At 42.4% G+C, this 143,239-nt stretch overlaps 8 protein-coding genes across 21 annotated transcripts in view; 7 read left to right on the top strand and 1 right to left on the bottom strand.

Moving 5' to 3' along the window:
• Positions 1-6,889: 6,889 nt before the first annotated feature.
• Positions 6,890-17,336, top strand: kptn (kaptin (actin binding protein)). 2 transcript variants are annotated; one of them, XM_035779921.2, is made up of 12 exons: positions 6,890-7,223; positions 7,382-7,464; positions 8,874-8,958; positions 9,207-9,261; positions 9,847-9,925; positions 10,001-10,074; positions 10,155-10,261; positions 10,508-10,627; positions 11,583-11,646; positions 11,940-12,075; positions 14,103-14,276; positions 16,816-17,336. In XM_035779921.2, the coding sequence occupies exons 1-12, from the start codon at positions 7,013-7,015 to the stop codon at positions 16,969-16,971; spliced, it is 1,344 nt and encodes a 447-aa protein (XP_035635814.1). In that variant the 5' UTR covers positions 6,890-7,012; the 3' UTR covers positions 16,972-17,336. The 2 variants fall into 2 exon arrangements, with proteins under 2 accessions (XP_035635814.1, XP_035635815.1); XM_035779922.2 differs by having other exon boundaries at positions 16,821-17,336.
• Positions 17,337-18,225: 889 nt separating this feature from the next.
• On the top strand, positions 18,226-44,886 carry LOC118389928 (RNA-binding protein Nova-1-like). 2 transcript variants are annotated; one of them, XM_035779923.2, is made up of 4 exons: positions 18,226-18,973; positions 25,475-25,618; positions 35,305-35,471; positions 36,343-44,886. In XM_035779923.2, the coding sequence occupies exons 1-4, from the start codon at positions 18,817-18,819 to the stop codon at positions 37,357-37,359; spliced, it is 1,485 nt and encodes a 494-aa protein (XP_035635816.1). In that variant the 5' UTR covers positions 18,226-18,816; the 3' UTR covers positions 37,360-44,886. The 2 variants fall into 2 exon arrangements, with proteins under 2 accessions (XP_035635816.1, XP_035635817.1); XM_035779924.1 differs by lacking the exon at positions 18,226-18,973 and adding an exon at positions 22,133-22,452.
• Positions 44,887-54,088: 9,202 nt separating this feature from the next.
• LOC118389930 (calpain small subunit 1-like) lies at positions 54,089-58,519 on the top strand. 3 transcript variants are annotated; one of them, XM_035779928.2, is made up of 11 exons: positions 54,089-54,222; positions 54,901-54,976; positions 55,582-55,618; positions 55,726-55,818; positions 56,081-56,138; positions 56,368-56,432; positions 56,576-56,644; positions 56,835-56,913; positions 57,156-57,272; positions 57,688-57,746; positions 57,926-58,519. In XM_035779928.2, the coding sequence occupies exons 2-11, from the start codon at positions 54,930-54,932 to the stop codon at positions 57,950-57,952; spliced, it is 651 nt and encodes a 216-aa protein (XP_035635821.1). In that variant the 5' UTR covers positions 54,089-54,222; positions 54,901-54,929; the 3' UTR covers positions 57,953-58,519. The 3 variants fall into 3 exon arrangements, with proteins under 3 accessions (XP_035635821.1, XP_035635823.1, XP_035635824.1); XM_035779930.2 differs by lacking the exon at positions 54,089-54,222 and adding an exon at positions 54,263-54,370; XM_035779931.2 differs by lacking the exon at positions 54,089-54,222 and adding an exon at positions 54,787-54,809.
• A 145-nt stretch (positions 58,520-58,664) lies between these two features.
• zgc:153990 (uncharacterized protein LOC768125 homolog) lies at positions 58,665-63,692 on the top strand. 2 transcript variants are annotated; one of them, XM_035779927.2, is made up of 5 exons: positions 58,665-59,897; positions 60,202-60,416; positions 60,693-61,226; positions 61,346-61,399; positions 62,628-63,692. In XM_035779927.2, the coding sequence occupies exons 2-5, from the start codon at positions 60,290-60,292 to the stop codon at positions 63,062-63,064; spliced, it is 1,152 nt and encodes a 383-aa protein (XP_035635820.1). In that variant the 5' UTR covers positions 58,665-59,897; positions 60,202-60,289; the 3' UTR covers positions 63,065-63,692. The 2 variants fall into 2 exon arrangements, with proteins under 2 accessions (XP_035635820.1, XP_035635819.1); XM_035779926.2 differs by having other exon boundaries at positions 58,665-59,345.
• Positions 63,693-71,523: 7,831 nt separating this feature from the next.
• On the bottom strand, positions 71,524-112,177 carry adad2 (adenosine deaminase domain containing 2). 8 transcript variants are annotated; one of them, XM_035779940.2, is made up of 10 exons: positions 82,788-82,877; positions 82,397-82,456; positions 81,413-81,895; positions 80,807-80,947; positions 80,485-80,635; positions 80,071-80,238; positions 72,616-72,830; positions 72,282-72,519; positions 71,956-72,088; positions 71,524-71,738 (listed from the first exon to the last, which is right to left on the bottom strand). In XM_035779940.2, exons 3-10 carry the CDS (start codon positions 81,873-81,875, stop codon positions 71,628-71,630), a joined length of 1,620 nt encoding a protein of 539 aa, XP_035635833.1. In that variant the 5' UTR covers positions 81,876-81,895; positions 82,397-82,456; positions 82,788-82,877; the 3' UTR covers positions 71,524-71,627. The 8 variants fall into 8 exon arrangements, with proteins under 8 accessions (XP_035635833.1, XP_035635834.1, XP_035635835.1 ...); XM_035779941.2 differs by lacking the exons at positions 82,397-82,456; positions 82,788-82,877 and adding an exon at positions 112,034-112,177; XM_035779942.2 differs by lacking the exon at positions 82,397-82,456 and having other exon boundaries at positions 82,788-83,009.
• On the top strand, positions 82,378-101,980 carry LOC118389931 (delta-like protein B). Of its 2 annotated transcripts, none has more exons than XM_035779933.2 (7): positions 82,378-82,525; positions 97,114-97,353; positions 97,464-97,521; positions 97,635-97,892; positions 99,010-99,371; positions 99,686-99,902; positions 101,206-101,980. In XM_035779933.2, exons 1-7 carry the CDS (start codon positions 82,523-82,525, stop codon positions 101,925-101,927), a joined length of 1,860 nt encoding a protein of 619 aa, XP_035635826.1. In that variant the 5' UTR covers positions 82,378-82,522; the 3' UTR covers positions 101,928-101,980. The 2 variants fall into 2 exon arrangements, with proteins under 2 accessions (XP_035635826.1, XP_035635825.1); XM_035779932.2 differs by lacking the exon at positions 82,378-82,525 and adding an exon at positions 96,696-97,012.
• Positions 112,178-112,505: 328 nt separating the features above from the next.
• On the top strand, positions 112,506-118,833 carry LOC118389933 (protein phosphatase 1 regulatory subunit 14A-like). The gene is made up of 4 exons (XM_052529749.1): positions 112,506-113,329; positions 115,896-115,976; positions 116,094-116,126; positions 117,001-118,833. The coding sequence occupies exons 1-4, from the start codon at positions 113,132-113,134 to the stop codon at positions 117,175-117,177; spliced, it is 489 nt and encodes a 162-aa protein (XP_052385709.1). The 5' UTR covers positions 112,506-113,131; the 3' UTR covers positions 117,178-118,833.
• An 11,051-nt stretch (positions 118,834-129,884) lies between these two features.
• Positions 129,885-143,239, top strand: part of LOC118389934 (exocyst complex component 3-like) — a 21,818-nt gene continuing 8,463 nt past the window's right edge. The window contains exons 1-8 of the mRNA XM_035779943.1: positions 129,885-129,969; positions 131,575-132,066; positions 133,955-134,175; positions 135,999-136,728; positions 137,956-138,070; positions 140,281-140,391; positions 140,572-140,672; positions 140,776-140,886. Coding sequence (XP_035635836.1) covers positions 131,600-132,066; positions 133,955-134,175; positions 135,999-136,728; positions 137,956-138,070; positions 140,281-140,391; positions 140,572-140,672; positions 140,776-140,886 — 1,856 coding nt within the window. The 5' untranslated portion in view covers positions 129,885-129,969; positions 131,575-131,599. The remainder of the gene's footprint in view (positions 129,970-131,574; positions 132,067-133,954; positions 134,176-135,998; positions 136,729-137,955; positions 138,071-140,280; positions 140,392-140,571; positions 140,673-140,775; positions 140,887-143,239) is intronic.

Consider the following 143,239-nt stretch of genomic DNA (forward strand, 5'->3'; position numbering starts at 1 on the left):
ATGTCATCCTGACCAACTGGCCCTCCAAATACACCTCCGCTGTCTTCAACCAGGATCTCAGCGACCACTACCTCATTGCCTGTATCCGCTACGGTGCCGCAGTCAAACGACCACCCCTCATCACTGTCAAACGTTCCCTAAAACACTTCTGTGAGCAGGCCTTTCTAATCGACCTGGCCCGGGTATCAGTTGAGGATGCCTGGTCATTCTTTAAGAGTAACTTCCTCACCATTTTAGATAAGCATGCTCTGTTCAAAAAATGCAGAACTAAGAACAGATACAGCCCTTGGTTCACTCCAGACCTGACTGCCCTCGACCAGCACAAAAACATCCTGTGGCGGACTGCAATAACATCGAACAGTCCCCGCGATATGCAACTGTTCAGGGAAGTCAGGAACCAATACACGCAGTCAGTCAGGAAAGCTAAGGCCAGCTTCTTCAGGCAGAAGTTTGCATCCTGTAGCTCCAACTCCAAAAAGTTCTGGGACACTGTGAAGTCCATGGAGAACAAGAGCACCTCCTCCCAGCTGCCCACTGCACTGAGGCTAGGGAACACGGTCACCACCGACAAATCCATGATTATCGAAAACTTCAACAAGCATTTCTCAACGGCTGGCCATGCCTTCCACCTGGCCACTCCTACCTCGGCCAACAGCTCCGGCCCCCCCGCAGCTCCTCGCCCAAGCCTCTCCAGGTTCTCCTTTACCCAAATCCAGATAATAGATGTTCTGAAAGAGCTGCAAAACCTGGACCCGTATAAATCAGCTGGGCTTGACAATCTGGACCCTCTATTTCTGAAACTATCCGCCGCCATTGTCGCAACCTCTATTACCAGCCTGTTCAACCTCTCTTTCTTATCGTCTGAGATCCCCAAGGATTGGAAAGCTGCTGCAGTCATCCCCCTCTTCAAAGGGGGAGACACCCTGGACCCAAACTGTTACAGACCTATATCCATTCTGCCCTGCCTATCTACGGTCTTCGAAAGCCATGTCAACAAACAGGTCACTGACCATCTCGAATCCCACCGTACCTTCTCCGCTATGCAATCTGGTTTCCGAGCCGGTCACGGGTGCACCTCAGCCACACTCAAGGTACTAAACGACATCATAACCGCCATCGATAAAAGACAGTACTGTGCAGCCGTCTTCATCGACCTTGCCAATGCTTTCGACTCTGTCAATCACCAGATTCTTATCGGCAGACTCAGTAGCCTCGGTTTTTCGGATGACTGCCTTGCCTGGTTCACCAATTACTTTGCAGACAGAGTTCAGTGTGTCAAATCGGAGGGCATGCTGTCCGGTCCGCTGGCAGTCTCTATGGGGGTGCCACAGGGTTCAATTCTCGGGCCGACTCTTTTCTCTGTATATATCAATGATGTTGGTCTTGCTGCGGGCGATTCCCTGATCCACCTCTACGCAGACGACACCATTCTATATACTTTCGGCCCGTCATTGGACACTGTGCTATCTAACCTCCAAACGAGCTTCAATGCCATACAACACTCCTTCCGTGGCCTCCAACTGCTCTTAAACGCTAGTAAAACCAAATGCATGCTTTTCAACCGATCGCTGCCTGCACCCGCATGCCCGACTAGCATCACCACACTGGATGGTTCCGACTTTGAATATGTGGACACCTATAAGTACCTAGGTGTCTGGCTAGACTGCAAACTCTCCTTCCAGACCCATATCAAACATCTCCAATCGAAAATCAAATCAAGAGTTGGCTTTCTATTCCGCAACAAAGCCTCCTTCACTCACGCTGCCAAGCTTACCCTAGTAAAACTGACTATCCTACCGATCCTCGACTTCGGCGATGTCATCTACAAAATCGCTTCCAACACTCTACTCAGCAAACTGGATGCAGTTTATCACAGTGCCATCCGTTTTGTCACTAAAGCACCTTATACTACCCACCACTGCGACTTGTATGCTCTAGTCGGCTGGCCCTTGCTACATATTCGTCGCCAGATCCACTGGCTCCAGGTCATCTACAAGGCCATGCTAGGTAAAGCTCCGCCTTATCTCAGTTCACTGGTCACGATGGCAACACCCATCCGTAGCACACGCTCCAGCAGGTGTATCTCACTGATCATCCCTAAAGCCAACACCTCATTCGGCCGCCTTTCGTTCCAGTACTCTGCTGCCTGTGACTGGAACGAATTGCAAAAATCACTGAAGTTGGAGACTTTTATCTCCCTCACCAACTTCAAACATCAACTATCTGAGCAGCTAACCGATCGCTGCAGCTGTACATAATCTATTGGTAAATAGCCCACCCATTTTCACCTACCTCATCCCCACAGTTTTTATTTATTTACTTTTCTGCTCTTTTGCACACCAATATCTCCACCTGTACATGATCATCTGATCATTTATCACTCCAGTGTTAATCTGCAATATTGTAATTATTCCCCTACCTCCTCATGCCTTTTGCACACATTGTATATAGACTCCCCTTTTTTTCTACTGTGTTATTGACTTGTTAATTGTTTACTCCATGTGTAACTCTGTGTTGTCTGTTCACACTGCTATGCTTTATCTTGGCCAGGTCGCAGTTGCAAATGAGAACTTGTTCTCAACTAGCCTACCTGGTTAAATAAAGGTGAAATAAAAAAAATTGTTCCCTACAGTAGAGGACAGTGGAGCACACGAGTAGAGTACACTATAGTCTAATCTACTCTACTGTAATGTACTGTACTGAACTATAGCATATTATACTACACTCTACTTTTTATTTTTACTGTACTGTGCTCTACTGTGTTGTACTGTGATGTCCAAACTTGTGAAACATGGACATCTATCATTGGTACAGATTTGGTCCGGTCTGGACCAACCAAATCTGCTCTTGTTTGGGGGTGGGGCTCATTTGAATAATAGCCAGTATGTAGAATAATACCCAAACATGCAAAGGACGATATTAAATGTTTCTACCTTTATTTAGGATACATCACCATGAAGAAAGTGACATTGATAATTATGCATCTCTGTATAGTACAGATCAAGGACCCATGATATCATTCTGTTACAGTCATTCTTTTTGATTGATAGATTTTTAAACAACTCAAGGTGTCATATCTTAGCTGGCCTGGCACCCCATTATTTCTGCAGACATCTTTGAATCTTAATTCTGAGGTAATATTTAACCGTTTTTGGGAAACGTCATTAAATAAAAAAAACTGAGGGAGATTTTACAGTCATTCTCTTACCAAACTTTCCATATGCACTATTCCTCAAGTGAATGTGTGGAAGTCAAATGTCCAGTGTCAATTGTTCGAAGTAGACTTCTTCATATAGACAATATATACACAAGTATGTGGACATCCCTTCAAATTAGTGGATTCGGCAATTTTAGCCACACCCGTTGCTGACAGGTGTATAAAATAGTAATGTAATTTCCATAGACAAACATTGGCAGTAGAAGGGCCTTATTGAAGAGCTCAGTGACTTTCAACGTGGCACCATCATAGGATGCCACCTTTGCAACAACTCAGTTCCTCAAATTTCTGCCCTGCTAGAGCTGCCCCTGGGGTGGCAGGTATCCTAGTGGTTAGAGTGTTGGACTAGTAACCGAAAGGTTGCAAGATCAAATCCCCGAGCTGACAAACTAAAAATCTGTTGTTATGCCCCTGAACAAGGCAGTTAACCTGCTGTCAGTGAAAATAAAAATAGCTTCTTAATTAACTGACTTGCCTAGTTAAATATAACAAACTGTAAATGCTGTTATTGTGAAGTGGAAACTTCTAGGAGCAACAATGGCTCAGCTGTGAAGTGATAGAGGGAGAGAGAGAGGATAAGTTCACAGAATGGGACCACAGGGTGCTGAAAAAAGTTAAATAAATGATCTGTCCTCAGTTGCAATACTTACTACTGAGTTCTGAACTGCATCTGGAAGCAACGTCAGCACAATACCTGTTTGTCAGGAGCTTCATGAAATGGGTTTCCATGGCTAAGCAGCCACACACAAGCCTAAGATCATCATGCGCAATGCCAAGTGTCGGCCGGAGTGGTGTAAAGCTTGCCGCCATTGGACTCTGGAGCAGTGGAAACACGTTCTCTGGAGTGATGAATCACACTTCACCCTCTGGCAGTCCAACGCATGAACATGGGTTTGACGGATGCCAGGAGAACACTACCTGCCCGAATGCATAGTGACAACTGTAAACTTTGGTGGAGGAGGAATAATAGTCTGCGGCTGTTTTTCATGGTTTGGGCCAATGTAACAGTTTTGCTTCCGTCCCTCTCCTTGCCCCTACCTGGGCTCGAACCAGGGACCCTCTGCACACATCAACAACTGACACCCTTAAAGCATCATTACCTATCACTCCACAAAAGCCACGGCTCTTGCAGAGCAAGGGAAAAAACTACTTCAAGGTCTCAGAGTGAGTGACGTCAGCGATTGAAATGCTATTAGCGCGCACCCCGCTAACTAGCTAGCCATTTCACACCGGTTACACGAGACCCCTTAGTTCCAGTATAGGGAAATCTTGACACTACAACATAAAATGGTAATCTAGACAATTCTGTGCTTCTAACTTTGTGGCAACAGTTTGGGGAAGGCCCTTTCCTGTTTCAGCATGACAATGCCCCTGTGCACACAGCGAGGTGCAAACAGAAATGGTTTGTCTCGAGATCAGTATGGAAGAACTTGATTGGTCTGAACTCAACCCCATTGAACTCCATTCGGATGAATTGGAACGTCTACTGTGAGCCAGGCCTAATTTCCCAACATCAGTGCCCAACCCCCCTAATGCTCTTGTGGCTGATTGGAAACAAGTCCCCGCTGAAATGCTCCAACATTAAGTGGAAAGCCTTCCCAGAAGAGTGGAGGCTGTTATAGCAGCAAAGCAACATATTAATGTCCATCATTTTGGAATGAGATGTTCGATGAGCAGGTGACTGCGTACTTTTGTTCATGTAGTGTAGATGTGTGGTTTGAAATCAATGTTATTTGCTTGGCATAAACATTTTAAAGTGAAAAAGTGAGTCTCAGCATCACTCTATTACTGTGGAATTGCCCCTACACCCCCCTACATTTGAACCCCAGTTACCCCACGCATGTTAATGTGTGTCAATCATTTTGGAGTAATTTTTTATTGTAAATAATAATAGAATGTGTTTCTGAACACTTCTACGTTAATGTGGATGCTACCATGATTAGGGATAATCATGAATGAATCGTGAATAATGATGAGTAAGAAAGTTACAGATGCACAATAACAATAACAACTATTCACGATTTATTCATGATATGTAATCATGGTAGTATCCACATTGATGTAGATGTGCTCCGGAACATATTGGACTCTTATTTACAATAAAAGTTACTCCAAAATGACACAATAAATTATTGACCATTATTTTATATTGGGCACAACATAATCCGAAACGTAACCAAAACAAACTGCAAATGCATCCAACAAGTTTGTAGAGTCACAAGCTTGATGTAGAAGTTGCGTACTAGGAATATGGGACCACATACTCATCTTTTTGACTAAATTTAACACGCTATAAGTGAATTTGTCCAAATACTTATGATACCTTCAAATGGCGGGAATAGATACATAAAGTGTTTTAATTTTTCAACAGTGAAACAGATATGTATGAAAATACCCTTAAATAAAAAGTGACATTGTGTGTGTGTGCGTGTGTGCGTGTGTGTGTGTGTGTGTGTGTGTGTGTGTGTGTGTGTGTGTGTCTGTGTGTGTGTGTGTGTGTGTGTGTGTGTGTGTGTGTGTGTGTGTGTGTGTGATGAGTCAGAGGTTGCTGTCTGAGGTGACAATGTGGTTGACTGATTACTGTGGACTGTAATCCTGCCAGAAGAACTGGGAGTTTGGCACAAGCTATTCCTGAACTGGGAGAATATACTACCACATGTGATATCACTGTCTGTACGTACAATATACCTACAAGACCCAATGACACACATGACACATTTTCTCAGCAGGAATTGTCCAATGTCCAACATCTTTTTCCTGCTTTATCCCAATCTCTCCTAAAGAGACATATACACACAGAGGGTTGTGTAGTAGATAAAATGTATATTTTGTAGTAGATAAAAGATACAAGAGCTTTCAATACTATTGATCATGAAATATTGTTTCAAATTTGTCTCAGGTTTTAACAACTGCATCCAAGGTGAATGCATGAGATACTACTGAATAACCAAACAATGTGTAGATTAGATGTGACCTGTGAGTTATGCTCTTTTTAACAAAGCCAAGTGAGATAAAAACTTTTTTTTTTAAATGCCTGCTCAGAAGAGGACCCACAGCGGACAATATTATTATTATTATTTTATTTAAACTTTATTTAGCTAGGCAAGTCAGTTAAGTACAAATTCTTATTTACAATGATGACCTAGCAAAAAGCAAAAGTCCTCCCGAGGGGACGGGGATTAAAATATATATATATAAAACAAAACACACATCAAGACAAGATAGACACAACAACACTACATAAAGACAGCTAAGACAACAACATAGCATGGCAGCAGCACAACATGGTAGCGGCACAAAACACATTATTGGGCACAGACAACACCAGTAAGTCTCCACACAAGTGAAAAGTATTTGAGGACACTAAATCCAATAAGTCAATATATAAACTGAACACACAAACAGATTACTTTTATATTCCAAGCCAAGAGACTAGTATGCATGCCGTTGTTTTGCTTATGGATGTTCATATTTATAGGCGCAGACAGGAACATCATGGATTTGTTTATAGAGTTGTTGCTGACACTTAGTGGTTGACGTTTACGTACTGCACTGCAGCGACTGAACTGCGAAGTGAAGTGATTGGTTGAAGACATCCACGCTGATTTGCTAGAAATCGTGACATTTTTTTCCTATTGGATACTTTTACTCGTAGTTCCTCCTACACCCGGATGTTGTGTTTTTTGGGCTGCTCGAATGGTGATGGGAAATTTTGGATTTTTGGCATAGGCTGGTGTTTTGCACAAATTTAGGCACATTCGGATTAAATTAACTGTATTTCCCTACGTCACGAGGATGCTGCGAGAGGGGAAAGAAGCGTGTCCATTCGTGGAGGACAGTTTCAGCCGCTTTCTGTCCCAGAGTAACATGTACGGACTCTGTCAGGCTGGAGAGCAAGAGTTACTCGCCGCTACTCTGAAAGGAAAAGTGGTCTGTTTCAGGTACCAAGACCTCCAACAGAAAATCAGACCTGTTGCTAAAGAAGTACAGTTCACCTACATACCAGGTGAGGATTAAGATAGCTAGCTACAGAATGTATCCTGCTATTGTTGCATTCTTGCTATGGCTGCATGCATTGCATCGATTCATGTGTTGTGTATGTGTATACAAAATGTGTTGCTAGTGAATTTGCTAATGTGTGTCTCTCGTTTTCTGTCTCCTTAGTTGATGCAGAGATTGTATCAATTGACGCTTTCAACAAATCTTCACCGAACAGGGGGCTGGTCGTGGGAATAACGTTCATCAAGGTTTGCTTATATCTCCTACCTTTCTCCTAGTGAACACACATACAGTGCCTCCGGAAAGTATTCAGACCCCTTGACTTTTTCCAAATGTTGTTACATTGCTGAAAAAAACCACATATTTAATCAAATCTACACACAATACCCCATAATGACAAAGTGAAAACAGTTTTTTAGAAATTTCTGCAAATATATTACAAATAAAAACAGAAATACCTTATTTAGATAAGTATTCAGACCTTTTGCTATGAGACTTGAAATTTAGCTCAGGTGCTTCCTGTTTCCATTGATCATCTTTGAGCTGTTTCTACAACTTCATTGGAATCCAGCTCTGATAAATTATATTGATTGGACATGATTTGGAAAGACACAACTGTCTATATAAGGTACCACAGTTGAACGTGCATGTCAGAGCAAAAACCAAGCCATGAGGTTGAAGGAATTGTCCGTAGAGCTCCGAGACAGGATTGTGTCAAGGCATAGATCTGGAGAAGGGTACCAACAAATTTCTGCAGCATTGAAGGTCCCCAAGAATATAGTGGCCACCATCATTCTTAAATGGAAGAAGTTTGGAACCACCAAGACTCTTCCTAGAGCTGGCCGCCCGGCCAAGCTGAGCAATTGTGGAAGAAGGGAGGTGACCAAGAACCCGATGATCACTCTGACAGAGTTCCTCTGTGGAGATGGGAGAACCTTCCAGAAGGACAATCATCTCTGCAGCACTCCACCAATCAGGACTTTATGGTAGAGTGGCTAGACGGAAGCCACTCCTCAGTAAAAGGCACATGACAGCCCGCTTGGAGTTTGCCAAAAGGTACCTAAAGGACTCTGACCATTAGAAACAAGACTCTCTGTTCTAATGAAACCAAGATTGAACTATTTGGCCTGAATGCCAAATGTCATGTCTAGAGGAAACCTGACAGCATCCCTACCATGGGGGTGAAGCATGGTGGTGGCAGCATCATTCCATGGGGATGTTTTTCAGTGGCAGGGACTGGGAGACGAGTCAGGATTGAGGCAAAGATGAACGGAACAAAGTACAGAGAGATCCTTGATGAAAACCTGTTCCAGACAGCTCAGGACCTCAGACTGGGCAGAAAGTTCACCTTCCAACAGGACAAGGACCCTAAGCACACAGCCAAGACAATGCAGTAGTGGCTTTGGGACAAGTCTCTGAATGTCCTTGAGTGGTCCAGCCAGACTCCGGACGTGTGCATTAGGCCACACAGTAAAATAATTGAAAATTAGTTTTTCTCAGGGGCAAGTTCAGATAGGAACTCTCTGTTTTGGGATGTTTTCTTATGTTTCGTGTCTGCTGAATGATAAGACTATTTTCTCTCTCTCTCTCTTTGGTAGATGAATGTGTGTTCACACATCACTGTTTCCATAACACTTGTCTTCACTCCTCCCCCCAGGACTCTGGTGACAAAGCCACTCCATTCCTCAACATCTACTGTGACTACGAGCCAGGGTCAGAATTCAACCTGGAGTCCATTGCACGTGAGACATCGCATCACCTGCTGCAGTAGAGTCACATAGAACACACATTCCCTTCTTGTATTCACATGGTTTTACAGGGTAGTGTTCATTAGGACCACGTAGTAAAGTGTTTCAAAATGTTATACGATGGAAAACAAAATAGTTCAGATAATACCTCCCAATTTCACCCTGTTATGAATCAGTTTCTTCTGTTTCATGCCTAGTGAACATGACCCTGATTAGAGCTTGTTTATTTATCCTCTTCTTAGAGAGCTGTCTGAACCTGGAGCTGCAGTTCACCCCCTTCCAGCTTTACCACACAGAGTAAGTACTGTACACACTATAGTGGGCCCCTATCTAACCCCTATCTAACTTTTGACATAGTTTATACTTCTTTGACTCCTTTCAAGGCCTACCACACATTTTAGGTGCACAATGCACTTTTAAGTTTCAAGTTTTAATGTCATGCACACAAGTACAGTGAAATGCCTTTCTTGCCAGCTCTAACCCCAACAATGTAGTAATCAATATCAATGCAGTACTAAAAACAACAAAGTAGAACAAAACTAAGACAGAAATAAGAAGAACACGAGCAGTAAATAAGCTATATACAGGGTCAGTTCCAGTACCATACAATGTGCAGGGATACTGGAGTGATAGAGGTAGACATGTACATGAGTAAGGTGATTAGGCATCAGGATATATGATAAACAGACTAGCAGCAGCGGATATGATGATTGTGTGTGGTGCGTGTGTGTGGAGTCAGTATAAATGTGTGTGCATGAATGACCCAATGTATGAGTCAAGATTTTAAAATTGAATGTATAAAAAAGCCTGGCATGACGATGGTGTTTATCACTTCCTTACATTGTTAATGACATGAATAACAACAGTATGTAACTGTTCCAGAGTGCAGTGTGAAAATGGATGCAGTGAGACAGTGTTTCTGCTCAGTGGTCATGATCAGAGGATTCATCTTTACAAGGAGGTAAGCCTATGTACCTGTGTGTGTGCAGTGAGATTTGTGTGTGGGAGTCTAGTAAATGTATCTTCTCTGCAATAGAACGCCTCCCTTCACCAATTTGAAGAGCAGCCAGTCGAGAGACTCTTCCCTGAGCTACAAGAGCTGCCCAGCAAGTTAGTTTGTGTATCCTCTGTCTGCTGTTCTCCCAGTTGTGCGTGTGTGTGTGTGTAACCACTGTTCCCTCTCTTTGCAGTGTGTTGTGGCTTGATGTGCTGAGTATCCCCGGCGGTCGTCGTCTCTCAGCCTTTGGCTGTCAGAACGGCTGTGTTGGGCTGGCTCTGGTGGACCAGACTGGACCTGGTGAGGACGGCCTATACACTAAATCACTATAGGATTGCACCCCAAATGGCACTGAATTCCATATTTAGTGCACTACATTCGACCACAGCCCGTAGGGCTTTGGTTAATAGTAGTGCACTATATATAGGAAATAGGGTACATAGGGAATAGGGTTTATATGGGAAATAGGGTGCAATTTGCGACACAACCCATGATTTGCTGATGTACTTTCCTTTCTGTGTTTTCACATGCGCCTGTGTGGATTAGAGATTGTGCAGAGTTGGCGGGTGCAGCAGGACAGTCCCATCTCCACCGTGCTGCTCTTCCCCCTGTATTCCCGGGCAGAGCCGGCGGACCCTGAAAGGACAGGAGAGACGGGAGGGGACGGTATGGATGAGCAGCACCGATTTGACCTCTGGATATTGTTGTGCCCAAATGGCAGTACATTCCCTATGTAGTGTTATAATTTGCTCCAGTGCCCATAGGGCTTTGGTCAAAAGTAGTACACTATGTAGGGAATAGGGTGCCATTTGCGACATAACCTATGATTTGCGGCTGTACTTTCCTTCCAAAAGTCTGGATGTGTTCAAGAGCATCATTCTGCTCAGTCGCTGATCACCGACTGACTGAGCAGACTGACTAATCTACATATAATAACAAACAGTTATTTTGTATGCAATGAGATTTGTAGATCTGTGTTTATGCTCCGTGTGACAAAATTATTAGATAGAAGGAAAGAGCATTTGGTCAGAACCATTCCCTAGCCTACCAGTGGACTAGGTGGAGCTATTGGTATATTGCAAATTCTATGCAGATGTTGCACCGTCCTACAGTTACCCTACACATAACAACAAATCCATTAAGATTATACCCTAAATAGCAGCCTACCTGTTGGCTTTTGGTCATTGTAGCCTTTCTTTCTCATTTCACTTTTCATTCTGTCATTTTAATTCCAGCCTCCATTGATTAGATATCCCCTAACTTGCTTGCCACACAAGCAGAGCAGCTGTGCAATTGTCTTTCTCTCTCCGTGTCAAGTGCAAGGATCAGAGCACTTACCTTTTTTGCAACTTTTTCCAAATCATCAATATAGAGTCACATCATGCAGCCCTTATGTTTTTGATTTCTAAAACATTCCCAGTTTTATATAGGCCTAACACAAGTAAATCAACAATGGATTTTATTGTGATGGTGTAGGCTATATTATTAGATTTTGTTCAACTTTTTAAATGTAGCTGTTCCGTAGATGCAAAACATTTGCTCCATTTGTAATAGAATTACCCTCTGACAACATTTCATGACCGCCACAGCCATAAAAAATTTGTCTCCACACTTTTCTCAGACATTGAGATCGTTGGTTACAACCTCCTGGTGACCAGCAGTATAGAGATGGCCGTCGTGTACAGGTCAGTATCACAGGCCTATTAGAGACTAAGAATACATGAATAAAGAATGCAAGCCATTCGCGAGAGGTGCTTACTAAAGGAACATTACCTTAAAAATCTTATTGCAGTGGTAGAATGCCAGTCATTTGTTTAAAAAAGCTTGTTCATACTCTGTCGTGGTCAGTAAGGATATTTTATTTTGTCCTGGTCAGTGTTTTGTGTTCACTGTGTGGTCCGTGCTCTTTCTAGTCTTCGGTCAATGTGTGGTCAGTTAGGTTTCTATGGTCAGAATGGTCAGTACATTGTGCTCTCAGGGATGTCCAGGAGTATGGTGTGAGTTGCCATGCGTGCCTCTCGGAGAGTGACCAGTGTGACGCAGTGCTATGTGCGCTGGTCACAGACCTGGACTTTGATGGACAGAAGGAGCTGTTACTGGGAACTTATGGACAGGTGAGTTTGTGGGCTTCTCATAAGGGGAAGAAGGGCTATGAGCAACAAAAAAAAACTTATTTAAACTAATAAAATACAGTGCATTTGGAAAGTATTCAGACCCCTTCCCTTTTTCCACATTTTGTAATGTTACAACCTTATTCTAAAATGTATTTAAAAAAATATATATACACACAATACCCTGTAATGACTAACCCAAAAAAGGTTTTTAGATTTCTTTGCACATTTATTCAAAATTAAAAACAAAAATCATTTATTTACATAAGTATTCAGACCCTTTGCTATGAGACTCAAAATTTAGCTCAGGTGCATCTTGTTTCTGTGATCATCCTTGATGTTTCTACAACTTGGAGTCCACCTGTGGTAAATTCAATTGATTGGACATGATTTGGAAAGGCACACACCTGTCTATATAAGGTCCCACAGTTGACAATGCACATCAGAGCAAAAACCAAGCCATGATGTCGAAGAAATTGTCTGTAAATCTCAGAGACAAGATTATGTCATGGCACAGATCTGGGGAAGGGTATCAGAACATTTCTCCAGCATCGAAGGTCCCCAAGAACACAGTGGCCTCCATCATTCTTAAATGGAAGAAGTTTGGAACCACCAAGACTCTCCCTAGAGCTGGCCGTGCTGCCAAACTGTGCAATCGGGGGAAAAGGGCCTTGGTCAGGGAGGTGACCAAGAACCGGATGGTCACTCTCACAGAGTTCCTCTGTGGAGATGGGAGAACCTTCCAGAAGGGCAACCATCTCTGCAGCACTCCACAAATCAGGCCTTTATGGTAGAGGCAAAGATTAACGGAGCAAACTACAGAGGGATCCTTGATGAAAATCTGTTCCAGAGCACTCAGGACCTCAGACTGGGGCGGAGGTTTATCTTCCAACAGGACAAAGACTCTAAGCACACAGCCAAGACAATGCAGTAGTGGCTTCGGGACAAGTCTCAATGTTCTTGAGTGGCCCAGCCAGAGCCCGGACTTGAACCCGATCTAACATCTCTGGAAAGACCTGAAAATAGCTATGCAGCGGCGCTCTCCATCCAACTTGACAGAGCTTGAGAGGATCTACAGAGAAGAATGGTAGAAACTCTCCAAATACAGGTGTGCCAAGCTTATAGCATCACACCCAGGAAGACTCGAGGCTGTAATGGCGGCCAAAGGTGCTTCAACAAATTACTAAGTAAAGGGTCTGAATACTTATGTAAATGGGATATTTCACTTTTTTCTATTTTTAGAAATGTGCAAAAATTCTAAACCTGTTTTTGCTTTGTCATTTGGCTCCCGTGTGGCACAGAGATCTAAGGCACTGCATCTCCGTCCTAGAGGCGTCACTACAGACCCTGGTTCGATTCCAGGCTGTATCACAACCGTCTGTGATTCGAAGTCCCATAGGGCGGTGCACAATTGGCCCAGCGTCATTAGGGTTTGGTAGGGGTAGGCCATCATTATTGTAAATAAGAATTTGTTCTTAACTGACTTGCCTAGTTCAATAAAAGAAAATACAATTATGGGGTATTGTGTAGATCAAAGAGGACATTTAAAAAAAAAAATGTTTTTTTTTAGAATAAAGATGTAACGTAAGAAAATGTGGAAGAAGTCTAGGTCTGAATACTTTCCGATTGCAATGTACATACCCCTTGATGAGATTACTACAAAAATCTAACCTGATCATAACCGAAAACGAATGACTGATTACTCCATTGATTTACTCCATTTGTCAATTTTTATATTTTTGTTTTTGCTCCACTCTTGGATTTTAGTCAGTGTGTTTTTAAAACTTCTCATCCAAATCATGATTCAAATCAAATTCTATTAGTCACATGCGCCAAATACAACAGGTGTAGAACTTACAGTGAAATGCTTACTTACAAGCCCCTAACCAACAATGCAGTTTAAAAAATGCGAAATAAGAAATAAAAATAACAAGTAGTTAAAAACCAGCAGTACAATTACAGTCAATGTCTGGGGGCACCGATTAGCCGATGTGCTGAGGGTTTCTTATGCTTCTGCTCCTATACCTCAGGAGCTGCTTTGCTACAAGTTCCAGCAACCAATGAGAGGAACAGAGGAACAGTTCCAACTGCTGTGGAGGCGGAGCTTCAAAAGCCCTTTGCTGTCCATCATTTACTTGGATTTGACTGGAGATGGGCTGAGAGAGCTGGCGATTCTAACACTCAAGGGGCTACACATACTACAGGTGCATTATCATGGAGTGCCATAGCACGGAGTGTAGTCCCTATAATACATTTTATGTTTACATTTTACACTACCGTTCAAAAGTTTGGGGTTACCTAGAAATGTCCTTGTTTTTAAAAGAAAAGCTCATTTTTTTGTCCATTAAAATAACCTCAAATTGATCAGTACTACAGTGTAGACATTGTTAATATTGTAAATTACTATTGTAGCTGGAAACAGCAGATTTTTAATGGAATATCTACATAGGTGGCCCATTATCGACAACATAGTGTACAGAGGCCCATTATCAACAACCATCACTCCTGTGTTCCAATGGCACGTTGTGTTAGCTAATCCAAGTTTATTGTTTTAAAAAGGCTAATTGATCATTAGAAAACCCTTTTGCAATTATGTTAGCACAGCTGAAAACTATTGTTCTGATTAAAGAAGCAATAAAACTGGCCTTCTTTAGACTAGTTGAGAATCTGGAGCATCAGCATTTGTGAGTTTGATTACAGGCTCAAAATAGCCAGAAACAAAGAACTTTCTTCTGAAACTCATCAGTCTATTCTTGTTTTGAGAAATGAAGGCTATTCTATGTGAGAAATTGCCAAGAAACTGAAGATCTCGTACATCGCTGTGTACTACTCCCTTCAAAGAACAGCTCAAACTGGTTCTAACCAGAATAGAAAGAGTGGGAGGCCCCGGTGCACAACTGAGCAAGAGGACAATTACATTAGTGTCTAGTTTGAGAAACAGATGCAGCACAAGTCCTCAACTGGCAGCTTCATTAAATAGTACCTGCAAAACACCTGTTTTTTTGCAGATAGCCAATGAAATCAAAACATTACTGCACATAACGCGCCATTGTAAACTGAGATTTTTGTATATAAATATGCACATTATCGAACAAAACATACATGTATTGTGTAACTTGATGTCCTATGAGTGTCATCTGATGAAGATCATCAAAGGTTAGTGAATAATTGTATCTATATTTTGGCTTTTTGTAACTCCTATCTTTGGCTGGTAAAATGTGTGTTTTTTTTTACTTGGCTCTGACCTAACATAATCATATGTTGTGCTTTCGCTGTAAAACCTTTTTGAATTCGGACACGATGGGTAGATTAACAAGAAGTTTATCTTTCATTTGCTGTATTGGACTTGTTAATGTTACACTTTTCAAACAAATATTTTTGAATTTTGCGCACTGCCTTTACAGCGGAATGTGTCGAGGGGTTCCGCTAGCAGAACGCCTGCCCTAGAATGGATAACTATTTGTTCAGCACTTAAAAAAAATATATTGCGACAGAATTCAGAACATCCGTTCTTACAGTATTCTCCTTGTACACCAAGTCAGAACTGTATGATAAATAAAGGGGGCATATAAGCAGACAATGAAAGCTCTTACAATATTTGATAATTACATTTCTCTAAAAAAGGCTATAGGCTACATGTGCACCACCAAGTCAGAACAGTCGGCTAAATTAGGAGTGGAAAATTGCCCAAACTTGCAATTCGGATGACTGTTCAAAACGTATTTTCTCAGTCAGTGCTCGCCCCCCTCCCTGAGTTCCCAGTTGTCTTGAACTCACTGAAGTCTGAGATTTCCGAGTTTCCAGTTGTTTTGAGCGCGGCATGCTGGATTGAAATCATGGCCAGTGTTGAATGTGTATCCTTTTAAGTTCGGAAAAGAGGCCCTTAAACCCAGACTTGGACCACACACCCACTCCACGGAATATCAGGCTAGTGACTGCTTTGCAATGCTTGCAGTTAGCCACTGATTCCTTCCAAACCACTCATTGTTGAAATTGCGATTTCCAACTTGTGTAATGTTTATGGCGTAAGCACCGATACGTTTTATCTATAATTTCTCTGCATTATTTCTCTTCAAATGACAAGGATTGAAAAGGATTTGCCAGTAGATTGTCAACTTGATTCATGATGATGACTGCTAGCTAAGATTTTGAAAGTATGTTGTTGACATTATCGGTCCTATCAAAGCTACTGTAGCTATAACATGATTTGATGTCATTTTATCTGTGGCCAATGACCTTGAGCCTTCTTGAGCCTTCTAATGTAACTCTATGGCAGTACCTAAGTGGCTTGAATTTTTCAGCTCTACCCGTAGACTTTGCGGTGACGTGGTGTCGCCATGAGTGACAGAACACTGAGCCAACCACGGCGCAATTAGAGAACATTACCAACCCCTACGCTCCGTATTTTCCGCTGGTTGCCCCACTACCACAGAAGGCACTGAGCAAGTTTGAAACGCGTGCATTTTGGAGCTGCCTTACTCAAGAAATCAGTTTAATGTGACTTTATTAAGTCGATTATTATTTAAAAGAAATTGTTTTACATTGTTTGCAAACTGATATGTGACACGTATTAATGCCAAAGTAACATGCTAAAAAAATATATAAACAGGTGGGGCTCAGAACAGGTGGGGTTTTGCACCACCTGCCCTGAATGATGAGTCGCCACTGACTGTATAATCTCTTTCTCTCTCCCACTTTCTCTTTCTCTTCTTTCCATCTTTTCCCCTCTTGTCCTCTCTCCAGCACAGTCTGACCAGCACTGCTGACTTGGTCCTTCAGCGACTGGCCGACAGGGGGTCAAAGCTGGCCCCTGGCTCGGAAGTTCAGCCAATCCCAGAATGGAACACCGAAGAGAGGGATGCTGTGACCAATGAGGAGCAGAGTGCCCCATCAAAGTGAGAGCCAGCTGTTTTTCTTTTTTTCTTTTTTTTTCTATTTTAACCTCTATTTAACAAGGCAAGTTCTTAAGAACAAATTCTTATTTACAATGATGGCCAAACTCGGAGGACACTGGGCTAATTGTGCGCCGCCCTATGGGACTCTCAATCACGGTCGGATGTGATACAGCCTGGATTCGAACCAGGGACTGGGGTGACGCCTCTTGCACTGAGATGCTGTGCCACCTGGGTTACCTGTGCCAATAATGACAGTTTTACCATGAATTATCTACACTTACAACATCATGATAAAAAATGTTTTTTGATGTTGCCTAACATGTAATATTGTCCATATGTACACAATAAATTAACTATATATGTTTTTTGCATTATTGTCAAGAATCTTGCATTTAGGTATCTGTAATGTTGTCAAGACCTGACAGGACTGAAAATAGCTAAAACAACAAATTCACTGACAAGGTCTTATTTTGTTCATGAAGTAAGTATTTAGTCATTTTACGGTGTCATACAGCACATTGAAGCAGATCATTTTAATGACTTGGCCTAGAATTTCATGCGCCCACCTGAAATGGGTCAACTTGTAAAAAAATGGTTAAGGAAAATCACTATTAGTCCTAAATTAATTAAATCCTGTATTGACTTATACCATGTCGTTACATTATTTCATAACTCAATGCAAGTTCACACCTGTCATTTTGGTATATGAAAGTTGGTTTAAGAAAGTATGAAGACAGTACATTTAAAGTTGTTTGGTCCATTTCTGGGGTGAACAAAAGCGTACTTCCATTTTATTTGTACATATTTTATTCACCTGCACCTGACAAACTGCACGATGAACTTCACCATTTTGGGTACGGCTATTTTGCTGGTAAAAATGTGTGTTTGCTCCACTCCGATTAGAAAGTAGTCAAACGTGTTCATGTGAACTTTTCATGTTTCAGGTCAAAATGTGCTTTATTTATCCTATGCACGAGTTGGCTATCAGAAGGATCACACTATCAGTTAGCCTAATTCATAAGTAGCTTTAGGGCCTATTTACAAAGTCGCATTTAAAAAATAATAATCAATTAAAAGCAGCATAATTTGGCTGATATTTTCATTTTGTTTGAATGTGCAAATTTTGCAAGCTTCTTGCCTTTTCGGACCAGAAAGGCCATAGGACTAAAGAAGTGGATGCTGAACCACGTGACGTCAGCTTGTTCTCCTGACAACCTTTCGGTCGAAGAAGATGACCTGGTGTCTCGTTTGCTTCATCTCTCACCGGTCAGCGGCAGTGTGGTCTACTTCACAGCTTTCAAAGAATATTTCCCTCATGTACTTCAAAGACAATAACAACAGCTGAACTGCCATGGACTTACTGTACATGTTTATCCCAGAAGATGGCGTGAAGATGACTTAAATATATATATATTTTTCCCGGGCTATTCTTCGCGAATCTTTAAAATGTTTATCTTTTTGATTGGTTAGTTCATCAGTGTCACTACTGACTTACGGCATTATTTTAATGCACCTTGGTGGACTACTGCGTATGAATCACAGGCAAGAGAACACCACTACTGAACACAAAGCTTATGAAGTGACAGGCTAATGAATGTATTTCACTCAATGGATTTTTATATTTAGCTTTCTGTGACGCTCTATCAGCCAACTGCAAGCAGAGTCGAGAAGAACAAGCAGGACCGAATGCGCTGTGTTGCCTGTCATTTTGGTGTTCTCAAAGAGGAAATCGGAGACATTTTAAGTCAAGAAGGAAAAACTTGGATCATTTTGTGAGAACTCGCATACATGTAATGTGGTGAGGGCGTTGTGGAATAACGCAAATAGGCCTATACAAACTGGTCGGAAAATGATGGCCGGTGGAGCAGTTGAACAAAACGGGATATTCTTGAATCCTCTTCATCACAATCAACAGCCCTACATGGAGTCAGATCCCCCCGACTCTCGTAAACGACCACTAACTCCGACGGAGGAGGACTGTTGTACCAAGCGCACAAACACGGGAGGTAAGACATTGCACACCCACCGGAGGCTACATTGTATTCCGCGTGATCAAGCAGCAACTAATGTTTTAGTTACTGCTTGATCACAGACGCTCTTATCCAAAGTAACGTGCAAGATCAATTAGGGTTAAGTGCCTTGCTCAAGGGCACATCGACATATTTTTCACCTAGTTGGCTTGGGGATTTGAACCAGCGACATTTCAGTTATTGGCCCAGCGCTCTTAACCGCTAGGCTACCAGTCGCAAACATTGGGATCCTATAAATACATGGTATGACATCTGATTGACATAGTAGAAAATAGTTGCCATAGATCAGCAGTTTCTAAGGCCCTCAGTAAATGTAACATGTCATCAGCCCATTACATTTGACAGAGAACTTATCTATGGCAACTATTTTCTTGTATGTCAATCAGATGTCATACCATGTATTTATAGGATCCCAATGTTTGAATGCATAAGATTATACAACTTTTGTAGCCTATGTTTCACAAGCGTGCTCTGACTTAAGTTTCAAAGCACATTGCATCAATGTATATAAATACTTATTGTAGCCTCGCTATTGGTCTCACTACTTACATAATTACATAAAATACAGTGACCCATTTGGCACCTGTCAAGTTTGAACCCAGTCACCCCTTCATGTTGCACATCTGGAGATTCGTTATGATGTTTTCCATTGAGTGGAACATTTATGTTGCAGACTCATGGGACCTCAGAAACATAGTAAATGAGATGGTCACTGATAGTTCACTTCAGAAAATACCACTAAGGAAAATAATTGAAATGTTTTTCTTTAGAAATGTGATCTGTGAACATCCATAATTTAAAACTGTCACAATTGACTATCCGAGAACAACAACTTCTAATACATTATGTACCTGTCATAGCCATTTATTTAGAAAGCCACGGTTTGTTTCTGCAGAAATAGTCTCAATAAAACTAACACAATTTACCAACCACTCCATAGTACACAATGAAATCGTTACACCCCAGAGCACCCAATGTAATTCACTTATCGGCTACACGCTAAAATAGGTTACCTACGTAGTCGTAAACTGGTAGACAACCACATAGAGGATGGAAAAACAAACGGAACTGATCGACAACAATTCAAACACACTTTTGTGTTTTCTTGTGAAATCACAAAATTATGTGATTGCAGCATGTTGATACAGCATTTAAAGCATTAATTTTAATCTTTGTTCAGGGGTAAAACAAATAGCAAACCCGAAATAGATAGCCTGCAATGTGTTGCTCACACGTTTGCAATGTGACTCATCTAAAACGCTAGTGACATTTCAGTAATATCATTGAGGATGGTGCTGTTGGTGATGGCAAAAACATTACTCCTTGTTTAGGCAAGTCTCCCCCCATTTTTTAATTATAAATGTATGAGGTAGCCTATAGAAAGGGTTATTCTAGACCAGCACACAGGGACCACTTATTCCATAAGTTGGAATAATATGGTAATAGTACAGTATGTCTGCAGAGAATAGGCTATTTACTTTTTACCAGGTGGTGTAGCCTACCAATTGGCTGTGTCTATCTTTGGATGTTACCGTGTAAGGCACCAATAATGTAATATCTAACAACAAATAATGTCAATCTGTAAAAATAAAATGTAATTGCGGGATTAAGTTGAATTAGAATTGATAAAATATATTTTCCTCCACGAGATAATTAGACTATCTGTTGATTTTCTTCACTGCAATAATTTCAAACACAAAATGTCCACATTGCATTTTTCCATTATCCATAGAACAGTCAGAATGTATATCGAGTTTTAAGGTTGATGTGATCTTGGTTGTATTATCATTGTATTATCATCAGATTTCATGTCATTTAGGCTATTTAATAGATAAATGATGATACATATACGTAATACGTTTTTTTCTTGATGATTCTCAGCCATCTTGGTCATTACATTACACATTGTGTCTGATATTTATCACATCATTCCTGTTGATCATTAACATGACTGCCAGTTACCATAAAAGGAGTAAGCTGCTGTAGGTTTCACTGCTGTGTGCTTATTGTGCATTTAGGATTGCTGGAGAATTACTGCCCAACTCGAGGAGGTAGCCTATTTCTTTTTCCTTAAAAAAAATCAGCAACACCCCTCTCCTCAAAACTAACATTTTTCATTCATTGCTCATGCTAATTTAGCCTGTAATTACACATGTCCTGGATTAGGTATGATATGGTAATGTTGCTAATGGAAAGGTTGGCAGAGGAATGTGAGCTGGGTTCTTGAGGGGGGAGAAGGACACAGGTGCCCTTGCAGAGCAATGTGACGTGAGCGGACTATGAATTTGCCAGGTGGCAGAGGGAGAGAGGGGGGAGCCTACAGAGAGACAATGCTTATGTAGCCACACCAGTGAGTCCTGGTGACACAATTAATGGTTTATTGGTATAATTTACTGGAAGACGGTCGCAAAGATGTTTATCTGCCTCAGTTATTACCCCAGTTTGCTCTATGATTTAAAGACATTGGAAATGTATCTAGAAAAGGAACAAAGCGGCAAGACAAATGGTACTAGTATTTCTAGAGGTTCCCTGGAAATGACTACTGAGCAGAGCCAACCCCCCCACCCACACAGGATACTGCTCTCTATAGTCTATACGATTTATAGACGTAGTGATTGGCTTCGTCGCCCTCCTCCCCCCACCTACACCATTCTGCGGCACTGCCATTTGCAGTGGTTGATGAGCCCCCCCTCCCGCTCAAACATGGCCGTCTGAGGGAAGAGGGGTGGGAGAGATTGGAGAGGGGTGGTACGGAGCACACACTCAGATCACTCCTCTCCTCCTCCACCATCATCCACTCACTACATCCACACACCTTTTCAATCATCACTCAAGGTAACCCCACGCTCTCTCCCATGAAACGCACAAACCAACCCCACTACCTGTTTCACTTTTGTAATTTTCAACGGAAAAAGAAATTGAATGGGCCGCTACGCTTTATAGTGCTGCGTCAAAAGAGGCGGACTGGGGGAGAAAATCTAATTTTTGGGGGACAGGCATTGGGGGGTGGGGGCATGACGTGCTGGTGGAGGAGGCTGCCCATTGGCCAGACGAGTTGTCAGTCGTCCACGCTGCTGCAGACGGACGGGCCACTCGATGAATATGGATGAGAGCAGTGAAAAGGGTGATGCGGCAGGGAACACCCCCCCCTTCAAACCGGTGCAGGCTTGAACAATGCGTGGCGTCTTTCACTGAAAACACTGAGAGCCTGCATTAGCATTTTCTTAGACAATTGAAGCTCTGACCAGCTGCAGGCATGACTTGGATGTTGCGGTGAAATCTTCTTTTTTTAACCCACTGATGTATTAGACCTCGGTGAAAAAGGTTGACTGGCCGCATTCCTCAACGCCACCATTTCACCTATGACTAGCCTAACGTTAAGGTACCCTTAAGAGATTGTACCCCGGCATTGATGGCGATCTGACAGAGGATTTTACCAGCAGATCTCAGAATGGGTAAGAGCCAAACTGTTTTTGTTATGACTTGTTGAATTCATTTATCACACTCAACTCTTTTATATTTGATTACCTGAAATGTCATCTGCTCATTATTGCCCGTTTTGTTCCATCGTCCTTGCTGCCTGTCAGCGGCAGGTTGGTCCATTGACATGCAGAGTGGGTATTTGGAGGGGTAGTGGGGGGGTGGGGGCCCACCCCCGTTGAGTGACTTCACTAAACACGTTTGGCTCGTTGTCTGTCTCCAAGCTGTCCCCCCAGTATTAGATGCATGGGTTTGAACTCAACACCCTCGACTGGCTTAACGTTAGCTCCCCAACATGCCCCATACTGCTCCCATTCCCCTGGCGGATTGCAGCAACAGATTGCCATGTTTACTCTACCACATGACACCATTGAAACCTGTTACTGTGATTTTTCAGACACTAGGATGGAATTAATTATTGACTAATGACAAAACGCTGCTGTGAGGGCAATGGAGGGATTCTCAATGGTATGCTCTCCCATGCTGGTTTCACCCTGGTTTTAAGACACATAGAAACGGGAACTTGTACACTCCTGCCAACACAGGTCTAATAGAGGGCATTTCCACTGTTCCATTCCTATTGTTCAGTTTGCCCTGTGTGCAGAGATGTAGTAACATTTGTCCCCTGACTGACAGTAGAAAAGAGCCTGTAGCTCCATGAAGACAATGTCAATGTCTGAGCAATGGTCTTTACTTTTTCATCAAGGTCATCTATCATTATGTTTCTCTGAAAGGGGAAGATGAGCACAGTAGAAAGCAGAAATCCAAGCAGAAAAGGGCCTTGGCTAATGATATGGTTTGTGTCAAGAGTGTAATGCCGTCATAATGGTTTCTCTCTGATTGATAAATGAATGACAGATGTTCTCAGAAAGGCTAAATCATAAATCAGTGTGATTTACAATATAGATGTGTTGACGGACTAGACATGTTGAATGTAAATGTTGGTTCTTGTAGTTTTAGTAGTGTGTCCGAGGTAACAGAATGAAATCTAATTGACTTTGGATTTGAGAAATCAACATGTCATGACTGTATTGAGAGACCCAAATGGAACACGAGGGGCATTTGAAAATAATCAGTAGAGAGCTGACACGTAGAGGGACTGTAAAATCCCTAGATGTCACAGTGACACATTCATTATGATCAGGATCTAATGATCCCATTTTGGAGGCAAACAGAAGGTCAGTCTTAGAACTGTGACATCGATGTGTGCAGAGCTCTATCCATCCATCTTCGCTGGACAAGCCTGCAGATCCATCCCCCTGCATGAAGCTATACAACGACGACACAGGCAAACACGCATCTTGGTGTTGGCACCCAAAATCACCCCTAAAACTAACAACAATGTTGTGATATCGTCATTATATTGTTGTGCTGGTCTGTATTGGAAACACGTTTGTATGCATATATGAACAGTTCTTTGAACGTGCCTTCTTGACAGAGTGACGTCACCTTTGTTGCTGGTTGAGGCATTGAAGAGGTCCCAAAGTGACGTCATTCATTGAAAAACGTATGTTAAAAATAATAGATGATATCTGAAAAAACATATTAGATCATTTTTGGGTCATACAAGCACAGATATGTGAAGAATGATGTAGGCTACAAATATCTAATTGATTTCAGGGGTGATATTGGGTACTTATTGTGCGCACAGGTTCATACATAGGTCACATGTCGGTCTCCCCTGTTGATTACTTATGTCTGGAACAGCACAACCAGGTGTTGGTTGGTACAGAGATGGAAGAGGATGTGAGTCATCCCAGTTGCTCTTTTATTCTGGTTAATATAGACCTACAGTCAATGAACAAAACAGACCAGACCCAGCTGCTATCACATTGGTGTCTATGGGAGATTTACCCCTTAAGCAGACCGGTACTGTGACCATTTTTTTCAATTGTAAACTGCCTGAGTGGGACATCTTCATTTATACACCATCTTTGGGTTGGTATTCACAGTAATTGGCACTGTGTCCAATCCCAACATTAGGTTGATTGCTCTTGTCTGAATTTAGCCTACCCAATCTGGATTTGTTTGGATTGACACACACTGCTAGTGCTCACCTGAGTGATGGTTACAGTAAGTCTTTTTGATTTGCCATTACGTCTATGGAGGGGAACATTCTGAATTAAAAGGTTGAAGAACAAAAGGTTTGGTCGGTCAATTCTTTGAGCTGACACGATATCAGTCTCTGACTGACACAAGACAGTGTTGTAAGCCACTGAACCCCCTTTTAAATGGGAGGATATTGAGTTTGTCTTCTTGGAAGTATCCAGTTTGATCAACTCTGAGGGATTTCAGTCCCTTAAGCTTGCATCCCTAACATTCGTTACTCAGGATCACTGGGTTGGATTTCATGCACTGCAAGCATATGATCTAAGTGTTTTGACATAGTCCTGTGTGAGTAAAATTCATAGTAATGTTATTACATTCTATAATTTTCACATTATTCTGATGTTCTTTATGTTCTCCTTTGTCTCTTGGATTGATAACATTATGTAGGATTTGGCTTGAATTGGACCGCAAATTGGACATCTTGTCCAAAGATTCTGATAAAGGATACTAAAACTCCTTGAAAACAGTTAAAATTAGACCTCTGCAAACTGGAAAGGAGGTCAGCATTTACTCAACAGGAAATCTGGGACAGAATACAGAACGTGTCACCAAACTCTGATGAAATGTGAGACTAGAGGATACAAAAGAATCACACTCCGAAATGAAAAGCCTCTCTAGATTCCTACCTACCAAAGCCAGTCTGAAAAGAAGATATGTGGCTAGCTACCTATTCAAGTGTATGCATCTGACATGTACATGTTCCTATTGTGAATGATTGAATGAACCCAGAAGCGATACATTGTGAATGTGAATTGTAGTCTACTCCGTGCTGCAGGCGTGTATCGGCTGAGGTGAATGGGTTACTTTCAGTATGGTGTATATAATGTGTGTAGACTAGAGCCTCTTTACTAGCTCTGACCTCCTGTCTGTTTGTCTCTGTCCCTACAGAGGAGGGTGAGTACTTCCTGAAGGTGCTGATCCCCAGCTATGCAGCCGGCTCTATAATTGGCAAGGGTGGCCAGACCATCGTACAGCTGCAGAAAGAGACGGGCGCCACCATCAAGCTGTCCAAATCCAAAGACTTCTACCCAGGTAAGTGGACCTCACTTTGTCCAAATGTAAAGGCTTTAGGGCTGACCCCATTTAGTTGACTGGCCGATTGTTTGGTCGACTGAGATTTCTTAAGTCGAACAGTCAGTCGCAAATCTTTGTTCTTTTCATGGTGCACAAGACACCTGTCTGAGTGGACTAATCCATTGTGGAGGCTGTGGGGATGGAACAGTCCATCACTGTAAGACATGCTACTGAAATTGTATATGGCTATATTATGTAAGAACAATGGTGCAACACTAAGAAAAATAATACAATTGTATAACATGCGCTTTCTCCCGCGTTGCGGTCTGTGGTTCTTAAACATCAGTCTGCTGTTGAATTGGCACCTTTTCTTCGACCATGTTGCTATGTGCATAATAGCAAAGTTATCCAGTATATTGGTGTTGAGAACAATGCGGCGGAAGCACCAGCGGAGTCAGGAGATGAGGAAACAACCCTTGACTTAATTGTCTAAGAAAATTAAGGAGAGAGGAAACCCCATCTTAATTAGGTCTATAATCAATAGCCTCACTGTTGAATGTGCCTGACTATAAATCATCCATATTTTTCTACAGAAATAAGACAGATTCTGCTTCTGTTGCCTATTTGAGTATTTGTTTAATAGCGTACTGATTCTGTGAGCTCCAAGCCTCATTCAACCACAACATGTCGGATAAAGCAATTTCACAAATGTGTCTGTTTTTAATCTTTGCTATGCTGTAATAAAGGGTTTACACTTTTTTTTGTTAGAACAGCGTCTCGCTCCTATACCCTCCTTATTGTTATTATTACAATTGTTATCATCATTATAATAATTAGTAATGTCATTATCATTAGTAGGCTTAGTATAACCACCATGGAGCTGTAGGCCTGAGAGCACATCCTGTTTAGCTGTCTAAATACCGTAACTTCCTTATATATATATATATATATATATATATATATATATGAAACTATATACCGGGACACACATACATATATACACATATATATAGGCTACTGTATCAACCAATCATTAATTAGTTCATGTTATCACATAGCATATGAGTCATTCATGATTTGAAATGCAATCAAGCATTTTAGTTTTAAAATGAAATAACAAAGGGAGCATTGAATAATTAGCCTAAACTATAAATAAACCGTTCCACGTTGGCAATTGCATTCACAAATGCATGGGACTGTTTTTAGTCTTGCTGTAATAAGGTCTTTACAAAAAAGGTAAGCTTATAATGTATTTACTGTTGTTTACACTGTTCCAAATAGTCTGAAAAAAACAATATTGTAATCTAACAGCACCTGTTTGGCACACATAATATGCACGCAGAACTTGCTCGCTCCCTCCCTCCCTCCTTTTATCTTTATTGATGTGATTATGATATTCTATAGGTCAGGCCCGATTGGTCACGTGCATGTGATGCATACATGTGTCAAGTAAAGAGAGCAAGGGTTGAGGGATTAGGGAATGTTTTTCCTAAACAAAGTAAGGATTTTGGTAGCAGAACTTTTCAGTCAGAAATGGCTGTAATTATGTTGCAGCTTCAGCATCACGGACAGCGAGATAAACACTTCATGTTCTGTGGTGGTCGCTGCAGCTGGGAGGAGAGAGAGACAACACTATACACACTGTTGATGTTCTGTGGTGGTCGCTGCAGCAGGGAGGAGAGAGAGACAACACTATACACACTGTTGATGTTCTGTGGTGGTCGCTGCAGCAGGGAGGAGAGAGAGAACACTATACACACTGTTGATGTTCTGTGGTGGTCGCTGCAGCAGGGAGGAGAGAGAGAACACTATACACACTGTTGATGTTCTGTGGTGGTCGCTGCAGCAGGAGGAGAGAGAGACAACACTATACACACTGTTGATGTTCTGTGGTGGTCGCTGCAGCAGGGAGGAGAGAGAGAACACTATACACACTGTTGATGTTCTGTGGTGGTCGCTGCAGCAGGAGGAGAGCGAGACAACACTATACACACTGTTGATGTTCTGTGGTGGTCGCTGCAGCAGGGAGGAGAGAGAGACAACACTATACACACTGTTGATGTTCTGTGGTGGTCGCTGCAGCAGGGAGGAGAGAGAGACAACACTATACATACTGTTGATGTTCTGTGGTGGTCGCTGCAGCAGGGAGGAGAGCGAGACAACACTATACACACTGTTGATGTTCTGTGGTGGTCGCTGCAGCAGGAGGAGAGAGAGACAACACTATACACACTGTTGATGTTCTGTGGTGGTCGCTGCAGCAGGAGGAGAGAGAACACTGTACACACTGTTGATGTTCTGTGGTGGTCGCTGCAGCAGGGAGGAGAGCGAGACAACTGGTGCTAGTCACACAGTCACTCGCTGTCTGAACCTGGCCCAGCGCAATAAATTCAATTGCAGTCAGATCCCTTTAGAGTCATAAGTGTGTCTAAATTGTTTCATCAAACAGTGAGCTTAAAGCATCAGACAAGCTCAGTGCGTATAGTTTATTTTATTAAAATACACAGGGTCTTTTATATGGGAAAAATACATGTTTTAACATTTTGAACAATATATTGGTCGAAACACAACTCTCGGTAGAGCCACAATTTTTGTTGTTGTTGGGGACAGCCCTAAAACGCTTACACACAAGTAAGAGCACCAAACCCATGGCACTCTCTGAATCCAAGTTCAGTAGAAGACTGTTTTTCATTGGTTATGCTGCAGTTTGAATTCGAACTGGGGAACCAAACCAGTTTGATGTAACCTTCCAAATGCACAGTATTTGTGTCCAGACAAAAGACCCATGCAGATGATACAGCTGCTATTGACACAGGAGTGTCATTTAAAGATGCAAGCCATTTCTCTTTCAGTTTGGCTGCGCTCTTAGCAGGGAGCTGATCCCATTTCTGTGTAAAGTCTGTATTCCCCAGAAGTACTATCATTCTTCATTCTGCTACAATGTAAAGATCACATTTAATCAATTTTCCTCTTAGCTGCCTGGCTGCCATTTTACTCCAAGATGGAGGGAGCACATTGTCTAATGTCAAGGACATGTAAGGTACACTGAAAGCACTAGTCACCCAATAGGGCCTTGTTAAAAAACATGTCAACATGGGAAAAAAAATGCTCATGTTTTCCCCAATGACCCCACACTGATGGAGGTCACTGCACTCTCTGCTTGGTGCTGAAGCATCTTGTCCTCGGAAGAGAAATGCCCGAGCCACAGAAAAGTATCTGCGTTTGTCCTTCATGGCTAAGGAAGCTTCAACCTGCTGAAAAATAACAGGTGTTCAGCGGCTCACTTTTGATTAAGTCCAGAACTCTTTTTTTTATAACTAATTGAACCAAATGATGTTATTTATTTTGTACTGATCGCCTATTTTCAACACATAGGCAATGGACTGTGGTATTGTTAAACTGAATGCATTTCTGTACCATACAAATGCATAAATGGAAAGGAATTAATGTACTGGCTTTTGCTCCTTTTTACAATATATGGCTTTTAGTCAATTCTGTGATTGCCTCAAGCAACCAATTATAGATGAGCTACATGTAGAAAATAAGGATTAAACTTCCTGCAGAAAACAAAAGGGCAATATGGCTCAAATATGCCCTATTTTCTGCTAAACGGAAGGTGTGATATACTGCACCTTGACTAAACATTGGCAAAGATGAATGAACCTTGTCAAAGAATAGAAGTACAAAAAAATACATTTTTTGGGTATCCATTTCTTAGACAATCTCCTGTTCCCTTGCCCTCCCCACTTCTGCAATATCTGAAAAAACTGGATTCATCGATGGGAACCATGACACGCTGAAAATGAACTCTAGTTATGGCTTACTGTTGCATATAATGTATCAGCACTACTTTCTTTGTCTACCTAGAAAACACACATTGAAGCAGTTGTGCTTTTGTATCCTCCTCCTCTCTCTGGGTGGTGGATGGGTTGTTGGGGCACCACCTGCTCTGCCCCTCCCCCTCCTCATTATTGCGATGAGTATTGGCTGCCACCTAACTGTACAGCAAGTGAATTTAGCATTTGTGAAATTATGTTGGAATATGAAAGTAGGGATTTATGTTTATAGAATTTTGCCGCAATTGAGAATCGATTCAGGTTTAGATGGAGTATTTGGCTGTTTAGGCTTCCAGAGCCACATCTTTAAACAACATGTAAGGTCCCTGGACTATAAGGGGTACCGTAATGTACCTTTAATCCATTTTGGGGTGGATGAACTTGGCTTTATTTATGTATGGGAAACAGTTCATTTGGGATATTTGTTGTACTCCTTTTTGTAAATGTTTAATTTTTTTTTAGATATGGCTGCATTTTAAGTTAATGGGCCCCCCAAAGTAAATTAAACTACTACACCATCTCACACAATGGGCCAGAATTTTTCTTCCAGAAACTTCAATATACGAGGCATTTGCACCTGTACAAAGTTTACACCTGTTATTTGCCTAAGGAATTAAAAGACAACAAACAAAGCTAATCAATTGAACGTAGTTTTTACAACATGTTTTGTTACTGCAAGTCTATAACCTTAATTTTTGTTCTACCTTTTGATTTATTCCCTACTGAACTAAGTGTAAACACATCGTAAATTAGGCCACAATATTTGATCTAACATGTGTTTTTAATGAAAAGGGTAGGCTATACCATTGCAATGAGTTTTCCTTCAATCTCCATTCTGTGTTCAGCTATGAGAGAGAGGACTGTGCTGACATGTCATGTTAATACCAATACGCACAGATCACCTCTTAACCTGTAACACTGCAGCTGCCCTGGCTTGCCCTTCCTACAGCACAACAAGGAGACAGACAGAGCTATTTCCCCTAGCAATCCACTCAATAGTGATAGCCACGGTTAGAACAATCCCAGCAGCTCCCGTCTCCCATCTGCCAGTGTAAGACATGAAATCATGAATGGGAGAAGGCCTCGATGGGAATGGGATCTGTACGACTAGGCCCTGCTGTGGCGGCCTGAGATAGATGACTGGAGATAGTGAAGGGTGTGGATGATGCATGATTGTGTGTGAGGGGAGGGGACAAGAGGGGAGGCCCAGAAATAACCTTTTACAATCTCTCGCTCGCACTGAAAGTGACCCTGCCCCAGTTGTACTCTAGATGCTCTCTCACTACGCCAAGTTTCCTCCTCCCCTCTCTCCCGAGCCGGTTTTTCTCATAGCATTTGTTCTTAAAAGTTTGATCCAGATTAGATGGCATTGTGCTGTCTACAGAGTTTTGTTTGCATAGTAAAGAATAGCCCCAGACCCCTTTTTGTGATCCGATCACATCCTTACTGATACCTTACATGACAAAATTACCCTTCACCCGTATGTAAACAACATACTGTTCACTCATACTGTACACAGCAGCTGCAAAGGAAGCTGAGAGTCCCTGGTAAGGGTGCAAAGATCTTACAACCAAAAATCCAGACTCCCTGCTTTGTGCAGCTGGCCATCAGCCCAGCTAGCATATAAAGTTACACACTGTGCTGCATGAACAGATAAATTGATATGATGTAATATACCATAGGAATATGGTGCTGATGTTTTCAATTAGCTGAAAAACAGACTGACCTCACCCTGAAAAACTACACCAAGTCAGTCCATTTTGTCCATAATAAAAAGCAGGTTACAAAATTAAGTAACCTCATTGAAATGCTTTGAAGACAACCTTTTAGTATTCAGAGTGAAATAAAGATGGTTGTTACCACTTTATAGCCCTCTGCAGTTAAAGATCTGCAGGGTAAGGCTTTGGACTGATGCAACTGGACTACAGATTCAAGCTCCTTCATTTTGCCTCAGGAACTGCTGCCCTGTGTGCCAGAATTCCCTCTAAGATTAAACACACTGTTATTAAAATTTGTATTACATACATCGGAACCTGCATTATAGCTGCTCCTAATAACGCTGTCAAGTAAACCATGCTCCCAGAGAACCTCAATCCCACCCAAATTGCCTGGAAAGAAACAATTGTAGTTCTTAATCAGTCTCAGTCTTGAATGCATGACAGCACTTTGAGGCACAGGTATACATAAACGCACAATAGCTCCTTACGGATTATACTCTGTCCATACTACATAACATAACTAGTGAAAGCCAATAACATTGAATGTCTTTGCTCTGGACTCTAAAATGGGAACAGTGGTGACCAGTCAGGGTTCGGAGTTGGATTGAGTTCGAGTGAGATCCTGGACCGTCCCCAGACTTTGTGGGCTGTGTGTTTTGATAACTCTTGATGGATATTTCCTGAATGTCAACAGGTGCTTCTAGGGGCAGATGTGTATCACCCAATCCTGTAAGGGGAGATGGAATCACATTAAAAGGAAGGGAACACAAAAGCCCTGGCTGGCTTGAGTGAAGTAGTGTTACCCACAAAACTAACAGGCCAGTCTCAATCAGCAGGTCTTCCTTATAGGAGGGTACTCCCCTGAGTTAAAAAGTTTGGATGACTCTTAGTTGTCACTAGCATTGAAGAAATGTTTCACTTGTTGGATTTGATCAGATTACTGTCATTTCACAATTTGATTAATTCATTTGTATTTGTGTTTTGATAGACATAACACAATATTGTAAGGCTGGTGGTGTGAGATTGAATGAATAATGTGGGTATAGAAGTATTTAAATGTGCAAAGGAATGAAAGAAAGAGAGCAAGGGGAGTAAGAGAGAGAAAGATAAACAGTCAAAGGAAGAGAAGATGCAGGCTGTAGAAAGGACATGCGATTGCATCACCTGTTCCTACGGCGCAGCTCCTTAACCATGGCAACAGAATTCCGGTAGGGCCGACAAAGGGGGTGTAGAAAGATGCCTCAACGAGGGAGAGATGTGTGGAGTCTATGGAGGAGGTAGGGGGGCGAGGACAGGCCCAGAATTTCAGGGCCCTGGAAGAGTTACATCATCTAGGAGGAATCCTTTGTCCCCCCAGTGGTTTGTTACCCGAGCTTCTCATTCAGCTGCTCTGTTTTTGAGCTCCTATATGGGGGGATTATTGGATAGGTTGGCTGTTAGCACCACTGTGTAAAGAAACTTATCAAAACTCAAGCATTATTTTTTTTCTGCAAATAGTCACTGCATAAGTAGCTATTCAGTTATAAATGGGGTTGCTTTGCAACAATACTTTTTCTCAAATAGATCCTTGGCAAAAACATGTTTCATCCAATAAATCCTGTTTGTTAAATTGAACAAGGAAGCCTCTTGTAAGTGATATGCTACAACCACAGCAGACGCTGACCCCAAGGCACAATAATCTACGTTCCCACAAGACTGTGATGCCGTAGTAAGGGAAAACTTAGTCAGTTGCACAACTGAATGCATTCAACCCAAATGTGTCTTCCACATTTAGCCCAACCCCTCTGAATCTGAGAGGTGTGGTGGCTGCCTTAATCGACGTCCACGGCACCCGGGAAGCAGTTGCTGTTGGGGATTAACTGCCTTGCTCAAGGGCAGAACGGCTGATTTTTCCACCTTGCCGGCTCAGAGATTCAAACCAGCGACCTTTCAGTTCCCAGGGGGGAAGGCACCTAGGGAGTGCTTAGGCAAGAGGCCCGTGGGCATACATATTTTATTTATTTTTATTTTACCTTTATTTAACTAGGCGAGTCAGTTAAAAACAAATTCTTATTTTCAATAACGGCCTAGGAACAGTGGGTTAACTGCCTGGGGCAGAACGACAGATTTGTACCTTGTCAGCTCGGGGGTTTGAACTTGCAACCTTCCGGTTACTAGTCCAACGCTCTAACCACTAAGCTACCCGTAGTATATTCACTGTCTATGCACACTAGACCTGGGTGGACCACCCCCTTGTATTTTGGTTAGCGCACCAGGTGGTGCTAAGTTAGATAGGTAGTGGGTAGGCAGGTTAGATAGGAGAGGGGGGCTTTGACGTTTACTTTCTTTGCTTCCGTCCAGCCCCTTTTCCCCATATTACTGTGTGAAGGAATAAATTCCTAGTAAATGGTAAATTCTCTGCCTCTTGTCATCCTTACTCGCACATTTGAACGACCCGAAGCAGAAGATACATTTAAATGAACTACAATTCTATCTGGGAGGTTGCTTTTAAAGTCCTCCAACAGCATCAACTCCCGAATATCAGCAAAGGTGTTAGCTTTGCTGGCTAAACACCAGCGATTAAACAGAGACTCTTTATCCCTAGCAAACTCAACAAACGTACGGTGAGATGTTTTCTTGTGGTCCCTGAAGCGCTGCCTATAAGCTCCAGGCACCAACTCATAAGCCCGCAACGCGGTGGTTTTAACAGTCTTCCAGGGAGAGAGCAGCTACTACTTCCTGGGCTTTCCCAGACAATTTACATTGTAACAGGAGCGGCCAAACCTCGAGTGGCCAATGCAGTGCAGCGGCCACACGCTCAAACGCAGAGAAATAAGAATCAACTTCCGACTCTCGAAATGGAGGGACTAAAGCAATATTTTTACTCACATCGAAGTGGACTTGATGATAAGCAGTTTATGGAGTCGCACTGGAGCCAGCGTCTAGCTCCAGCCGTCAGATCCTCACCTCCTTTGTCGGCTTCTATTTTCCTAATTTCAAATTCAAAATTCATCTGTCTCTATCTTTTTGCTGCATTTCTAAACGGGCCAGCCTCACCTTCAGCCTAGCGGTCCCGTCTGAATGACCCGAAGCATAAGATAAAGGGTCAAATCGGGGCAATGTAAAGGGGGTACGAGCAAGCCCTTCCGCCGCCCTATCCTTCGACTTGGCATCGGAAGGTCTACCCATCTCCTCTCCTGAAGCCTCCCTCTCATCATCTTTCAATGAGAGAATTCGTTTTCTCACTAATCACTCCCTGACTAGCACCAAAAGCTCAGCCTTTTGGGCTTTCTCAGGGACGAAGAGGCCATAATGGTCAGCTACAGCGAAAAGGTCTACTTTCAGCAACCTCACCAAACAATCAATAGAGGGCGCTTCAAAAAACTTGGAGATGTCTGAGGCAGCCATCTTGTACAATGCAGTCTACTGAACACACTAACTAAACAAGTCATCCAAATTCACAACCTACCATCACACCTCAATCATCAATCACAGAGAGCAGAAGGGTCCGGTGGGTTTAATGGAATCCCGGACGAGACCCCATTATATTACGCCTCTATGAAGAGGGAACGCAACACCCTGCTACAACTCAACTCTCCGTGAAGTGAAAGAGGTATGGACTGTAGGTGCGAGGAAGGATGACAAAAGGCAGAGAATTTATTAGGAGGAATTTAATCCTTCACACGGTAATATGGGGAAAAGGGGCTGGACGGAACCAAAACAAAGTCATTATTAAAGCCCCTTCTCCTATCTACCTACCCACTACTTACCTGATTTAGCATCACCTGGTGCCCTAACCAAAATACAGGGGCTGGTCCGCCCAGGTCTTACCTAGTGTGCCTAGACAGTGAATATACTACTGTTGTATACTGTAGTATTTACAGTAGCATTCTACAGTATACTATAACATTCTATAGAAAGTGTTAGTAAGCATTTGCTTGGATGATTTATACCATGCGTATCCCATACATACAACTAATAAAACTAGGAAAAAAATTAAACAATACACATTATTGAGGTATACTACAGTGTGTAGTATAGTATTCTACAGTATACTAGAGTTTACTATAGAATGATTTAGTACTGTAGTATACTATACTAAACTGTAGTATTTAGTCATGTGGGTAGTACTGATACACTGTGATGTTTCTTTTTTGTTCTATGCCCACAGGAACCACAGAGCGGGTGTGTCTGATACAGGGTACGGTCGAAGCGCTAAATGGTGTCCACAGCTTCATCGCGGAGAAAGTCCGTGAGATGCCCCAGAGCGCCCAGAAAACAGAGCCAGTCAGCATACTGCAACCACAGACCACTGTCAACCCCGATCGCGTCAAACAGGTGAGAGACAGGTCCATTACAGTCAGCCAACCCTGACATGGAACCCAAACCGGCTGCGCACGCGAGACATCGTGCATACATTTATTTTCTCCGCCCACACCAAACACGATCACGACACGCAGGTTAAAATATTAAAACAAACTCTGAACCAATTACATTAATTTGTGGACAGGTCAAAAAGCATTAAACATTTATGGCAATTTAGCTAGCTAGCTTGCACTTGCTAGCTAATTTGTCCTATTTAGCTAGCTTGCTGAACTGACTTCTATTTTAGCCCCTGGCAACGCAGACGCTTGTTGACGCGTGCGAGCGTGCGCAATAATCTAGATTTCAAGATGTATTTTGCAATGCTCGAGCACGCTACACGAGTGGTGTAGTCAGGGTATGACCGACCACCATACTTAACATAACCATAGCATGGACAATGACCTATCAGATATAGAACACGACCGATCAAAGCATGTTACCTCCCTACCTACGATGATCTGTCTGACATGTCAATAGTGTAGACATGCAGAGTCATAAGGGCACGTGGTAAGCACATGGCAAGAACACAGTCACACTTTGTCTCACAGGGGCATCTGCCCCACAACCTGAGCCCTGGCAGGGTCAGGAAAATGTGAGAGCATGGGGTTATTTTTACCGGCCGCCTGCCCGCTAGGTCCTCAACAGTGCCATAGAGCTGGATGGCAGCTGCAGCCTTAACCCCTGGGATTAACACATCGCTGAGTAAAGCAGAGGGCTGGGATAGTAGAATGACTCAGTGAGCGATATCTTTCTCTCGTTCTCTCTCTCTCTTTCCTACTTTTCAATCTCTCTTTCTGCCTCCCTCCCTCCCTCCTTCTCTCTGGCTCCCACTATTCCTTTGCAGGCTAAGTTAATAGTGCCCAACAGCACGGCTGGGCTGATCATCGGTAAGGGCGGGGCCACAGTCAAGGCGGTGATGGAGCAGTCGGGTGCCTGGGTCCAGCTGTCCCAGAAGCCTGAAGGCATCAACCTGCAGGAGCGCGTGGTCACGATCAGCGGGGAGCCCGAGCAGAACCGTAAAGCCGTGGAGATCATTGTGCAGAAGATCCAGGAGGACCCTCAGAGCAGCAGCTGCCTCAACATCAGCTACTCCAACATTTCAGGCCCCGTGGCCAACTCCAACCCCACCGGTTCCCCCTACGCCAACTCGGCTGAGGTCCTTCCCAACGCCGCTGCGGCTGCTGCCACTGCCTCCAGCCTTCTAGGCCAGGCCGGCCTGGCAGGAATGGGCGGCTTCCCGGGAACCATGTCCAGCTTCTCTGGCAATGACCTGCTGGCCATCACCTCGGCCCTCAACACACTGGCCAGCTATGGCTACAACACCAACACCCTGGGCCTGGGCCTCAACCCCGCCGCTGCCTCCGGGGTCCTGGCCGCCGTGGCTGCTAGTGCTAACCCAGCTGCTGCTGCTGCCGCTAACCTCCTGGCCTCCTATGCCAGCGATGCCTCTGGCTCCGGCCATCCTGCTGTTGGCCTGGGGGGCTTCTCCCTGGGCTCGCTGGCCGCCGCCACGGGGGCCTCCAACGGCTACCTGAATGCCTCGTCCCCACTGATGGCTTCCTCCCTTCTGGCCGCAGAGAAGCTGGGAGAAGGGGCCAAGGACGTGGTGGAGATTGCTGTGCCCGAGAATCTGGTGGGCGCCATCCTGGGGAAAGGTGGGAAAACGCTGGTTGAGTACCAGGAGCTGACGGGAGCTCGCATCCAGATCTCCAAAAAGGGAGAGTTCATACCTGGCACGCGGAACCGTAAAGTTACCATAACAGGGTCACCTGCGGCAACGCAAGCCGCCCAGTATCTGATCAGCCAGAGGATCACGTATGAGCAGGGTGTGCGTGCCACCAACCCACAGAAGGTGGGCTAAATGGGGGAAAAAGGATGTAATAAAGGAAAGATGGAGACAGAAAAAAGAAAGGGAATCAAGGGTCACGGAGAGGGGAAAAACGTCCAAATATCCATTCAATATTTCAGTATTAAAAAGAGAAGGTGAAAAAGAAGGAGGTGAGGCAGAGAGAAAACCGGGATACGTGTGTGATATGTGATTGTGTTTTTAGGACTGAGGTTGTGATGTTTTTTAAAAGTGGTGTCAAGTCCTTTTGATGACGAGTAAAGCTGAACTGGTCCACTGCCAAGCAGCAGAGTCAGGGGTGAGTCCACACGATTTCACCCCCTTCAAAAACCTCACAGCTGGGTTTGTTTTGGATTTCGTTCTCTTCCGATTTTCTTTTCTTTGGCTGTGTTGATTCTTCAGCTTCAGTTGTAGATCTCTGCTCCCGGTGAGTTGAGGTTCTGGACAGGCTTAAAGAGCAGAGATAGCGTTTTGCTCATGCCTTTTTGCTTTGATGTTAACATCGCTCCATGTGAACAAAGCAAAAGGCCTTGTTTACATGAGAGAGGTAAAATGACGAGCACCAGAGGTCATCCAATACCATTTGGCAACCATTTTAATCTAAATTCTTAATGGATATCAGAATATTAATGACAGGCCACTGTATGGTTCATATCAAAATTGAGGTTTTTACAATTCGGTTGTTATCCTTTTTATTTTCCTCAATTATTTATTGAAATATGGTCTCATTCAAACACATATAGATTATTTAAACCTGTGAATTCAGGTTGATATGAATGTAAAGACATTATTATTGTTATTTTGTTATTAATGAGGATCAAATTTTGAGTTGCAGTGACAGATATGTATAGTTTTCACCCAGAACTGCACAGGACTAGTGTAGATCAGGGGTCAAATGTTCAATGTGAGAGGATAGAGACACGCAGGAATGTACACATACACAGGAACAGACACACATTCATACATGTTTACCGCCACCCACATACACACCACTTTTGGTGCTACGAAAACATAACTACAGATCTCTAGGCCTATATTACCTGTATCACCTAAATTGAAAATCCCTTTGGAGATTGCTCCTTGATTGTAAGATGCCAAGCATTGTTCACTTATCTGTAGTTTACGGGATCTAGTTCTGCCTTTATGTAAGCGAAGACTGGATTTCATGCTATGTTGAAGGTCAGTCTTAATATTTGACCCCGCTAGTTCTCCTTCAGCTGCCATGGCAAACTGTATCTTGTACCACCGTGGACAGTTTAGATAACGTAGTTACTGATTAAAAATGATTTTTATCCTATTGTCATGAATTAGCCCGGTACTTTGAGTTCGCCAGCCGATATTGCGCCTTGGGACATGCTCCTATGTAGAAATTTGAATACCCCCCATGGGACGGAGCATCATACCCGAGAGGGAAGACAGCACTATACACAGCTTGGTATCTTACATTACCTTTTCAATTGAAGAATCTAACCGGAAGAGTCCCGAAGGGAACAAAGCACTACAAAGCAGTATTGAACGTTATCTGTGAGCGAGGAGATGATTGCTTTATATCAGAATGGCTGGTAGTCAAGAGAGACACTAATGAGAAAGAAATCGACTCACCATGAAACATTTGGTGTTTTCTGTGAACCATTTTTCTCAACCAGAGTCAATACCAATATGGAGTCAAGCAGTTTATGCAGGTGGTTAGTCCAACCTGTTATCTTGCCTAAAACAGACATTGACGCTAGCTTACATTGGCAGTAGTGCATAATGCGTTGCCCAAACATTTATCTGACATTCTGTAAGGATAATTGTTTGGCAAAAACACAGGGAGGGTAATTGTCTTCTAGAATATTCTCAAACACAAAGATTAACCTTGCTTGCTTCTGCGCTGCTATCCATTGGTTTTCATCCGAGTACACTGGGTCTCTTATGACTGCACTGTGAGACACAACAAAGACACAACGCAAAGTGTGTCTGTCCCTTCTTGAGCCCTTCTTGAAGTACATATCCAGGATATAGGCCTACAGCTGGTGCACTTACATCGCATGTTCTAGAGCAGGGATGGGCCACTCCAGTCCTCGGGGGCTTCTTCCCCATCCCTAGCAAACACAGCTGATAAATCTAATTACATTGTAAACTGAAGATCATGATTAGTTGATTATTGGAGTCAGGTGTGTTAGCTGGGACAGAAGTGTGACACCAGTCAGGCCCCAGAGGACTGGAGTTGCCCATCCCTGTTCTAGAGCAAAACCAGCTGAGCAGCGAGATAAGGAACATTTCCACAAGAACATCCATAATGTGATGTCTTGGAGATATTTTGGTTTAACAATAATATTGCACAACAGAGAGCTGCTACTGGATGTTTTTTCTACTGATCAGTCCAGAGTCATCAGTCAACCATAGCGTCTTTTATTAAGGTCTGTGCTATCCGGGATCCTTGGCATGTCCCTAACCCATTGAAGTTGAAATGAAAAATGGTTAAGGTATGGGTTAAGGTAAGGGTTAAGGTGAGTGTAAGGGTTAGGGTAGGGACATTCCAAGGATCCCGGATAGCATTGACACTTTTATTAACCCAAATGACTCCTATGACATTTATTTTTCTGCATTGCAGTCCCTGCATCCTATTCTGAACCTCTTTTCCATTTCACAAATGTATCCATAGACTTATGTAACCAGAGCTCTGGGATCGGCTTCCAATAATACAGGACAAGGAACGATAGTGTCAGAGAAAGAAACAGCAGCACTCCCTTTTCAGTGAAATGACGAGGCTCCTTCTTGAGAAAGAATTGACCTTTACCCCACCTTACTAACAACTCTATGTTTGAGCGCTCCGCATGGCACCAGCCACGAGCCCCATTACCTTGACTCACTGAATACACGTTTCATTGTATTTCTGACGGGATGTGCTGTGACTTTTAATAGTAGTCAACGGCACACTAGTTACATGAAATGAAATGGCACTCCAGTTAAAATATCTGTAACTTCTTTCACCTGTGGGGTTCAAAACCTTCATATTTTAGCCCTAACCTCACATTTTAATGCTGATTTAAAATACAAGCACAAATCAAGGTGGATTTAATAATAGAAGCAATGCAACTACGCTTGGTTTAGAGAGAGACTACTCCAGAGCTGTCTGATCTGTACACTGTACCAACTCCTCTCTCTCCATTCATTACTTTTCCTCCTCTTTCTTTAGACATTTCCCTACCCTACATATGCTCTTTTTGGTCCTCCTATATAGAGATGACCTTTTCTCTCTCCTCTGCACTGCTCCCCTCTCTCTCCTTCTTTCTGTCTTGTCTACTCATAGGCGCTGACGTCTGGGAGTTGCAGGGAGTGCCGAAGTGATTGATAGGAGTTATGCACTATAGGTCATAAGGGTATGCAAATATTTTCACAGCCCATAGAGTTCACCAGTCAAAAATGCACAGATATCACCTGCCTCCAAACTGTGACAACCCACAAGACCAACCAGCAACATTGGTTCAAACTTCGGTATCAAATTCCCCACTAAAAGAAGAACAAGTAGGATTTAGACAGGCTTACACCGTGATCTATGACCTTCTAGGGGAAGGGAAAGCAAAATAGGAAGGCGAATCTTGGTTGAATGAGAAAATGTCTGTTGGTTGACCAAACAGAGCTTCTATTTCAGCCTCATAACAAAAGAAAGCAGGAGTTTATTAAAAAAAAGTAAATGAGAGAGAGAGAGAGAGAGAGAGAAAGGTGGGAACTCGTTCGTGACCTCATGCTGAAACAGTGACATCCTTTATGCATATCCTCTTATCTGAAAAATGACTAGAAATTCATTTCTGTGGAATATGTCATGTCAACATGATCTATATGTACTTAATTGTAGCTATTCTAGTTTGTAGTCCAAATGCAGTCCAGCGTCGTCAATACAATGTGAAACTCTATGTTATCTTTGTGTGGATGATGAAGAGTGCCAACTAACCCTGATTAAGATTAGCTTTGCGATTTGTTTGTGCATTACGATGACTCATCATCGACAGGTGGCGTTCATATTTCTGTTATTGATGATTTAGTTTGACCGTAAGAAAAATTTAAAGAATATTGGAAGCAATATAGTAGCATGTTGTCCTGTTTTGTGTTTTTATTATGTCTATTGTATGAACCTTTGAAATTACTAAGATTTTGAATGAATAGGTTTACATGTACTTTTTGTAAGTTATGAAAATGCTGCTATTTGATAAGTAAAATATAAAAAATATTTTAGTTGAAAATATGTCTGGTCTGTTGATAAGAAACATGCTCTAAAAGACAGGGGCGTAAAACGAGGTGTATAGAATACTATACAGTATTGGTAAGATAGTAACAGTAATAATTGTACCTGTGCCAACCTAGACCTCTGCAGCTTCTGAAATTGTAGATGTGCGATCAAATGTTAGATATCAATAACTTGTTTAGAAGTGCTGATCAAGTGCCAATCAAACAATGTTTTTCAGTTAAGAAAAGATAATCGTATACATTACTTCAGAAAACGATGGACAAATAACTGTTTTGTGCATTGTTTTACCCCATAGCTACATAGAGTAAGAAATAAAGATTGTGATTTTTATGGATCCATGTTGTTTTACACTCCATGCATCCCCTGTGTGTTCGTTTGACCTGTGGCTTAAGCACTGCTGTTTTTCACAAATGTCTCTATAGGCCAGCATGGACTAAGCATAACATGTTATAAGCATTCATAACATAGTCATTAACAATCAGACAAAATGTGTTTCGTGGAGTTAGGTGTTATCTTTTTGCACGTCTTCTATTGCATGGTATCAAAGTGAAAAATTGAGGGAGAAAACTAAATGGAAAAAAAATGGAGGTTTTCTCGCCACATTCAAAGACATAAAGTTGCATGCAGTCAGTTGTAGAACACTTAAGTTAAAATCACCTCATATTTAAAATGTTTCATGTCGTAAGTTGGGAGGGAGCCCATTATTGTCATGTTGGCCCAAATACAACACATTTCAGATCAAATTCTCATACAGTCCATCTCTTTTTATTCTAACAGACCAGGTTTTATTTTATTAAGGTACCATAAGGAGTATTACAAATGTGAAACAAGCAAACGCGAAAATGTTATTCAGTGTTATTCTTGAGTTTTGCTTTCTAGAATACCAGGCATTTTTAAAATCGGGTTAAACCTCACAAAACCTGTGTAATATTTTTTAAAGATTTTTTGTACCACAGTTTGAATGCCCAAATCTAATCTATGAATGTAATCCCATTTGCTCATTTTTTCAGTTGAATGTTTATCAGTCTTTCAATGTGAATTCAGGGCTGGAATTTCAACTACATGTAGAGTTAAGATATTATGTCAAGAACCAATTTCAGCTATAGTCAGGTAGGCCATAGTCATAACCCAGATATGTTTTAACAACACTTCCGATTCACTGTCAACATTGTCCTGTTTGTTTGGTGTTGCATAAATGCACTTTACTGATCAATGGGTCATACCTTTTTACAGAATTCCATCTCCTGTTATTGGATGTGAAACAAAGCAAACCATGGTAACGTTCAGCCGTTTTTGTCATTCTTTGCTGTTGCTTTGATATTGTTTGTGGAGGTTTTTTTTTCTGATCTTTTTGGGTCTCTGTGTATCAGACTTCTCTGAAAAGGTGGCACCCGAGTCATAATATGGTTTATCCATTTCCTTTTGAAAATATTTGTGTAAATCACAATGAGCGAATCTTCTTTAAAAGAGGGAGAGGGAATTTAGAGTGGAGCTGTTCCATCTTGTCATGTTGCATTCTGCTGCCTTGAAGTCTAGAGGGCGGAAGTATTTTTATGAACAAATTGTCATTGAAAGCACGGTAAACCTCATACAATGTCTCTATGTGGTGTTATCAGAGAGTACATGTTTGTTACGTTACAGAATGCAATCCCAAGGTCTTGCTGATATAATTTTAGATGGGAGACAAATACAGCACCAGCAAAATTTGATTGCCTCGGTCATACCGCTGTCAGTGTTGGTGGATTGGACAACTCAACCCGTAAGAACCCTGTGTAACCTAAAACTACTTTACCACTGCATGCTATGACTTTCTGTCTCCTTCTGCCATGCACTGCTACTAACCCCCACCACCCTTCTAACCCCTCCACTACTGAGTGCCAAACTAAGTCAACACCATTCCAAACCTTCAGTTGTTTTAAATATGATGTAGTCTGGACATGCATCTGACCCTCCAGGATCTTCCTAAGGGGGATTCTATCGAACTATCAGACAGGACTAAGCCGGTTAAGGCTGCTTGCCCCCTCTTCTCCTCAACTCTCTCCATCATCTTTTCAGCCTACATGACATTATGATTATGTGTGCCGTTGTGTCTGGCACCTGTCATTGTATTCACCCATTGAATGGAAAATTATTCTGAGCCCATTCCTCTGAATAGTGGGAGAAAGACAGGATTTTTACCAACCAGCCACGACGCCATCTCTTATCTTTGACCCTCCCATGAACTAAGTTGACCTTATCCACCCTTTGCGTGCTCATCTGCGTGTTTGGATTATTTTGACCCCAGATTTATTGCCAAAATTTGCTGAGACTACAACTGTATGAATTTTCATTTGGTTTTAATTGTTTTCTTGTCATCCGGACAATTCTGCAGGGTTGAAGCTAACAAATCTTGTCTGAAAAAAGCATGACAATGCCCTGCACACCTCTTCGGCTCCATTGTAAATATTATTTTGGGTTAGTTTTTTCATTTTCATTTTGTAAAAAAAATGTTTTTCCATCTTAAGAAATGGACTGTCAGCATATGTAATATGTTGTCCTAAACTTAAAAGAGTTGGGTCAATTGGAATGACTCTGGTGTCTATATTGAGACAGAGAAGATACCATTTCAAAGTCCAGGCCTCACTTGTCCTTTGACTGAAGCATTTGCTTCGATGCCTTTACACAGACACAGTCTCAATCTTAAAGATACAGTCTCAATCTTAAAGATACAGTCTCAATCTTAAAGATACAAGGGCAATATTGTATTTCCTTGTGCCATGTCAGTGAAGTACGGGTGAGAGCCTTTTATTGAGATATTTGCCAACACGGGTGCCAAATGAAATCGGCACTGAGCCAAAAGCCAGTCAGCCTACACACTGAAGCTGTGGTAGCAATGGGATGGTTCACTTCCCAATCCCATATCCCCCCCAAAACACTTAATTGTTTGACATTTGACTTGACATGTCACTATATTCTATGCTGCCAGTCAATTTCCTGCTTTCCTCAGTGAAACATCTCAGAAGCAGTTCATTTTACAACATTACACTGTTGATCAATGACAACAGCAACTATCAAAAGGGAATGAAAGTGTATTTTTATTATCAGTTTATCTGAGCATCATTCATTAATAGATTTAAGGGTAATGACTATTTAATGTAACTGTAGTATTGTGTTTGTAAAAAAAAAAAAAAATCGGTGAGTTGTGTTTGATGACTCGTGGACTACCAGTGAAGTCAGCATTTCAGTGTTAATATATTGAATTGTTTTTTAAAGATTATTTTTGCGACAGCAACAGCAACAAAGAGTCATTATAAATGTTCATTTTAGCATCACTTGTCTTCTGTTCCTTTATTCTCCTTCACCTCTACTCTCTGTCTCATTGGAGTGAAAGGTCTTGAGTTGATTAAAGTGCATGCGATATGCTCACAGAAAAGTTCATTTTCTAAATGGGGTGCTGAATCTTAGCTTGAGGTAGTCCATTAACAATTAATATGACAAATATAATGACAATACTCTCCAAATCATGACCGGTTTTATTGTGGATGTTCTGTCTGAGTGCTGTTCTAGTTGTTGTTCAAAGTCTTGAGTAAAAGCCAAAGCGAGCATCTAAGCTAATTTGTAGTTCTGGTACAGTGGCGTGTGGGCAGAATGTTGTAGTGTTATCGGCCAGAACCAGTTTGGGAAGTTCAATGAATCTTTCCTTGATTTTTTTTGCATCCTCTCTTCTTGCCTCCTTCTCAAAACCCATTGGAGAAGGTCAGAAGGGGGACCGGGGACCTTCTCCAAAATAGTTGAGAAGCTCCTGAGTGGGGCAGCGGTCAAAGGCACTGCATCTCAGTGCTAGAGGCATCACTACAGACCCTGGTTTGATTCCAGGCTGTATCACATCCGGCTGTGATTGGGAGTCCCATAGAGCGGTGCACAATTGGCCCAGGGTCGTCCGGGTTAGGGTTTGGCTGGGGTTGGCCGTCATTGTAAATAAGAATTTGTTTTGAACTGACTTGAGTGGTTAAATAATAGGTTAAATAAAAAATAAAGGAGGTAAGGAGATAGGATACGAAGAGGATTCGCGGAAAGACAATTGTCCCTCCAACATCATTCCCCCTGCACCATGAGACATCCTCCATTAACAATAACTTCTAAAACCAGAGTATAACAGTAATTGATTTATAAAGCGGTTTTCATTACATCTCAAAGTGCTAATTGTTACTGGCACTTGAAGATAAGATTTTATAAGACAACACAGAACAAGGTTGGGTCTCCTTGGTCTACTCGGAAGGCAAATCCTGTATAGGTGCATTTTGAGGTCAGATTTGAAAGAGCCAAGTTACCTTGAGGTGGACGGCGGGGAGCACATTCCAGATGCGAGGATATGTGGTCTAAAATGGCTAGCTGCTAGCTTTTCTCATAGGTCAACCTGGCACAATAGGCCACTATGCTGAGGATGACCAGCTGAGAACATAATTATATCCGGTAACAGAATAACGAAACAACGGAGCAGTGACCTTACAGGGTAGAGCCACCATCCAATCACATTTGTTAAACAGGTGAACTTGTCCACCAGAGGGTTATAATAAAACCTCCAACTTCAAGGTAAGTGTTTGAAACCCTTGCCTTAGTCTAAAAAGTGGAGTGTGATAATAAAAATGGCATGATGCTTCTTTATGGGCTACTTACTAAAATTTCAAAAAGCACGTTTTGCATATATGACCAAATTCAAAGTTGTTGCTTACCATTTCACATGCATCCATGTGCTTTTACAGAGAAGAAAACATGGAGGATTCTACATCAGTTTTGTTGACGTTGAGGTAGAGGATATTTTCCTGGCACCACTCTGCCAGGGCCCTCACCTCCTCCCTTTAGGCTGTCTCGTTATTGTTGGTAATCAGGCCTACTACTGTTGTCGTCTGCAAAGTTGATGATTGTTACCGGTTAGAAATATGTGCTGGGCTAGTCATACTTAGGCCAACCTGGCTCAATTAGACAATATGCTATGAGAAAAGCTTGCAGCTAGCCATTTTAGACCGCAGGTCTAAACCTCGGTCTAAGCAAAAGTTTGAGAGTACGGCCCCACTGAGTGTGTCTGGTCAGGTGGCTGAGCAACCTCCATGAATGAAAGATATTGGCTGTTCTGGTTACTTTGTAACTTTTATGTCTCATCCAATCTCTAAAGTTATACGAAAAGCTGAAATGAACTTCCTTTAGTAAATTAAGCATTTGATGAAGGTGTTATTGGAAAGTCATTCAGTAACATGGCTTGGTAGTAATAACAGAAAACACTGAAACAGACAGATGTTTTCAACATGTATGAAGACGAGAAAATAGCTGTCAAAAGCAGTACAGCAATATCTGGCTGAGGGGATACATTCAACAATCATTTAATCTAGGCCTTCAGAAAGTATTCACACCCCTTGGCTTTTTCCACAGCCACAATTTAAAATGGATGATTAAATTGAGATTTTGTTTCACTTGCCTACCCCATAATGGCAAAGTGGAATTATGTTTTTAGATTTTTTTTTTTTGTTTACATATGAATTAAAAATGAAAATATAATCTATTTGAGTCAATAAGTATTCAACCCCTCTTCTTGTGGCAAGTTCAGGAGTAAAAATGTGCTTAACAACTCACAAAATGAGTTGCATGGACTCTGTGTGCAATAATAGTGTTAAACATGATTTTTGAATGACTACTTCATCTCTACCCCACACATACAATTATCTGTAAGGTCCCTCAGTCGAGCAGGAATTACAAACACAGATTCAACCACAAAGACCAGGGAAGTGCACCTATTGGTAGATGGGTAAAAACTAAAAAAGCAAACATTGAATATCCCTTTGAGCATGGTGCAGTTATTAATTACATTTTAGATGGTGTCAATACACCTAGTCACTACAAAGATACAGGCGTCCTTCCTAACTCAGTTGCCGGAGAGGAAGGATTTCACTTAGGGATTTCACCATTAGTCCACTGTATATGTGCAAACCGATCTCATGTGTTTAGGGCATAATATCAAGGAGAAGGTCTCCCCAACTCCCCACCTATACCCCATAAAGTTAAAGGAAGCCAGTGTGGTACCATATATTTAATTACAGTCTTATCTGGCTCTGTAGAAGCATTTGATTCCCTCTGTGGGAGAAGGTAGTGGTGGGCTAGAATGATAAAATCATGTTGTCAAGGTAACGGGTGGTACAGAGTACTTTAGAATGTCACACTGGGGATGCTCTTGCAAGGATTTAACTTGTAGACCTGGCAACTCCTAAACAACTCAAGATCTGCAATGCACCACCATCAGGGCGACCAGGTAAGTGCAAGCTGTGGTGATATTTTCTATTTAAATCAATCAAAATGTTCAAAACCCACGGCAAGGTGACTCGGGTCAAAGCTATTGCAAAGAATTATTGGTGCCCCATTTGTGTCATTTCAAATCCTATCACTGCAGCACACAGCCAGATTCTTAAGATGGTACTGTCTTGGTGAAAGGAAAATAAAGGTGGAGAAACTACTGCAGAATCAAGAGGCACCCCTTAACATGGCTCCTGATGTAACCATGGAAACCTTTATTTCATGGTTAGAGTGATTCTTTGCTGGAGTGCGATTGAAAGGGTAGATATCTCTGCAGAGCCATTGTAATACATTATATTTTACATGGTTCTTCACAATACTTATTAAAATGATTCAAACTTGAGCTTCTGTCCAAGATACAGTATTATATCATCATCCCTAATTGTCTTTATACATCCAAACTTGTCCTGAATTTATATAATTTTGATTGTTTAATATGAGCAATGTATGATGCTAAATATATGATACATGTGTGTTGCGCATAATAATAGTATGGTAACTTTCAGGCAAATCAATATGAGATTTTAAAAAACAACAGCCTAGTTCTAGGAGGTAACAGATAGCCTAACACACGCTAGACATACTGCACTGAACCACCTAGCTTGAGCAAATAAAAATGTAGACTTCATAGCAAAAAATAGGAATGACCCCATCTCTGATTGAACAACTGACTGTCAAGCGCATGAGCCCGTCTCCTTTGCAATATACTCCAGTGCCATAGGGAGCACTATTTCACTACATATGCATTCAAGTCAGATGTTCAATCTTCAGAAGAAGATTCTGATATCAGAAAAAATGCTTAAACGCTAACAAATAGTCTTTATATAACATGACTGCTTTATGTTCATAGTCGCTACAGTTCATTCTTATTTATTCTGAGATTATGACTAGTACAGGTTCCAGTTTGGTTACTAGCTAACATTAGCTACTTCCTTTAGACAATCGCAACAATTCCATGTTGATTTTCAGGATGGCACATGTGGCTGCTCAGTCTGAAGGAAAGGAAAGATGTGCAAAGTGTGGAGGTGAACATGATAACGGTGAATGTGGAAGCAATGTGAAGGTTATGTGCTGTAATTGTGGGGGAGAACACAGTGCAGGATTTGGTGGATGCCAGGTGCAAAGAGAGGCTAGAGACACTCAGATATATAGGCTCAGTCATGACGTACAGTATCATATGCAGCCTTATTCTAAAATTGATTAAATTAAATGTGTTTCTCATCAATCTACACACAATATCCCATAATAACAAAGTGAAAACAGGCTTTTATACATTTTTGTAAAGTCAAACAGAAATACCTTATTTACATAAGTATTCAGACCCTTTGCTATGAGACTCGAAATTGAGTTCCGGTTTATCCTGTTTCCATTGATCATCCTTGAGATGTTTCTACAACTTGATTGAAGTCCACCTGTGGTAAATTCTATTGATTGGACATGATTTGGCAAGGCACACACCTGTCTACATAAAGTCCCACAGTTGACAGTGCACATCAGAGTTAAAACCAAGCCATGAGGTCGAAAGAATTGTCCTTAGAGCTCCGAGACAAGATTGTGTCGAGGCACAGATCTGGGGAAGGGAACCAAAACATTTCTGCAACATTGAAGGTTCCCAAGAACACAGTGGCCTCCATCCTTCTTAATTGGAAGAAGTTTGCAACCACCAAGAATCTTCCTAGAGCTGGCCGCCCGGCCAAATTGAGCAATCGGGGGAGAAAGGCCTTGGTCAGGGAGGTGATCAAAAACTTGTTGGTTACTCTAACAGAGCTCTAGATTTCCTCTGTGGAGATGGGAGAACCTTCCATAAGAAAAACCATCTCTGCAGCACTCCACCAATAAGGCCTTTATGGTAGAGTGGCCAGACAGAAATAAAAGGCACATGACAGCGCGCTTGGAGTTTGCCAAAAGGCACCTTAAGGACTCTCAGACCATGAGAAACAATATTCTCTGGTCTGATGAAACCAAGATTGAACTCTTTAGCCTGAATGCCAAGTGTTTTGTCTGGAGGAAACCTGGCACCATCCCTATGGGGAAGCATGGTGGTGGCAGCATCATGCTGTGGGATGTTTTTCAGGGGCAGGGACTGTGAGACTAGTCAGGATTGAGGGAAAGATGAACGGTGCAAAGTTAAGCCAGATACTTGATGAAAACTTGTTCCAGAGAGCTCAGGACCTCAGACTGGGGTGAAAGTTCACCTTCCAACAGGACAATGACCCTAAGTACACTGCCAAGACAATGCAGGAGTGGCTTCAGGACAAGTCTCTGAATGTCCTTGAGTGGCCCAGCCAGAGCCCGTACTTGAACCCGATCTCTGTGGAGACCTGAAAATAGCTGTGCAGCGATGCTCCCCATCCAAACCAACAGAACTTGAGAGGATCTGCAGAGAAGAATGGGAGAAACTCTCCAAATACAGGTGTGCCAAGCTTGTAGCATCATACCCATGAAGACTCGAGACTGTAATCGCTACCAAAGGTGCTTCAACAAAGTACTGAGTAAACGGTCTGAATACTTATGTTAATGTGATATTTCATTTGTTAATTTGTTTATTTTTTTGCAAAAAAATCAAAACTGTTTTCACTTTGTCATTATGGGGCATTGTGTGTAGTAGATTGATGAGGGGGAAAAATATATAATAATAATATAATAATATAATATAATAATATATAATATATATATATATATATATATATATATATATATATATAAACTATTTAATCCATTTTAGAATAAGGCTGTAACGTAACAAAATGTGGAAAAAGTCAAGGTGTCTGAATACTTTTCAAATGCACTGTATAGCAGGGATAGGCAAAAAGATTCAGCTGTGGGACGATTTTTGTTAAAGCGGATCGTTACTGGGCCGGTCCATAACAAATTTACCCCAATTTAGCCCAATAAAAGATTGTAATTATAATTTCATGCCTTGATTACATTGAGACATGATCACATATCCCACTGGGCACAGACTTGAATTCAACGTCTATTCTACGTTATTTCAACGTAATTTCATTGAAATTACGTGAAAACAACATTGATTCATCCAGTGTATGCCTGGTGGGATGTCTATTTTTATTTGTGGGTATACTTGGGAACAGATTTACCCAAATACAATTTTTTTGTTGCTAAATTCCTGGTGATTTTAGTCTCTTTTTTTCTTCTAAAAACTAGAATCACATTCTTTTGTTCAAAAAATAATAAATAAATCAACTTTGGGGGGCCAAAACGACCTCTGATGTATAGGTATAACACCAGGTATGACATCATGAAATGCATTTATTCTAATGCTGTTCCAGCTGTATAAGACACCAAAAACAAAATGGATACAGTTATCCAACAGAAGTCTCTAGGACTGGGGTATGTCAGTAATTAAAATTGAATGTGAGGTGCATTTGTAAATTTGTGAATACGGCCCAGTACATTACTGGGGCCGAGCTTCCTGCCATCCAGGACCTCTATACCAGGCTGTCAGAGAAAGGCCCTAGAAATTGTCAAAAAGACTCCAGCCACCCTAGTCATAGACAGCAGGTAGCCTAGTGGTTAGAGTGTTGGGCCAGTAACCGAAAGGTTGCTAGATCAAATCCCAAGCATTTCACTGTTTTTCACCTGCTTCATTTCACCTGTTGTATTCGGTGCATGTGACAAATACAATTTGACTTGATTTGAAATTATATGACAGCTGGATCTACGCCTTTACTTGTTTACAGGTAGGCTGCCTTGTCTGAAAGGGATGCCTGGAGAGAAGCTTCCTCATTTGCTGTTGAAGTACTGTGAGAGAATCACTGCTCTTGGTGCATTTGCTGGGAAGACTGCCATTCATATGCTGGGGAACGAATACAAGCCAGGGGAGTGGATAATAGTACGGTCCTCAACATCATGTTAAGCCATTAGCACTGTGTGGTAATCACTCTGCTATTATTGTGCAACTTTGTGTGTGAAAATAAGTGTTCAAGACATTCCATCGGGTGCGGTACTGCTCTGCTTTTGTGTCATTGTGCTAATGTTGTATGTGACCAACACCTGGTAGAAGGTAGTGATTTGGTTACTGGTTACAGGTTACTGTGTCACAGCCCCATGAGGACTGGCCTCTGTACCACCCCACAGTTACGACTATCAACCTGGGCTTGCTCCCACACATTGCTGGACTTCTACAGGCCCATCAGCTCCCAGGAGGTGAGCTCCACAACAGGTTATTGTCCTTCTGAAAGGGGATTTCATCTCCCAGTGTCTGGTGGAAAGCAGACTGAACCAGGTTTTCCTCTAGGATTTTGCCTGTGCTTAGCTCAATTGTCTCTTTTTTATCCTGAAAAACTCCCCATTCCTTAACAATTACAAGCATACCCATAACATGTGTGAAAAATGGCGCCGACAGAGGGCTGCCGTGCTTCTAACTCTACAAGCATTTCGCTACACCCACAATTGCATCTGCTAAACACGTGTATGTGACCAATTCAATTTGATTTGACATGATGCAGCCACCACTATGCTTGAAAATATGGAGAGTGTACTCAATAATGTGTTGTATGTTTGGAGCAAATCCAATAACACTTTGTATTCTGGACAAAAAGTGTATTGCTTTGCCAATTTATTTGCAGTATTACTTTAATGCCTTGTTGCAAACAGGATGTTGTTGATCCATCCTCAGTTTTCCATCCTCAGCATTTATCTTTGTAGCGACTGGGTGTATTGAAGGGATATTCAATTTCTGCTTTTTATATTTTTACCCATTTACCAATAGGTGCCCTTCTTTGTGAAACACTCCCTGGTCTTTGTGGTTGAAACTGTGTTTGAAAGTCACTGCTCGACTGAGGGACCTTACAGATAATTGTATGTGTGGGGTACAGAGATGAGGAATTCATGTTAAGCACTATTATTGCACACAGAGTGAGTCCATGCAACTTATTATGTTACTTTTTTATTTATTTTTGCCTTAACTTAATTAGGCTTGCCATAACAAAGGGGTTGAATAGTTATTGACTCAAGACATTTCAACTTTCATTTCGTATTAATTTGTAAACATTTCTAAAAACATAACCCCACTTTGATATTATGGGGTACTGTGTGTAGGTCAGTGACAAATCTCAATTTAATACATTTTAAATTCAGCCTGTAACACAACAAAATGTGGAAAAAGTCAAGGGATGTGAATACTTTCTGAAGGCACTGTACTGTATACAGACACTGTAGATGACATGCAGACTTACAAGAGGTTAGTATTACTAAAGTCTTGTCACTCACTGTGTCCCACGCCGGAGGTTCCACAGACTGAGGAGAGCCGCTGCCTCCTGTCTCTGCTGATGCAGAGCCTTCTCATCCTCCAGAAAACATGTACAAGCTCTTCCTCCACTGCATCCAGGGGACGCACCACGACTCCCTCACTGGCAGGATGGCCAAACTGCTCGCTGCTGGGGCCCTGACAGTGGCCACACTAACCCTAAGCACCAGGTTGACCCTCACCAAAGTCATGAGGGCCAACCTAAGGAAGTAACATTTGAGGACTTGGGAAAACATGTACACCATGATACAGACTGATTTCACTGATTTGATTACGTCATTCATTGCCTGGATCCTTTATAAAATGTATGAATTATAATGCCAAAAGGCACTACAAAATACAAAACCCTAAGATCTGATTAACCTTGGATACCTTGATTCATGGTAACCTATTGTATGTACAGTACAGTATGTTTGATCAGGTGAGGTATTATCCAAGGCTTCATCCGGCAAGCCCACATTTTCTGCACTTTTAGCTCTCTTTGTCTTAAAAAATATATAATTCCTCACTTTCACATGAGGAATACGTCTTATTGAGCAAGGGATGCTGTTGAATGTACTAATCTTTAGCCAACCTGTCAATATAGTGACGTTTTGGTCCACACTTTGCACAGTTATAATCAATCACCAGCTCTCACATTGTCAACATTGTGTGAAATGTTGCTGACAATTTCCCACGTCAAATCATAATTTCAGGTTTTGCTAGAAACTTGCTCACATGTTGTGCAGATAAGTATTTGACATGTTTCAAGAGAAATGTTCAATTTTTCTTCATGATTTTTTGTTTTTCATATTTTTGTACAGATAACCATACACATATGTTAGAGATTATAGTATTTAATTTGTGGTTTTATCAGGCTTGTGGCAAAGATTTTCTTCATGTGGTCAAGTTATGCTTGGCGGTAAAGACATCCCTTTTCTTTTCATTATCCACTCAGGGTCGGGGGGACACGTGTAGCGAGTTTGATTGACAGCGTCAGTGGGCGTTTACTAACTTGGTTAATTTGGGTAACATCCTTCTTTCTATTTACAAGTTCACTCACTGCCACCAAGTCTTGGTAAGTAAATACCCCTAACATGTTGATTACTTCGGTGTTATTATAGTGTTAGTGTAGCCTCGTTTGCTAATATAAGATTTGCCTACTAACAGTAGATTAGCGCACTGCTAGTTAACCTTAGCTGCTTCCTGTTCAGGCAAGCTAGCTGGTTTGTAGACTTGCAAAAAACGACATACATTTCTTTAAACCGACATCCATCCTACAAAATATATTCATAGCATTGATGTTGTGTGGCTACCAGGCATTTGTCCGACCTACATTAGCTCTCATACTTTGTAAGCTAACGTTAATTTAGCTGGTTACATTATAATGGTCGGCCAATTAGCCATCTAACCAGCTGTCGTGGGTTTAACATTTAAAAAAAAGTATCATTCGCTGGGGTATCTTTTTTTTAGGATAATTGTACTTTTTTTAAGCAGACCAGCCAATTTGGATACGTAAAAATTGTCTGGAGGGCATTTTATTGGCAAGGCGTCATTGGGTGAAATATTTGCAGTGGGTGTGTCCTCATGTGTCAACACTGAGTCATTAGACTACACTGTTAGGTTTCCGTTATTCTTGAGATTGCCATATGCTTTCCATTATGGGTATATATGACTCTATTAATGAATAATTAGGGCTATTTCAAACTACTTTAGAAACGAATACGTTTTTAATCTGTTTTTTCCCCTTCTACAGGTTGACAAATTCAATTAAATTGATTAAAGATGTTTCTGGCCAAAAGACTCATTGGTGGCATTCTTGATGTTGTAAGGTAAGGATCTGGCTATAGTACTAAGGACCTGTTCATACACCTGTTCATACATAATGTAGTTAGTCGTGTTTTCTGGGCTTTTTTGGTTGTGTGGGTACAAGTGGAATGAAAGTTTTATATATATATATATATATATATATGCCATTTAGCAGACGCTTTTATCCAAAGCGACTTACAGTCATGTGTGCATACATTCTACGTATGGGTGGTCCCGGGGATCGAACCCACTACCCTGGCGTTACAAGCGCCATGCTCTACCAACTGAGCTACAGAAGGACCACTATATATATATATATATATATTGAATGAAAGTTGTCTAATCTTAGGACTTTGGCACTGCTTAAATTGGTTCTATCATTGCATAGACTTTCAAGTATGGATAATATATTCTCACAGTGCTGTTTTAATCAGTTTGGAATCAAGAGAGAATACAAGGTGTTAATTGTTTAAGCTAAGTTGGACAGGAGCATGATTCTTCAGCTAGTAGTCACTGCAGCTATTACCACTGACCAAGTCAATCAATGCCTCTATATCTCTGCATAGCTATCACTCTTAGGAAGGCTACCCAGTGACTAACCTATTCATCTCCCCTGTGTCCCCTTCAGCAATATTGATCCAGCTGCTTTTGTGCCCTCTGACCCAGTGAGTGGCATTGCTATTTCATAATTTATCACCAGAATACCCAGTTGTTATGGATAATAGTAACCTGAACAATATATTCCTAATTTACTGACGTTGTTATCCTGCAGCCTGCACCACGAAGGCCACTTGCGTATGCAGAGCAGAGTGAGAGTGACGAGGAAAGACAGTTTCGCAAAGTCTTCCAGCAGTTGGCTGGAGATGTGAGTACGATATTTCCTTGCTACTACTCCCTCACCATATTCCTATTTTGGTTTAACTTCATAGTACCTCTGTAAAAGTAAACACCTTGTGGCAACCATACACCTTGCCATTAAAAAGGGACTGTGACTTGCTGAAATGCCTTTGGTGCAGGATGATCTTCTTTTAATGGCTCAAATTCACTACTGAATACTGTGAATAGATGCACGATGCATGCTATGCTTCAATGTTGGGAATAATTCAAATGAATAACTTTTCCTTCAGGACATGGAGGTGAGTCCCATCGAACTGATGAACATCCTGAATAGAATTATTTCCAAACGTAAGTCAGGGTTCTATTCTGTCTATTTGTGTGGCTCTGCCTGTATGTACACGCTTGCGTGCTTTAAGCAAGTCTCTCCGTATGCCTGTTTATTGACAATCCTTTTCTATCCTAGAAAGCCATGTTTGAGATGTAATATTCTTGATGAATTTCTCAGTGAGGCTGATTTGTATTTGTGAATGAGTAAGGGGATGATACGCTGAGTGATCTGGCTGCTTTTTAATTTCAGATGGTGACTTGAAGACAGACGGGTTTAGCATAGAGTCCTGCAGGAGCATGGTGGCAGTCATGGATGTATCCTTCCTGTCATGACCTGTTTGTGGTGGGGGGTCAGGGTCCAGGCTGTGACTTAACAAAATGTGGAAAAAGTGAAGGTGTATGAATACTTTCCGAAAGCACTAAGCGTCAGGTTTTTGTTAACCTTAACTCTGTTGCAGAGTGACAGCACTGGAAAGCTTGGATTTCATGAGTTCAAACACCTTTGGAACAATATCAAGAAATGGCAGGTGAGTATTTAATTTCCACCAGCTTGGTAAAAACTATTTGTCTCATTATTTCTTGATTTGAATAATGAAGTAGTTTGAGAGTATTACCACTATTAGAAAGTATGATAATGTGTAACCATGGAAATTGAATCAAAGAAGTATTATACTACATAAATGTATTTCAAAATAAAGGTTTTTGTTTTGTTTTCAGGGTGTGTATAAGACTTATGACACTGATGGCTCTGGGGTTATTGGTGCAGATGAGCTTCCCAGCGCTTTCAGGGTTGCAGGTTAGAGATATCATACAGCACAGAAAGATTTATATCACTGTTTGGCAGACAATTGTTACAGCTCATGTTCTTATAACATTGCACTGTGATATGAATACATTTTGAATGTTAAAACTTTTTAAGTGGTGTTTGAGATTGTAATCCTCTGTTTCCAGCTTCATAGTTAAATGTTTAGATATCAGCATTTCAGTTTTGACCAAGGATATTCATAAAACCTAAATATGTCTATGGTTTGGACCCAGGCTTCCCCCTCAACGACCAGTTGTTCCAGATGATCATCCGCAGATACAGCGAAGAGAATGGGGACCTGGACTTTGACAACTACATTGGCTGTCTTGTGAGACTGGATGCTATGTGTCGTAAGTCTGATTCTCTGCTCTTTTCCATATCGTCGTCATGGTAGGGGTTATTTTAGCTCTGTATAGGGTTTAAATATAGAAACCATATGCATTAACCTTTTGGTACATGTGTCAGCACAACTAATGGTACTCCGTTTGAAAATAATGGGGTACATAATCATTGGAATATTTTATTGGCAGTTTTCTCTATTCAAAAGTCAGTTGCACATCTGAGCTATCTTTTTTTGCAGGTGTATGGTAACAGTTGATAAGAAAAGAAACCTGCACACTGCTCTTGATAGAGCCTTGTTGACCTCAAGGCCTTCATTAGAGCTGCCTTTTGAACAGAGAACAGCTTTACCAATAAAATATTCCAATGATTATGTACCCCATTATTTTCAAAGGAGTACCATCTGTTGTATTTTCCTGATTTCAGGTGCCTTCAACACCTTAGACAAGGATAACAATGGAAGCATCAAGGTCAACGTTCAAGAGGTAAGCATGTCACACTTACAAGCTGTACCAATGAGATGGTATTCTGAATGTAATTAGCCTAGCAAAGCTACTTTGGTTTTTGGCATCACTGTACAATGTGTTCCTATCACACAAGAGGTCAAAACCCACCATTGTACATGGTTGATGTCAAACAATTGTGTTAATATGTTTCTTTGCAGTGGCTCCAGTTGACCATGTATTCCTGAGCTTAGGACATGCCTACAGGTGTTTACAAAACCACTCCATTTCTATCTACTTGATGCTGTGCTTTAGACCACTCCGTGCCATTCCCCCAGTGTATGCAGGTTTCCATACATTATTTGCAACCTACACAATGTGAATACAGCTTTTTCATACAACAAAAGGGGAGTTGTAGACTAACGTGGGAACTAAAACCTGCACACGCAGTGGTTCTATGGGCTGACACTGAGAACCTCTGGGCCACTCGATGCTGGTCTTGCATTCAACCAAGAGTGTCTGCTTGTTTTCCTTTTGAATTGAAGAAAAGACAGCATTCGCCTTTGTAGAGGTTCTTTCCAATAGCTCTCAAAAGGTAATAATTTACCAATCATTTTTAAGCCAGTTCTGAAATAGTCTATAACTGTGACACATACATGGTGTCGCTACACATAATGCCAGCACAATGTTAGTTTTTGCCATTGCTTCATGAAACCAACAGATGCCATTTAAGGATTTGGTAACTGTTATCATAAGTCACTGTCTTTGAAATGACCTGTGTAATTTTGTATAGAATTAAAGTAATCCTAACAATGTCGTGCTTGTGTTATTTCAACACCTCAAGCGTACTCATCTACAAAGTTGTATCAGTCATATGTACAGGATAAACATGGTATAAATGCTTACTTACAGGTTCCTTCAACAATAAAAAAAACAAAACAACATAAAGTAAATGGCTCAATAGAATAATAATTTTAGCATAATACAAGAAGGCACAATTTAGAGTCCAATATTTACAAGTGTTTAAAAATTGTGCGGTATTTAGCAATAACATATCTGAGCGTGAATGTATGTGCGTTCTGAAGTGCAGGTGGTCAGCCCAGTTCAAGTGTTCGGCAGTCTATATCGGACTTCATGCTCCGATACCATATGCCCGGCAGTAAGGGAGTGAACAGTTCATGGCTGGGGTGTGTGGGGTCCTTGATGATGCTGCGGGCTTTCGTTTGAGTAATGTTAGATGTCCTGGATGGCTAACATTTCATCAATTTGTTTCACTCATGTTCTGGGAATAATGGTTGATGCGTTTACCTGATGGCTGGATTAATACATGTATCACCCGTCGTGGTTAACTTGACCACTGTTTCTTCATTATGATGAAAAGCTTATTAGCTACTTCTATATTACGTTTTTTTTAGGTGCTTGGGAAAGTTAATTAAGTGATTCCGTGCTTTTGTCCTTTGAACGTATGATTTCAACAGCGCCATAGCTCACGCATTGTGGTCAGTCGCAGGACTTCTCATTCCAGAAAAAAAACACGTACTGAGCTTGCGTACAAACTAGCGCGAGACATCGGACTGTGGCTAGCTAACTACGAAGTTTTCGGACAAATCGCAGAAAACACAACCTTTCTTTCCCTCAAAGGTAAAACTGTAATGCAAAACAATATTACAAATATCTAGCCTATTTTGGTGTTATTTTTCAGTCTCGTAAAATGAATGAAGAGGCGACATTGCGTGCGCAAACGTTTGCTAGCTACAATCTTGTTAAGACGTGACTAGCTAACATTAGCTAGCTAGCTTACTTGTTCACGAAAAAAAACGCCCAAAATGTGAACAATGAGCAGTAACGGCAATTTCGATGATGAAGGCATTGTGTTTTTAAAAAGTGCAAATATGTTACCATATCGCAGTTACTAACCGGTTTCGCCGCTATCGCATAGATAACATCCTAGTTAACTAACAAGTACATTTTTGGGGTATGGGTAAGTTAACGTGAACTAATGTAGCTAGCTAGCAGTCTAGCCCGTAAACCGAGCTAAATCAAGAGAGCACTGACTGCTGTCTGACGACGATGATGATGATGATGATGATACTCGGGTTGCGTCTGTCTTCTTGGCAAGACAGGCTGATGACTGGTCAACAAAGGGATTGCGCTAGACTTTGACAGCTGTGCAAGTAATTTATAGGGTGCAAGGTTTGTATTCATGATTCTGTCATGCAATGTTGTGATTGGGGGAACCAAATTGAATTCAATTAACTGGCTAATGAGTACAGACGCTCATCTGCAGGCACACTTTACTGTAGCTGAATTTAGATGCACTTGCTGATTTTCTTTATCTTATCCACCTTATTATATTATCAATCAACAATTACTCAAATTGTTATTTTGTAATCTGATATTTGATTTCAGTACCAAATGTTTCCTTTTAGTTGTACGCTGTTGGATATTTGATAGAGGTCCAGTGATGTATTATTATGAGTTACATTTTTGGCTCCAGAAGAGCTAGTAGTATCCCTACTAGGAGGACTGAAGGCAGAGACCAGCGAGAAAGAAGCAGACCAGAGAGATAAGAGGTATTGTGGAAGATGTCTGCCTCGCACTTCTTCAATGAGGACAGTGTCACGCGGTTCAAAAAGAGAAAAGCTCGCTTTACCTTCAGTGAGGTCCACATCCTCCTAGATGAAGTGAAGAAGAATCGGCACATCGTTGTCGGTATGTACCTCTGTACCCTGCAGCACTTCATGTTGATGTGATGATAAAAAAAACATTTTTTTGTTTAAAACTTTATCCCAATTTGGGTGTTAACCCAGGCTCATGCCTGTGTTTATTTTCAGAATATAGACACGTGGTCATGCTTTAATTTTGCAGATGCACAGTAACTCTTGTCTTATGCTCAAGTACCGGCTCCTCTTAGACACAAGTATGTATGGCCAAACAAACACCAGCATCTGATCCTTTTCTTATTAATTGTCCCTCTGACTCTTACAGGGAAGTTTAACCGCGGTGTACCAACGGATGTGAAGAAGCGCGTGTGGGCAGAGATCACAGCCAGTGTGAATGAGATCGGGGAGAGCCAGCGTGAGGTCATCGAGATCATCAAGAAGTGGTCCGACCTCAAGTGTGACACCAAGCGTAAGGTGGCCGCCATGCGGTCGGGGGCCAACTTCAAGGGGATCAACTCGCGGCTGTCCCGTGACCTCAGCCCCACAGAGAACATTGTGCATCAGATTTTGGAGCTGGATGGAAAGCGAAGCCGGGTGCCAGGTCTCCATTATGGGGCTTTCAAGGAGGGAGATGATGATGAAGGACCAGAGGAGGAGGACGAGGAAGAGGACATGGCGGGGATACACAGTTACCCCAATGAAGGAATAGACGTCTCGATGCCACCACCCTCCACACTTTCCTCGGCAATGCCCATGTCCTTTTCCATGGGGATGCCCATGCCAGGCCCTGGCCACACACCCATACCCCCGGTTCAACCCAAAGATGACCATTCTATGCCAACCTACAGTGGCTCGTCCAGTGAGTTATCTAATTTGAAACTGGAAGGGTCTGAGTTGTTCCATTTATACACCACACACAACTTTCAAGGTGAGGGTTTATCGAGGGTGCATATTCACATATTAGATTTTCTGTTGCAGGAGATTCTTCACATCCCTCTTATGAAATGCAGTACGAGATACCCACTGGTGAAGGTAACTGCGTTGACCCAACATTCAACTCTGTTTATTTGTCTATAGGGTCCGATTTGTCTGGTATTGCAGTACTAGAAATACGCTTGTGAAATACTGCCGGATGTGTGGTATACGGGCTGGGAATTGCCAGGGACCTCACGATACGATATCACGATACTTAGGTGCTGATACGATATGTATTGCGATTCGATGTTCCAAACATACTGCTCACCATACAGTGCCTTCAGAAAGTATTCAGGCCCCCTTGACTTTTTCCACATTGTATTTACAGCCTTAATTTTAATTGGATTCAATTGAGGCACAACACATCACTGAGTACCACTTCATATTTTAAAGCATGGTGGTGGCTGCATCATATTATGCGTATGCTTGACATTGGCAAGGACTAGGGATTTAAAAAATATATATATATATAATTTTGGATAACACAAAAAAAAGGGAATAGAGCTAAGCACAGGCAAAATCCTAGAGGAAAACCTGTTTGTCTGCTTCCCAACAGACACTGGGAGACAAATTCACCTTTCAACAGGACAACCTAAAACACAAGGCCAAATATACACTGGAGTTGCTTACCAAGACGACATTGAATCTTCCTGAGAGGCCTAGTTACAGTTTACTTAAATCGGCTTAAATCTATGGCAATACTTAAATGGCTTTGTAGCAAGGATCAACATCCACCTTGAGAGCTTGAATAATTAGAAAAATAATTTGCAAATATTGTACAATTCAGGTGTGCAAAGCTCCGTTACTTACTCAGAAAGACTCAGCTTTAACGTATTGACTCTAGGTGTGAATACTTTTAAGAGTTATTTCTGTATTTAATTTAATACATTTGCAAAAAAATCATTTTTTTTTTCTCGCTTTGTCATGGGGTATTGTGTGTAGGTGGATGAGGACAAAAACAACAATTTTATCCATTTTGAATTCAGGCTATAATCAGGTGGAATAAGTAGAGGGACATGAATATTTTCTGAAGGCACTGTATTATATGTCTGCTGCAGAGGGACAAGAGCCATGAGAAAACGACGTTTATCAGTCGTGGAAATAAGCTCTGAAAACCTATTTTAAAAGATGGAGAACAAGCTATGAATAAAGCAAAAATATTGCGATAGTGTCAATACGATATTGTAAAAATGTATATCCTGATGTGTAACTATCGATTCCCCCATCACTATGTGTAACCTCAAACACGCACACAAGTTCAGTGTCACCTCTTGCCTTTCCCTAGACACTGAGAACCAGTTTGGGCAGACAGACGACGAGCGTCAGGACGAGCTACCCCCTTCTACCTCACAGACGTCCAGCCTCACAGAGGACAACCAGGGGAGCGGCGGCGGGCCACACCCCTCCACAGGCACCCAGCCCTCATCGTTCTCTGCCGCACCACCTACAGCAGGCCAGCCACCTCGGAACGCCAGGGAGAGCATGTTGCAGAGTGCCTCGCTGAGCATTCAGGAGCAGCATGCCACCAACACCGCGCTAGAGACGGTGTCGCGCTCCCTGGAACTGCTGTCCGAGTCAGTGCAGCAGCTGGCCGAGACGCAGCAGGAGTTTGTGCGCGAGTCACTGCAGCTGCAGAGGGAGACGATGCACATACTCCGAGACTTCACCAGTGGCGCCCTGGCCCTCATGCATGACAAGCTCAATGGACGCCCGGCCCTATAGCCCAGACGTTGCTGCACTATCTGCCCCTCCTGTGGAGCTGGACGGGTGTGTTCCTTTACACTGGGTACAAGGTTGTTCCATTTCTTTCATTGAGTCATTTACTCCAGACATTTTTAGTGGGTTGTGTTCCGAGTTACTGTATTTTATAGGAGTAACCCTACTGTCTGCGTAAATGTTTAAATTATGAACTGTGTGTTATCCCGCCAAGGGAAATACAGAAACTCAAAGCAGAATTAGGGGTTTCTTGCACAAATTAAGAGCCTATTTGTTTCTTCCCCCATTTCTCAGATCATTAAAATGGAGTCTAGTTTAAGGCTCAGAGAGATTCTAAAACTTGCCTAATTTTAGAGTGCGGTAATAATGTGTAATGTTTCCTAAAGTGTCCTGTTGTATCATGTTGAAAACAGGTCCTATCTGTTAAACATGTTAGAGCGATAAGGCCCCGTCATTTGTAAAGGTGTGCATACTTATTGAGATTATGGACTGATTTCTGTATGTTCCTTTTTTATGTGAGACAGTTTTAAACAAATTCTCCTTTTGTCTACTATGTTGATGTAGTCTCCTTATGTACTATTGTACGGAGATATTGTAGAACATGTAAATAAATATGATTAATAACTGTTGTAAACTGACTTTAAATTGCTCTTATTATACAGTAGGACCTCGGAGATACAAACGCATTGGGAATGCAAGTCATTCAGAACCCTTAAATGTCTAACTTTCCAATAGCGTAGGTTCATAAAGGTGCCGGCAAATGCCTCGTTTACCCAAATTTCTGTATTGTACATTACTCTGTTACACATTTTTTGTGAAGTCATTAGCACAGTATACATGATGGCAATTGGAAAAACCCAAAAGTAAATGGTGTCCATTTATTGGCACATTGAACCATGTCGCACGCTGTAAACTCGATGGATAGTAGTAAAACCATGACATATTGAGACATACACTACATGACCAAAATGATGTGGACACCTGAACATATCATTCCAAAATCATGGGCATTAATATGGAGTTGGTCCCCCTTTGCTGCTATAAGTCTCCACTCTTCTGGGAAAGCTTTCCAGTAGATGTTAGAACATTGCTGTGGGGACTTGCTTCCATTCAGCCACGAGCATTAGTGAGGTCAGGGAATACTGTTGGGAGATTAGGCCTGGCTCACAGTCGGCGTTCCAATTAATCCCAAAGGTGTTCGATGGGGTTGAGGTCAGGGCTCTGTGCAGGCCAGTCAAGTTCACACCGATCCCGACAAACCATTTCTGTATGGACCTTGCTTTGTGCACAGGGCATTATCATGCTAAAACAGGAAAGAGCCTTCCCCAAACTGGTGCCACAAAGTTGGAAGCACAGAATTGTCTAGAATGTCATTGTATGCTGTAGTGTTAACATTTCCCTTCACTGGAACTAAGGGGTCTGGTCTTGCCCGAACCAAGAACAGCCCCAGACCATTATTCCTCTTCCACCAAACTTTATATTTGGCACTGCATTCAGTTCTTGTGCTGACGTTGCTTCCAGAGGTAGTTTAGAACTCGTAGCTACACTCTGCGGTTTCGTTTTGTGCGCTTTTGTGGCCTACCACTTCACGGCTGAGCTGTTGTTGCTTCTAGACATTTCCACTTCACAATAACAGCACTTACAGTTGATCGGGGCAGCTCTAGCAGGGCGAAAATTTGACAAACTGACTTGTTAGAAAGGTGGCTATCCTATGTCGGTGTGCTATGTTGAAAGTCACTGAGTTCTTCAGTAAGGCCATTCTATTACCAATGTTTGTCTATGGAGATTGCATGGCGGTGTGCTCAATTTTATACACCTGTCAGCAAAGGGTGTGGCTGAAATAGCAGAAGGGGTGTCCACAAACTATATATACAAAAGTATCTTTATGCACATTTGCCATTCACATAAAATCCATATGGACAATTTCGATTGCATATTTGTTTTTTTATCCTTAAGCCAGACACTGGTCTTTAGCACATGTTTAAAAGGCAAAAGTCCTTTACTTTGTTATTGCCCGTTCCCACGGTCAGTCCGTAACTCCAGTCAGTCTAACTCTTAGGTTTGTATCTTTGACATTCTACTGTACATAAAATCCAACCACGTGCTCCTCTGTGTGTACAAGTCATGTGCGGGTGCGACTGTTACCAAGGGAGAGAGCAGTGTTGCCAACTTAGTGACTTTGTTGCAATATTTAGCAAGTATTCAGACCCCTCTTGCTACACATTATCAAAAAAATTGACTGGCGACAATTGTAGCGACTTTTTCTGGTGTTATTGGAGACTTTTGGAGACTGACGTGAATGAACATATCGTTCTTACTCTTCTCAACAAGCAGCGAGTGCTGCCGTGGGCCCCACCCCCGTCCCAAAGCACTCACAGGCAGCCCAGTCCTCGCGCTGCAGTCAGAGCAGGAGATGTTCACCCCTCCGCATCTAGATTGCAAATGAATCGCACATGTGGGAAGCCGCAGCTGGCCGATCCCGCCCTGGCTTACATTCATTCACTTATAACTGGTTCAGTGTCTCCAAAGCGCAGGGGAGCCTACAAGGCCATATATGAGACCAACTTTGGGGAGAAGCCTTTACAGAGAACCAAGGTGTGTGCCACACGTTGGCTCTCCATCGAATCGGTGGTTCATGCATTTTGGACCAGTGGGAGGCTGCATTTCACAGTCACCAAGTCCAGTGAACACTGCTAAATGGCTGAGGATTTATACTCCATGTACAGTGATCCTCAAAACATATTGTATCTGACTTTTTTGAAGTCAGTGCTGGGTGAGGTACAGTTGGCCATCAAGGCTTTTGAGGGAGAGCAAGTAGATCCTCTTAAGATACTTGACAGCTTGGTTAGCCTGATCAAGTCTGTGAGCAGCAGGGTGCTGAATCCACTGGCAAATGTTGATGTACTCAAAGGGCCAATAGATGGACACATCAGTCCCAAACTGTACCTTGGTTACCTTTTTGAGTCAAAGGCAGCTGAGCTCCTTGCGCCTGAGGATGAAAACAATGTGCGAAAGCGGTGTGTAGCCTTCACCATCTCCTTCACTAATGAGTTGAGAGTGAGACTGCCAGACAACATCAAACCATTGCAGTATATGTCAGTTTTCAATGTGGAGGAAACTCTGAAGCACAATAAGAGCCCTGGAGAAATATAAAAAATAGCCAAGCTCCTTGGCTACTCCGCTGCAGAGATAGACAAGATTGTCCAGCAATGGCTTGCCATCCATCTTAGTAAATTAAATGAGACAAAAAACACACTGGGCTTCTGAAGTGAGATTTGGAAGTTCAGGGATGCAGCTGATATCAACCCATTTCAAGAACTTGCCATGGCTGCTGTGTTTGTGTTGTCCTTGCCACACTCAAATGCTGAAGTCGAGAATCTTCAGCCAGATGAGTGTGGTAAAAAGCAAACTTAGAAATCGGATGTCCTTGCAGACTCTTAACTCCATCCTGTACATTCAATATGGACTGAAGATGTCTGGTGAGGCTTGCTATGAGCACCAGCTGCCTGATAATGTTTTGCAGCTTTTTGGCACATCAGCTGCTTACTCATTTAAGTCAGCTCCCTCAGTTGCTGAACCTGCCATAGAGAGCCTTGACCAAAATTACGATGACCCACTCTTTCTGTGAGCCAGCACAGCCTGTGTGTGTGTGTGGGGGGGCCAGACTAGTTACCATAATTTTCTCACATTGGCATTGACAGTTTTTTCTATTGTTTCTTTTTGGTCCATTTAGATTGTATACACATTTTTTTTTTTAAGTTATGGTTAAAAATGTTTTACTGTTTACTCTGACTTGTTGTAGGCTCCTAAGTGGTCATAAGGTTAAAAAACAAATGAAACAAATAAATTAAATAAAAAACGAAGTAACTCCGCCAGTCTCTCTCTTTTAGGTCACTTATGCCAGTCCCAAGCCTGGATAAAGGAGGAGGGTTGGAATTGTGACATTAAAAAAACAAGAAGAATCGACAAAAGAAAGTTCAAAACATATTTAGGGTGTTTTCCCCCACTTTTTGTCTCTCCCACGACGCTAATCCTCTCTCCTACAGTGTCCATCACAATTACATGTACGTGGACATTTACGCAAATTAGGTGATGGCGTCATTTAACAACTTCTAGTGACTTTTAGGACAGGCAATAGCTACTTTCCTTACTGAGGAGTTGGCAACACTGGGAGAGAGGAGAGCGCAAAGTAGCCTACAGTGGGGCAAAAAAGTATTTAGACAGCCACCAATTGTGCAAGTTCTCCCACTTAAAAAGATGAGAGGCCTGTAATCATCATAGGTACACTTCAACTATGACAGACAAAATGAGAAAAAATATCTAGAAAATCACATTGTAGAATTTTTTATTAATTAATTTGCAAATTATGGTGGAAAATAATACTTTTAAATTCAGAAAGGATGTTTGCGAAAAAAAAAACGATTTGACACTGTTCTCAATGACATTCAAATCAGCATTGAAAAAAGGCGCAAATTTAAGTTTGTTCCACCTGAGCGAGTCTGACCACAAATCAAGGACCCCTATGATGATACACCACGTGTTTGATGGAGTGCAGGAATATACTTTTTTAGACTACAGTCCAAGCTATGTCTTCCAATTGTGCTATTGCTGTCAGCATCCAAAGATTATCCAATTTGAATAAACGCTTGGTAAAAATGACAGTAGTCCTGTAGTCTACGGCGATACGGATATCACTTATAATTGATTTATTTCTACAATGCGCATTGATGTGAATCACACTGCTACTCTCTCATTTTGCTATTTGCTCTTTACGGATTGTGGATGGCTGTTCACAAATCTAAATGTGTATTTCAAACCAATAATCGTTGAATTCAAGAAGTTTAAGCTGCCTATCAATCATTGTTTTTGAAACCAGTGGACAGCCAGTGAAAAAGGCGCTCTTTCAACAGCTGCATAGTGCGGATCCAAGCCTATGGAATAAAAGTGGGGCTAATATTGCTCAATCTAATTCATGCTGATAATTTTTTTTTTATCCATAGGCCTAATGGATACATGCTCAAACTTGCACACTTTTTATAGAATTAAAAAGGGGCAATCTGTAGTTGCTACATCCATTGGACTTCTCTCCATTGATTCTTGAAGAATATAACTTAAATGCCTCATGAGCTTAGTTCAACTGTCAGTCACATACCATGAGAACCCAAAATATAAGGGTGTTTTCTTCAATGTTTATAAACATTGTACATGTAAACACTGTATAGCCTCATAACATGGTTCAAACAATAATGTTAATATCATGGATGGTCAGTCCTTGCATCCTTGGCTCTGTCTATTCATCTGAGAGTGGTTACATCCCACAGCTTTTTACCAAAACAGAGGCGGGGCAACCGTTTTGTTTCATCTGTAAATGTGCCCTTTAAACAGCTGCATATTGTCAAGTTATCAAAGTGTCACCAACAAAAAAGGTCAATAATAGGCCTATAGCAAGCACTTTTCAGTAGTGCTCAAAGCATGCCATTCCATGAGCGCATTATTTATTTTTCAACTCGAATCAATGAGCCCAATCAGTCCTCCAAAATCATAAACAACAGTGTAGGGCTGGCTAATAAATCCTTAGTTTTGGGGTCATGCTCAGGTAAAACAATTCGGCTAATCTATACTTCCATCTTTCCAAGTCCTATTCTTGAAGATCAAGGGGTATAACATTTATTGGAATGACTAGAATTCTGAGCATAAGACCAAACATTACTCACTCTCCCCACAGGTGTGATTACTACCTCTGAGGGTTTAGAGCTTGAGGTAGTCACTTCATACAAGTACATAGGAGTATGGCTAGACGGTACAGTGTCCTTCTCTCAGCACATATCAAAGCTGATTCAGATGACCATCCTACCCATGCTAAATTACAGAGACATAATTAATAGATTGGCAGGTATGCTCTCGTGCAGCTAGATGTTCTCTACCATTTTTGGCCATCAGATTTGCCACCAATACTCCTTATAGGACATCACTGCACGCTATACTCCTCTGTAAACTGGCCATCTCTGTATACCCGTTGCAAGACTCACTCCCCCCTATCTGAGATATCTACTGCAGCCCTCATCCTCCACATACAACACCCGTTCAGCAAGTCACATTCTGTTAAAGGTCCCCAAAGCACACACATCCCTGGGTGGCTCGTCTTTTCAGTTCGCTGCAGCTAGCGACTGGAATGAGCTGCAACAAACACTCAAACTGGACAGTTTTATCTCAATCTCTTAATTCAAAGACTCAATCATTGACACTCTTACTGACAGTTGTGGCTGCTTTGCATGATGCATTGTTGTCTCTACCTTTTTGCTGTTGTCTGTGCACAATAATGTTTGTACCATGTTTTGTGCTGCTGTCATGTTGTGTTGCTACAATGCTGTGTTGTCATGTGTTGTTGCCATGCTAGGTCTCTCTTGTTGTGATGTGTTTTATAAAAAATATTTAAAAATGTATCCCATCCCCGCAGGTCTTTTGCCTTTTGGTAGGCTGTCATTGTAAATAAGAATTTGTTATTAACTGACTTGCCCAGTTAAATAAATAAAAAATAATAAAAACCAACCCATGAAGTAATATTTTACATCAATAAACACTACTGTTCAAAAGTTTGGAGTCACTTAGTTTCTAGCTACTTTGCCAGAAACGAAGTTCTTCGTTTCTAGCCATTTTGAGCCTGTAATCAAACCCACAAATGCTGATGCTCCAGATACAGATAAAGGCCAGTTTTATTGCTTCGTTAAATCAGGACAACAGTTTTCAGCTCTGCTAACATAATTGCAAAAGGGTTTTCTAATGATCAATTAGCTTTTTAAAACGATAAACTTGGATTAGCTAACACAACGTGCCATTGGAACACAGGAGTGATGGTTGCTTTTAATGGGCCTCTGTACGCCTAGGTAGATATTCCATTTTCTTTTTTTAATCACAAAAAGAATCTGCCGTTTCCAGCTACAATAGTCATTTACAACATTAACAATGTCTACACTGTATTTCTGATCAATTTGATGTTATTTTAAAATGGACAAAAAAAAGTGCTTTCATTTAAAAAACAAGGACATTTCTAAGTGACCACAAAGTTTTGAATGGTAGTGTATGGCCAGCTATGTAAACTTCACCATTGATTTATCCTGTAATAGATGTCATTCAATTGATAGCATACAGTTTTGTCTTCTTCTAATAACCCTTAAGGGGAAAGTAATCTAAAAGTAATGGAATCCGATTACGTTAATGAGTTTGGGTAATCCAAAAGTTACATTACTGATTACAATTTCGGACAGGTAACTAACGGATTATATTTAGAAAGAAACATACCCAACCTTGCCTATACATTTTGATCGACGACAACACTAACTAGAGCTGGGTCGATAAACAGAAAATTACGGACAGTGACTTCGCCATCCTCTTACCGAAGTAATTTTGTGGCATTGCGTGACATTTTAATTTACCCAGCACAATGTGCACCAGTGTAATGATCATGCTATTTAATCAGCTTCTTGATATGGCACACCTGTTAGGTGGATGGATTATCTTGGCAAATGAGAAATGCTCACCAACAGGGATGTAAACATATTTGTGCACAGAATTTGACAAATAAGCTTTTTGTGCATATGGAACATTTTATTTCAGCTCATGAAACTAACACTTTACATATTGCGTTTTTATTTTTGTTTTGTGTATTTTAATGTCTTACTTTGGACTGGATAAAGTCAGTCAAGCCCTCCTGTTTAGCTACCTTGCTTTGAAGTATAGCCATTTTATACCTTATTCATTGAAAGAGGGATTCATTTTATTAGACTTTTTTGTTGTATGCTAATGTTACAGCATAATACCTCCAAGGAGAGCTACTGGGTGTGCAGACTTTTGTTCCAGCCCTACGCCAACACACCAGAATCTACAACTCAACAGAACCTTGTTAAGCGTACTCCGATGTGTTTGAGTAGTGCTGGATCAAAAGGCTGCATACCCAGTGGCCTAGCTCTCCAAATAGAGTTGACCACATGTTTTATACAGGAACACTGCTGTATATTTTACTAAGGCATTTTTCCGACAGTGGTACTGATATGGTATGGAGTATCATTCCACTAAGCTGGTATTGGTATCGAAGCCAAAATTCTGAACACTTGAGTTTGATCTAGCTAATGATCAGCCCATTGGGGTAGCCTAAACAAATAAAGATGGGCAACCCCATGCTTCAGCCATCTATAGCCTAGCCACTATGCTACTACATCCATTAGGCTACAGGATTATGCTCATTGCTAAAATAGCACACCAGCCTGACAATGTGAGCCATCTAGGTTATAGCCCTAACAATGCAACTTTTTGCCAACACCTTTAATTCAAGATTTAAATCTGATTAACTTCAGAGTTCTCTTTATTTTGCACATTATTGAATACTTGATGAAAACAGAATAGGGAGACATACCTGTCAAACTTGGCACACAGAGTGTGCAATACTGCTTATTTGAACATAGGAAAACTCAGGGGGAATACCTTTAATGCAGAAAGTAACAGACTCCAACCGCTTCTGTCCTTCAAAAGAAACCCTTAATGGTCCCCCGTGCCACCCTCCACTCTGAGGGGCTCAGGGACTGAAGCTGTCCACCAGGTGTTTAGAGTTCCATGGACCTGCGTTGTTGGACAGGAACTGCTGGTTGACCACGGTCTTGGCATTCTGGTAGGAGTGAGCCTCCACCTGCAACAACAAGGTTACACAAATCATTCACCACAGAGTACATATATCAATGGCTCACATTCATACCTTCAAAAAAAGTCAAATAATCCAGCATTACATGATAAATGACACATCCCTGCCAATTATAAATATGTTCATTCAAACTGAGAGTAGCTTATACAATTCAGGTTACATTTTCAATGATTAGCAATTAACACACACACACACATACACATACTTTGGCACTGTGGTACGTGGGGAGATCCTGTAGGCAGCGGTATCCTCCCAGAGTTGCAATTTTACGGAAGTTACTGTAGAGGGCCCTCTTGCACAGCCTGCTGGAGAAGCCAGAGCCACTCACAAACGGGGAACTGAGGGACAGAGAGAAGACTAAAAACATTACCATCCCTGAGGTACCACAATGCAGATGTCAAAAGTACTAATCTATATCTAGTAAGTAGTAGAATGTATTCTGTAAGATTGCACCCTACTGAACAGGCCTCAGTTCTGTGTCCTTTGCCCTGATATAACCAACATCCCAGGACCTGCTCTGCTCTGACATACCCGTCCACAGTGAAGCCATTGGTGCTGTCTAGGACCTCGATGCTGGCGTCCCCGAGGCACCAGTTGATGCTGAGGTCTGTGCAGTGGGCAGGGCTGATTGGAGGCCCCACCCCCTCACTGCTGATGAAGAAAATCCGCTTCCTGCTGAATGGCGGGGCCAGCAGCTCCTCCCAGCCCCCCTCGCCCAGGCGCTTGTTGATCGTCTCCGACACCTTCTCTGAGTACTGGCTGGAGTCACCTGAATAATAGAGACCAGTATATCTAAGTTTTTCATTTCTGTGGGTCTTTTTTAAATTTTAAAGCCATTGGCTTTTTTCAGTTGCAAAATGTTTACCCAGCACCACACTGGTGATGTACAGTGGTTGGACGAAGTGGCTCAGCAGCGCGCCCTGAATCCCAGTGACAGTCCAGCGGCACAGCTTGTCGCTGTCAGACATGCAGCAGACGCGGGCGCCCCACACACTGGGGTGGAGGAAGGCCACAGGAATCAGGGAGCCCTTGGCGTGGCACTGCAGCTTCAGAGAGGAGTAGCTGCTGCTTAGAGACTTCCTGTGGGGAGACAGATAAGAGTATGTACAGGACATAGTTAAAAGAGATGGGGGTGGGGGGAATCGATACATTAGAGTATCAAGAGAGAATTGATATATTGTCAAATAATATTACTCCAAGTACCGATCATCTTAGGTCTTCCTATAAATAAATGGGGCCGACGTGTGACATTTGGATTAAAAATTCTAAATGGTTTGAAACAAAAAATTATTTTCATGCAGTTCCACATGTATACTTAGGGAAGTAAAAGTGAATATATGCTAATTGACCCATGACTCCACCTATCCAACAATATAGGCCAAGGACTATACAGAGCCTTCAGAAAGTATTCACACCCCTTGACTTTTTCCACATTTTGTTGTGTTACCGCTTGAATTTAAAATGGATTAAATGTACATTGTGTGTCACTGGCCTACAAACAATATCCCTAATGTCATAGAGGAAATATGTTTTTAGAAATGTCTACAAAGTAATTAAAAATGAAAAGCTGAAATATCTTGAGTCAATAAGTATTCAACCCCTTTGTTATGGCAAGCCTAAATAAGTTCAGGAGTAAAACTTTGCTTAACAAGTAACATAAGTTGCATGGACTCACTCTGTGTGCAATAATAATAGTGTTTAACATGATTTTTGAATGACTACCTCATCTCTGTACTCCACACATACAATTATTTGTGCAGTTCCTCCGTCAAGCAGTGAATTTCAAACACAGATTCAAACAAATGCTTCCCAATCTCACGCAAAGGTCACCTATTGGTAGATGGGTAAAAATAAAAAGCAGACATTTACATGCAAGTCATTTAGCAGACGCTCTTATCCAGAGCGACTTACAAATTGGTGCATTCACCTTATGACATCCAGTGGAACAGCCACTTTACAATAGTGCATCTAAATCTTTTAAGGGGGGTGAGAAGGATTACTTATCCTATCCTAGGTATTCCTTAAAGAGGGGTTTCAGGTGTCTCCGGAAGGTGGTGATTGACTCCGCTGTCCTGGCGTCATGAGGGAGTTTGTTCCACCATTGGGGGGCCAGAGCAGCGAACAGTTTTGACTGGGCTGAGCGGGAACTGTACTTCCTCAGTGGTAGGGAGGCGAGCAGGCCAGAGGTGGATGAACGCAGTGCCCTTGTTTGGGTGTAGGGCCTGATCAGAGCCTGGAGGTACTGAGGTGCCGTTCCCCTCACAGCTCCGTAGGCAAGCACCATGGTCTTGTAGCGGATGCGAGCTTCAACTGGAAGCCAGTGGAGAGAGCGGAGGAGCGGGGTGACGTGAGAGAACTTGGGAAGGTTGAACACCAGACGGGCTGCGGCGTTCTGGATGAGTTGTAGGGGTTTAATGGCACAGGCAGGGAGCCCAGCCAACAGCGAGTTGCAGTAATCCAGATGGGAGATGACAAGTGCCTGGATTAGGACCTGCGCCGCTTCCTGTGTGAGGCAGGGTCGTACTCTGCGGGTGTTGTAGAGCATGAACCTACAGGAACGGGCCACCGCCTTGATGTTAGTTGAGAACGACAGGGTGTTGTCCAGGATCACGCCAAGGTTCTTAGCGCTCTGGGAGGACACAATGGAGTTGTCAACCGTGATGGCGAGATCATGGAACGGGCAGTCCTTCCCCGGGAGGAAGAGCAGCTCCGTCTTGCCGAGGTTCAGCTTGAGGTGGTGATCCGTCATCCACACTGATATGTCTGCCAGACATGCAGAGATGCGATTCGCCACCTGGTCATCAGAAGGGGGAAAGGAGAAGATTAATTGTGTGTCGTCTGCATAGCAATGATAGGAAAGACCATGTGAGGTTATGACAGAGCCAAGTGACTTGGTGTATAGCGAGAATAGGAGAGGGCCTAGAACAGAGCCCTGGGGGACACCAGTGGTGAGAGCGCGTGGTGAGGAGACAGATTCTCGCCACGCCACCTGGTAGGAGCGACCTGTCAGGTAGGACGCAATCCAAGCATGGGCCGCGCCGGAGATGCCCAACTCGGAGAGGGTGGAGAGGAGGATCTGATGGTTCACAGTATCGAAGGCAGCCGATAGGTCTAGAAGGATGAGAGCAGAGGAGAGAGAGTTAGCTTTAGCGCCTCCGTGATACAGAGAAGAGCAGTCTCAGTTGAATGACTTGTCTTGAAACCTGACTGATTTGGATCAAGAAGGTCATTCTGAGAGAGATAGCGGGAGAGCTGGCCAAGGACGGCACGTTCAAGAGTTTTGGAGAGAAAAGAAAGAAGGGATACTGGTCTGTAGTTGTTGACATCGGAGGGATTGAGTGTAGGTTTTTTCAGAAGGGTGCAACTCTCGCTCTCTTGAAGACGGAAGGGACGTAGCCAGCGGTCAGGGATGAGTTGATGAGCGAGGTGAGGTAAGGGAGAAGGTCTCCGGAAATGGTCTGGAGAAGAGAGGAGGGGATAGGGTCAAGCGGGCAGGTTGTTGGGCGGCCGGCCGTCACAAGACGCAAGATTTCATCTGGAGAGAGAGGGGAGAAAGAGGTCAGAGCACAGGGTAGGGCAGTGTGAGCAGAACCAGCGGTGTCGTTTGACTTAGCAAACGAGGATCGGATGTCGTCGACCTTCTTTTCAAAATGGTTGACGAAGTCATCTGCAGAGAGGGAGGGGGGGAGGATTCAGGAGGGAGGAGAAGGTGGCAAAGAGCTTCCTAGGGTTAGAGGCAGATGCTTGGAATTTAGAGTGGTAGAAAGTGGCTTTAGCAGCAGAGACAGAGGAGGAAAATGTAGAGAGGAGGGAGTGAAAGGATGCCAGGTCCGCAGGGAGGCGAGTTTTCCTCCATTTCCGCTCGGCTGCCCGGAGCCCTGTTCTGTGAGCTCGCAATGAGTCGTCGAGCCACGGAGCGGGAGGGGAGGACCGAGCCGGCCTGGAGGATAGGGGACATAGAGAGTCAAAGGATGCAGAAAGGGAGGAGAGGAGGGTTGAGGAGGCAGAATCAGGAGATAGGTTGGAGAAGGTTTGAGCAGAGGGAAGAGATGATAGGATGGAAGAGGAGAGAGTAGCGGGGGAGAGAGAGCGAAGGTTGGGACGGCGCGATACCATCCGAGTAGGGGCAGTGTGGGAAGTGTTGGATGAGAGCGAGAGGGAAAAGGATACGAGGTAGTGGTCGGAGACTTGGAGGGGAGTTGCAATGAGGTTAGTGGAAGAACAGCATCTAGTAAAGATGAGGTCGAGCGTATTGCCTGCCTTGTGAGTAGGGGGGGGAAGGTGAGATGGTGAGGTCAAAAGAGGAGAGGAGTGGAAAGAAGGAGGCAGAGAGGAATGAGTCAAAGGTAGACGTGGGGAGGTTAAAGTCGCCCAGAACTGTGAGAGGTGAGCCGTCCTCAGGAAAGGAGCTTATCAAGGCATCAAGCTCATTGATGAACTCTCCGAGGGAACCTGGAGGGCGATAAATGATAAGGATGTTAAGCTTGAAAGGGCTGGTAACTGTGACAGCATGGAATTCAAAGGAGGCGATAGACAGATGGGTAAGGGGAGAAAGAGAGAATGACCACTTGGGAGAGATGAGGATCCCGGTGCCACCACCCCGCTGACCAGAAGCTCTCGGGGTGTGCGAGAACACGTGGGCGGACGAAGAGAGAGCAGTAGGAGTAGCAGTGTTATCTGTGGTGATCCATGTTTCCGTCAGTGCCAAGAAGTCGAGGGACTGGAGGGAGGCATAGGCTGAGATGAACTCTGCCTTGTTGGCCGCAGATCGGCAGTTCCAGAGGCTACCGCGGTGTGGAGCGTTTGTATGGTCTGTGCAGAGAGGAGAGAACAGGGATAGACAGACACATAGTTGACAGGCTACAGAAGAGGCTACGCTAATGCAAGGAGATTGGAATGACAAGTGGACTACACGTCTCGAATGTTCAGAAAGTTAAGCTTAAGTAGCAAGAATCTTATTGACTAAAATGATTAAAATGATACAGTACTGCTGAAGTAGGCTAGCTGGCAGTGGCTGCGTTGTTGACTTTGTAGGCTAGCTGGCAGTGGCTGCGTTGTTGACTTTGTAGGCTAGCTGGCAGTGGCTGCGTTGTTGACACTACACTAATCAAGTCGTTCCGTTGAGTGTAATAGTTTCTACAGTGCTGCTATTCGGGGGCTAGCTGGCTAGCTAGCAGTGTTGATTACGTTACGTTGCGTTAAAAGAACGACAATAGCTGGCTAGCTAACCTAGAAAATCGCTCTAGACTACACAATTATCTTTGATACAAAGACGGCTATGTAGCTAGCTATGTAGCTAGCTACGATCAAACAAATCAAACCGTTGTGCTGTAATGAAATGAAATGAAAATGTGATACTACCTGTGGAGCGAAGCGGAATGCGACCGGGTTGTTGAGTGGGAAGTTCTATTCAGTAGACGTTGGCTAGCTGTTGGCTAGCTAGCAGTGTCTCCTACGTTAAGGACGACAAATAGCTGGCTAGCTAACCTCGGTAAATTAAGATAATCACTCTAAGACTACACACTCTACACTACACAATTATCTTGGATACGAAGACAGCAAAGACAACACTACACTAATCAAGTCGTTCAGTTGAGTGTAATAGTTTCTACAGTGCTGCTATTCGGTAGACGTTTGCTAGCTGGCTAGCTGCTGGGCAGATAGCAGTGTAGACTACGTTAGGACGACGAAATACGATAATTACGCAATTATCTTTGATACAAAGACGGCTATGTAGCTAGCTAAGAAGAAATTGCTAAGATTAGACAAATCAAACCGTTGTACTATAATGAAATGTAATGAAATGTAATGAAAAGTTATACTACCTGCGGACCGAAGTGCGAATGCGACCGCTCGCTCCAACCCGGAAGTTAAAAAAAAAAGTCTCTTAGACATTGACACCAGGCCAAATATACACTGGAGTTGCTTACCAACATCGAATGTTTTTGTTTGAGTGGCCGAGTTAAAGTTTTGAATTAAATCAGATTGAAAAATCAATGGCAAGTCTTGAAAATGGCTGTCTAGCAATGATTAACAACCAAATTGACAGAGCTTGAACAATCTTTTAAAGAATAATGTATGAATATTGTACAATCCAGGTGTACAGAGCTCTAAGAGACTTACCCAGAAAGACTCACAGCTGTAATCGCTGCCAAAGGCAATTGTAACATGTATTGAATCATGGGTAGGAATACTTATGTAAATTATACATTTCTGTATTTCACTTCAATACATTTGCAAAAATGTCTAAAAACATGTTTTCACTTTGTCATTATGGAGTATTGTGAGTAGATGGGTGAGAAAAAAACCTATTTAATACATTGAGTTCAGGCTGTAACAACATGGGGAATATGTCAATGGGTATGAATACTTTCTGAAGCAAGGACTTCCAGGGATTTTTTCAAGAACTTCATTTTAATTATCAAGGACCTCAATATATACAATTGTGTCATTTATATAATTGTACATATAGGGCCTAATATAGAACCCCCCCGCCCCCAAAGTGTAAAAAAAAAAGTAGGCCATTACCACTTTTTTTGCCAGGACATTGATATTCAATTTATTATTACATTCTAAAATATGAGAATAATGTGGACATTGCCTGACTAAATAGATTTTTCTCTAGCCTATGTGGCCAACGCAGGCACAAGTAATAAAGCCAAGCATAGCGGTAGCATTAATCTCACCATCGTTGTTTTTATATTGGGAAGGTGACCAAAACCCAGGTTAATTTTTTAATAGAAGGATTTGTATTGGAAAGCCAAGTTGACGCCAACATTAGAAGTTGTCATCCTCAAAATAAACGCACCACCCTACAATTGAAGTGAAGGAGCCACATCTCTCACAAAATCTGATAGAAAATTAAGGGAGCAGGAGAACTTATAAATTGGCTACAATAACAACAAGGACTTTTCACGCACCAAGTTGAGGAAATGTCTGATTTTCAGGGTCAGCCTATTCCAGTACTTGATTTTCAAGTCGGCTACTTTAAGGCCCTTGTATTGTTTAAAATTGCAGGTCTAACGTGGAAGACATGTATTAGTCATGTTATTTCATTACCAGATCATATTGTGAATAAGCCCACTAGGCCATGTAATTTGTTGTCATTATATCCTGAAAAATGTATAGGAATCGCATTGGGTGTTGCGCAATAGCCTATCCTACAAAATTAAGCACTGCAGACTGTCCAATCCGAGGCACAAATACATATGAAAATATGAATTTGTTACCTTAATGCTTTCCTGTTAAATCTAATGAGATCCTGCTGTAAATCAAGCAGACTACAGATGATCAACATCAATTCACTAGGGATATAGATCAACGTGGATCCAATCACTACTGTCTTCACCGGAGTAACACATGATATACCAAAATATTCTGGACATTTACTCGTGAATACCTTTTTTCCAGCACTTAGTGCATGCGATGCAACAACAGCCTATCACAACAGCTGTTTGTCACTTGACTGTCATTAAGAAAATTCCTTCCTGGAGCAGATGAGGTGTGAAAATATCAAGGAGTAACTAACCAGCTGGAATAAAGTGCCTGCACATCCAACAAGTATTATGCATAATTATTTAAGAACCACGTTACTGACCGTATCAATTTAAGTATCAAGGTAAGGTAACCTTTTCGGTTAGAAGCATTCGATTTTGTATTTGTGTGCCCATAAACTGTTTTCACCCCGTAACATAAGTAGACACAAAATGTTAGGTCAGTGTGAAGGAAACCCTATTCCTGAACAGCCACAGGATTTTGTTCCAACTAGGTACCACACCTGACCGACTGAGATAATTGATCAGTTCAGTGATTGCCTAAGTTCAATACACCTGGTCTTCCAGGTCTGTTAAACCAAAAACATCAGGGCCAGGGTTGCCTACCCCCATGTTAGTTACACTGCATTTCTGAGATCTCCATACAAAAGAAACTGACAGCTAGATCCAGGATTCTTACAAGGTTCAAGTTCAATGTCTAATTTAGCTGATTAATGCCTAATATGATATAAGGACAACTTACACTGCCATAAACACAAGGACAGAAAAGTTGTTTTACGTCACAATGTTTAACAAATCTTTCAAGACACCAACCATGATAACAGGTTAAACTTGTGAATTTGATTGAATATAGTTATGATCCCCTTTATATCTTAATGTAATGACATGAAAAAAAAAAGGCAGATTATTATAAATGACTTATCAGCAGCTGTATCAAGTTGTACTGTGTAGGAAATGGTCACTGGTACACTAGCTTATAGAAAGACCCACATATACAGTACCCAAAAATGTATACACACACACTTTGACTTGAACAACACACTTACATGAGGATGCACTGAGCGGCGCCTTTCGGGGTCTGGTTGGTGTAGAGGTGCAGGTAAATATGGGGCTTGAGCTGGAGCAGGTGGCTGTCGGTAGTGCTCTGGTAGATGGAGCGTTCCTTGTGCTTGGGGTCGTGGCTGAAGAATAGCAGCAGCTGCTTGAACAAATACCTGTACATAAAAAAAGGAATATTAACATTATTTCCTGATATCCAGTAATAATGGCAACGCTGAACTCAAAAAGAGAAGACAATGGATTATCAGAGGGATCCTATTAGGGTTGTGTTCATTAGGGCACAATGGAAAACGGAAAAGAAAAATTAGCGTTTCAAATTGGACAAGTCCAGGTAATCCCTCCCTGTTTTAGTTTGTTTATTCCATTTGGTGCCTAATGAACATGACCAGGACGTAGTCTACCTTTGGAGAGCCCGTCTGGCGATGACGATGGCATGACAGTCATGCACCACGGTGCCACTGAAGCAAAGCCAGCCGCTGTAGCTCGACTGGCCTGTGCCCAATGCAACCACCTCATAGCGCTCACAGGACTGGCCCCCGGTGTCAATCATCTCTGAGGATACACCCCATAAACACACACTGTTGATGTAAGATTAGGCTGAACAGTGTTTCACACTGAGTATACGTTTACCCAATGTGAAAAATGCAGCGGGTCATATTTTGGGGCGTATTCTTATTTTGGGTCTGGAATGAAACCTATAGTGAGCAGTATGGGAGAACTCACCTCTCTCTAGGACAAAGGCAGCCAGGTGGCTTTTGCAGCTATGGAACTCTGGACACTCCCTCAGGAGGCGCTCAAACCTCTCGCTGCACACTGCTGCCATTCGATGTTTATGCCAGTCTGTGTAACCCACTGGAAACACAGCTAGAGGAGATGTTCATTAAATTCTTTCTAAAGATTTTTAGCAACGAGGCTCTTTATCTAGCTACTTAACTAGAGTCAGATGAACTCGTGGATAACATTTTTATGTCTCTGTGTCCAGTATGAAGGAAGTTAGAGATTTCGCGAGCCAATGCTAACTGGCGTTAGCGCAATCGCTGGAAGTCTAAGAGTATCTGATAGCATACAGATACCCATAGACTTCCAGTGTTAGCGCAACTACCTCTAACATCCTTCATACTGGACACTGATACATAAAAATGGTATCCACAATTTCATCTGATTATGGGGAAGTAGATAAAGGGCCCCATTGCCAAAATCCTGAAGTATCTCTTTAACTATGTGTGCCTTTACAGAGAAAGTAGCCTGTTCCCTCAATTTTATTTATCCAGGAAGTCCCATTGAGGTCAGAAGACCTCTTTTACAAGGGACACTTGGCCCCTCACCCACCTCCAACCCGCTTGCCTCTCTTGGGGCTCCTCTCCAGGTTGTCCAACTGGTCCAGGACCCCTTGTTTGAGGAAGCTGATGTCCCCCTCGGACCGGGGCGGTGTGCCAGGGAGAGAGTACCCATTACAGTCATCGCTAAAATCCTCCAGGTCAGCTGGCATCAACCTGTGTCCCTGCAGAGGGAGCCTGGGGGAAGATGACCTCTCGACAGGCATGCAGTCTTCTGTCAGCAACGGCCCCAGCAGGTTTGGGCTCCTGGAAACACCACCATCGATACATAGGGTTTTGTCGAAGCCCAGAGGGTCATCGACATCACAGTCGAAATCTCGCCCCATGGCCCCACCACTGCTGCTGCTGATCCGGTGGTGCATCCCCATACCCGGCTCGCCCTCTGAGGGAAAACGCTTCAGCAGAGAGGCCGCCATTCTCGGCAGCCGCTTGTTCACAACGTTATGGTCCACCATTGTATGAGACCTGCTGTAGACTGAAAGGTAACGCCAAAAATACTTAACACATCAGCCAAGTTAGGACAGGATTTCTCTGACTACAGCCCTATATGATCAATGCACGATGAATGCCCATATAACGAAAGTGAGCTAGGTCGGAACTGTTATTAATCGTCCTTGGACATTACAGGAACCACATAAAAAAAAAGAACTAGCAACGTTAACTGAGTTAAGTTAGTGAAGCAAGATAGGTCGAAATGTTCTCTCTACTGAATTTGCAAGCCAAACGATTCACCTGACCTTATCCAACAGGTTAGTGAATTTGCAAGCTAAACAATTTACCTGTCCTTCTTATCCAGCAGGATAAACTCACTTTCGTGATATGCACAAGAGTTCTGTAATGACAACTTGTAACAAGCCTTGTTTGGCTTCCTAATGCATAGCAACCGTGAATCTTTCAATTAATTAGTGACATAGCGTGTTACTTTCATATTAAAAGGTTCTAGCTGTGAACATAAAACTTTAATTGTTACCGTCACCCCGAAATGTCAATTGAAGGCTGACGTTCCCTCGATGGATTTGGACACGAGCAGAAGCTTCTGACGTGTTTGGGATAAAACAATAGTGTTGCTGTTTAGCTAACGTTACACACATCTACAATCTTGATGGTGAGTCGTCGTTGAAAGGGAAATGTCATGTTCTACTTCATATTCATCATCTCCACCCCATCAACATATGAAAATTACGCGTTTCTATGTTCAATACAATTACTTTTTTTTTCTCGTTTTGTGTTTGTTTGTCTAGAAATGTAGGCTCCTGCATGCGGTGGAACTGGGTAATTGCAAGATGGCATACATCTTGTCAAGTAGAATTGTTTTGCATTTGAACAAACCTTAACTATTTTCCTAACATTAACCCAATTCTCCTCACCTATTACGTTAATCCTCCTAACCTGCTACTAGTTGTGAATTCTGACATAAGATGTATCCCATGCCAATCATTTAGGCTGGCCTGTATGGAGTGGCATCTCTGGCATGTTTGAATTTGCAGGCAAGTGGTGTACAAAATCTAAATGCATGCCGGTGCAAATACATTGATTGGTTAATTTATTGATTATGGTTATATTTGTATTTATTATGGATCCCCATTCAGCAGCTACTCTTCCTGGGGTCCGGCAAAATTAAGGCACGTCACAATACATTCACAGATTTCACAACACACTTGTGCCTTCAGGCCCCTCCTCCTTCACGAGCACATACCTACAGTATTTAAATCCATGTGTATGTATGTGTGTATAGCGTGCATGTTATCGTGTGTGTATGCATGTGTCTGTGCCTATGTTTGTGTTGCTTCATGGTCCCTGCTGTTTCATAAGGTGTATTTTTATGTTTTTAAAAAATCTAATTTTACTGCTTGCATCAGTTACTTGATGTGGAATAGAGTTCCATGTCGTCATGGCTCTATGTAGTACTGTGCGCCTCCCATAGTCTTCTCTGGACTTGGGGAATGTAACGGCGTTCGTTTGTCGAAAGAGAGTCGGACCGAAATGCAGCGTGGTGGTTACTCATGTCTTTAATAAAGAATAGCATACATGAAAATAACTATAAATAATACAAAACAACAAACGGACCGTGAAAACCTAATACAGCCTGTCTGGTGACCAACTACACAGAGACAGGAACAATCACCCACGAAATACACAGTGAAACCCAGGCTACCTAAATATGGTTCCCAATCAGAGACAACGAGAATCACCTGACTCTGTTTGAGAACCGCCTCAGGCAGCCAAGCCTATGCTACACCTCTACTCAGCCGCAATCCCAATGCCTACAAAACCCCAATACGAAACACAACATATTAAACCCATGTCACACCCTGGCCTGACCAAATATATAACCAAAACACTATGACCAAGGCGTGACAGGGACTGTGAAGACCTCTTGTGGCATGTCTTGTGGGGTATGCATGGGTGTCCGAGCTGTGCGCCAGCAGTTCAAACAGACAGCTCGGTGCATTCAACATGTCAATACCTCTCATAAAAACAAGTAGTGATGAAGTCAATCTCTCCTCCACTTTGAGCCAGGAGAGATTGAAATGCATATTATTAATATTAGCTCTCTGTGTACATCCAAGGGCCAGCCGTGCTGCCCTGTTCTGAGCCAATGGCAACTTTCCTAAGTCCTTTTTTGTGGCACCTGACCACACGACTGAATGGTAGTCCAGGTGCAACAAAACTAGGGCCAGTAGTACCTGCCTTGTTGATAGTGCTGTTAAGAAGGTAGAGCAGCATTTTATTATTGATATACTTCTCCCCATCTTAGCTGCTGTTGTATCAATGTGTTTTGATCATGACAGTTTAAAATCCAGGGTTACTCCAAGCAGTTTAGTCATCTCAACTTGCTCAATTTCCACATGATTTATTACAGGATTTAGTTGAGGTTTAGGGTTTAGTCAATGATTTGTCCCAAATACAATGCTTTTAGTTTTAGACTAATTTATTCCTTGCCACCCACTCACTCTAAAGATAACTGCAACGCTTTGGTAAGTGTTGCAGTCATTTCAGTCGCTGTAGTAGCTGACATGCATAGAGTTGAGTCATACAAATATATAGAAACTCTGGCTTTACTCAACCAGTGTGTCTGGTCATTAGTAAAGATTGAAAAAAGTAATGGGCCTGGACAGCTGCACTGGGAAATTCCTGATTCTACCTGGATTATGTTGGAAAGGCTTCCTTTAAAGAACACCTTCTGTGTTCTGTTAGACCGGTAACTCTTTACTCACAATATAGCAGGGGGTGTAAAGCCATAACACACAAGTTTTTCCAGCAGCAGACAATGATTGATAATGACAAAAGCTGTACTAAATTCTAACAAAACAGACCCCACAATCTTTTTATCATCAATTTCTCTAAGCCAATCATCAGTCATTTGTGTAAGTGCTTTGCTTGTTGAGTGTCCATGCTGAAATTCTGTTGTCAATTTGTTTACTTGAAATAGCATTGTATCTGGTCAAACACATGTTTTTTCCCACCAGAAGTCTACGAAGGGTTGGTAACAGGCTGATTGGTCGGCTATTTGAGCCAGTAAAGTAGGCTTTACTATTCTTGGGTAGCGGACTGACTTTTGCTTCCCTCCAAGCCTGAGGGCACACACATTCTAGTAGGCTTAAATTGAAAATATGGCAAGTAGGAGAGACAATATTTTCCATCCAAGTTGTTAGACCTCGGGGGCTTGTCATTGTTGATAGACACTAATCATTTTCTCACCTCTTCCACACTCACTTTACGGAATGCAAAATTACAATGCTTGTCTTTCATAATTTGGTCAGATATACATGGATGTGTAGTGTCAGCATTTGTTGCTGGAATGGCATGGCTCAGTTTGCTAATCTTGCCAATGAAAAAATCATTAAAGTAGTTTGCAATATCAGTTGGTTCTGTGATGATTCAATGAGTTTGCCTTTTTTCCCAAAATTTCATTTAAGGTGCTCAAGCATTTTACTATCATTCTTTGTCATTTATCTTTGTTTCATAGTGTATTTTCTTGTTTTTATTCAGTTTACATTTACATTTACATTTAAGTCATTTAGCAGACGCTCTTATCCAGAGCGACTTACAAATTGGTTTAGTCACATGATTTCTCAATTTGCAGTATGTTTGCCAATCGGTTGTGCAGCAAGACTTATTTGCCATTCCTTTTGCCTCATCCCTCTCAACCATACATTTTTTAAAATTCTTCATAAATCCATGGGGATTTAAGTTTTTAAAGTAATTTTCTTAATGGGTGCATGCTTATTAGTAACTGGAATAAGCAATTTCATAAATGTGTCAAGTGCAGTGTCTGTTTGCTCCTCTTTACACACCACGGACCAACAAATATTCTTTACATCAACAACATCCGATGGATTTGGATACTGCTTTCAAACAAATCTCTGCAGCATTAGTAAAGATATGATCAATACATGTTGATGATTTCATTCCTGTACTGTTTGTAACTACCCTGGTAGGTTGATTGATAACCGGAACCAGGTTGCAGGCACTAGTTACAGTTTGAAGCTTTATCTTGAGTGGGCAGTCTGATGAATGCCGGTTGATTATTTAAATCACCCAGAAAGTTAACCTCTTATTCTACGTTGTGAATGTGGTAGAGGTCGAATATGACCGAATATGATTTTTCAACGCCGATACCGATTATTGGAAGACCAAAAAAGCCGATACCGATTAATCGGACGATTAAAAAATCAAATGTATTTGTAATAATGACAATTACAACAATACTGAATCAACACTTATTTTAACTTAATATAATACTTCAATAAAATCTATTTAGCCTAAAATAAATAATGAAACATGTTCAATTTGGTTTAAATAATGCAAAAACAAAGTGTTGGCGAAGAAAGTAAAAGTGCAATATGTGCCATGTAAGAAAGCTAACGTTTAAGTTCCTCGCTCAGAACATGGGAACATATGAAAGCTGATGGTTCCTTTTAACATGAGTCTTCAATGTTCCCAGATAAGAAGTTTTAGGTTGTAGTTATTATAGGAATTATAGGACTATTTCTCTCTATACCATTTGTATTTCATTAACCTTTGACAATTGGATGTTGTTATAGACACTTTAGTATTGCCAGTGTAACAGTATAGTTTCCTTCCCTCTCCTCACTCCTCCCTGGGCTCGAACCAGGAACACATCGACAACAGCCACCCTCGAAGCAGCGTAACCCATGCAGAGCAAGGGGAACAACCACGCCAAGTCTCAGAGTGAGTGACGTTTGAAACGCTATTAGCGTGCACCCCGCTAACTAGCTAGCCATTTCACATCGGTTACACAAGCCTAATATCAGGAGTTGATAGGCTTGAAGTCATAAACAGTGCAATGCTTGACGCACAACGAAGAGCTGCTGGCAAAACGCAAAAGTTCTGTTTGAATGAATGTTTACGAGCCTGCTGGTGCCTACCACCACTCAGTCAGACTGCTCTATCAAATAATAGACTTAGTTATAACATAATAACACACAGAAATACGAGCTTTGGGTCATTAATATGGTCGAATCCGGAAACTATCATCTCGAAAACAAAACGTTTATTCTTTCAGTGAAATAGGAACCGTTCCGTATTTTATCTAAGGGGTGGCATCCATTAGTCTAAATATTCGTGTTACATTGCACAACCTTCAATGTTATGTCATAATTACGTAAAATTCTGGCAAATTATGCAGCCCAAACTGTTGCATATACACTGATTCTGAGTGCAATGAATGCAAGAGAAATGACACAATTTCACCTGGTTAATATTGCCTGCTAACCTGGATTTCTATTAGCTAAATATGCAAGTTTAAAAATATATACTTCTGTGTATTGATTTTAAGAAAGGCATTGATGTTCATGGTTAGGTACACATTGGAGCAGTCTCCCCGTGGAGTGCAATGGAGGCAGGTGGTTAGAGCATTGGACTAGTTAACTGTAAGGTTGCAAGATTGAATCCCCCAAGCTGACAAGGTAACAATCTGTCGTTCTGCCCCTGAACGAGGCAGTTAACCCACCGTTCCTAGGCCGTCATTGAAAATAAGAATGTGTTCTTAACTGACTTGCCTAGTTAAATAAAGATTAAATAAAGGTGTAAAAAAAGAATACCGATTTACGATTTGTTATGAAAACTTGAAATCTGCCCTAATTAATCTGCCATTCCGATTTAATCGGTCGACCTCTTGAATGTGTCATAAGATTTGTATTTAAGCAGTAGATACATTGTTTGTTTATAGGTTGCATGTGATTTGGTGGCCCATGCCATATACTGCCTGTCAAGGCAGAGGTGAAGATGACATAACATTGTCTGCACACTAGAGGGCAGCAAAGTAGCTACGTAAATTAGCGGCTGAATGTTGCAGCCTCTACACAAGCATTTTAACACACATTGGCCCCAATTAAAAGCAACCTACAAAAACAGGTTCACTGTTATATCCAACTCTAGCTCACAGTTTGCCTTTGTGGCGAACAACCAGGCCTCATGCTAAATTCCTGGAAATCGTTTTTTGTAATTTGTTCCTTAAGTTAATTATCAACTTCAAGTCAGTCAATTAGTCTTAACTATTACACAGTGGCAGTTAACACAGCCTTGCCTTGTTTTACAGCTCTTGTCTGTCTCAGTGGGCTAGTAAACAGCAGCCGGGGCTGGCTTATGGGGGGAGTAGTATAGCATGGATGGTGCGGTCTGGAGGATGTGGTGGTGGGGTTTTCTATTCCTAATAGCTGAGGGGAGGGGGAGTCTAATGGGGGGCTGACAGGGGCCTCTGAATGTGCAGCTGTATTCATCACTGTTGTTGGATCCCTTCTCCTTTAATTTTAGTAAGATAACTCTAGCCAGAGTGTAAACATGTCTGTCCCTGGATGGCATGTTTATAAAGCAATACACGGATGAAATACGGCTTGTCAACCCTGGCATCGGTATTCTAGCCTTTTTACATCTCCGATCAGAGTAGTGAGACAGAGATTCATGACTTGTTCTCCTAATCTGGATTGAGAAAATATTTTCAATACTTATTTACTTTGAACATGTTATGGGTTCCAAATGGAGGCTTTCTTCCTGCCAAGAAATTATACTAAATGTTAAATTCCTTCCAATTACCCTGAAAAAATGCACTACTCTGGTTTTGCTGATAGCATTATGGGGCCCGGCCTCATTCAATGAAGGGATTAAATGATGTCCCTATTCAGCCAAGTCAAACATGCAGCAGGAGGTAATGTCTGCACTGGCATAACAAATGTACAACCTTTATAGTCACAGGAAGAATCAAAAAACATTGGTGAGGGCCATTGCAACCTGAACCTAAGATATGTTACATTCACTTTACCATTCCAAGACAACGTTGTGTGTGTGCTCGTAGATTTCCAATTGACCTCTCAAAAGAAGGTCGCCACTGGGCTATAGAGTTAACTGACATCTGGTGAAAAGAGTTGTGGATTTAGAGAGGCCAAAAGCAAAGTAAAATTGACCGCATGTACCCTCCCCCGTTTCTTTTAGCCCCTGTTGACCTCTGCCCTTTTCTTTCTTCTCATTTCACCCCCACCTGTTCCTGTTCCCTTGTCCCTCCTGCCCCGCCTTTCATCTCCCATCTGCCAGACTAGTTCCAGGAGGAGAGTGAGGGTTATGGGGAGTGAGGAACAGGAGGAGAGAGAGAGGGATATGAGGAGCGAGGAGCAGGAGGAGAGGGAAGGATATGAAGAGGGAAGGATATGAGGAGAGAGGGAGAAATATGAGGAGCGAGGGACAGGAGGACAGAGGCAGGGATATGGGGAGCGAGAGATAGGAGGATAGAGGTAGGGATAGGGGGAGCGAGGGACTGGAGGATAGAGGTAGGGATAGGGGGAGCGAGGGACTGGAGGATAGAGGCAGGGATATGGGGAGCAAGGGAGGGATATGGGGAGCTAGGGACAGGAGGACAGAGAGTGATATGGGGAGAGAGAGGAATATGGGGAGTGAGGGAGGGAAATGGGGAGAGAGGGATATGAGGAGCGAGGGACAGGAGGAGAGGTAGAAGTGAAGACTGGCAGATCTCGCTATAGTCTTATCCTGTATTAAATTATCATCATGCTACCACATGAAACAAAGAGGATTGTGAGTCACATTGTAAAATTGATTTCTGTTCCTCAAGCTGATAAACCATTTAATGTTATGTATTTCACCGCATTTGTTTATGATAACAATTATATACAGGAAGTGATTTGTCTGTGGAAGTTTAGACTTTTTGGAAACGGATAGTTTAGGATAAAAATAGTTTAAAGACAGGGAGGGATATCAATGTATTTAGCCATTGTTTTCTTGGACATGGCAGATGCTAAATGAAAAGACTAGAGACTTGCACATCCATGCCTCAAACACACAAATTACCCTTATTGATACATGCCTTACAATATCTGACAATGGAGATATTCTTATTGGGATTGTGGTTGGGGTGTTCGTCTTTGGGCCAAGCAATAAGAGTTTGTGGCAAGCAAGGGACCTTGTATTACAGTATCATAAGACATGTCCTTACACACACATGAAAAATAGCTATAACATCACATAGACACACACATACTTACCCTACATACACTTAACCCACATGCTTGCACATGAGCAGCATATCAATGAGCACAACCTACCACACCCAGCCACATGCTCCAGCACAACCCCCACCCCTCCTTTTGTCCCGTCCCACAGTCAGACTGCAGTCTGGGGGTAGGGAAGTAGGAGTAGTGGCCAGAACAGCCTGGCTTTTCCCCTGAGGGTCTGGGGAACTTGGCCTGATTCTCCCCCAACTCTCCCGCTCTCCCTTTAGGGAAAGGGTCTCTGGGCAGCTGTATTGTGAACCAGGCAGATGCTTGTCCTTTTGATGGGAGGGCAGGAGTAACTCTGTGAATCCTCTTCCCAGGTTCCCATGCCCCATGGCAGGCTTGTGTCACACCCCTCGAGGGGATACAAATGAAACAGCACCAGAGAGGGAGCGAGACCAGGCACACAGTCCATCTGCTCCTTGACACAAAGACCTCTCAGATATACCTATAGATATGCACAGCATTGGTCCGCATATAAAGACAACAGGTATGCTAACTTACTGGGGAACAGTGTGATATTGAAATAAGAATCTTTGACCTACTACTACTGTATATGATGAAAATGTAGCTATAAAACAGGGTATGAGAGAGTGAAATAGAACCATCATTACTGTATGTGAAGACAATAGGACTATGTAATAACCAGAGAAATAATAACCAGGAAAACAATATAGAAATGGTTATGGTAATGTATTAAAAGCTGGAGTTAAAGACACAACTGGAAGCCTAACTTGTATTCCTTGAACTACAAAACACTAGGAACACCTTCCTTTGTTTGCCCTCAGAACAGCTTCAATTCATTTTGGCATGGACTCTGCTAGGTGTTAAAAGCGTTCCACAGAGATGCTGGCCCATGTTGACTATAATGCTTCCCCCAGTTATGTCAAGTTGGCTGGTAGTGGATCTCTACTACAATCTCTACGAATAGCTTGTTCCATCTCATCCCACAGATGTTCAGTTGGCTTGAGATCTGGTGACTGGGCAGGCCACTGCAGTAAGTTGAATTTACTGTCATGTAAGTGTATCCATTCCTGGACAATCCTATCCTTGTGGCATTGGGCATTATCCTGCTGAAGAAATCAATTTGCAGATGGATATACTACTGCCATGAAGGGATGCACCTGATTGGCAATGTTCAGTATCAATGATGTTCAGATATCTATAGCATGGATCAAAGTAGGCTAGTCTTATCTGGTTAATATCCAGCACTAGTTTTGGGGCTTTTTTAGGAGGTAGTTGCTATGTTTTAAGGCATTGGCAGCTAATCTTTATTAAATAACCATAACATTTTACATATACTTACTGTACAAAACATTAGCAACACCTGCTCTTTCCATGTCATAGACTGACCAGGTCTAAGCCACTTGGACCAAGACTTGGCGCTCCGGGTACTGCTTGCTGTGCGGTAGCAGAGAGAACAGTCTATGACTAGGGTGGCTGGAGTCTTTTTGACAATTTAGGGCCTTCCTCTGACACCGCCTGGTATAGAGATCCTGGATGGCAGGAAGCTTGGCCCCAGTGATGTACTGGGCCATACGCAACTACCCTCTGTAGTGCCTTGCGGTCGGAGGCCGAGTCGGTGCCATACCAGGCAGTGATGCAACCCATCAGGATGCTCTCGATGGTGCAGCTGTACAACCTTTTGAGGATTTGAGGACCCATGCCAAATCTTTTCAGTCTAGGTTAGGAATAGGTTTTGTCGTGCCCTCTTCACGACTATCTTGGTGTGCTTGGACCATAATAGTTTGTTGGTTATGTGGATGCCAAGAATGGGGGTGTGCTCGGTCCTCCTTTTCCTGTAGTTCACAATTATCTCCTTTGTCTTAATCACTTTGAGGGAGAGGTTGTTGTTCTGGCACCACACGGTCAGGTCTGTGACCTCCTTCAAATAGGCTGTCTCGTTGTTGTCGGGGATCAGGCCTACCACTGTTGTGTCATCGGCAAACTTAATGATGGTGTTGGAGTCGTGCCTGGTCGTGCAGTCAGGAGTGAACCGGGAGTACAGAAGAGAATTGAGCACGCACCCCTGAGGGGCCCTCGTGTTGAGGATCAGCGTGGAGGATGTGTTGTTACCTACCCTTACCACCTGGGGGGTAGCCCGTCAGCAAGTCCAGGATCCAGTTGCAGAGAGAGGCGTTTAGTCCCAGGGTCCTTCACTTAGTGATGAGCTTTGAGGGCACTATGGTGTTGCGCTTGAGCTGTACTCAATGAATAGCATTCTCACATAGGTAGTCCTTTTTTCCAGGTGTGAAAGGGCAGTGTGGGGTGCAATAGAGATTGCATCATCTGTGGATCTGTTGGGGCGGTATGCAAATTGGAGTGGGTCTACGGTTTCTGGGATAATGGTGTTTATGTGAGCCATGAGCAGCCTTTCAAAGCCTTTCATGGCTACAGATGTGAGTGTGATGGGTCGGTAGTCATTTAGGCAGGATACCTTAGTCTTCTTGGGCACAGGGACTATGGTGGTCTGCTTGAAACATGTTGGTATTACACTCCGATAAGGAAAGGTTGAAAATTGTTAGTGAAGACACTTGCCAGTTGATCAGCGCATGCTCTGAGTATACGTCCTGGTAATCCGTCTGGCCATGCGACCATGTGAATGTTGACCTGTTTAATGTTGAAGGTAAAAATCTTCTGCCCCTTAACAAGGCAGTTAACTGACTGTTCCTAGGCCATCATTGAAAATAAGATTTTGTTCTTAACTGACTTGCCTAGTTAAATAAAGGTAAAATAAAAAATATATTGGCTGCGGAGAGAGTGATCGCACAGTTGTCCGGAACAGCTGATGCTCTCATGCATATTTCAGTGTTACTTGCCTTGAAGCGAGCATAGAAGTAATTTAGCTCGTCTGGTAGGCTTGTGTCACTGGGCAGCTCTTGGCTGTGCTTCCCTTAGTAGTCAGTAATAGTTTGCAAGCCCTGCCACATCCGACGAGCGTTGGTGCTGGTGTATTACAATTAGATCTTAGCCCTGTATTGATGCTTTGCCTCTTTGATGGTTCATCGGAGGGCATAGCGGGGTTTCTTATAAGCTTCCGGGTTAGAGTCCTGCTCCTTGAAAGTGGCAGCTCTACCCTTTAGCGGATGTTGCCTGTAATCCATGGTTTCTGGTTGGGGTATGTACAGTTGAAGTTGGAAGTTTACATACACTTAGGTTGGAGTCATTAAAACTAGTTTTTCAACCACTCCACAAATTTCTTGTTCACAAACTATAGTTTTGGCAACTTTGTGCATGACACAAGTAATTTTTCCAACAATTGTTTACAGACAGATTTTTTCACTTATAATTCACTGTATCACAATTCCAGTGTGTCAGAAGTTTACATACACTAAGTTGACTGTGCCTTTAAACAGCTTGGAAAATTCCAGAAAATTATGTCATGGCTTGAGAAGCTTCTGATAGGCTAATTGACATCATTTGAGTCAATTGGAGGTGTACCTGTGGATGTATTTCAAGGCCTACCTTCAAACTCAGTGCCTCTTTGCTTGACATCATGGGAAAGTCAAAACAAATCAGCCAAGACTTCAGAAAAACAATTGTAGACCTCCACAAGTCTGGTTCATCATTGGGAGCAATTTCCAAACACCTGGAGGTACCACGTTCATCTGTACAAACAATAGTACGTAAGTATAAACACCATGGGACCACGCAGCCGTCATACCACTCAGGAAGGAGAGGCATTCTGTCTCCTAGAGAGGAACGTATTTTGGTGTGAAAAGTGCAAATCAATCCCAGAACAACAGCAAAGGACATTGTGAAGACACTGGAGGAAACGGGTACAAAAGTGTCTATATCCACAGTAAAACGAGTCCTGTATCGACATAACCTGATAGGCTGCTCAGCAAGGATGAAGCCACTGCTCCAAAACTGCCATAAAAAAGCCAGACTACGTTTTGCAACTGCACATGGGGACAAAGATTGTAATTTTCTGAGAAATATTCTCTGGTCTGATGAAACAAAAGTAAAACTGTTTGGCCATCGTTATGTTTGGAGGGAAAAGGGGGAGGCTTGCAAGCCGAAGAATACCATCCCAACCATGAAGCACCGGGGTGGCAGAATCATGTTGTGGGGGTGCTTTGCTGCAGGAGGGACTGGTGTCAGGTGTGGTCTGCACAAGCCAGAGGGTGGTCTGCACAACGCATCACCGGGGGCGAACTACCTCTGCCATCCAGGACATCTACAACACTCGATGTCACAGGAAGGCAAAAAAGATCATCAAGGACAATAACCACCCAAGCCTCTATCTGTTCACCCCGCTTCCATCCAAAAGGCGAGGTCAGTACAGGTGCATCAAAGCTGGGACAGAGAGATTGAAAAACAGCTTCTATCTCAAGGTCATCAGATTGCATGAACAGCCATCACTAGCACAGAGAGGCGGCTGCCTATCTACAGACTTGATATCATTGGCCACTTTAATAAATGGAACACTAGTCACTTTAATAATGCCACTTCAAGAATGTGTACATATCTCACATTACGTATCTCATGTATATACTTTATCCTACACTATCTATTGCATCTGAGCCGCTCTCACTGCTCATCCATATATTTTATATATTCTTATCCCATTCCTTTACTAGATTGTGTGTATTAAGTTTTGTTGTGGAGTTGTTAGATATTACCTATTAGATACTGCTGCACCGTCAGATCTAGAAGCATAAGCTTTTCGCTACACTCACAATAACATCTGCTAATCATATCTATGTGATTAATACATTTTGATTTGATTGATTTGAAAGGAGGATACCTAGTCAGTTGTACAACTGAACACCTTCAACTGAATTGTCTTCCGCATTTAACCCAGGGTCATCCTAATGTTTTGTACACTCAGTGTATACCATTAGGAGACACTTTTATGCAAAGTGACTTAGTCATGCGTGTATACAATTTACGGCCCGGGAATCGAACCCACTATCCTGGCGGTAGAGCATGGCACTTGCAACAACTGAGCGACTAAGGACATTTTTAAGCTTTTAATATTTATTTCTGATGAACATTTCTTTATATTTCTATGCCGTTGAGGACTCCTTTCAGTATGCTACATCTGTTGACTGATCTGTGCCCAACTTCACGGGTTGACGTGAATTAGTGTTGTAGCATAGAAGTGTGCCAGGGATAATGTGCGGTTCATTGACGCCACGCGCCCCTCGCTCGTTAGAATATGAATGTACGAGCGAACAGCAGTGGCCCTTCCCCCTCTAAATCACACACACACTTTAGAGTGAAGCCATTTTTATGACTCTGCTTGAAAGGGTTTGTTCTCAATAAACTGGTTACTTCAACATCTCTGCGCAATTTCTAAGAACAAATGAGTCTATTCTCTGTATAAAACGCACTCGGCTACACATATTATTGGTAGGAGATTATATAGTAGGCTAATAGTTAAATTGACTATATAGTCCAACATCCCATAGTAACTGTTTCAATATTAAGGTTATTGAAGTGCATGGTCTGAACTAGCCCACTGGGCACAGACGTCAGTTTTTGTTTTATTTGGTTGAGTTGTCAAACAACGTGAAATCAACCAAAAATGTCACCCTGTCATTGGATTTAGGTTAAAAGTTGCATGACAAAAATACGAAATGACTTTTTTAATAAATCAGTTTTGCACGTTGATTGAACGGCATCACATTTAATTGTTTTGTTGAAATTACATTGATTCAACCTGCTACTGCCACTCAATATTTTGCAAATGTCCAATGTTAATAGACGCTATTGGGCAGATGATCAGTATTGATAGCCTGTGGTATGCATTTTAATCATTCATCCCCCTAATACAGTTTATGAAATAATGATGTAGGCCTATAGGCTATACTGGCAAAAGGCCCATGCACGACAGATGCTGGAAATACCACCGTTGGTACCCCCTAAATCAATATGCATTAAGAAAGTAGTGCGCAGTTGGGAAGGATGGTTCCAGAAAACAATAGTGTGTGGGGACACCGCACCGTAGACCATGTGCCATTGATTACCATACAGCTGTTCGCATGAAGTTCACACAAAGGCAACTGCCATGATATCCAAAACTCTAGTGCGAGTGCCCTCCCCAATTCAACCAGTTAACAATAGACCCCCGAATATCCCCGAGGCGCACAATGAAAGGTCTTATCCGTAACCTGTCTGCTTTTGTCGGCTAGCACGCGTCTGAGCAATTATTTTGGGACAGCCCTTCAATACAGCCTTCAGATCGATATTTAGCCTACCAAAAAAACAATAAGGGCAATGAATTATTATGCCAACATTTTGTGAAAAAACTTATTTGGAATATAAATTATAAACCTAAGTATATAGGCTGTATCAAATAATAGGTTATAACCAATTATAACCACAAATGTAGCCTAGTCCGTCAGATGATACTGTCTATCAATTAATAAACCATTTATTTAATACCGGTAGGCTAAAGTTCTTGCATTAACAACTTTCTCTTTACATGTTTCCAATTTTGTATTTTTTTTTTTTATGTCTGATAGAAGTTGAATAATGAAATATGTAGGTCTAAACATGCCGTTTTAGATGCAGGTGTCACTCTATTTCCATAGGCTAGCTAGCCCACAACTCCAAATTAGTTGACATTTGGCTATTCGTATTACTGTATAAAATTAATCTTGATCCAATCACAATTTAAAATATGATTATGGTCGAAGTATAGGCCTTGTGCCTTCAAATTTAATCAGCACCAAATACACACGCATCCCACATCTACTGGTTGTCCCTTGGGTCTTTCCCTGTCCCGCCTCCTAACGCGCGAAGGGGGCGCATCAGGGGTATAAAACCTAAATCAATCTAATTCAGCACCAGAACCAAAACAAGTGAAGACCACGACCAGGGAAAAGGGAAGAGCGATAACTTTTGATGCCTTTTCACACTTATTTTATGGTGTGACTGCAAGGATATTTTTCTACAGCTTTAGCTATTTGATTTTTTGGGAATAAGCGCGTGTCACTTCTATTGGACACAACGAATGCATACACCTGCGGATTGTTGTATAGCTACCAACCAAACAACTGACATAAATGGCCTCACTACCCTTTAGATGTGTCTTGGCTTTGGTTGTAATGCAAGTGGTAAGTACGACACGTGACAATAAGGAACCACTCAATATTGCCTTTTTTTACACACAGCTTAAATATGATGTCTAATGTCCAATTCGTTCTTCTCTTGGCAGGTATCGTCCTCTGGAGTGTTCGAGCTGAAAGTCCATTCGTTCAACACTGCCCACCGCATATGCAGAAGGCATAGAGACTGCCACATATTTTTCCGAATTTGTCTAAAACACTCGGAGGACGTTATCCATGCGGAGCCACCATGCACGTTTGGAACCGGACATACCAACGTCATCCGCGCAGATCAGACCTCGATTTCCAGCAGCGCTCCAATTAGAATACCTTTCCATTTCAAGTGGCCGGTAAATAACCGTTTATACATAAATATGAAATGTTAGACATGGAAATATAAATGATGTTACTGTATATCATTATTGCGTAAACTTTAACCCAGGATTTACCTCTATTCCAGGGAACATTTTCACTGATAATTGAAGCATGGAACGCAGAAACCCCTACAGAATACACAGGTACGGTGTTGTTGCAGTAGACATATTATAGCCTTTCTTTAACAGCCTACCTAAATTCAAACATTCGGTATGTCAATAGGCTACTAAAATACACACGTTATTGTATATTTCAGACAACCAAAACAACCTTGTCAGCCGCTTGGCAACCAGAAGAAGACTGGCCATCGGCGAGGACTGGTCTCAAGACGTCCACTTCGGAGAGCAGAGCGAGCTGCGCTACTCCTACCACGTATTCTGTGACGAGTACTACTTTGGCGATAGCTGCGCGGAGTACTGCAGACCCCGCGACGACACTTTGGGCCACTACACCTGTGACGAGGAGGGGAACAAACACTGTCTGGAGGGCTGGAAGGGCAACTACTGTTCTGATCGTAAGTACAATCGAGTTAACGTCAATGACTACGTTACTGTCCAGACTCAGATGCTGTCAACCAGTTTGGACGGACTGCATTGTATAGGCCTATTGCGGATGGACTGCACAGTGCACGCAATTATGAATTGATCAACGAGGCTAATGTTATAGTTGGCATTCTCCTTGGTGAAACACAATTAATACTTTTTAAAGGTTTCACAGGGACAGCATATAGGCAGCATTTAGGCCTGAATGATTGGTGACAATAATTATTACATACAGGCCTAATCACAATAATTATTACACATAGGTCTACACAATCACACCAACAATGAAGCATGTGCAACACTTTAACTCACCCTTGTTTTATGAAAATGTTTGTTGGAAGTTATTTCTAAATTAAGATTACGTCTCCCTAAAGGATTTCACTTGAATCCTTTAACCAGCCGTTCTACTATTTTAGACAGGAATAATTGCAGTCTTGAAGGGGCAAACTGCAGTAACTACATCCATTTTGTACCTATATTCTTCAAGAATCAATAACTTATAAATGCCCCATGAGCCTAGATCAACTGTCGTATCCCATCAGAAACCAAAATATCCCCTTTGTTTTACTCCAATGTTTGCAAACAAAGTAAATGTAAACAAACACTGTATAGCCTAAAAAAATTGGATGGTCAGTCCTTGCTTTTATAGCTTAGTCTATGGATTTGAGAGTGCTCCATTTTGGTGAAACAGTGGCAGGGAGTAGCTTTGTTATTGTTTTAACTGCTGATTGCTTGTGGAGTTTGAATGCATGTGGAGTTCAATCTGCCTTTTGTTCCCCTGTAACAAAGGGAGAAAGAACCGTGACTGCCAGGGACACATGTTGGAGATGCTGTGTGTCTGTGTGTTGCGGGTGTGCGTGAGGCAGAGGGAGAAAAGAAAGAACTGGCTTCTGTTCCTGCGGTTGTGTGCTCACCAGCTGCTTGGTTTAATACTTAAACAGTTGAAGTCTGAGACGGGGCTGGGGAGGGGGGTGAGACGGTGTTGGGTGTCTGAGTATGTGCATGTTCTGTGATATAAAGCGCAGGGAGGGGTGCCCAATCTGCCCATTCATTGTAATCACCCTCCCATCTCTCCCCTCCTCCCTCCAGCCATCTGCTCGGCGGATTGCAGCGAGAGGCACGGCTACTGCGAGGCCCCTGGGGACTGCAAGTGCAGGATGGGCTGGCAGGGGCCCTCATGCAATGAGTGTGTGCGTTACCCAGGCTGCCTCCATGGCACCTGCGGCCAGCCATGGCAGTGTGACTGCAAGGAGGGTTGGGGCGGCCTCTTCTGTGACCAAGACCTCAACTACTGCACCAACCACCGGCCATGTGCCAACGATGCCACCTGCACCAACACAGGCCAGGGCAGCTACACCTGTACCTGCCGCCCGGGCTACAGCGGCACGAACTGTGAGCTGGAGACCAACGAGTGTGACAGCAACCCCTGCAAGAATGGCGGAAGCTGCAATGTGAGTAATATTTCTGCTTGCAGGAAATAGGGGTTGTTCAATATTGGCTAATTTAATTGTGTGTTAAACAAACTTTTATTTTAATTAACTAGGAATGCCATGTTTAATTTTTTAACTTAATTGTCCATTTGAGGGTAAAATGGAAATGTATCCTTGACACTAATACAGTTTAACAAACACATTCTAGTAATAAATATGTTCAAATAAGACAATGTCAGAAACATGATCAGCCGAAGCCCAGTCTAGGTGTCTCTAACAACCATACTCTCGACAGTACTCAAAAATACTCTGTTGACAATACTCTCTCTCTTTAGGACCTGGAGAACGACTACTCGTGCACCTGCCCCCAGGGCTTCTATGGGAAGAACTGTGAGATCATTGCCATGACGTGTGCCGACGGGCCTTGCTTCAACGGGGGCACCTGCATGGAGACGCCAACGGGGGGCTATACCTGCCGTTGCCCTCCCACATACACCGGCTCCAACTGCGAGAAGAAACTAGACCGCTGCAGCAACAGCCCATGTCTGAATGGTGAGTCTGACTGTAGTGTATCAAGTTCAAGTAGTTTAACTTTTTTCTTTTACATTTGCAAGTATTAAAGTGCAACTGAAGGCAATAAACAGATTATTTGAAAAAAAAGCCAGTGGCATCGATGTTATTCATAAACATTTATTCCAGTGTCAAAATTGACTACAAAGTGTAAATAGTATAATTTTGTTCATAAAGTCAGTCTTGTCTAAAACAGAGTTTTGTAAGTGAGTTCGTCATGATTCACTTGAGGGTTGGGTTTTGATTTCGACAATGTTCTCTTGACCACAAACAAAGGATTCAAAGCAGCGTTGAGTGCGCTCTATTCAATTCTACAGCAGAACACAGAAGGTGAGACAGACCTGCCTATCAACGCAGCGGATCTGACTTTGTTTACATAAAACAAAACGTCACACATTTTTTTTAAACGTGGTAAGATCATAAACAGTTCAGTCATATGTGCTCAAGTGCCAAAAGTAGGATAAAAACAGCAGGCAGGTTCCTTGTTTTAACAGGCGGATTGCACCGGGATAAAATCTATTTTTGAACCTGGTAGTGGAGGTCTTGATGCTCCTCTATCTCTGCCTAGAATAGATGGTAGCTGGGAGAACAGTGCACTGGCTGCGTGGCTGGGGTACCGTACTGTCTTTTGGCCTCTAGTGTGGAATCTCTCAGCATAGATGGCCTCGATGGAGGGGAGAGCAGTGCCAATGATCTTCTCTGCATTGAACACTACACTCTGATGCCTTTTGTGGTCTTGTGTGTTGGTTTTACCATACCACACAGTGATGGATCCAGCCAGGAGGCTCTCTACCCTGACTCTGTAGAAGTTGACTAGAGTGCCTGTGCTCATGCCAAACTTCCTCAGTCGCCTCAGGAATTAGAGGCATTTGTGTTGGCTGACCATGTCAGATCGGACGAGATGGTTAGGCCCAGGAACTTAAAACTGTTCACCTGCTCCCAAAAAAATGTGGAAGCAGGTGAAAGTGGATGGAGATGAGCTTGTCTTGGTTCTGATGACCTCTATTGGTTCAAGTATGCACCTGCTGGTAGTACTGAAATTCGAAAGATGCGAGCACCTGCGAAATTGTGATTTGTCCAAATGATTAGTGACATGGGAACAAAAGTTCCTCGTTAGTCATTGTATCCCAATCTGTTGACAGAATCATGTTATTTTGATAAAGACAGAAGTCATGAAGACTTAAGTGGCAACAGTGTGATATCCCATGTACCCCATCTTGTACTACTTCAGAATGTGGTAGGCTGCAGTGTACTAAGTGGAGCCGTGTCATATGTTGTCTTTTAGGTGGTGAGTGTATAGACCTGGGTCAGAGTGTGCTATGCCGCTGCCGCTCCGGGTTTACCGGTGCCAACTGCCAAATCAACATCGATGACTGTGCCTCAGTACCCTGCCAAAATGCTGGCACCTGCCAGGACAACGTGGACGACTACACATGCTCGTGCACGTTGGGCTACGCCGGCAAGAACTGCAGTGTGCGTTCGGACGCCTGTGGCCGCGGTGCCAGTGCCCAGCCCTGCCAGAATGGCGGCACCTGCTTCACCCACTTCACGGGTCCTGTGTGTCAGTGTCCGACAGGTTTCATGGGACCTAGCTGTGAGTTCACGCTGCAGCTCAGCTTCCATCCCGCTTCCCAAATGACAAATAAGCCTTCTTCCGCCACCCTCACTGCCTCTTGCATCCTGGCGTTACTTGCCCTTGGCCTAGCAGCGGGCATCGTGGTGCTGCGGCGGCACCGGCTGCGTAGTAGGAAGCAACTGAGTGATACAGCAGTGTTTAACGACCTGGAGACCGTGATCAACCATTTCCCTAGCGAGAGAGAGGCTTTCCTGGGGCCCAGTGGTCTGTTCAAGATCAGCAATAGCGACCCGCGCCTCAGCTTGGCATCGCTTGTATCGCTGAGCCCCCCAGACGACAGGACAGGCCGGGGACTTGGGGGTGAGCACCGTTCTCTCTCCCCCGGACAGGACTACCTCTGGAGGGGGGAGAGTGGGGCTGGGCTAAGATGAACCACTGGTCTGGACTCAAGAAGGACAGAAAGAGGATATAGGACAGCCACGCACCTGGGAAGGGAGGGCGGGACAGAAATGGGGAGGAAGAACAGGGGATCGTCAGCACTTCTTTTTTCTCTTTTTATCAAATGATAAGTGAACGAAGAAAAGGACAAATGCTACGAATGGTTGGATTCCTGTCATCATTTTTACGTTGCAAATTTAAACAAACAAAGAAAAAACATGTTGGAATCAACCTCTCGTCATGAAGAACAACAGTAAGTGACCTCTTGAAGTTCGAGAACTTTAGGAAATCTCCTCAGAGAAAGGTCTTCCACGTCAAATAACCCAAAGAGACGACTACCAATACCACATGACCACTTACGTTGGACACTGACCTCTCTATCATTGCCCTTGCTGCAACACAGTCATATTCACCAAATGACTCGAAGAACCATTTAAACCAAATACAGGAAGACCTAATTCTCTGACCTGTATGTTTTTGGAACACCAGCGCACAATAATGACTTATCAATGACCTTCAAGGCGAGGATATATTTTCTGGATTGACTTCACTGTGTTTTTGTTTGTTTGCACATTTCACCAGAACTCTTATTTGAGCAATTCCAAAAGATAAAACATATTTTTGTCATTTCTTCTAACATACATACATACATCAGTCGGTATACCATCATTTTATTTGTTATTTATTTATTGTGTAAAATGTTTGTCAAATCTTCACCTTTTTTGCTACAAATCCAGAGATATATTTATGTGATCCTAAATGAACAACCTGTAATGGATGTTCTGCATCTTTGTGTGTTTCTGTGTATTCTAAATAGCCCATAAATACTCCAGGAAGAAACACCAAATTGATTTATGGCCTGAAATCAATGAACATGTAACTTTGATACACAGATCTTGACATAAGTATTTCTGTTTCTGAAGAACAGCCAGTGTAATTTTATGTTCATGCCAAAGTTTGTGTTTAGTCTGGCATTTGCTCTCAAAAAAATGTTTTGTTGTGTTTGTAATGTGTTGAATAAAGATTATAAAATCATCAGCTTTTCTAGCCTATGGATTATCAACATACAGTACATTGGCCATAAGATATAGGATTAAATGTTATTCAGTTAAAATGGTTGTTTTCATAGGGGTTTACGTAAGACAATATAGTAGAAACAAGCACTATTTTCATAAGAAAATACAAATTGGGCATTAACTAGTATTTCACCGACTCTCAAACCTGAATCTGTGGCCCCATTCTTCCTTGCTGTCCTCACTATCAGAGGGTATGATCCTAACTGCTTTATTAGGCTACTTTCACCCATAGAATGTCCCTGTGTCCATTTGCCTGTGAATGTTAGTGGATATGTTGGCAAAAACATTGACCAAGGCCATCATGTCTTCCATTTAGCAGGATATTGCCCTGTAAAGTAACTTAACTGCACAACGTTGCCCTGAGGCAACAAATATATATATATTTTTTTGTATGCACTATATATACAAAAGTATGTGGACACTCCTTCAAATTAGTGGATTTGGCTATTCCAGTCACACCCGTTGCTGACAAGTGTATAAAATCGAACACACATCCATGCAATCTCCACAGACAAACATTGGCAGGATAATTGCCTTACTGAAGCGCTCAGTGACTTTCAATGTGGCACCGTCATAGGATGCCACCTTTCCAACAAGTCAGTTTGTTACATTTCTGCCCTGCTAGAGCTGCCCCGGTCAACTGTAAGTGCTGCTATTGTGAAGTGGAAACATCTAGGAGCAACAACAGCTCAGTCGCGAAGGGGTAGGCCACACAAGTTCACAGAACGGGACCACCCAGTGCAGAAGCGCGTAAAAATCGTGTTCCAAACTGCCTCTGGAAGCAACCTCAGCACAAGAACTGTTCGGGAGCTTCATGAAATGGTTTCCATGGCCAAGCAGCCGCACACAGTGGTGTAATGCTCGCCGCAATTGGACTCTGGAGCAGTGGAAAGGCTCCGTCTGGAGTGATGGAAATGCTCTCTCTGGAGTGATGGAAATGCTCTCTCTGGAGTGATGGAAATGCTCTCTCTGGAGTGATGGAAATGCTCTCTCTGGAGTGATGAATCAGAGCGTGCCGTATGTTTGTTGTTGTTGAAAGCTGTTGAACACTGAAACCTGTCGAAAGCTGAAATCTGAACTAAAGACCTCGGTTTAAAAGCTGAGTTTTTATATACTTTTATTTCATTTTGAATCCTACGGCTCTGTTGGGCTAAATTGCTGTGAGCGCTACAGGGGAAGAGATGCGAAAGCCCAGCTAGCCCAGCTGGCTCGGCAGTCTCAAATGGAGGCCGCTATTGAACGTTTCCAGCGTTGCAGGATCTGTGTTTACTTTGCTTTGTTCTGGGACAATGTGGACCACATTGACTTTCAATGTAGCAACTGCTTGCTTGCAGAGGACTACAGGAGCGAAGTAGCTACTCTTAGCAAGCAAGTAGCAAACCTACATAAGCTACTGGGGAACCCATGCCCACCTACTTTTCCTTTTTCTTCCACCCCTGTAGCCGGACGCCGCTCTGGTCTGGTGGAAGTTGAACCGCTATGTCGGCTCCCCACAGCCGACTGGCCGGTGCTAGGCAGGGTTCCTACCCCGACGGGGTCTCCCACTTCCCTGGAGAACAGAGCTGATCTTGTCCCAACCAACCAGCCATGGAGGTATGTTACCTGCCGTGGAAGTCAAGGAAGTCGCCCTCTGGCAACGGGGTCTCCATGGAGATGTTGAGCCCGGAACTGACACAGACCAGATCCAGAGGTTCCGGCGCCTTTGTCCTTTGTGGCTTCCCAATCAAGATTGGATCCGGAGGTACCTGCGTCTTCGTCCTCGGCTCGGTCTCCCTCTCCAGTGGCTTCTACCTCGGGTTCAGATCCTCGAAGCTCCCAGCCTCACCAGACCGTGAGGCTGCCTGAGAGACCAGCCTATTCAACATCACCAGCTGTCATTATAGGCAGCTCTATGGTGAGAAACATCTTGGTCACCAAGGCAAAAACCCTGTGCTACCCAGGAGCACGAGTTCAGGACTTAACAAGGCTGCTTCCAAGTGTTCTACCACAGATGCCGGGAGCTGACACTGTCGTAGTCCATTTGGGGTCAAACGACATCAGGAGGGCTAGCTCGGAACATTTGAAATTGGATTTTAAAGAACTGATTTTAGCGTTAAAAGACTCCAAAAAACAGCCAATAATTTCAGGTCCAGTACCATTGTGACAATGAGTCTTCATAATGCTCCATCAAATGTACATGATCATTGGTAAACACAATGTAAGTAATGTACCCCTAATTGCACCGAATAGATCTGTTTATCCCACAGCTATTGTAAGCAGTTATCATGAGCCTATAAACCGGAGTTGCACTGTTAGCACTGAGGCAATGTGCAATAGTTGGAAGACCACTTAGCGCAGGGTGAGCTGCATAATCAGCTCCAATGTAAATAACATGAGAAAGTCTACCTCTGATAAGCTTCCCAGAAGCTTTAAAACAATCAAGCGACCCAGAAAAGTGCTAAAAATAGCCCATATTAACATATGTAGCCAAATAAACAAGGTCCATGAAGTCAATAACTTGCTTGTAACGGATGACATTCATATTATATCTCTGAAACTCACTTGGATAATACCTTTGATGATACAGTGGTAGCAATACATGGTTATTTAAAGAAAAGACCGAAATGCCAACGGAGGCGGTGTTGCAGTCTATATTCAGAACCACATTCCTGTAAAGCTTAGATTCGATCTAATGTTAAATACTGTTGAAGTAATATGGCTACAGGTTCATCTGCTTCACCTAAAGCCCATTCTTGTGGGAAGCTGCTATAGACCAAGTGCTAACAGTCAGTATCTGGGTAATATATGTGTGAAATGCATGATAATGCATGTGATATCAACAGAGAAGTATATTTTCTGGGTGATTTAAATATTGACTTGCTATCATCAAGCTGCCCACTCAGGAAAACACAAAGTTAACCTACCAGGGTAGTTCAAACAGCACAGGAATTAAATCATCAACATGCATTGATCACATCTTTACGAACGCTGCAGATATTTGCTTTAAAGCAGTGTCCAAATCCATAGGATGTAGTGATCACAATATAATAGCCATATCTAGGAAAACCAAAGTTCCAAAGGCTGGGCCTAATATAGTGTATAAGAGGTCATACAAGAAGTTTTGTTGTGATTCATATGTTGATGATGTAAAGAATATTTGCTGGTCTGTGGTGTGTAATCAGCAGCAACCAGACGCTGCACTTGATCCCTTTATGAAACTACTTATTTCAGTTACTAAGAAGCACGCACCCATTAAGAAAATGACTGTAAAAACGGTTCAATCCCCTTGGATTGATGAGGAATTGAAAAATTATATGGTTGAGAGGAGTGAGGAAAAAGGTATGGCAATTAAGTCTGGCAAACATACTGCAAATTAAGAAATCATGTGACTAAACAAAATGAAAAGAAAAAGAAACTACAATATGAAACAAAGATCAATTATATAAAGAATGATAGTAAAAAGCTTTGCGACACCTTAAATTAAATTTAGGGGAAAAAAGCCAACTCGGCTCCTTCATTCATTGAATCAGATGGGTCATTAATAACAAAGCCCACTGATATTGCAAACCACTTTGATGACTTTTCATTGGCAAGATAAGCAATCTTAGGGATGACATGCCAGCAACAAACGCTGACACTACACATCTACACCAAATTATGGAAGACATTAATTGTACTTTTGAATTCCGTAAAGTCAGTGTGGAAGAGGTGAGAAAATTATTGTTGTCTATCAACAATGACAAGCCATCGGGGTCGGACAATCTGAATGGAAAATTACTGAGGATATTATCAGATGATATTGCCACTCCTATTTGCCACATCTTCAATTTAAGCCTACTTGAGAGCGTGTGACCTCAGGTCAGGAGGGAAGTCATTCTGATACAAAGAATAATAAAGCCCCCTTTACTGGCTAAAATAGCCGACAAACCAGCCTGTTACCAACCCTTAGTAAACTTCTGGAAGAAATGGTGTTTGACCAGATACAATGCTATTCCACAGTAAACAAATTGACAACAGAATTTCAGCATGGACACTCAACAAGCAAAGCACTTACACAAATGACTGATGATTGGCTGAGAGAAATTTATGATAAAAAGATTGTGGGGTCTGTTTTGTTAGACTTCAGTGCAGCTTTTGACATTATTGATCATAGTCTGCTGCTGGAAAAACTTGTGTGTCATGACTTTACACCCCCTGCTATAATGTGGATAAAGAGTTACTTGTCTAACATAACAAAGGGGGTGTTCTTTAATTGAAGCCTATCAAATATAATCCAGTTAGAATCAAGATTTCCCCAGGGTAGCTGTTTAGGTCCCTTGTATTTTTCCATTTTTACTAACGACATGCCACTGACTTTGAGTAAAGCCAGAGTGTCTATGTATGTGGATAACTCAACACTATACACGTCAGCTACTACAGCGACAGAAATGACTGCAAAACTCAACAAAGAGCTGCAGTTTGTTTCAGAGTTTTATTTTTTTATTTCACCTTTATTTAACCAGGTAGGCTAGTTGAGAACAAGTTCTCATTTGCAACTGCGACCTGGCCAAGATAAAGCATAGCAGTGTGAACAGACAACACAGAGTTACACATGGAGTAAACCATTAACAAGTCAATAACACAGTAGAAAAAAAAGGGGAGTCTATATACAATGTGTGCAAAAGGCATGAGGAGGTAGGCGAATAATTACAATTTTGCAGATTAACACTGGAGTGATAAATGATCAGATGATCATGTACAGGTAGAGATATTGGTGTGCAAAAGAGCAGAAAAGTAAATAAATAAAAACTGTGGGGATGAGGTAGGTGAAAATGGGTGGGCTATTTACCAATAGATTATGTACAGCTGCAGCGATCGGTTAGCTGCTTAGATAGCTGATGTTTGAAGTTGGTGAGGGAGATAAAAGTCTCCAACTTCAGCGATTTTTGCAATTCGTTCCAGTCACAGGCAGCAGAGTACTGGAGTGGGAGTGTCAGCAGAGTGGGTGGCAAGGAATAAGTTATCCCTAAATATTTGTTTTAACTAAAATAATTGTATTTGGAACAAAACACTCACTAAACCCTAAACCTCAACTAAATCCTGTAATAAATCATGTGGAAATTGAGCAAGTTGAGATGACTAAACTGCTTGGAGAAACCCTAGATTGTAAACTGTCATGGTCAGAACATATTGATGCAGTAGTAGCTAAGATGGGGAGAAGTCTGTCTATAATAAAGCGATGCTCTGCCTTCTTAACAACATTTAACAACAAGGCAGGTCCTACAGGCCCTAGTTTTGTCGCACCTTGACTACTGTTCAGTCGTGTGGTCAGGTGCCACAATAAAGGACTTAGGAAAATTGCAATTGACTCAGAACAGGGTAGCACAGCTGGTCCTTGGATGTACACAGAGAGCTAATATTAATAATGTGCATGGCTGAAAGTGGAGGAGAGATTTACTTCATCACTTATTTTATTTGTGAGAGGTATTGACATGTTGAATTCACCGAGCTGTCTGTCTAAATTACTGGCACACAGCTCGGACACACATACATACCCCACAAGACATGCCACAAGAGGCCCCTTCACAGTCCCCAAGTCCAGAACCGACTATGGGAGGCACACAGTACTACATAGAGCCATGACTACATGGGATTCTATTCCACATCAAGTAACTGACGCAAGCAGTAAAATTTTATTTAAAAAAACAGATAAAAAAAACTTATAGAACAGCGGGGACTGTGAAGCAACACAAACATTCGCACACACACGATAACATACACATGGATTTAGTACTGTATATATGTGGTAGTGGTGGAGTAGGGGCCTGAGGGCACACAGTGTGTTGTGAATGTATGGTAATGTTTTAAAAATTATAGAAACTGCCTTAATTTTGCTGGACCACAAGAAGAGTAGCTGCTGCTTTGTCAGCAGCTAATGGGGATCCATAATAAATACAAATCAAGCTTCACCATCTGGCAGTGCAGTGGACAAATCTGGGTTTGGTAGATGCCAGGAAATTGCTACCTGTCCCAATGCATAGTGTTAACTAAAAAGTTTGGTGGGGCTGTTTTTCATGGCTCGGGCTTGGCCCGAGGGAAATCTTAATGCTCCAGCCTACAATGACATTCTGGACAATTCTGTACTTCCAACTTTGTGGCAACAGTTTGGGGAAGGCCCTTTTCTGTTTCAGCATGACAATGTCCCTGTGCACAAAGCGAGCTCCATACAGAACTTGTTTGTTGAGATTGGTGTGGAAGAGCATAACTGGCTTGCACAATCGAACAACCCCATCGAACACCTTTGGGATGAATTGGAACGCTGATTGCAAACCAGGCCTAATCGTCAAAAATCATTGCTCACTAATGCTCATGGCTGAATGGAAGCAAGTCCCCAGAGCAATGTTCCAACATCTAGTGGATATGGAATGCCGTTTGGGTCTTTGCGTGTCAAAAAGATACACGTTAAATAACACTATTTGACATGTCTAATAACACTATGTAAACTATATGCAAATATTGGCCAATCACTATATGAAAAACATTCATCATCACCAACAAACGACTAAGTCATGTCGAACCTTGAAAACATGAGAGACTGCTTTTTAAATTTAGCCAGCCAAGTGCAACCACCTTTGAACCACCCGATCTTCCTCGGGTGGTTGTAAAGGTAGGATTAATTCTGGTAGGTTAGGTAATACCTGGCAAAAGTCAACATTTAACCGGTACAACTACCTAGTAACGTTAGCGTGCTAATGATTGCAACAGCTACCGTGGGGTGCGTGAGTATGGGCGGCATCGATTATGCTGAGTGTCATTATTGTAACTTGTATAACGTTTTCACATGTCAAATTTCAATCGTTCAGGAGACGGAATAATGCTGGAGTCCAAAGGCGTGCAAACCGGGAGAAGCAAGCTGATAACTGAGGGTATGCCTGATCGCTGACCCTACCATCCGGCAGCTGAACAGGATATGTACATTTTCCCTATATCCATGTAGTACATGAGGACACAGTGTGAGTGCGATGCACAGTGCGAGCTTTGTAAGTAAGCTAGGTGTGAATCTATCTTGTGATTAAACATAGACTTATTGTAGGTTATTTTACTGATTTAAAGATCATGGACTATTTCCCTGTTTTATATTAGGATACGTTTTTATTAGATTTAAATCATGTTTCCATATCTCAGTATCTTTAGAGTATCCATTGAGGTAAATCAAAGTATCAGTATACCAATTCAACCACACCAACTCTGTCATCCATTGTCTTGGCAACAATCTGGGGGAATGTTGAGCATGCAGGTGGCCTTGGAGCAGTAAGTCAACTCTGTCATAAATCTGTGAAGTACTTGTCATTACCTCCTCTAACATAAGTATTTTTAATCAGTCCCCCCTAAGTCAATACACATCACTATATTGTCATTAACACATATTTTAAATATACATACTGTCTCTAAACCATAACACGTTTAAATATTGTCTCAACTCTCTTGGGCTACTCGAAGCATTGGGGAACCACCCGGACAGCTTCCGAGCACTTTTTGTGGACTCCATAAAGCCTCCCACTGCCAGGGACCTGTTTAAAGTAACCTATTCCATACCTGGCGGCAACCGGTGGTGTTTGGAGAACGACACCATCTGCCACTGGTTCAACTGGCTGGCTGAGATGCAAGGTAAAATAGTAAATTGTGATTTAAATATGTATTTTAAATGTTTTACTGTGTACTCCTCAGACAGAGAATGTCCTCCTCTAACAGTGGCGATGGTGTTGGAGTTTTCTACTGGGGCAATGGTGGTGCCACCCCTGGGGTTTGAGGACACCCTGACCATCGAATTCCTCCACACAGCGCGAGGGCATCTCGCTGGGCAGCAGAAGCATCCCAGAGGCAAACACGTGTGCTGTGACACTAAGGCTCCCTCTTCATAGCACCTTCCCCTTTAGGGAATTCATGACCTCCGGTATTGTGAATTCCCCACATTTCGGTGTTGCATAAAAACATTTTTACGATACATAATTGTATTTAGTAGCACTAAATTAGTATCAATTGAGTGTTGGAAAATGTAACTGCACATCAACATTTAAGCATTTATCTACTTACATCTGTTTTGTTTGTACAGTGCATTCGGAATGTATTCAGACCCCTTGACTTTTTCCACATTTTATTACATTACAGCCTTTTTCAAAAAGGTTTTGTTTTTTTAGAAACACTTTACTGACACTTCAATAATAACCAATATCCTTTGCTGATGTTGACTGAAGTACTGCTGTCATATTACAGCCAACTCATCCAAATCTGATCATTTGATGTCCTACATTAAGAACAAATTAACTTCAGCCATTATCATTTAATTAGAACTACATGAAATAAGGCTTCCCATCCACTGCATTAAGTGACAGCTCCACTTCTGGTACTTTAGCTACAAACTAGCTTTAAAAAATGTATCTACAGCAGTAACTAGTTAACGTTTTATAGATTCCATAATTAACGTTAGATTATGAACAATTAACTTTAGCTAGCTATCTTGAGTTCAGTTAAATATCAATGGCAGACAGATCTAACGTTAGCTAGCTAGGTACCGTTAGTGTTACATTATGTCGTTACTTTTTTTGCAGCTGTTACACCCCTCACCACCTAATGTTAGATAACAGGAGCCAGGTGCGAGATAACGCTATCGAGCGTGAGCGCATGGATGTTCTTCACAGCAACAGTTACATCTATCAACTGAAGCGTTTAGGGGGCTGGGACCAGCTTCTGCGCCAACAATCAACAATAGGCTGGGTGAGTCTAAACCACGCCCAGTCTCTACTCTGACAGGCCGGCTCGGAAGCAGGAACCACTGTCATCAGGGTATATTATAATATCTTTATCAGGAACAAGTCAGTTCTCTGTTTTGCCCTGCGAGGTGGGACAGAGAGCCCGTATATACGAAAATTGCATTTACCACTTATTGCTTAGCTAATAAAAAATACATAGTATACAATCGGTGACTCATTGTCATATTTATCCTGATACCAGATTCGAATTGACGCAACTCTAACAATAGCTAGCTAACATTAAGTTAACGTTACCTGGCTATTGATGGTTGAAGTCAATCTCTTCTGTCCGTGAGCAGCAGTCTGGTGCAATCAGAGATGGTAGATTTACAATTTTCGATAAATTGGGCTGCCGTTGTTAACTAGCTAGCTAATTTTACCTCGGAAGAACAGAAGTTGAGTGAACGTCTTTCATCAGTACCTGAGACTTGGGCGGAGTCTAAACGACCTTTATCCAAATGTGATCATTAATAAAAAATATATATATTTAAAAAATGTGATCATAAGTGACAATCGATGACTCATAACATACATATCGGCGAATCGTTGTGACATATGAAATACGAGTGAGACTGCAATCAATGTGTAACAACTACGTACAAAATTAATGAACGTGTTAAATGATTGTGTGACGTGGAGTCATATTCAGGTCCTGACTGGTAAAGAAGCTTATTTGACGTGTATCTTTTTGACACGCAAAGACCCAAACGGCGTTCCATGAGTGGAAAGCCTTCCCAGAAGAGTGGAGGCTGTGATAGCAGCAAAGGGGGGGACCAACTCCATATTAATGCCCATGATTTTGGAATGAGATGTTCAATGATGTCCAACATACTGTAATGAAACAGCAGGGAGCAGGTCTCGAACCCTCGACCTTCGAGCCCCGGCGCGCTAACAACTGTGCCGCAAAAAACCCAGGGTCTTTACACTACTACCTCCAAAGAGCGTCCTCGCGCTAGCTTGATACTCTACGTTTTACAGGAACGCGCTCACCGGCCAAGCACACGCACTGTCGTGGATGCAAGGTCGGATCATTTCTGAAACCAATGTAATGAAACAGCAGGGAGCAGGTCTCGAACCTTCGAGCCCGAGGTCCGGCGCGCTATCGACTGAGCAGAAAAAGCATGCTTGTGCGGCACGAGTCGATTTCCGCGCCAGGATCGTTACAATACTTTAGGTCATTGGATTGTTTACAGACACTCACAGATTGTCATGTGTTGGGTGGGAAGTCACAATCTCTGGAAGTCACCCTCAGAGTTTAGTCAGCAACACGTGACAACGGAGGGCGCTCTGAGCGAGCTGGGATTGAAATAGGGAGTCGGACTCCATTTAGCTTGGGAACCAGTCAGACCAGATATGGCAGCCAACAGGGTCGGAAGGACGCACGCAGATGAAGTCCACTCGTCAGATTTGGGAACGTCTCCGGAACACGGAGGCAACCTTCAGAAGAGACAAGCTCGAGTTACTGTGAAATACAACAGAAAAGAGCTACAGAGGCGACTAGACGTGGAGAAATGGATAGACGACTGTTTGAACGAGCTGTACTTGGGCAAGGTAAATGCCGTCGTACCCTCTTGGACCATTACAAGGGCCACACAAAAGCCCCGTAAATACCTGTGTCCTGTACTTTTCCGCATTCCGATTGTGCCCACACTTTTATTAAACGGTCTAGACAATTAAAATACACTGATCGGATTATGCTTGAAGAAGCACTCAAACATACTTGATCTAGCTGATCTATCTATTTTTGTAGGGTCAATTTATATTTAAATTACTTTTAGTTTTGCTTAACAAGTGCTTTGAGATTATGTCTAATGAAATGCGGTATAAACGTTTTTAATAATGAATTATTATTATTAGTATTTTTAGATCTTCCGGAAAACATCCGGAGGTACTCGGCACACATTATCTGGATATCAAACAGATCTGGATGGTCAAACCATTTACTCATACTCATAACGGCCTCAGGTAGCACCATTAAATTATGGCATCAGTAATTGTCCTAAAATAAATACATTCATATTATTGTGAAAGAATATCTGTTAAATAAATTGCATACAGGGAGACACTAGCTAATCCGGTCACAATGTGGATGGGTAAGAGAGACTTTTTAATACAATGGGTAGACGTGACATACCTTGATCAGATACTAATTGGATCATATCGATCAGATCATAAAACTCGCATGTTAGCGCAAAGTGTAAACAAGGCTAAAGTGTTGTGCATGTGCTCAGGCAGTAGGTTTCAGATAGTAAAGAGATTTTAGGTATATGGCAAGTTCTTAACTTTTTAATCAGGCAATACTATCTGAAAGTTTCCCTTCCTTTAAGAATGAGAACTTTGCTCTTTCACCTTTGCCTGAATCAATAGAATTGGGGAAAAGGCTTAACTTTAAGAAAAAAAAGAGGCTTAAGCTTTGAGTTGGATATTCATGTAGAAAAGGCCTGTTAAGACACTGTACATGATACATGGATCTTAACATTACAGATGAACACTCCTGTGAGACACAATGTAGAATATATACTGTAGTGTATATCAACACAATAACTTGCACTCTGTCGAAATTACAGAGGCATTTCTAAACCAACTCTTTTGCGTAGTCCTCCTTAACAGGGCTAAACAGACTTCCGTGTGCTATGAGATCTATATAAAATATGTATACAATATGGATGTTATGAGAGTGCACAGTGTCCATTAAAGGACTGGAGAAGGTTAGAGGTGCACTGTGGACTTAGGCTCCATCTGAAAATGGCACCCTATTCCCTATATAGTGCACTACTTTTGACCAGGGCTCTATGGGTAAGTGCACTAGGGAATAACGTGCCATTCCGGATGTAGCCTAAGTCTTCAGCCACTGCAGAGACATGGTGGCTGGGGAATGCTAACTCACTGCCTTACATGGCCACTTGGAAAAAGGGAATGGAACAAGAATGAAGGATGAGAAACAGGAAGGAAGATGTGCATAGATGGGAGAGTACTCCAGGGCCCAGGGTGGGGCTAATGGGTGACGTGTGCATAGATGGGAGAGTACTCCAGGGCCCAGGGTGGGGCTAATGGGTGACGTGTGCATAGATGGGAGAGTACTCCAGGGCCCAGGGTGGGGCTAATGGGTGACGTGTGCATAGATGGGAGAGTACTCCAGGGCCCAGGGTGGGGCTAATGGGTGACGTGTGCATAGATGGGAGAGTACTCCAGGGCCCAGGGTGGGGCTAATGGGTGACCTGTGCATAGATGGGAGAGTACTCCAGGGCCCAGGGTGGGGCTAATGGGTGACGTGTGCATAGATGGGAGAGTACTCCAGGGCCCAGGGTGGGGCTAATGGGTGACGTGTGCATAGATGGGAGAGTACTCCAGGGCCCAGGATGGGGCTAATGGGTGATGGGGTTAATAATCCCTGAGGGGGGTAAACATACTGCAGCTGGCTATGTGACATCACTAGCTAGATGTTCTGCTCTCCTGGGAAGTTTGGGAACACATACTGCTTCCAGTTCTTGTCGGCATCTGAAATGACACCCTAGTCTGTATGTAGTGCACGCCTTTTGACCAGAGCCCTATGGTCAAAAGTAGTGCACTATGTAAGGAATTTTGGATACACCCTTTGTAACAATACTGTGTGTGTGCCAGTGTACAGCAGGAGACTCACCCCTATAGGGCGACAAATGCACCATGGTGGCCTGTGCCAGATCTCAGCTGAGCATTTGATCAGTAGATCAATAACCGTCACCAACAACAGGGGAACCAGTCTGATCATTTTAGGAACTGTCTTTAAAATCCAACCCCCCAGAAGTTGAATGTGTGCCAGGCAGGCAGTGTGATTCTTCAGGGGACAGAGAGAGGAGACTGATCTTCTATTGGTCTGTAGCTCGGTTCTGACTTGCCAGGCAACTGATCCAGTTGGATACATGGCCAGTGTTGTTATTATCCAACCATAAGCCCTCTGAATGAATCCTGTCAACTGTTCCATTTGGAAATGACATGTAGTAGGACTCAAAGCTCAACTTAATACATACAGACATAACTCAAACTTTTGCATATGTCATGTATTGAGATTTGCACAAGCTTTTCCACTCTAATAATATACAGTATACGTGTGTGTTTTTAATGTGTTTGTGTTTTGCAGGAGGAAGACATGCCAGACGAGGTAAACATTGATGACCTGATAGATCTACCTAGCAATGAGGAGCGAGTGAAAAAGTTACAGGTAGGCCCCGCCCACTCAAAATTGTTCTGAACATGTACTCAGACCAACCTGACTTTGCCACAGAATTTAAAATTTTGATACAATGATTTCTCTTCTCTAAACTCTGTTCATCATCAGGAGATCCTTCAGACATGCAGCAACAACACTGAGGTATGTTTTACCATCATTTATAATGATATGGAAGAATGATGCATATTAAGTCATACATTTTTATTTAGTCTCTGTACACACACACACACACACACACACACACACTGTATTGGCCTCCAATAGGAGGCAGCGGTGTCTGACACCTTCCATTGTCACGCCACATGCCCTACAATGGCCGTCTGTCCTGGCCTTCTCTCGCTCTTCTCTCCTCCCTCTCCTTTCTCTTCTCTTTCCCTCTGTTCCCTGCTACAGGACCTCTTTTGACAAAGAACAGGGCCCACTGTGGCTTGCTTAGGCACACACACACACACACACACACACACACACACACACACACACACACACACACACACACACACACACACACACACACACACACACGGAGGCTGGTGGGAGGAGCTATAGGAGGACGGGCTCATTGTAATGCCTGGAATGGAATAGAGGGAATGGTATTAAACACATCAAACATATGGAAACCACATGATTGACTCTGTTCCTTTATGCCATTTACAATGAGCATATCCTCCTATAACTCCTTCCATCAGCCTCCACTGAGACACACACACACACACACACATGTTGGACACATGTTGGTTTCAAATCAGTATCACAAAAGATTGAAGAACCATAAGTGCCGGTTTCCTAGTCACGGATTAAGCCAAAATGTCCCAATGAACATGCATTTTAGTCTAGGACTGGGCTTAAATCCAGGTGTTCTAGAGACCAAACCTAGAGCGACTGGGGTTGGTTGAGGCTTCAGAGTCCTCCATTTTCAGTCTCCCCCTCTTATTTCTGTCTATGTAGTATCTAATGTGAAGGGGAAAAATACAAAAACATCAGCTATATGATGCTACTGTGTGTCCCTCCCTGCCAGACCTTCATCGGTGAGCTGTTGGTCAAGCTGGAAGGCCTTCACAAGCAGGAGAAGCTGGCTACAGAGGGCATCGAACACCCCTCCCTTTGCAACCACCCCCAGCACCGCCATGAGCCGTACCACTTCAACGACCCCCACTGCCCCCGCACCCACACCCATACCCACCAGACCCTCTGACCTCACTACACAGCTGACCTCTGACTAGGGGTGTAAAATTCTTTCCCAAAATTACCTGGTTTTCCATAAATTCCTGTTGGAATATTTCTGGAATCAGGAGGGAATAAGCAGGGAGGAAATCCTCCAACTGTTCCTGGTAATCTTCCAATTGGGATTGCTGAAAAAGCTGGGAATTTGGGGAACGTTTCTGGAATTTTGTTTCCCAGCAACCCCATTTCATCCATTCCCCCCTCCCCCAAAACACACCCTCGGACCACCCTCGGACTCTATTCACACACTGATCTTAACATGTCACATGAACAACATCTGTTGCCATGTTGTCCAGGCACTTGGGATCACATCCCACTGGGCCCACTTTGTCATTTCAACATGGAGAATTGGGTATTTGCTAGATATGTGGATCAATGAGCTTTCAAACAATTTTGAAAAAGACAGCCAAAAGTTTGAATTCCCATCTAAAAGCACAACCAAATGTATTTAGTTAAGTTTATTTGTCACCTTCCTTTTTAACAATTTAAAAGCACAACAAAGCTAAAATAGTTTATTTATAAAACAACTTAATGTGTTATTGTGCTTCATTTAATAGCACAACCAAATGACCTGAATTCCAGTTGATTACATTAAAGTACATGGTGCAAGTGATCAATGCCGTTTGAGATTCTGTGCAGATTATTATAGTAATTGTCGAGATTGTCTATTTTTAGTTGAATCCTGGGCTGAATTTAAATAATAGCTCTTGATCACTTCCCAAATGCTATACAGGCCTAAATAGCCCCATTGATGGTATATGATTGATAAAGTATGGTTACATATTTGCATGTTGCGCAAATCCATTTTTCTGGACACCGGATGAAGTAGGCCTAAATATTTATTTTTCATTTTTTTGAAGAGATACTTTATTTTGGCAATGAGGCCTTTTTATCTACAGTACTTCCTCAGAGTCAGATGAACTTGCGGATACCATTTTTATGTCTCTGCAGGCAGTTTGAAGGTAGTTAGCAACTTCCTTCATGATAGCCACGAGTTCATCTGACTCTGGGTAAGTACTGTAGATAAAATCCCAAAGTATCACTTTAAGACATTCCAGGACTGGACTTGTCCAGAGTAGATAAATAACTTTTTCATCTTTCTATTTGTAAAATACTAAAGACAATTTCGGTCCATTTTTCCAAAGAAAATGTTATCTAGAATAAAAAACATAAAAGCTGTAGACTGATCAACTCTAGTACTGTAGGAGGTGCTGTCCAGCCTATTGTTTTTTTCTTATAGTGGATATTACATTGAAGATCTGTTGTTGTTTCAAAGGTACAAATTCAACATATTTTATTCAAGGTTTCTCTATGTTGAAATCCTGTGGTTGAAATGTTACCCTCGAAAGAAATGCTATGTTTTTTCCACATAGATTCCACTTCACAATACGTTAACAAATTACATTGAAACAATGTTGATTTAAGCAGTTTGTGCCCAGTGGGATATCGATTAGGTCACTTCTGAGTAATGTATGTCTGAGTTGCATCCACCAAGTAAAGTCATTCTTGAGTACTTAATTATTTATTGTTGTCAGCACAAGAAATGAGGATGGGATGAGATGTACAGTTGAAGTCGGAAGTTTGCATACATTTAGGTTGGAGTCATTAAAACTTGTTTTTCAACCACTCCACAGATTTCTTGTTAAGAAACTATAAGAAACGTTTTGGCAAGTCGGTTAGGACATCTACGTTGTGCATGACACAAGTATTTTTTCCAACAACTGTTTACAGACGTGTTATTTCACTTAAAATTCACTGTATCACAATTCCAGTGGGTCAGAAGTTTACATACACTAAGTTGACTGTGCCTTTAAACAGCTTAGAACATTCCAGAAAATTATGTCATGGCTTTAGAAGCTTCTGGTAGGCTAATTGACATAATTTGAGTCAATTGGAGGTGTACCTGTGGATGTATTTCAAGGTCTACCTTCAAACTCTGCCTCTTTGATGTGCAAACAATAGTACGCAAGTATAAACACTGACCACGCAGCCGTCATACCACTCAGGAAGGAGATGCGTTCTGTCTCCTAGAGATGAACGTACTTTGGTGTGAAAAGTGCAAATCAATCCCAGAACAACAACAAAGGACCTTGTGAAGCTGCTGTAAGAAACTTGGTACAAAAGTATCTATATCCACAGTAAAACGAGTCCTATATTAACATAACCTGAAAGGCTGCTCAGCAAGGAAGAAGCCACTGCTCCAAAACCGCCTTAAAAAAGGCAGACTACAGTTTGCAACTACACATGGAGACTAAGATCGTACTTTTTGGAGAAATGTCCTGATGGTCTAATGAAACAAAAATAGAACTGTTTGACGATAATGTCCTTTGTTATGTTTGGAGGAAAAAGGGGGAGGTTTGCAAGCCGAAGACACCATCCCAACCGTGAAGCATGGGGTTGGCAATATCATGTTGTGGGGGTGCTTTGCTGCAGGAGTGACTGGTGCACTTCACAAAATAGATGGCATCACGAGGAAGTGAAATTATGTGGATATATTGAAGCAAAATCTCAAGACAGTTAAATCTTGGTCGCAAATGGGTCTTCCAAATGGACAATGACCCCAAGCATACTTCCAAAGTTGTGGCAAGTGGCTTAAGGACAACAAAGTCAAGGTATTGGAGTGGCCATCACAAAGCCCTGACCTCAATCCCATAGAAAATTTGTGGGCAGAACTGAAAAAGCATGTGCGAGCAAGGAGGCCTACAAATCTGACTCCGTTACACCAGCTCTGTCAGGAGGAATGGGCCAAAATTCACCCAACTTATTGTGGGAAGCTTGTGGAAGGCTACCCATAACGTTTGAGCCAAATTAAACAATTTAAAGGTAATGCTACCAAATACTAATTGAGTGTATGTAAACTTCTGACCCACTGGGAAAGTGATGAAAGAAATAAAAGCTGAAATAAATAATTATCTCCACTATTATTCTGTCATTTCACATTCTTAAAATAAAGTGGTGATCCTAACTGACCTAAAACAGGGAATTTGTACTAGGATTAACTGTCAGGAATTGTGGAAAACTGAGTTTAAATGTATTTGGCTAAGGTGTACGTAAACTTCAGACTTCAACTGTATCTCTGAGAAGCCCTGGCTTAATGGCTCACCAAGCCCGTAGGGGGCCAGAGAGGCAGAGAAAAACATTCATCAGCTTTATTTTTTTACCACAGGAGGCTGCTCTCAATGTTCAAAATACACCAGAGAGCATCATTTTGCCACAAAGGATCAATAGTTTCTTTAAAAAAATAACAACAACAGTTATATCACAAGCACATATAGGTAACTGCCAGAATACAAGGAAATATCAACATAAAGTGTCTTATTAATAGGTTGTTGGGCCACCACGAGCTGCCAGAACAGCTTCAATGCACCTTTTCAAAATACAATAGTTTGGAAAGCAAATAACGACTGCTGAAAAGAAAACACATTCTTTGGAACCAATATACTTTTTTCCCCTAAACTCCCTTTTTGAGAGAACAGCAGCACTGTTTTTCGAAGTAGCTCATCTTGAGATATTGCTTCCTATGAGTGCATCGGCCATCACCCGTGAGTAACCTGTGGAGTCATCTTCATCATTGGGTGAGTCACTTTACCACTGGAAGGTTTATTTAGTCGCCGACTGCAGTGGTGTAAAGTACTTAAGTCGTTTTTGGAGGTATCTGTACTTTACTATTTATATTTTTTTACTGCTTTTACTTTACTACATTCCCAAAGAAAATTATGTACTTTTTACTCCATAAATTTCCCCTGATACCTAAAAGTACTCGTTACATTTCGAATGCTTAGCTAGACAGGAAAATGGTCCTATTCACGCACTTATCTTTGGTCTTCCTCTGATCAGGAAGACTCACTAAACAAACATGCTTTGTTTATAAATGATGTCTGAGTGTACCCCATGCTATCCACAAATGTATAAAAACAAGAAAAGTATGCCATCTGGTTTGCTTTATATACTTTTGATACTGAAGTATATTTTAGCAATTACATTTACTTTTGATACTTAAATATATGTATAACCAAATACTTTAAAACTTTTACTCAAGTAGTATTACTGACTTTCACTTTTACTTTAGTCATTTTCTGTTAAGGTATCTTTACTTTTACTCAAGTATTAAAATTGGGTACATTTTCCGACACTGACCTACTGCAGCCTATTAAAAACTAATATTAATATATTCGTTTTTATATATACATACACAGTACCAGTCAAAGGTTTGGACACACCTACTCATTCAAGGGGTTTAATATTTATTTTGACTATTTTCTAATTTGTAGAATAATAGTGAAGACATCAAAACTATGAAATAACACATGGAATTGCGTAGTAGTCAAACAAGTGTTTAACAAATCAAAGTATATTTTAGTTTCTTCAAAGTAGCCACCCTTTGCCATGATGACAGCTTTGGACACTTGGCATTCTCTCAATCAGCTTCACCTGGAATGCTTTTCCAACAGTCTTGAGAAAGAGTTTCCACATATGCTGAGCACTTGTTGGCTGCTTTTCCTTCACTCTGTGGTCCAACTCATCTTATACCATCTCAATTGGGTTGAGGTTGGGTGATTGTGGAGGCCAGGTCATTCGATGCAGAACTCAATCACTCTCCTTGGTCAAATACCCCTTACACAGCCTGGAGGTGTGTTTTGGGTCATTGTCCTGTTGAAAAACAATTGATAGTCCCACTAAGTGCAAACCAGATGGGATGGCGTATCGCTGCAGAATTCTGTGGTAGCCACCTACTCTGCGTCTCACAAAGACAGGGCGGTTGGAACCAGAAATCTCAAATTTGCACCCGTCAGACCAAAGGACAGATATCCACTGGTCTAATGTCCATTGCTGGTGTTTCTTGGCCAAAGCAAGTCTCTTCTTCTTATTGGTGTCCTTTGGTAGTAGTTTTTTGTAGCAATTTGACCATGATTTCATGCCGTCTCCTCGGAACAGTTGATGTTGAGATGTGTTTGTTACTCTGAAGCTTTTATTCGGTCTGCAATTTCTGAGGCTTGTAACTCTAATGAACCTCTGCAGCAGAGGTAACTCTGGTTATTCCTTTCATGCGGCGGTCTAAATGAGAGCCAGTTTCATCATAGCGCTTGAAGTTTTCCGTATTGATTGACCTTCATGTCTTAAAGTACCTTTTAAGGATCGGACCCTTTAAAAAAAAAAAGTCAAATATGACACACCCAAATCTAACTGCCTGTAGCTCAGAACCTGAAGCAGGGATATGCATATTCTTGATACCATTTGAATGGAAACACTTTGAAGTTTGTGGAAATGTGAATTTAAAAAAAAATTACAATTTTATTTTACCTTTATTTAACTAGGCAAGTCAGTTAAGAACAAATTCTTATTTTCAATGACTGCCTCGGAACAGCGGGTTAACTGCCTGTTCAGGGGCAGAACGACAGATTTGTACCTTGTCAGCTCGGGGGGTTTGAGTCCAACACTCTAACCACTAGGTTACCCTGCCGTAGGAGGATATAAAACATTAGATCTGGTAAAAGATAATACAAAGGAAAAAACATATTTATTGTGTTTTTTTTCTCATCATCTTTGAAACGCAAGAGAAAGGCCATAATGTACTATTCTAGGTTAGGTGCAATTTTGATTTTGTGTACTTGCAAAGCAGTGTACTTGCAAAGTTTGATTCAATGAACCATTACATTTCTGTTCAAAATGTATCAAGACTGCCCAAATGTGCCTAATTGTTTTATTAATACATTTATGTTCATAACTGGGGCGGCAGGGTAGCCTAGTGGTTAGAGCGTTGGACTAGTAACCGGAAGGTTGCCTAGTTCAAACCCCCGAGCTGACAAGGTACAAATCTGTCGTTCTGCCCCGGAACAGGCAGTTAACCCACTGTTCCTAGGCCATCATTGAAAATAAGAATTTTCTAGGAAGAGTCTTGGTGGTTCTAAACTTCTTCCATTTAAGAATGATGGAGGCCACTGTGTTCTTGGGGATCTTCAATGCTGCAGACCTTTTTTGGTACCCTTCCCCAGATCTGTGCCTCAACACAATCCAGTCTCTGAGCTCTACGGACAATTCCTTTGACCTCATGGCTTGGTTTTTGCTCTGACATGCACTGTCAACAATGGGACCTTATATTGACAGGTGTTTGCCTTTTCCAAATCATGTCCAATCAGTTGAATTTACCACAGGTGGACTCCAATCAAGTTGTAGAAACATCTCAAGGATGATCAATGGAAACAGGATGCACCTGAGCTCAATTTCTAGTCTCATAGCAAACTATCTGAATACTTGTGTAAACATGGTATTTCTGTTTTTTATACATTGCAACATTTCTAAAAATATGTTTTCTCTTTGTCATTATGGGGTATTGTGTGTAGATTGCTGAGGGAGACAAAAAACATTTAATCAATTTTAGAATAAGGCTGTAATGTAACAAAATGTGAAAAAAGGTCTGAATACTTTTCGAAGGCACTTTTTATCCTCCTAATATTTTACAATCTGTGTGTCGCTTCATTGGCCTAGACTATTGTTTGAATTCAAGACCAGATCATTTTAATTGATCTCAGTTTGTCAGTGTCAGAGTAGCCACTCATTTTGGTTATTTGTGTGGTATTAAACAATATTCTACTAATGTAATGTCTCTGCAATTGGATTCTGGACATCCTGATGTGCCACACCCAGCCGGTGAGGGTTGGCAACAACACATCTGCCATGCTGACCCTGAACAAAGGGGCCCCTCAGGGATGTGTGCGTTGTCCCCTCCTGTACTCATACATACTTACACTAACACCCCAACACACACTACATATGCCCACACACATAACATGAGCACACATTCATACTGATAAGACGCACACAAACACACACCACATATGCTGCTGCTACTGTCTATTATCTATCTTGTTTCCTAGTCACTTTACCCCTACAGATATGTACATACTAGCTACCTCCCCCGGGGCCAATGATTTCTTAATCCAGCCCTGTCTCTGAGGTATCCCTCTCAGAGTAACACTGATTATTCCTGTAACCTAGCTACTATAATTCTAACAGTTTTGAGTTTGTTTACCTGTTCCTTGTTTTTTGCCTAAATATTATGCAGTGAATATACACAAGTCAACTACAGTGAGATGAATTGTCATCAAATACCTTCATTAATGTATTTAGTGTTTAACTGTTTGTCCTCTTGGTTTGCACTGCCAACTTTATTTTTGAGTGATTTTAAAATGTATAAAAAATAGAAATAAATAAAATATGTAAATCGCTATAGGACCTGTGTTGTTGATGTTGTTATTCACAAAGGTTCACAAAAGTTTTGAGAATGACACAAATGAATTTCCACAAAGTTTCCTGCTTCAGTGTCTTTAGATATTTTTGTCAGATGTTACTATGGAATACTGAAGTATAATTACAAGCATTTCAAGGCTTTTATTGACAATTACATGAAGTTCATGCAAAGAGTCAATATTTGCAGTGTTGACCCTTCTTTTTTAAGACCTCTGCAATCCACCCTGGCATGCTGTCAATTAACTTCTGGGTCACATCCTGACTGATGGCAGCCCATTCTTGCATAATCAATGCTTGGAGTTTGTCAGAATTTGTGGGTGTTTGTTTGTTTGTCCACCCGCCTCTTGAGGATTGACCTCAATGGGATTAAGGTCTGGGGAGTTTCCTGGCCATGAACCCAAAATATCAATGTTTTGTTCCCCAAGCCACTTAGTTATCACTTTTGCCTTATGGCAAGGTGCTCCATCATGCTGGAAAAGGCATTGTTCGTCACCAAACTGTTCCTGGATGGTTGAGAGAAGTTGCTCTCGGAGGATGCGTTGGTACCATTCTTTATTCATGGCTCTGTTCTTCGGCAAAGTTGTGAGTGAGCCCACTCCCTTGGCTGAGAAGCAACCCCACACATGAATGGTCTCAGGATGCTTCACTGTTGGCATGACACAGGACTGATGGTAGCTCTCACCTTGTCTTCTCCGGACAAGCTTTTTTCCGGATGCCCCAAACAATCGGAAAGGGGATTCATCAGAGAAAATTACTTTACCCCAGTCCTCAGCAGTCCAATCCCTGTAACTTTTGCAGAATATCAGTCTGTCCCTAATGTTTTTCCTGGAGAGAAGTGGCTTCTTTGCTGCCCTTCTTGATACCAGGCCATCCTCCGAAAGACGTCGCCTCACTGTGCATGCAGATGCACTCACACCTGCCTGCTGCCATTCCTGAGCAAGCTCTGTACTGGTGGTGCCCTGATCCCGCAGCTGAATCAACTTTAGGAAATGGTCCTGGCACTTGCTGGACTTTCTTGGGCGCCCTGAAGCCTTCTTCGCAACAATTGATCCGCTCTCCTTGAAGTTCTTGATGATGGTTGATTTACTGGCAGCAATATCCTTGCCTGTCAAGCCGTTTTTTGTGCAAAGCAATGATGACGGCATGTGTTTCCTTGCAGGTAACCATGGTTGACAGAGGAAGAACAATGATTCCAAGCACCACCCTCCTTTTGAAGCTTCCAGTCTGTTATTCGAACTCAATCAGCATGACAGAGTGATCTCCAGCCTTGTCCTCGTCAGCACTCACACCTGTGTTAACGAGAGAATCACTGACATGTCAGCGGGTCCTTTTGTGGCAGGGCTGAAATGCAGTGGAAATATTTTTGGGGGATTCAGTTCATTTGCATGGCAAAGAAGGACTTACAAATAATTGCAATTCATCTGATCACTCTTCATAACATTCTGGAGTATATGCAAATTGCCATCATACAAACTGAGGCAGCTGACTTTGGGAAAATGTATATTTGTGTCATTCTCAAAACCTTTAGCCACAACTGTACTATCCAGGTCTGTGCCCAAACAATTCGAACTTCTACTTTTAAAAATCCATAAACAAGTTGCACACTGTTGCCGCTTGTTATAGACCCCCAGCTGTGCCCTGGACACCATATGTGAATTGATTGCCCCCCATCTAACTTCAGAGTTTGTACTGTTAGGTGACCTAAACTGGGATATGCTTAACACCCCAGCCGTACTACAATCTAAGCTAGATTCCCTCAATCTCACACAAATGATTAAGAAACCTACCAGGTACAACCCTAAATTCGTAACCATGGGCACCCTCTTAGATATCATCCTGACCAACTTGCCCTCTAAATACACCTCTGCTGTCTTCAAGCAGGATATCAGCGATCACTGCCTCATTGCCTGCGTGTGTAATGGGTCCGCGGTCAAACGACCACCACTCATCACTGTTAAACGCTCCCTAAAACACTTCAGCGAGCAGGCCTTTCTAATCAACCTGACCCGGGTATCCTGTAAGGATATTGACCTCATCCCATCAGTAGAGAATGCCTGGTTGCTCTTTAAAAGTGCTTTCCTTGACATCTTAAATAAGCATGCCCCATTCAAAAAATGTAGAACTAAGAACAGATATAGCCCTTGGTTCACCCCAGACTTGACTGTCATTGACCAACACAAAATCATCCTGTGGCATTCTGCATTAGCATCGAATATCCCCCATGATATTCCAGGCAAGTCAAGAACCAATATACTCAGTCAGTTAGGAAAGCTAAGGCTAGCTTTTTCAAAAAGAAATGTGCATCCTGTAGCACTAATTCCACAAAGTTCTGGGACACTGTAAAGTCCATGGACAATAAGAGCACCTCCTCCCAGCTGGCCACTGCACTGAGGCTAGGAATCACTGTCACCACCGATAAATCTACAATAATCTAGAATTTCAATAAGCATTTTTCTACGGCTGGCCATGCTTTTCACCTGGCTACCCCTACCCCGGTCAACAGCTCAGCAACCTCTGCAGAAACTTGCCCAACTTGCCCCGCTTCTCCTTCACCCAAATCCAGACAGCTAATGTTCTGAAACAGCAGCAAAATCTGAATCCCTACAAATCAGCTGGGCTAGACAATCTGGACCCTCTCTTTCTAAACTTATCTGCAAAAATTGTTGCAATCCCTATTACTAGCCTGTTCAACCTCGCTTTCGTATCGTCTGAGAGCCCCAAAGATTGGAAAGCTGCCATGGTCATCCCCCTCTTCAAAGGGGGTGACACTCTAGACCCAAACTGCTTTAGACTTATATCCATCCTGCCTTGCCTTTCTAAAATCTTCAAAAGCCAAGTTAACAAACAGATCACCGACCATTTTGAATACCACCGTACCTTCTCCACTCTGCAATCTGGTTTCCACTGGTCATCCACAAAGCCAACTCTTCCCTTTGCCGCCTTTCCTTCCAGTTCTCTGCTGCCAGTGACTGGAACGAATTGCAAAAATCACTGAAGCTGGAGTCTTACATCTCCCTCTCTAACTTTAAGCATCAGCTGTCAGAGCAGCTTAAAATCAAATCAAATCAAATTGATTTATATAGCCCTTCGTACATCAGCTGATATCTCAAAGTGCTGTACAGAAACCCAGCCTAAAACCCCAAACAGCAAGCAATGCAGGTGTAGAAGCACGGTGGCTAGGAAAAACTCCCTAGAAAGGCCAAAACCTAGGAAGAAACCTAGAGAGGAACCAGGCTATGTGGGGTGGCCAGTCCTCTTCTGGCTGTGCCGGGTGGAGATTATAACAGAACATGACCAAGATGTTCAAATGTTCATAAATGACCAGCATTGTCAAATAATAATAAAGCAGCAGCATGGCCAGGTGGACTGGGGACAGCAAGGAGTCATCATGTCAGGTAGTCCTGGGGCATGGTCCTAGGGCTCAGGTCCTCCGAGAGAGAGAAAGAAAGAGAGAATTAGAGAGAGCACACGAGAGCACACTTAAATTCACACAGGACACCGAATAGGACAGGAGAAGTACTCCAGATATAACAAACTGACCCTAGCACCCCAACACATAAACTACTGCAGCATAAATACTGGAGGCTGAGACAGGAGGGGTCAGGAGACACTGTGGCCCCATCCGAGGACACCCCCGGACAGGGCCAAACAGGAAGGATATAACCCCACCCCCTTTGCCAAAGCACAGCCCCCACACCACTAGAGGGATATCTTCAACCACCAATTTACCATCCTGAGACAAGGCCGAGTATAGCCCACAAAGATCTCCGCCACGGCACAACCCAAGGGTGCGGGGCGCCAACCCAGACAGGAAGATCACATCAGTGACTCAACGCACTCAAGTGACGCACCCCTCCCAGGGACGGTATGAAAGAGCCCCAGTAAGCCAGTGACTCAGCCCCTGTAATAGGGTTAGAGGTTACCGATCACTGTACCTGTACACAGACAATCTGTAAATAGCACACCCAACTACCTCATCCCCATATTACTATTTACCCTCTTGCTCTTTTGCAACCCAGTATCTCTACTTGCACATCATCTGCACAACTATCACTCCAGTGTTAATGCTAAATTGTAATCCCTACTCTTCTACATTTGCACACACTGTACATAGATTTTTCTATTGTGTTATTGTTTATGTATAACTCTGTGTTGTTGTTTTTGTCGCACTGCTTTGCTTTATCTTGGCCAGGTCGCAGTTATAAATGAGAACTTGTTCTCAACTGGCCTACCTGGTGAAATAGAAGCCAACACTGTTCCCTATCAGTGTTCTGGCTGGCTTTTGTAGAGTCAAATCAAATCCAACTTAATTCAAAGCACATTCAATGGACACTTTACATGCATGTGTTTTAGGTTAGGGCATACTGATACTCTACAGATGAGAATTCTATGGAAGTCGGACACCTCAATTTAATATATTTGGATATTAACGCTAAAAATCCAGGACCTTGATTTAACAGGCAGTTCAAATATTGTCTTTGTATGATTGTTAGACACTGGTCTGAGACAGCTGTGTTCTTCAATTAAATACAACTATATTTACCCAATCAGGGGCAATTAAGAAAACCATAGCCAGATTATATCAACATCCTCAACTAATACAAACAACAGACATCACCTGTCGCAATTACATCCCCCTTTCTGTTGGTTATATAGGAAATGGTCCACAATTCCGCCACTAGAGGGCACAGGAGGACAGAATGGATCCCTGGTGGTCCAAGAGTTTGAAGTCACTGCTTTTGAAGTTTGCATGGAATCTATTAGTATTGACATGCTTAAATCGTAAGTAAAGGTTTCTAAGCAAAGCAACCATCTTAAGAAATGTAACTAATATCTTTGAATATGAGCTAAATATCAGTTCTAGATGTCTGATTCCTGACGCACTGTGGGCCTCAAAATACTTTGGATTTGTTATTGAAGATATCAAACACACCAGCCCATTATCTGTTCACATGATCTCTTCGACATCTATATTACAAACAATTTTTGACATTTTCCAGAATATTGTATATGTTAGACTGACCGCATGTCGAAGCAGTGCAGGCGATTGTTTAAGTGCTTCATAGAGTACATTTGGAAGCCATTGAAGATACTCTCTGTTACTCGGGTCAATTCAGAATGTAAAAGCACCAATCACTTATCAACTGAAGCTCAGACATTAATACAACACACACACATGCACGCACGCACGCACGCACGCACGCACGCACGCACGCACGCACGCACGCACGCACGCACGCACGCACGCACGCACGCACGCACGCACGCACGCACGCACACACACACACACACACACACACACACACACACACACACACACACACACACACACACACACACACACACACACACACACACACACACACACACACACACACACAGAGTTTCCTCAGGAAAAAGCATAATTGTCAGCTACAATACAACCAGTCAGGAAACCGGGTGAGCACAGTGCTCTCCTGAGCAACAGTGGAGATACACACACAGTGGATGATATTCCACTGAGACACTGCACACGGTAAGAGGAATTAAGAATGTATCTTATTAAGGTGCACCTCTGATTGCTGTGCCTCTTGCCATCCTTTCTCTAAATCTTTAAAGCCGATACAATAATGCATATAGCTTTGCATTACCGTTGTGATGGTGTTCTGGTTTGCTCTAAAATACTGTCTCTGAGAGTTCATGAGATATCAAAACGTTTGATTGAGAAGGATACCCTGCTGTAGTCTGTCTGTCATAACTATTATATTGTATCTTCAGGAAGTCCTTTAGATTTATAGCTCATAAAGTCTACCTTGTTACAAGGAAATAAAAAATGAAGTGTTTGCCACTGTGGATTGTTTTGCTGGTCTTCAGAAACAGGTAGATGTTTGTTTACAATCATCTATGGTCTATGCTATAAGTACTTGAAAATAACAAGGTAATACTTTGTACTAGGATTTGGTACATACAGGGTCATAATTAACTATTTCAATGTAGGCCTTTTCAGACACTGACAAGGTTTCCAAGGAACAAAAAGGGAAAAACAAGTTTTATAATCAATATGATATATTTCTAGACAGGGCTAGCAATTCAATTATTTTCATACACCTTTAATGTTTCCATTTACCAGGACTTTAAGAACAACTAGTTACTATGTTTATTTCTAGAGATTAACCACTGTGTTGGCCTTTCTAGGGAGTTTTTCCTAGCCACCGTGCTTTTACACATGCATTGTTTGCTGTTTGGGGTTTTAGGCTGGGTTTCTGTACAGCACTTTGAGATATCAGCTGATGTACGAAGGGCTATATAAATAAATTTGATTTGATTTGATTTGATTTGTGTTTCACTTTATAATAAGTGTGGCTATAATACCTATACCTGTGCATTATACAGTAGTGTATGAGGACACATTGTTACATAGTAGTTTACAGTAGTTAGTGTAATTACATACAGCAAACTAGTGTCCCAGGCAGCCAAGCACTAAAACCACTTGACCCAATCAATTCTTTCACTGTGAATTTAGGGAGGAATTTTAAGTGATTTCATCAAGACCGATGTTATATCAAGTTGTTTAAATACTTAAGTGTTTTAGTGAAACAAAATAATGTAGCCAGCCGCAGATAGACACCGCTTTTTATTTCCTGAGTTAAACAGAGGGACTTTCATGTGCAACATAATTTCCTCCCCAATATTTTATTTAAATAATTAAAATAAGACAACTAGACTTAGCTTTTAAGTATTACCTACTAAAGAATTTCAAAGTAAAACTGATCAAATGGATTTTAACACACTTGTGTGAAACCCCATGCCATAATCTTCCCCCGGGGTAACTGGCACCCCCGGGGTGGGCCAGTTACCCATACACATGTTCTACTGTCGGTAACTTGAGAACGCTGCTGGGTAATCGTCTGTGTTTGTATTTAATCGCTGAGTAGAGCCTATACAGAATAGTCTCATTGCAACAGTTCTTATGCTATTAGAATATTCTGTAGGTCCTCAATTACAACGTTACTCTCTCATTCATTCTGGTTTTAGCTGGCATGTTCTGTTCAACCTTTTCCAGCCCATACTCATATTGAGCTCTTGGTATTGCTAGCCTAACTATGATCTGTTCTAACTAAGTGGCCTTGTGTCCTTACAGTATTTGATTCCTGAGCACAAGCATCATGCCCATCCTTAAAAACCTTCCAGGGAGGACCAGGAGTAATCATGGGAACAGTGAACTCATCCTGCCCAGGTTAAACTTGGACCTGAGTCCCTTCGAGGAGGTAAACCTGGAGGAGGAGAGGAATGAGGGTGACCCCCCCATTTTGGTGGGCCGTGGAGCAAAATCCCTCCAGTGCAGGTTGTCGCGAGATGGGGAAGAGGAGGAGAATGAGGTGAACATGGAGAAGCACAGCACCGGGGCCCTTAAAGGAGGAAGACCCCTGAGGGGGACTCTGGAGCGACTGTGCGGCTCTTCCCCCCTGAAGACCCTGGGGAAGTTGGGTAAGGGGCTGCGTATGTCGGGGTGCAGCGTGTGGGGGACCAGCCCGTCCCTGCGAAGCCCCACGGACCCCCACTCGCCCCCGCCAGAGAAAGAGAAGAGGAAGGGCATCCGCAGGAGCTCAGAGGAGATCATGACCCTGCTACGGTAATTGGGATGGAGGGTATTGATCTAGGATCAGATGCCTTTTAGATCATAATGAATAAGATTGCATGGACAGGGAGAACCATTTCCACTCTAAGACGCTTTATAAATACAGGTCCAGAGCCACAGATGAACATAAATGTAATGTCTCTCTATATATACAGTGCCAATAGAAAGTCTACACCCCTTTAACGTTTTTCACATTCTGCTGCCTTAAAATGTAATCTTAAAGGGGATTCAATTCATTTGTTTCTACAGATCTACACAACCTAGTCGACATTTTCACAGTGAAAGAAAGTACATTTTTCTAAATGATGATTATTATTATTATTTTTACATAGATGTCTTGACACCCCAGAGTTAATACTTGGTGGAAGCACCTTTTGGTAGCCATTACAGCTGTGAATCATTTGGAATAAGATTCTACCAATTTTGCACTCTCTTATGGCAACATATATCAATTGTTTTTTCCCCCAAAATTGCTCAAGCTCATTTAGTTTGGTTGGGAATGATTGATGAACAGCAATATTGAAATGTTGTCTCTGATTTTCAGGCAATTTTAAGTCCAGATTGTGATTAAACCACTCAGGAACACTCAACACCTCTTGGAAAGCTATTCTGGTGTGTTTCGGCATAAATATTTGTGCATTTGTCTCTCTGAAAAATAAAACCCTATCCTAGGGTTAGGTTTTCAGAAGACTGAGGCGGGTTTTCTTCTAACTTGGGCTTTGCTCCTTTCATATTTATTTTGATCCTGACAAACTCCCCAGTCTCTGCCGATGACAATAGATACATTTTAGATAGAATTTTAAGGCCGCAAAATGTGAAAAAAGTCAAAGGGGGTGTAGACTTTCTGTAGGCACTGTAATATGATTAAGTTAGACACTATTTTGTAGCACTGTGATAGCTGTAACGAAATGACGGAAATGCTCACAGCATATAGCATAATCATTTCCTAATTGGTTATGGAATGTAAAAATTCACCATGTTTATGTGTGGAACTCCCTTTGTTTGCTAATGCTATCTTGTCTACCTAAGCATTGAGTGAATGGCACTACGTATAACCGGGACATTGTTTTCACTTTGACTGTTGCAGCCAGGGAAAGGCAGCCATCAAAAATTCCAATCTGGATTGCTTAGAGCAGGGATGGGCAACTTTGATGTGGGTTGGGGCCACAAAAAATCAGAACTCATCATGATGGGCCGCAGTTTCTAACAGGTCTGTGTACCCACATCCATACCCACATCCATACCCACATCCAACCCACATCCATACCCACATCTATACCCACATCCAACCCACATCCATACCCACATCCATACCCATATCCATACCCACATCCAACCCACATCCAACCCACATCCATACCCACATCCATACCCACATCCATACCCACATCAAACCCACAATTGACTATCAGTGACTGACATAGAGAAACTGCTGATGCACAACCAAATTTTGAAATGGCACCTTGTGTGTTCTACTATTCTAACTATTCTACTATTCTTAGTTGAGACCCTGATTGAGTTCCTGGGAAATTTGGAAATTTAACTGAGGACCTTCAAAAGGGGGGCTGTGGCCCCCAGTTGCCCATCCCTGGCTTCGAGCTACAAGCACCTCTCAAGCATTTAAATAACTGCTTATTTATAGCATATGGTAGTCTGGATATGGTAGTCACCTGTTAGCATTGACCCTTACAGTATTTGATAACACGTATGTATCCCGTTCCATTTATATTTGAGATGGAACCTTAATTCCCACACAATATCTCTGACTCTGGGAATCCACACATAGCTCTTCTCTCTCTCCAATGCCATACTGTGAGGTTGACAGCGTAACAAGCCATAATATAGTTCCTATTCTCTCCTGATGGTTCTCTTCTGCTTCTAGATTTGCAGGGCGGCGGAAGCAGACACAGCGTAGAGAGAGCCTGCCCTGCGGAGACCTGGGCATTGACAGCGAGGATGAGTCTCGCCGCCGGCCTTCCTTCCTCAGGATGGTCAATCTTAGCAAACTGAAGAGGGAGTCCCTGTCGGACCACAACTCCCAGGAGGCCGAGAAGGAGCTGGAGGAGGAAGAGCCAGTGGTCAAACCTAGGGAACCACTCTCAGGTATACAAGGCGCTCCAAAACAAACCAATCAAGTGGGGAGATATGGTATGTGTTCTGCTGGTCCAGCCAATCACAGGGCACATAATCTGAAACCTCTGAATCATGTAAGGATCAATGCAGGTTACCTCTGTCTGTGGCATGTCAGTCAGCGTTGTACGTTTCAGTGTTCACATTACGAGTCCAACCTCACTTGAGTCTATTAAGTCGGAAACTCAGGAACTTCTTGGTCAGGTCCTGCAGTACTTCCTCCACCAATTCCACGCTGGTCTCTGATGAGCTGTGAGCGGTCCCCAGATCCCCTCAGTCATCGGGTTCAATCAGCACCAAACTATGAAAGCAGGAAATGACTGCACTTCCTCCTACTGCTGATCCCTTCAGATAAAGCTTAATCCAGAGCTACTGTTCACAGAGCTCCGTAGGGAACAAAGCAGACAAGGGACAGTCAAAGGACAGTGTGGTATATAGCATGCCCAGAAAACAAATTGCAGACCTCCACAAGTCTGGTTCATCCTTGGGAGCAATTTCCAAATACACATTCATCTGTACAATCAATAGTGCGCAAGTAAAAACACCATGGGACCACGCAACCGCCATACCGCTCAGGAAGGAGAAGCGTTCTGTCTCCTATAAATGAACGTACTTTGGTGCGAAAAGTGCAAAGCAATCCCAGAACAACAGCAAAGGACCCTGTGAAGATGCTGGTGGAAACAGGTACAAAAGTATCTATATCCACAGTAAAAACAAGTCCTATATTGACATAACCTGAAAGGCTGATCAGAAAGGAAGAAGCCACTGCTCCAAAACCACCATAAAAAAGGCAGACTACGGTTTGCAACTGCACATGGGGACAAAGATCATACCTTCGGAGAAATGTCCTCTGGTCTGATGAAACAAAAATAGAACTGTTTGGCAAAAATGACCATCGATTTGTTTGGAGTAAAAAGGGGGAGGCTTGCAACCTGAAGAACACCATCCAAACCGTGAAGCACGGGGGTGGCAGCAACATGTTGTGGGGGTGCCTTGCTGCAGGAGGGAGGGAGTGGTGCACTTCACAAAATAGATTACATTTTGAGGAAGTAAAATGATGTGGATATATTGAAGCAACATCTCAAGACATCAGTCAGGAAGTTAAAGCTTGGTCGCAAATGTGTCTTCCAAATGGACAATGACCCCAAGCATACTTCCAAAGTTGTGGCAAAATTGCTTAAGGACAACAAAGTCAAGGTATTGGACTGGCCATAACAAAGCCCTAACCTCAATCCTATAGAACATTTGTGGGCAGAACTGAAAAAGTGTGTGCATACAAACCTGACTCAGTTACACCAGCTCTGTCAGGTGGAATGGGCCAAAATTCACCCAACTTATTTTGGGAAGCTTGTGGAAGGCAACCTGAAACGTTAGACCCAAGTTAAACAATTTAAAGGCAATGCTATCAAATACTAATTGAGTGTATGTAAACTTCTGACCCACTGGGAATGTGATGAAAGAAATGAAAGCTGAAATAAAGAATTCTCTCCACTATTATTCTGACATTTCACATTCTTAAAGTAAAGTGGTGATCCTAACTGACCTAAGACAGCAAATATTTACTAGGATTAAATATCAGCAATTGTGAAAAAGGTTAAATGTATTTGGCTAATGTGTATGTAAACTTCCAACTTTAACTGTATCAGCACCCTTCAGTATGTCAATGTTGAAAACATGTACTTTTTCTCCTCACTTACCCCACCCGTTCCTACACATATGGCAATACTCTTTACAAACCAAAAGACTAAACAGTTTGAAAGGGATTCCTCTATCTGTCCTTTCCTCTCTTACCTCAGTGCTGGAGATCCTACAGCTGGTCAACCAGAGGGATCTCCTCCTGGCCGACACACACATCCAGGAGCTGGAGCACGAGTGCGAGCTACTGGCCTTCCTGCCACATCCCTCCACGCCTCCATCCACACCCCCCGGAGTGACCCCTCCTGGTTCCTTCGACAACCCCTCCAGTCCCAACGCTTCACGGGACGCCAGCAGGCGCAAGGCCAAGGATGTGGAGCTGCTGTATGAGGCCCTGCAGAAGGAGATGTGGGACGTGGTGAGGGAGTCCCTCCGCCAGCCAACGGCCGGGCCTAACCTGGGACTGGTGGTGCTGGTCATTCAGCAGGAGGAGCAGGCTGACATTTCCCAGGCCCAGAGAGAAGAGACCCAGACCCAGCCCTTAAGGGAGGGCCTCCAGCCCCATCATAGCCAGAGGCCCCGTCAGCTCAAGCTGAAATGGCGGCAGGCGGTGGCGGAGGCGGCAGACTGGAGCCTGCCGCAGCAGGTGGACACTCAGGCGGGGCAACTGGCCTCATACCTGGAGAGGTTAAGGGGACGCATGGTGGACGACCTGGACGCGGCACGGCGGAACGTGGTGTCGGTCTACCCGGAGGAGTTCCAGGCCTTCCAGGTGTATGTACAGAGCTACCACCGGGCGGTGGCCAGACGCCTGAAAATCATTACCAGCTCCCAGCTTCAGATCACTGACGTCTACTCTATGCTGGACTGGTTCTACAACATCTACAACAGGTCAGTGTCACAAGTCATAACATAACAACATTAAATGTATACACTCTTCGAAAATAAGGTACTACCTAGAACCATAAAGGGTTATTTAATTGTCCCCTTAGGAAAACCCTATGAAAATGGTTGTGTTTGAGCATATCAATTTTGTCAAGTCGCCTTTCAAAGTGTGTTACATTATGTGGATAAACATTTTCAGACTTGTGCCTACATGTCGACTGCATGAACTGCATGATCCACGTGATCAAAGGTTATGATGTTTTGACTATAGTCAACTGAAAGTTCCGGCCGTTTCTCTTCATCAACTTCATCCTGCCGCTATTGTCAACCAATCATTAGGGTGTTTTTGTTTGACCCGCGTGAAAGTCCAGTGGTATACATTGGATATATACAAATTAGTGATATATATTTTTTCGCATCAAGTTTTTATTATTTCTATTCATGTATTTAAAAACTCCCACCCCCCCCCATCCGGCAATCTGATAGCATATGTAAAATCAATCATGAGATGAACAAAAATGAATGAATACAAATACATGAAATAGTAGAATAATGAATGAATAATACTCAATAATACATCACATTACATACATCAAAAATAGTTACAAATCATAGAAACTCATTAATGGATGTACAGGTACTTTGGACAATAGTTCAGAAATTAATGTGATATTTGAGACCTCTCTCTCATCAATTGATTGTACAATGTACACACATATGATTTCAGTTTGTGATTGTGTGATCTGGGGGTTAGAAACATGCTTATTTTGATATAAAGAAACATTTTCACAAACAATGGCAACTACGTTGACACTGCCATGTTCATCTAAGCCTTGCTGTAGGAAAACCACAACAGTGTCTGACATTTTCGGCTGTTTCAGATGCACCTCCCCTGACTGCTCTTGTCGACATTCGTCTACAGTCGGCTACGTTAGCCTTACTACTCAAACGCGCCCATTATCAATTTTTGGTTCCAGTGGAACCCTTTCATTAATACAATGTTATACGTTCTTAGTAGAACCTGTTTCACCACCAAAGGGTTCACCTATGGGGACAAAAATATATAATTTTTAAATAAGAGTGTAAGATAAGAACATCAAGGAAGTCCATTGTACGTATGTATGAATATTAACATAGATCTTTACAGGTATTAGTTCAGATCTGAAATGTGAGACTTGACTGGATAGTGACACATAGTATCTCTTCCTCACTCTCCCTCTCGTCTTTTTTAAGGGATGTCCTGGGCACCGTTGGCATGAAAACCCCAATTAACTACTCCCAACTGGAACCCCTACTGCACCAAGACACAGTGGACCAACTGGAACAGGACTGCCTGAACACTGTCAGGGTAAAATCACATTGCTTTTAAAGTGCAATTCAACCTCATATTCATTATCTCCAGCACCATACTAGTGTCTACATGTGTGAAAATGGCGCATTTATATGATCTGTGGTTAAAAAGACAAGGTCATAAAAAATGCTTCTCTTTTACATCACAGGGATAGGATTAAAAGTAAGAAAAACTGTTAGCTTTTCAAAACCTGTTTCTCGTCACTTTACCTTGCATTCATGTACATATCTACCTCAAATACCTCATACCCCTGCACATTGATCTGGTACTGGTACTCCCTGTATATAGCTCCACATTGATCTGGTACTGGTACTCCCTGTATATAGCTCCACATTGATCTGGTACTGGTACTCCCTGTATATAGCTCCACATTGATCTGGTACTGGTACTCCCTGTATATAGCTCCACATTGATCTGGTACTGGTACTCCCTGTATATAGCTCCACATTGATCTGGTACTGGTACTCCCTGTATATAGCTCCACATTGATCTGGTACTGGTACTCCCTGTATATAGCTCCACATTGATCTGGTACTGGTACTCCCTGTATATAGCTCCACATTGATCTGGTACTGGTACTCCCTGTATATAGCTCCACATTGATCTGGTACTGGTACTCCCTGTATATAGCTCCACATTGATCTGGTACTGGTACTCCCTGTATATAGCTCCACATTGATCTGGTACTGGTACTCCCTGTATATAGCTCCACATTGATCTGGTACTGGTACTCCCTGTATATAGCTCCACATTGATCTGGTACTGGTACTCCCTGTATATAGCTCCACATTGATCTGGTACGGGTACTCCTGTATATAGCTCCACATTGATCTGGTACTGGTACTTCCTGTATATAGCTCCACATTGATCTGGTACTGGTACTCCTGTATATAGCTCCACATTGATCTGGTACTGGTACTCCTGTATATAGCTCCACATTGATCTGGTACTGGTACTCCCTGTATATAGCTCCACATTGATCTGGTACTGGTACTCCCTGTATATAGCTCCACATTGATCTGGTACTGGTACTCCCTGTATATAGCTCCACATTGATCTGGTACTGGTACTCCCTGTATATAGCTCCACATTGATCTGGTACTGGTACTCCCTGTATATAGCTCCACATTGATCTGGTACTGGTACTCCCTGTATATAGCTCCACATTGATCTGGTACTGGTACTCCCTGTATATAGCTCCACATTGATCTGGTACTGGTACTCCCTGTATATAGCTCCACATTGATCTGGTACTGGTACTCCCTGTATATAGCTCCACATTGATCTGGTACTGGTACTCCCTGTATATAGCTCCACATTGATCTGGTACTGGTACTCCCTGTATATAGCTCCACATTGATCTGGTACTGGTACTCCCTGTATATAGCTCCACATTGATCTGGTAATGGTACTCCCTGTATATAGCTCCACATTGATCTGGTACTGGTACTCCCTGTATATAGCTCCACATTGATCTGGTACTGGTACTCCCTGTATATAGCTCCACATTGATCTGGTACTGGTACTCCCTGTATATAGCTCCACATTGATCTGGTACTGGTACTCCCTGTATATAGCTCCACATTGATCTGGTACTGGTACTCCCTGTATATAGCTCCACATTGATCTGGTACTGGTACTCCCTGTATATAGCTCCACATTGATCTGGTACTGGTACTCCCTGTATATAGCTCCACATTGATCTGGTACTGGTGCTCCCTGTATATAGCTCCATTCTTGTGCATTTTATTCCTCTTGTGCTACTATTTTTCTTTTTATTATACATTTTAACTCTGCCTTGTTGGGAACGGCTCATAAGCAAGCATTTCAAGTCATTTTATTTCATTTTATTTGGAGGGTATTTTCTTGCTCCCCAAGTCACCGCAAATCACATACAGTAGTGTTTGAAAATCATTGTTTTAACTTTCGATGATATCATCAGGTAGAACCTTTTAACTTTATATATCTTTCTACAAAACATAGAAATGTGCCATTTTCACATCTGTAGACACTGCTTTTGTGATGGCGATAATGAAAATTAGGTTGAAAAGTGGTGGAATTGTCCATTAATACTGAACACTGTCGGGGGGAAATCCCACCTACCGAGGTAATGGTTCTGGCACTAATCTAATGGTACTGAAACTTTCCATACTTGTTTCTTGGGTAGGCAATGGACTTTATGGTTGTGTGTGTTCTGTTTATCGCAGGAGAAGGTGTCCACAGAGCTCACTCAGGTTCTGGATGAGGAGGAGAGGCGGTGGGCCCAAACGCTGCACATAGAGGAGTACCAGTCCAGTCTGGCCCGCTCTGTCATTCAGGTCTGTCACACTATCACTCAGAGACACTACTGCACAGTAGATCTGTAGGTCACCATTGGACATTGTGGTAAACAACTCAAAGACATTTGTAAATCTTCCATTAATATTGGAGTGACCTATTTTGGGTGGTTGGATTTTGAAGTTCCTGCTTTGATCAGTATCTGTGTGTGGTTGTTACAGAGACTAAAGGTAGACCTGGACAGATCCACAGCTGTAAGCCCGTTTCTGGGGGCCAGGGTGGCCCGCTGCAATCTCAATGGACTGTCTGACTTCCTATATAGGTGAGGAGAAGATGTGTTTATAAAGACATGGACATTGAGTTCAATCAACAACCTCAATGTGAATCAATATATGGATTTAATTTGATCATGTTACTATGTCCAGTTTCCAGAGAAAGGTGGAGATGTTCCATGAGACCCAGGGTGAGTTTGGGGACCGGGGCGATGGATACGTCTCCAGGACCATCTCTCTGGTCAACTGCTGCCCGCCTCTCAGGTAGATACCCAGACAGAGAAGTCATCTCCTGTGGCATCTGTGTTAACTGATGCTCCAATCAAATGCTTATCAAAAACATGTATTTTTCAGTTGGTGAAGTGGTAAATGGGATGACAGCGTCTCCAGTTAGCTAGCTAACATTGCTTACAATTAGTTGGCAATCTTGTTAAAGTTGACAAGAAAAATTGTATTTGTCACATGCTCCAAATACAACAAGTGCAGACTTTACCGTGAAAAGCTTACTTATGAGCCCTTTCCCAACAATGTAGTTAAAAAGTAAGACAATTAGCAAATAGATAAAAAGGAAAATATTAACACAATAAAATAACAATAACGAGGCTATATACAGGCTATATACAAGGAGTAGTGGTACCAGTGTCAGTATACTGGGTTACGAGGTAGTTGGGGTGATTGATTGAGGTAATATATACATGTAGGTTTTGTTAGGTGATTGATTGATTGAAATACAAAACGTCTGGGTAGTTAGTTGATTAACTGTATAGCAGTCTTATGGATTTGGGGTAGAAGATGTTAAGCAGTCTTTTGGTCCCAGACTTGACTTTCCGGTACCGGAAGATTTTTAGGGCCTTTCTCTGACACCGCCTGGTATAGAGGTCCTGGATGACAGGGAACTCAGCCCCAGTGATGTACTGGGCCATACGCACTACCCTTTGATGCGGCTTGCGGTCGGATGCCGAGCAGTTGCCATGCCAAGCGGTGATGCAGCCAGTCAAGATGCTCTCAATGGTGCAGCTGCAGAACTTTTCAAGGATCTGAGGGCCCATGCCAAATCTCTTTAGCCTCCTGAGGGGGAAGAGGCATTGTTGTGTGCTCTTCACGACTGTGTTGTGTTTGCACCATGGTATGTCCTTAGTGATGTGGACACAGAGGAACTTGGCGCTCCACCGTTGTGTCGTCGGCAAACTTAATGATGGGGTTGGAGTCGTGTGCGGCCACACAGTCGTGGGTGAACAGGGAGTACAGGTGGGAGCTAAGGACGGGGGGACCCAGTGTTGAGGGTCAGATGTGTTTTTGCCTACCCTCGTCAGAAAGTCCAGTATCCAATTGCAGAGTGAGGTGATTAATCCCAGGATCCTTAATTTAGTGATGAGTTTGGAGGGCACTATGTAGTCAGTGAAGAGCATTCTCACATACATAGGTGTTCCTTTTGTCCAGGTGGGGAAGAGCAGTGTGGAGTGCAATAGAGATTGCATCAACTGTGGATCTGTTAGGGCGGTATGCGAATTGTGGGTCCAGGGTGTCTGGGATGATGGTGTTGATGTGAGCCACGACTACACTTTCAAAGCATTTCATGGCTACATATGTGAGTGCTATGGGTCGATAGTCATTTAGACAGGTTACCTTGGCGTTCTTGGGCACGTGGACTATGGTGGTCTGCTTGAAACATATGTAAGACTGTAAGACCCATATGGGAGAGGTTGAAAATGTCTGTGAAGACGCATGCCAGTTGGTCAGCACATGCTCTGAGTACCCATCCTGGTAATCCGTCTGGCCCTGCGGCCGCATCAGATAGTAGGATTTGATCTTTGTATTGACATTTTGCCTGTTTGATGGTTCGTCGGTCGTAGGGGGATTTCTTATAAGCATCCGAATTTGTGACCTTCTCCTTGAAAGCCGAAGCTCTAGCCTTTAGTTCAGTGCAGATGTTGCCTGTAATCTTGGCTTTTGGTTAGGGTATGCATGTACTGTCGCTGTGGGGACTACATCGTCGATGCACTTATTATTGAAGCCGATGACTGATGTGGTAAACTCCTCAATGCCATCGGGTGAATCCTGGAACATGTTCCAATCTGTGCTAACGGAACTGTCCGTTAGCTTAGCGTCCGCTTCATCGGATCAGTATTGAGCATAATACTGGTACTTCCTGTTTGAGTTTTTGCTTGTAAGCAGGAATTAAGAGGATGGAGTTATGGTCAGATTTGCCAAATGTAGAGTGAGGTCTAGCTTTGCATGCACCACTGTGTGTAGAGTTTTTTTCTCACTCTATTTGCACAGCAGACATGCTGGTAGAAATTTGTTAAAACAGATTTCAGTTTTCCTGCATTAAAATCCCCGGGCCATTAGGAGCGCTGCATCTTCTTGTTTGCGATCTAGTGCCAGCATAGGGCTGTTGTGGTAAATAGACAGCTACAAAAAATATAGATGAAAACTCTCTTGGTAAATAGTGTGGTATGCAGCTTATCATGAGGAATTTTAACTCAGGCAAGCAGAACCTTCAGACTTCATTAATATGAATGATCATGCACCAACTGTTGTTGACAAAGGGACAAATAGATCACATGGTCAAATGATGTTATCCACATTATTAAGGTTGTAAATGGTTCAAACGGGT

The sequence above is a fragment of the Oncorhynchus keta genome, chromosome 11 (genome assembly GCF_023373465.1).
Source record: "Oncorhynchus keta strain PuntledgeMale-10-30-2019 chromosome 11, Oket_V2, whole genome shotgun sequence".
Lineage (NCBI taxonomy): Eukaryota > Metazoa > Chordata > Actinopteri > Salmoniformes > Salmonidae > Oncorhynchus > Oncorhynchus keta.

Excerpts from the sequence above, each read along its gene's own strand:
- kptn (XM_035779921.2), top strand. The coding sequence starts at position 7,013 with ATGCTGCGAGAGGGGAAAGAAGCGTGTCCATTCGTGGAGGACAGTTTC. Across the intron at positions 9,926-10,000 it reads GGATTCATCTTTACAAGGAG|AACGCCTCCCTTCACCAATT; the intron begins GTAAGCCTATGT and ends TCTCTGCAATAG. Across the intron at positions 10,628-11,582 it reads AGGAGAGACGGGAGGGGACG|ACATTGAGATCGTTGGTTAC; the intron begins GTATGGATGAGC and ends CACTTTTCTCAG.
- LOC118389928 (XM_035779923.2), top strand. The coding sequence starts at position 18,817 with ATGATGGCCGGTGGAGCAGTTGAACAAAACGGGATATTCTTGAATCCT. Across the intron at positions 18,974-25,474 it reads CAAGCGCACAAACACGGGAG|AGGAGGGTGAGTACTTCCTG; the intron begins GTAAGACATTGC and ends CTGTCCCTACAG. Across the intron at positions 25,619-35,304 it reads ATCCAAAGACTTCTACCCAG|GAACCACAGAGCGGGTGTGT; the intron begins GTAAGTGGACCT and ends CTATGCCCACAG.
- LOC118389930 (XM_035779928.2), top strand. The coding sequence starts at position 54,930 with ATGTTTCTGGCCAAAAGACTCATTGGTGGCATTCTTGATGTTGTAAG. Across the intron at positions 55,819-56,080 it reads TCCAGCAGTTGGCTGGAGAT|GACATGGAGGTGAGTCCCAT; the intron begins GTGAGTACGATA and ends CTTTTCCTTCAG. Across the intron at positions 57,747-57,925 it reads TCAAGGTCAACGTTCAAGAG|TGGCTCCAGTTGACCATGTA; the intron begins GTAAGCATGTCA and ends GTTTCTTTGCAG.
- zgc:153990 (XM_035779927.2), top strand. The coding sequence starts at position 60,290 with ATGTCTGCCTCGCACTTCTTCAATGAGGACAGTGTCACGCGGTTCAAA. Across the intron at positions 60,417-60,692 it reads GAATCGGCACATCGTTGTCG|GGAAGTTTAACCGCGGTGTA; the intron begins GTATGTACCTCT and ends TGACTCTTACAG. Across the intron at positions 61,227-61,345 it reads AACCTACAGTGGCTCGTCCA|GAGATTCTTCACATCCCTCT; the intron begins GTGAGTTATCTA and ends TTTCTGTTGCAG.
- adad2 (XM_035779934.2), bottom strand. The coding sequence starts at position 82,511 with ATGTGTGTAACGTTAGCTAAACAGCAACACTATTGTTTTATCCCAAAC. Across the intron at positions 72,831-80,070 it reads GCCGCTCAGTGCATCCTCAT|GAAGTCTCTAAGCAGCAGCT; the intron begins GTAAGTGTGTTG and ends GTCTCCCCACAG. Across the intron at positions 72,520-72,615 it reads CATCACCAGTGTGGTGCTGG|GTGACTCCAGCCAGTACTCA; the intron begins GTAAACATTTTG and ends TCTATTATTCAG.
- LOC118389931 (XM_035779932.2), top strand. The coding sequence starts at position 96,962 with ATGGCCTCACTACCCTTTAGATGTGTCTTGGCTTTGGTTGTAATGCAA. Across the intron at positions 97,354-97,463 it reads CTTTCCATTTCAAGTGGCCG|GGAACATTTTCACTGATAAT; the intron begins GTAAATAACCGT and ends CCTCTATTCCAG. Across the intron at positions 97,522-97,634 it reads AACCCCTACAGAATACACAG|ACAACCAAAACAACCTTGTC; the intron begins GTACGGTGTTGT and ends TGTATATTTCAG.
- LOC118389933 (XM_052529749.1), top strand. The coding sequence starts at position 113,132 with ATGGCAGCCAACAGGGTCGGAAGGACGCACGCAGATGAAGTCCACTCG. Across the intron at positions 113,330-115,895 it reads ACGAGCTGTACTTGGGCAAG|GAGGAAGACATGCCAGACGA; the intron begins GTAAATGCCGTC and ends TGTGTTTTGCAG. Across the intron at positions 116,127-117,000 it reads CATGCAGCAACAACACTGAG|ACCTTCATCGGTGAGCTGTT; the intron begins GTATGTTTTACC and ends CCTCCCTGCCAG.